The sequence below is a fragment of the Sylvia atricapilla genome, chromosome 11 (genome assembly GCF_009819655.1).
Source record: "Sylvia atricapilla isolate bSylAtr1 chromosome 11, bSylAtr1.pri, whole genome shotgun sequence".
Classification (NCBI taxonomy): domain Eukaryota; kingdom Metazoa; phylum Chordata; class Aves; order Passeriformes; family Sylviidae; genus Sylvia; species Sylvia atricapilla.
This window is the reverse complement of record NC_089150.1, coordinates 552,830-692,241: the sequence shown is the minus strand read 5'-3', so window position 1 is coordinate 692,241 and position 139,412 is coordinate 552,830. Positions and strand designations below refer to the sequence as shown.

The 139,412-nt window shown below is 56.9% G+C and overlaps 4 protein-coding genes across 5 annotated transcripts; 2 read left to right on the top strand and 2 right to left on the bottom strand.

The window, feature by feature from the left end:
* The first annotated feature begins 40,066 nt into the window (after positions 1-40,066).
* Positions 40,067-52,276, top strand: LMCD1 (LIM and cysteine rich domains 1). The gene is made up of 5 exons (XM_066327133.1): positions 40,067-40,181; positions 41,308-41,563; positions 46,359-46,682; positions 50,607-50,822; positions 51,792-52,276. Exons 1-5 carry the CDS (start codon positions 40,093-40,095, stop codon positions 51,945-51,947), a joined length of 1,041 nt encoding a protein of 346 aa, XP_066183230.1. The 5' UTR covers positions 40,067-40,092; the 3' UTR covers positions 51,948-52,276.
* A 27,809-nt stretch (positions 52,277-80,085) lies between these two features.
* CAV3 (caveolin 3) lies at positions 80,086-84,222 on the top strand. Its single transcript, XM_066327135.1, has 2 exons — positions 80,086-80,202; positions 83,821-84,222. The coding sequence occupies exons 1-2, from the start codon at positions 80,089-80,091 to the stop codon at positions 84,160-84,162; spliced, it is 456 nt and encodes a 151-aa protein (XP_066183232.1). The 5' UTR covers positions 80,086-80,088; the 3' UTR covers positions 84,163-84,222.
* A 4,885-nt stretch (positions 84,223-89,107) lies between these two features.
* Positions 89,108-95,088, bottom strand: OXTR (oxytocin receptor). The gene is made up of 2 exons (XM_066327063.1): positions 94,130-95,088; positions 89,108-89,349 (listed from the first exon to the last, which is right to left on the bottom strand). The coding sequence occupies exons 1-2, from the start codon at positions 95,058-95,060 to the stop codon at positions 89,108-89,110; spliced, it is 1,173 nt and encodes a 390-aa protein (XP_066183160.1). The 5' UTR covers positions 95,061-95,088.
* An 8,241-nt stretch (positions 95,089-103,329) lies between these two features.
* On the bottom strand, positions 103,330-132,660 carry RAD18 (RAD18 E3 ubiquitin protein ligase). Of its 2 annotated transcripts, none has more exons than XM_066327132.1 (13): positions 132,546-132,660; positions 131,264-131,345; positions 129,262-129,323; positions 128,318-128,388; positions 122,241-122,569; positions 120,934-121,033; positions 118,464-118,648; positions 117,300-117,376; positions 116,566-116,626; positions 114,230-114,364; positions 112,404-112,557; positions 105,427-105,489; positions 103,330-103,526 (listed from the first exon to the last, which is right to left on the bottom strand). In XM_066327132.1, the coding sequence occupies exons 1-13, from the start codon at positions 132,603-132,605 to the stop codon at positions 103,421-103,423; spliced, it is 1,485 nt and encodes a 494-aa protein (XP_066183229.1). In that variant the 5' UTR covers positions 132,606-132,660; the 3' UTR covers positions 103,330-103,420. The 2 variants fall into 2 exon arrangements, with proteins under 2 accessions (XP_066183229.1, XP_066183228.1); XM_066327131.1 differs by having other exon boundaries at positions 103,330-103,529; positions 132,546-132,639.
* Between the last annotated feature and the right edge of the window lie 6,752 nt (positions 132,661-139,412).

The following is a 139,412-nucleotide window of genomic DNA, read 5'->3' as shown; positions in this document are numbered from 1 at the left end:
AGCCTTTGGAGTGCTTTGAAAGCCCTGTGAGTAACTGTCCCCCAAAGTGTGTTTGCACACAAGTGCTTCAGTAAATACCTGTAAACCAGCTCTGTTCAGCCCTGCTCAGCCCTGCTCAGCCCTGTTCAGCCCTGCTCAGCCCTGTTCAGCCCTGTTCAGCCCTGTTCAGCCCTGCACAGCCCTGCACAGCCCTGCTCAGCCCTGCTCAGCCCTGCTCAGCCCTGTTCAGCCCTGTTCAGCCCTGCTCAGCCCTGTTCAGCCCTGTTCAGCCCTGCTCAGCCCTGCTCAGCCCTGCTCAGCCCTGTTCAGCCCTGCACAGCCCTGTTCAGCCCTGTTCAGCTCTGCTCAGCCCTGCTCAGCCCTGTTCAGCCCTGTTCAGCCCTGCACAGCCCTGCTCAGCCCTGTTCAGCCCTGCTCAGCCCTGTTCAGCCCTGCACAGCCCTGCACAGCCCTGCTCAGCCCTGCTCAGCCCTGCACAGCCCTGCACAGCCCTGTTCAGCCCTGCACAGCCCTGTTCAGCCCTGCACAGCCCTGTTCAGCCCTGCACAGCCCTGCTCAGCCCTGTTCAGCCCTGTTCAGCCCTGTTCAGCCCTGTTCAGCCCTGTTCAGCCCTGTTCAGCCCTGCTCAGCCCTGTTCAGCCCTGCTCAGCCCTGCACAGCCCTGTTCAGCCCTGCACAGCCCTGCTCAGCCCTGTTCAGCCCTGTTCAGCCCTGTTCAGCCCTGTTCAGCCCTGCACAGCCCTGCTCAGCCCTGCTCAGCCCTGCTCAGCCCTGTTCAGCCCTGTTCAGCCCTGCTCAGCCCTGTTCAGCCCTGTTCAGCCCTGCACAGCCCTGCTCAGCCCTGTTCAGCCCTGCTCAGCCCTGTTCAGCCCTGTTCAGCCCTGCTCAGCCCTGTTCAGCCCTGCTCTGCCCTGATCAGCCCTGCACAGCCCTGTTCAGCCCTGCACAGCCCTGTTCAGCCCTGTTCAGCCCTGTTCAGCCCTGCTCAGCCCTGCTCAGCCCTGCACAGCCCTGCACAGCCCTGCTCAGCCCTGTTCAGCCCTGTTCAGCCCTGCTCAGCCCTGCTCAGCCCTGTTCAGCCCTGTTCAGCCCTGTTCAGCTCTGCTCAGCCCTGTTCAGCCCTGTTCAGCCCTGCTCAGCCCTGCTCAGCCCTGCACAGCCCTGCTCAGCCCTGCTCAGCCCTGTTCAGCCCTGCACAGCCCTGCTCAGCCCTGCTCAGCCCTGTTCAGCCCTGTTCAGCCCTGCACAGCCCTGCACAGCCCTGTTCAGCCCTGCTCAGCCCTGCTCAGCCCTGCTCAGCCCTGCACAGCCCTGTTCAGCCCTGTTCAGCCCTGCACAGCCCTGTTCAGCCCTGCTCAGCCCTGCACAGCCCTGCACAGCCCTGCTCAGCCCTGCTCAGCCCTGTTCAGCCCTGTTCAGCCCTGTTCAGCCCTGCTCAGCCCTGTTCAGCCCTGCTCAGCCCTGTTCAGCCCTGCTCAGCCCTGCTCAGCCCTGCTCAGCCCTGTTCAGCCCAGTTCAGCCCTGCTCAGCCCTGCTCAGCCCAGTTCAGCCCTGCTCAGCCCTGCTCAGCCCTGCTCAGCCCTGCTCAGCCCTGCACAGCCCTGCTCAGCCCAGTTCAGCCCTGCACAGCCCTGCTCAGCCCTGCTCAGCTCTGCACAGCCCTGCACAGCCCTCTCAGTCCTGCTCAGCAGGCACAGGGCTGGGGGCAGAACACTTCAGAACACCTCCAAGTGTGCAGCTACACAGTGTTGTAATCAGTACACCATTATCACACAGACATTTCCTTTAAGCCTTCCAAGACGTCTGTCTTCCCTGTTCCTGACGGTGGCACCAGCTCAGGGCATAGGGGCTCTTTTACGACCCTCACAGAAGGTGGATAAGGACAAGTGTAAGAGATAAAAGGATTAAAGTTACCAGACAAACACAGATACATCTCGTGGGTCTCTTCTGCTGAAATCTCAGAGCTCAGTGAACACTTGGGAGGCCGGGGGACCTTTGGGAAGCCGCTCTCTGGCCCTGTGCCCTCCCTGAGCTGTGCCCATCCCTGTGTGCCAGCAGACCCTTGGCCCTGCCCAGGGCCAAACCCGAGAGCAGATGTCAGCAGGGTCTTTAGGGAAGCGCTGGGATTTCAGAACTCAGCCAGGCTCAGTCCTTCAGGTGGTGCCAATGGGAAGTGGGCCAGGATTCGCTCTGCCGCTGCTGTGGGCCCCTCTCTGGGCTCACCCTTTGGTCCTCCAGCTGTTGCAGGTGTGGTTTGCAGGAACAAGAGTGGAACCCCTCCCTGGAGGGGCTCCTGGCAAAGCCCCCGCAGCAGAACAGGCGTCTCAGCACTGACAGCGCAGAGGCAAAGAGGAGGCTGCTCTCCGGGGCAGATTCACAGGCTGTGAGATGGGAAAGGACGCGAGGAAATGACTTTTCTATTGGCTCAGAGGCGGCAGCAGCAGCACAGGCGCCGAGTGAGGCAGCTCCTGCCCCTGGGGCACATTAAAAAGCAGCCGGGGAGGGAAAAGGGCCGGGAAAGGCAAATTCATTGGGTCTGCTGTCTGTAGGGGGACAGCATCACTGCTCGAGGGCCCAAGAGCAATTGTGGAGATGATGGGGCCGGTGTCACGGGGGCTGCCAGCCCTGCTGTCCCTGCTGTCCCCCCAGCAGAGGGAAAACGCCTCTGGGAGCAGAAGGGTCACTCTGGTGGGACTCTGCTGGAGCAGCCAGGGGCTGCTGCACTTGGAGGCTGTTCTCAGAGCTGGGAGTCGTTCAGGCGGGATTGGAGAATCTGCATCCCCTTAACTGTGCCTTCTGTGCACCACCAGCAGGAAAACAGACACACACAGAAACTTCGCAGCTCTAAGGGACTTTGCCAGCCTTTTTTCATTGTTTTCATTTTCTACCTGTTGTGCTCACATGATTCCTATTCTGTGCTGCTTCTCCCAACCAAGGTTCCTTTTTTCCCTTTCCCTTCCCTTCCTGGACAACTGTCCCTCTCATCCTCCGTCTCCTTTCATACACACTGTGACGGGCAGCACAGAGCAACGTGCAGGTTCTCCTCAAAGACTCAGAGAGTTTTGTGCTTCTGACACAAATTGGTGTTCTCCTGCCTCTGTGTTTTCCAGAGAAGCTGTTTGCACCCCCTGGCCTGGGAGGTTCAGCTCACAGCTTCCCTCCAAGGCTTGTGGAGCACCTGAGCTTCGGGCACCTCCCATGGGGACAAAGCAATTTCTACCAATTTCTGTTTCTGGGGCTCTGGGAACGGGCAGTGAGCAGGGCTGGGGGTTGTCCTCTGCTGCCACTCGCCAGGATACCAAATCTCCTCAGCAGAACTCAGATGATGGGCCTTGGGACACTCCTCTGGAATGCCCAGGTGTCCCACAAGCCGGGAACAGGATCTGTGACCGGGCTCTGTGCCATCACACTCCCTGTGTGCCGGGCAGGGCTCTGGGCGGGTCTCGGCTTGGTCTCCACAAGAGGTGCTGAGGGAAACCATCCTAATTCATTTCTCATTTCTTTCCAGAGGACCAAACGGAAACAGAGTTCAGCTCTGGGAGGCCGATCAGTCCAGTGGCTTTAGCGGAGAGCAGATCTGGAATTACATTGGGATTTTTCAAGCGCCCTGGACCAGCTGTTATCCTCTTTGGGCTCCAGGAGTTCCTGCAGGATGCTCTTTGGGCTCCAGGAGCTCCTGCAGGATGCTCTTTGGGCTCCGGGAGCTCCTGCAGGATGCTCTTTGGGCTCCAGGATGCTCTTTGGGCTCCGGGAGCTCCTGCAGGATGCTCTTTGGGCTCCAGGATGCTCTTTGGGCTCCGGGAGCTCCTGCAGGATGCTCTTTGGGCTCCGGGAGCTCCTGCAGGATGCTCTTTGGGCTCCGGGATGCTCTTTGGGCTCCAGGAGCTCCTGCAGGATGCTCTTTGGGCTCCAGGAGCTCCTGCAGGATGCTCTGTGGGCTCCAGGATGCTCTTTGGGCTCCAGGAGTTCCTGCAGGATGCTCTTTGGGCTCCAGGATGCTCTTTGGGCTCCGGGAGCTCCTGCAGGATGCTCTTTGGGCTCCAGGATGCTCTTTGGGCTCCGGGAGCTCCTGCAGGATGCTCTTTGGGCTCCGGGAGCTCCTGCAGGATGCTCTTTGGGCTCCAGGATGCTCTTTGGGCTCCGGGAGCTCCTGCAGGATGCTCTTTGGGCTCCGGGAGCTCCTGCAGGATGCCCTGCCCCGTGCCGGGGATGCTGTGGGTGGGAGCTCCTGCCCAGGGCTGCCATTCACCGCCCTGCTCTGTGTGCCCGTGAATTCCCCACGTGTCCCGTTCGCTGAGGGCTCTAAAAGGAGGGTTTGGTGTAAAAGCAGACGGGTTTGCTCTCGGCAAAGGGAAGCAGCGGGCACTGAGCGCACCGGAGGGCCCTGGGGCGCTCTGCAGAGCTGCAGCCGGGGAAATGGGCTGAAATCTCCTCTGCGGCCCCTCGGCTCCTGCGCAGAGCGCCGCGCTTCCCACGGCTCCAGCCCGTCCTCCCGAGGCCGGGAATCGGCCCTTTCTGCCCGCGTTTGTCACCGACACTTGTCACCGAAAGCTTTGTCACAGTGCCACCCGGCGGGGTCTGCGAGCCCCGGGTGCCCGGGGACAGCGCGGGGGAGCGGCACCGGGAACACCGGGAACAGCGGGAATACTGGGAATATCGGGAATGCCGGGAACACCGGGAATTCATCCCGGGAACAGCGGGAACAGCGGGAATACCGGGAATGCCGGGAATATCGGGAATGCCGGGAATATCGGGAATATCGGGAATGCCGGGAATATCGGGAACACCGGGAATACGGGAACATCGGGAACACCGGGAACACCAGGACCACCGGGAATCCATCCCGAGACCACCGGGAATTCCATCCCGGGACCACCGGGAATTCCATCCCGGGACCGGGGCATTCCAGCATCAGCCGCACAAGGAGGCGAAGCTGTCGGGCTGTAAATCAGCCCTACCCCTGGTTATGACCGCGGAGGGCGGTAACGCAGAGATTAGTTTAGGTTAATTCTCCGGGAGTTTCCTCCTTCATTTAACAAGGACTCGGGTCATCGCTCCAGGGTTCGCTCCGTGAAACACCCCTGGGCACAGCTGGATAAAGAATAAAGAACTAATTTCGGTAATGCCTGAGAGGAAATGCGAGCAGGGAACGAGAACCAGCAGAGGCTGTGCCCAAGGTCCCCGTTATTAGCACTGAACGTGTAGCGAGAATAAATAAATACAAAATGTGACACAATCCTGGCTGTGGGGGCTGCAGTCTGACACACAGCACCAGGGACAGACGAGCCCAGCTCCGTGTTCGGGTGTTCGGCTTTGGCCCTGGGGCACTGCGGGGCCGGGAGGAGGCAGGGAGCATCCACAGGGACCTCCCCAAATTCCCAAACCCAAACCTGTCTGTGGGGAGGGCACAGAGCCCCAGCCGGGCACCAACAGGCGGGAACAGACCCTCACCTCCTCTCCCCAAATTCCCAAACCCAAACCTGTCTGTGGGGCCGGGCACAGAGCCCCAGCCGGGCACCGACAGCAGGAACAGACCCTCACCTCCTCTCCCCAAATTCCCAAACCCAAACCTGTCTGTGGGGAGAGCACAGAGCCCCAGCCGGGCACCGACAGCAGGAACAGACCCTCACCTCCTCTCCCCAAATTCCCAAACCCAAACCTGTCTGTGGTGAGGGCACAGAGCCCCAGCCGGGCACCGGCGGGCAGGAACAGACCCTCACCTCCTCTCCCCAAATCCCCAAACCCAAACCTGTCTGTGGGGAGGGCACAGAGCCCCAGCCGGGCACCGACAGGCAGGAACAGACCCTCACCTCCTCTCCCCAAATTCCCAAACCCAAACCTGTCTGTGGTGAGGGCACAGAGCCCCAGCCGGGCACCGACAGGCAGGAACAGACCCTCACCTCCTCTCCCCAAATCCCCAAACCCAAACCTGTCTGTGGGGAGGGCACAGAGCCCCAGCCGGGCACCGACAGGCAGGAACAGACCCTCACCTCCTCTCCCCAAATCCCCAAACCCAAACCTGTCTGTGGGGAGAGCACAGAGCCCCAGCCGGGCACCGACAGGCGGGAACAGACCCTCACCTCCTCTCCCCAAATTCCCAAACCCAAACCTGTCTGTGGGGAGGGCACAGAGCCCCAGCCGGGCACCGACAGCAGGAACAGACCCTCACCTCCTCTCCCCAAATTCCCAAACCCAAACCTGTCTGTGGGGAGAGCACAGAGCCCCAGCCGGGCACCGACAGCAGGAACAGACCCTCACCTCCTCTCCCCAAATTCCCAAACCCAAACCTGTCTGTGGGGAGGGCACAGAGCCCCAGCCGGGCACCGACAGGCAGGAACAGACCCTCACCTCCTCTCCCCAAATTCCCAAACCCAAACCTGTCTGTGGTGAGGGCACAGAGCCCCAGCCGGGCACCGACAGGCGGGAACAGACCCTCACCTCCTCTCCCCAAATTCCCAAACCCAAACCTGTCTGTGGGGAGAGCACAGAGCCCCAGCCGGGCACCGACAGGCAGGAACAGACCCTCACCTCCTCTCCTGTGTCTCACGGTGCTCAGAATCTGCTCAGGGAGAGACGTGGCTCTTGTCCACAGTTAATTATTCATGGATAAATTCAATCGAGTTTTAATAAAAGATCAGATTAACTCTCCTCAGGTGTTCCAAACACAGATACCATCTCCCCACGAGTCTGGCTGGCTCTTTATCACCTCCGTGGTGTCTGTAGTCATAAACCCGAGCAATCCATCCCCCTCACTCCTGCCGGGCCGTCAGTGTCCTCTGGAGGTCACAGCCTGGGGACAGCCCTGTCCCATCGCTGCTGCCCCATCCGCAGGGAAAAGGGATGCTGCAGCTGGGTGTGCCCTGCGGGAAAAGGAACTGCAGCAGGAAAACCTCCAGCGCTGGTGACGGGGGACAGGTCCCGTCCCTGTGAAGGGCTGGGACACACCAGGAGCCTGCTCAGCCAGGAGCCCCCAGAGCTGCGGGGACTGTGCCGGGGACACGGAGTGACAGCACACCCTGGGAGGGCCGGCGGCTTCTCCTGTGCGGGGGAATTCTGTTCAGCAGGGCCTTGGTGGCCGCTTCTCCTGACCTGCAGACCCCACGTCAAGGCTACACTGATTACTACTGCTGATAAAAATAAGGTGACACAAAGATGTCGACAATCGTGTCATTAATTTGCAGGGAAAGGGCAAAAAAGCCACAAATGCCACAACGGCTGATGCCGCTTTACCTTTCCCCGTGGCAGGTAAAAACCCCGAAGGGAATGTGTTTGCTGCTCACAGAAACAGGTAAAAGTTTCCGGTGCCATTATCCCTTCCCTTCATCCCATCCTTCCTTCCCTTAAATGTTTCAAGCTCTAAGTTTGTTCAGCAAGCAGGAGAGTATCTGTAAAGGCCATTCGGTATTTACAGACGTGAAGCGGTGGGAGAAGCAGCTCCCAGTGCGCTCCCAGCAGAGGCTCCATCCCTGCACAGCCTGTCACGGTTCTGTCAGCAGCAGACGGAGGGGAGCATCGCCTGCAGGCTGCTGGGGACCTGCACGGCTCTTCCCACCACAGCACGGGAACCGATGCAGGAGCAGAAAATTCCTCCTCCCACGGACACTTTCAGGTGTGTTTTGGATGGGCCCCTGCACTGAGAAGCTTCTCCTTCCCGAATAATTTATGTTTCATTGCCAAATCCAAAATTAACTTTAAATTCCAGAGACAAGATTTTTTTTTTTTTTTTAATAACTCCGTGTACTTGATCAGGGATTATCGATTCTGGATCTGAACCAAAGAAAAGTGAAGGTTCAATACAGCAGCAGAGCTGCTCATTAACTCTGTGTTTAACACAGAGAGGGCAACATCTCCGACAGAACAGTTTAAAACATCAATGCGGGCAAGTTTTAACGAGAAATTGGAGATAAAATTTAAAAGCTTTTAACAGTGAGTCTGCTAGGAGATAATGTGCAGCCCGGAATGTTCTCGGGAAACAGAGGGAGGAGGAGCAGCCCTCCCTGGGCTCGTCCAGGGGGATCCCTGCGGGCTGCAGCCTCGGGCTGGACACAGCAGTGGCACCACAGGGACCAAGGGAACCCACACACAGAGCCACAAACGGACCCCCAAAATCCTCCGTGGTTTTCACATTTACTCGGGGGGATTTTATGCCCAGTTCTCATGAATATTTGGCGATTTACCGGGACGTTCTTTCGTAAATCAGTTTTGACCCAGTGGGGAATATTTTCAGGAACCCTATTTCAGCTTGCAGATGTGAGTGCCCAGGCTGGAAGCCTCATTAGGAGCATTACCAGTAATATGCCATTAACGTGTCCGACAAAAAGAAATTAATTCTGAAGATGTACTACAAATGAACTTCAGATCAAGAATTGTCTGCCAGAATTACTTTGTGATGAGCTGAATAGCGAATACCTGTAATTTGTGACAAGGAAACGAGGCAGGATGCATTGAATCAATTCCTTTGCTGGAGTGGTGGCCGAGGTGTTGCTGGGCCGGGTCTGGAGCTGAGCTCACAGGAATAAAACTCCTGTTTTCCTGTCCTCAGCTGGCACTTGGAGTGATCACAGAGCCAGGGAATGGTTAAATCCCACCCGTGCCAGGGCAGGGACACCTCCCACTGCCCCAGTGTCCATCCCGGCCTTGGGCACTGCCAGGGCTCCAGGGGCAGCCCCAACTGCTCTGGGCACCCTGTGCCAGGTTCCCACCCTGCCAGGGAACAATTCCTGCCCCAAATCTACTGGTGGTTTCATTTCCGAGACGGAAAGGAACGGACAGCGATGGAGGGAGGAAAAGGCGACATCAGGTGACAAGGGCCAGCGGTGAGGGGGTTTGTGTGGGGATGAAGGACGCCTCCTCATCCTCTGCTGGGTGCCAGCACCGACATGGGGCTGCCCCGTGGGAGAGCTTAGGACGGGTCTGAAACACCTTCAGGGAGCTGGGAAGGGGCTGAGCCTGGAGACCAGGAGCTCAGGGGGGACCCGGTGGCTGTGCACAACTCCGGACACGAGGCGACAGCCCCAGGTCGGGCTCTGCCCCAGGGAACAGGGACAGGAGCAGAGGGAACGGCCTCGGGTGGGCTGGGGAGCCTCAGGGCGGATTTGGGGAACAATTCCTCCTGGAAAGGCGGCTCAGGGCGGTTTGGAGTGCCCATCCCCGGAGTGCCCATCCCCGGAGTGCCCATCCCCGGAGTGCCCTGGAGGTGGCACTCCGAGCTCTGGGCTGGGGACAAGGTGGGGATGGGCTGGGGGGGCTTTTCCTGCGTGCCCGTGTGCCCGAGGAGGAGGTGTCCTTTCCCGGGATGGGCTCTGGGCTGCTCCTGCATTTCCCGCGGGGCTCCGCAGGTGGCGAGAGCCGCTTTGCGCAGCCAGCCCCGGGGACTCGGAGCTCCGGGACCGGGGATGGGCACAGGGATGGGGACAGGGATGGGCACGGGGATGGCACAGGGATGGGGACAGGGATGGGGACAGGGATGGGGACAGGGATGGCACAGGGATGGGGTCAGGGATGGGGACAGGGGTGGGGACAGGGATGGGGACAGGGATGGGGACAGGGGTGGGGACAGGGGTGGGGACAGGGATGGGGACAGGGATGGGGACAGGGATGGGGTCAGGGATGGGGACAGGGATGGGGACAGGGATGGGGACAGGGATGGGGACGGGGATGGGCACGGGGATGGGGACAGGGATGGGGACAGGGATGGGGACAGGGATGGGGTCAGGGATGGGGACAGGGATAGGGACATGGATGGGCACAGGGATGGGCACGGGGATGGGCACGGGGATGGGGACAGGGATGGGTACGGAGCTGGGTGTCCTCCCTGTGCCAGACAGCACATCCCCACCCGCTGCTCCCTCAGAGCAGCACTGCTGTGTCACACTCTGTCCCCCTGTGTCCCCCTGTGTCCCCCTGTGTCCCCTGTGTCCCCTGTGTCCCCTGTGTCCCCCTGTGTCCCCTGTGTCCCCTGTGTCCCCCTGTGTCCCCCTGTGTCCCCTGTGTCCCCCACAGCCCTGCAGACCAGGGACACCGCCCTGGATCCCAGGAAGGTGCAGTGGCCATGTTCTGAGCATCAGCCCGTTTCCTGTGTTTCCTGCGGGTTCGCAGAAGCCCAGCGCTGCGGGAATGTGGAAACAAACCCGCTGAGAGGCTCTCCAGAGCCCCGAGACCAAAGCACAGGAGCAGAGCCACAGTTTGGACCAAACCTGCCCTTTCCTGCCCATTTCGGCAGAATTCTGTCCCAGACTGACGGCTGGTGGCTCAGGGCTGGGCGAGAGGGAGACGTGCAGCAGTTCTGGGAATTCTCTGCACCAACAGGAATGAACTGTCTGCCTTTTGATGAACGGTATCTCCCCGCACTGTCTCCTCTCATCTGGCACCGCACAGACGTGTCTGTGACCTTCCCGGATGTCACATCAATAAAGGGAAAGGTTCCCTTTAAAAACTGCACGCAGCAGACCCAGAGCTGGGGTAAATCTGTGCAGCTGCAGCAGAGTCAGCAGACAGAGGTGATTTACAGACACGGCTCCACCATTACAAATAGTTTAAGTGAATTGTTTCTGCTGTGCCAGGTCAGGATCTGGTGATTAGACAAGAGAGGGCTGTGATTCATTGGAATATGGGACCTTTCCCAGCATGTGGAAGTGCAGTGCCTGGAAATGAGCGAGAGAACTACAGAACTTTTTTATGTGTTTTAAAAGTGGCACACGAAGATGTGCGTTTAATCCTGTCCAATTAAAGGCACTCAAAGAGCTCCACAGTGTCAAACTGGCCCCTGCCCTGTTCCACACCCTCTGAAATGCTGCAGTACACAAGAATTCACATTTCTGTGCCCAAACGGAGGGCCGCTGACCCTCGTGCAGAGCTCAGCGTCACACCGCAGCCTGGGCTCCTCGGGGTCACTGTCACCAGCAGTTAGACACCAGGGGACTGTGACAGGGTCAAGAGGCTTTTGTCGATCTTTCTGCTTTCCCTAAAACACAATCTCAGCCTGGCTTTTCCTGGCTGCCGATATAACCTGGGGTTTCTGCACAAATTACGGACAAACAAGCCTTAGTTCATGTGGTTCTGAGCGCTGCTTGGCTTTCCCTGACCCACAGAATCACTGGGCTGGGAAAAGACTTCTAACATCAGTGAGCCCAATCGTGAGGCTTTCTTTCACAGGATCACAGAATCCTGGGATGCTTTGGGTTGGCAGGGACCTCAAAGACCTCCCAGTCCCACCCCCTGCCGCGGGCAGGGACACCTTCCACCAGGTTGTTCTCTGAGGGATTCAGTTTGGGGAGCTGCTGCTGTTCTCCTCAGCCTGTAAAACACTTCAAAGATAATAATTTAATAAGCACTTCAAGATTATGGAGCATCTTTGTGTTTCTTATCTCAGAGTTTACTCAGCACTAAGATAACGATAATAAATCCATTCATTATGCCTGAGATGTTTATTGGCTCTAATTGCCGGCAGGAGGAGAGGGGGATGAGCAGCACCAGGGTGAGCTCAGCACATTTTACACCCCTGAGGACTCGGGGTGCATTTCCTGAGCACAGCAGGGACTCCTCGCACGGGTTTGGGCTAGAACAGATGCTGATGGCCTGAAAATAAAATATTTATGGCCCGAGAGCTCCTTTGTCGCTGAGCTGTGCTGAGGTCGGTCAGTGCCCAGCCCTGACCCTGCAGACCTTCCCCACCCCAGTGGGTATTTCTGCCCCACGCTGGGGACAAGCACAGGGCTGGAAATGTCCATGCCAAAATCAGCCCCAAAATCACCTGACCCCGGGGGCAGCGGGGCCACGTCCCAGGGCATCCATGGGCCCAGATTGGTCCTCTAACATCCCCAGCACAAGCGGTGACATGTCAGGTGTAACGGTGCTCGGGGACAGGGGAGGTTTATAAACCCCATTTGCTGTCGCTGCTCTGGGGTCCCTCTCAGGGGATGAAAAAGCAGCAGGCAGTGAAGCTGTGGAGCACCAGCAGAGCCCACACAGGGCACGGGGCTGGGGCTGCCTTCCCCTGCTCCCTCCAGAGGAACTGGGAGTGCCGTGGGTGAAAGGGATCACCCGTGGGTGCAGGGCAGGTGACCTGCCTCTGCTCTCCTGCCTGCTCCCAGCCCCGGAGGACTCTTTCCTCTTTTGTAATGATGTTTTCCTTCCCTCAGTCGAGGGTTCTAACCCTCACACAGCTCCACATCCAGCTTTTAACTCGGATCAGCAGAGGGGTTTGAGGCCCTCAGATAAAAGCTGGCTGTAAATGCCACAAGGGCTGTTTCCGAGAGGCGTCGGGCGGGAGAAGAAAAGTTCCACTCCCCATATTTTGCATTTTAAGGAAATTTGAAGAATCTGGAGCCTGAGTATATTCTTGGCTATTTTTAGACCCGGGCATCGGAGTTTTAGTATTGAGGTCAAAGCAGCCCTCTACGCCCTTCACCTCAGAGGCATTTGGTGGGTGCCCTGGGCCCAGCTCTCCCCCGTTCTATAATTGTGAGCTATTTGGGTGGGGGTAGGTGTCAGCCCACGTGCACATGCGGGTTTAAGCCGGGGGTGACTTTAAAAATAAAGTTTCCTATGCTGCAAACACTTCCACATACCCCGAAGCAGACGTAATTAATGCCATGGAGATTACTGAGGGAAAATAAAATGCATTCCTGGGGCCGATGGGACCACTCACTCACATCACCCAGGCAAGATTAACTAGAGATGTTTGTCCTGTCGTGCTCGGCTGAGAGATTCCCAGGGAAGGCAACCCAGAACAAGAGTTGCTCTTTGTTCCAGGCTCCGTTTTGTTCTCAGCGCAGGACTGTTTATGGGATTCCTGGAGTCGTTCTGGAATTCTCTGAGGCAGGGGCTGAAGTCAATGGAAGGAAAGAAACTCGGGCCCTGCCAATCTGGTGTCAGAAGTATTTTGGGGTGAAACTCTGGCAGTCTGGGAAGGCCAAAGGGGCTGCCAGCACCCAGTGTCTGCCCAGGAGCATTGACACTGCTCTGATTGATCTGCTGCACCGGAGCTTCTCTCCGGGCTGCAGAATGCATCTGGACCGGCCTAATGAGCACATTCTTCACCATTAGAGAGGCTGTGGAGGGCTTCACATATTTTAGCCATGATTCACAGAGCCAAAAGGTCTTGTTTACTGATAGGCTATTTATACCTAGCTCAATTAAACCTCTTTGGAAAGAAGAAAATTCAAGGATGCCAACACTGGCAGTGCTGTTGGAAGTGAGTATCTCCTCGTTAAAGAGGTTAGGAAAACACCATTAATAATTTTGATGGACTCAGTTTAAGGCCCAGTCCAAGTGCACCCAGTGCCCTGCACGGTGTGGCTCTGGGGACATCAGGGGGGTTGGCCTGTCCTGGTGGCTGCTGCTGCCAGGTGCCACATCCTTGGGGACAAACCTTGCCACCAGCCAGCCCGGGGGACAGCACAGGGCCTGGGCAGGGACAGGGCCACAGCTGCCCTCTCACCGGGCTGTTCCTGCAAGGCTGGAGGAGCTCGGGGCTCCTGCCCTGGCAGAGGATGGATCAGGAGGGCTCCAAGGTCCTTCCCACACAAACCATCCCAGTGCTCCGTGGCTCCGTGGAATGTCCCTGCTGCCGCAGCTCCCTGGGGACACCTGGCACACGAGGAGCTGGGAGAGCTCAGGGGTCCCAGAGCCTGCAGCCGGGCTGAGGGTGGGCTGGCTGAGGCACACAGCAGGGCTGAGGGCAGCACAGGGGACAGGAGCGGGCACAGCCCCACTGCAGGGCTCCTGCAGGAGCTCCACAGCCAGGAGCTCCCGTCCCTGGAGGGAAGGAGGTGCCTGTCCAAAGGAGAAAGCCAAAGGTCAGAGTCTGTTCCTTGGAAATGCAGAGCTCTCTGACCTCCTGGCTGAGTCTGTGCATGGATCAGCACTGATCTGGGTAAAATTCAGTGTCTGCTGAGTGCCCCTTCCTGAAGCCTCCAGAGCAGGGTTAAACACCTCTCCCTGCCATTCCCTGCCATTCCTGACATCCCCTGCCATCCCCTGCCATCCCCTGACATTCCCTGCCATCCCTGACATCCCTGCCATCCCCTGCCATCCCCTGACATTCCCTGCCATCCCTGACATCCCTGCCATCCCCTGCCATTCCCTGCCATTCCCTGCCATCCCCTGCCATTCCCTGACATTCCCTGCCATCCCTGACATCCCTGCCACCCCTGCCATTCCCTGCCATCCCCTGCCATCCCCTGCCATCCCCTGCCATTCCCTGACATTCCCTGCCATCCCTGACATCCCTGCCATCCCCTGCCATTCCCTGCCATCCCCTGCCATCCCCTGCCATCCCCTGACATTCCCTGACATTCCCTGCCATCCCTGACATCCCTGCCATCCCCTGCCATTCCCTGCCATCCCCTGCCATCCCCTGCCATCCCTGACATCCCCTGCCATCCCTGCCATTCCCTGCCATCCCCTGCCATCCCTGCCATCCCCTGCCATCCCCTGACATTCCCTGCCATTCCCTGCCATCCCCTGCCATCCCCTGCCATCCCCTGCCACCCCTGACATCCCGTGACATTCCCTGCCATCCCCTGCCATCCCCTGCCACCCCCTGCCATCCCCTGCCATCCCCTGACATTCCCCCCGTGTGTGAGGAGTCCTGCTGGGACACGGAGCAGCCAGAGCTGGCCCCTGTCACCAAACCTCGTCCAAGCTCCATCGAGAGCAGGAAGCCTGAGAGATAAGGGGGAGAGTTCCTGTGCAGGGAGCGCTGGGAACGCTGCCATAAAATATTGAGACGTAAATCAGCGGCAGAAAGGAAGCACAACAGCTTTTATACAACACTTCAGAGCCGTGTACTCGTTAAATAACAAAGGGTTTTTTCCCTTAATACACTATTAGCAAATTCCAAACCATCATATCTTTAAAAAATTGTCCTCCAGTCGAGTGGAAAGTGAACTAATGTGGGCTCAGAAAGAGGTTGGGAGTACAACAAATTATAAATGCTTTCTACTTTATCAGCATTACAGAGTACTATTAATTTTAAAAATAGCTTCTAAAAACATACATGGCATACCATAATGGAGATGGCTGGGTTTCAATACATCATCCCGATGACTCTCTGCACAGCAATGACTTATGCAGACGCTGCTTTGCAAATATGGAATGTGCAGGCTGCAGGGAACGTCCCAAAGGCCCCTTTGTCTTTGGGGTCAGGACGGGGCTGGGATTTCCGACAGGAGCGCTCGTGGACGGGCTCCGTGTGATGGGACACTCCTGCAGATATTCCTGCAGGATCTCGTCAGCCCGCCCAGAGCTGGCCCTCACACGTTCTGAATGGTGACGATGGAGATGTCAGGCAGATGCTCTGTGCCTGGGCAGCTCCTCTGTGTCCAAGGTTTGGTGCTAATTGGCACCAGCGTCCTCCCAGGGGCTCTGGGTCTCTGAATGGTGAGAGAGGCAGTTTCCATGGCAAGGGCTGTTTTTATTGACTGCTGGGAGCAAAGAGACACGTAAAACCCTAACTGGGGCCAGAAACGAGTTCGAGAAGTCCCTGGGTAGCTCTAACTTACACTGGAGTTTGTTTGCTTGCCTGGTTTGGTGTCCCTCAGGCTGCACAGCTCTTTGCTCCTCATAATGCAGCAATTACAAATATGAGGGAGGTCAGTGACCCTTTCCCCAGCCCCCGGGGCTCCAGTGGAGCTCTGCCTTCCCTCTGTGGGAAAGGCTCCGCAGCCCCAGCCCAGTGTCCCCAGTTCCACTGGGAAGTGCCATCCCCCTGGCTGCAGCTCCTGGGGACGGGACTGTGCCACCTCTGCAGCTCCTCAGCCCTTCTCCAGCAGGAATTCTGCTGCTGCTTTGCCGATTTCTGCTGAATTGCCCAAAGCCCCGAGGCCCCTCAGTGCCCAGAGCCCCGTGCCATGGGCAGGGCTGACCCGAGGAGGCAGAATTTTACACTTTATTGGGTAATTGGGTTACTGCACACCTGGGTTTGTGTCTCGTGGCCCCTTTCGGGTGCAGAGCAGCACCAATTCCTGTCCAAGAGTCCCTTCAGCCGGGACATTCCCAAATTTTCATCTCCAGTATTTACAGAATGATATTGTTACTTCCCTGGCAGGTAAGAATATTCTTTATTCTACAGAGTATGTGTGGGCTGCTTCTGTGGGTTCCCTGGTCCCATTTTCTTTTATTTAGTCACTTAGGACTATCCTTAATTTAACCACCATTCACTGGTTCCCTAATTCCACCCAAAAGACCAGAATTCATTGAAAGGCAGAAGATTTGTTCTCTAAAGGAATTAGAATATTGGTTAAAAGCTGCAGTGGCAAGGTTGGCAAAGTCACTTATTCTACCACTTCATCACCTCTAAAGCACAAATGTTCCTGCCCAGAAATGGCAAACTCCACTTCCCTGAGTCCTGCCCGGAGGAACATCCTTCCTTTGGGCGTCCCCTTGCTCCCAGCCAGGTCCCCTGGGCTGACGGGCCCTTTGCCCTCTGGGGAGGGTGGCAGTGGAACGTGTGTGCCCTGTGCCCACTTCCCCTGACAGGACCTGGCTCTGCACTGTCCTGCTCTGCACTGTCCTGCTCTGCGATGCAAACCCAGCCTTTACACAGCACTCTCCTCTCCTGTAGATGCCATCACAGAGATAAATAACTCCGCTGGAGCAGCGCTGTGTGACATCTTTACAGTGACAGGGACAAGGAAATTCCTCTGCCCAGGTTTACCTCCACGTGCTGCTCTGGAGCTCAGAGCCGTAAATGCGCCTCATCTGTGGCCAAGAGGCACGTTCCCCACCCCTTTAGAGCTGTGTGTCCCCACGGCAGAGGTGCCCTCACCCCCGCAGGTGTGGCGGGGGCTGCTGTGGGGGCAGCACCCATGGGTGCAGGGAAACACCAGCACCCACGGGCCGGCCGTGGGTTCCCAGAGCCCTGCGGAGAGCAGGAGAGCACGGCCCGGGGTTTGTGCCCCGCAGGGCAGAGCCCTGACCAAAGCACGGGGCCCTGCTTGGGAAGTTCGGCTGTGCCTCTCCCCATCCTCCTCTCCCCATCCTCTCCCCACCCTCCTCTCCCCACCTCTCCCCATCCTCTCCCCACGTCTCCCCATCCTCCTCTCCCCACCTCTCCCCACCTCTCCCCACCTCTCCCCACCTCTCCCCACCTCTCCCCATCCTCTCCCCACGTCTCCCCATCCTCCTCTCCCCATCCCTGCACGGAGGGGTCACGGCCGCCCAGAGCGATGGAGAATTCCCGGGATATGGGGGAATTACAGCCCGAAAACCAAGGCAGTGACGGCAGCGGGGCGTTAATCACAACCAGGGGACAAAGGAGGCAAACACAGAGATCAACAGGAGATAAAGAACGAGGGCCGGAGCTAAACGCGGGGCGTGTCCGTGCCGTGCCGGGCTCAGGTGGGGCAGGACAGAACTCACAGCTGCCCTGAATTCCCCTCTCTGGGATCCCAGAGCCCCGCTGATCGGCTGCGAGCAGGAAAGGCGATGGCAATGGGAATAGGAATGGCAATGGCAATGGGAATGGGAATAGGAATGGCAATGGCAATAGGAATGGCAATGGGAATGGGAATGGCAATGGGAATAGGAATGGCAATGGGAATGGGAATGGCAATGGGAATAGGAATGGCAATGGGAATGGGAATGGCAATGGGAATGGGAATGGCAATGGGAATAGGAATGGCAATGGGAATAGGAATGGCAATGGGAATGGGAATGGCAATGGCAATGGGAATGGGAATGGCAATGGGAATAGGAATGGCAATGGGAATAGGAATGGCAATGGGAATAGGAATGGCAATGGGAATGGGAATGGCAATGGTAATGGCAATGGCAATGGAAATAGGAATGGCAATGGGAATAGGAATGGCAATGGCAATGGCAATGGCAATAGCAATGGCAAAGGCAATGGCAGTGGCGATGGCAAAGGAGAGGGAACTCTGCTGAGGTAGGAGCTGCCAGCCCCTCTGCCTGTGTTGCTGGCTTTGGGGAATGTTTCAGAGCGTTGGCTTTGGGGAATGTTGCAGGGCCCACAGTGCTCCTGCTGCCGGAGGATGCAGACAGGGCCAGGGTTGGCCTCTCCTTTGGGCACACGGGCTCATCTGGCCACCGTTAGAGCAGGTCCTGGGAGGTGTCCCCTGGGCACTGCCACTGTCCCTGTGGCACCCAGCCTTCGTTCCCACGTGTCTTTCAGCTGGCAAGAACGTTTGATAAACTGTAGAGAAATAAATGCTTTCTTTCGAATCCATGGTTGTTTTTTGGAGCAGCCAGTTAAGCTGGATGGATTTAGAGAGGCCCTACAGTTTTTCTGTTGAAATACCAGATGATAAACACAATTTTTCTTGTGTCCCTGCAGAAACAAGACAGCCTGGGGTAACATAAAATGTTCCTTCACTTCCTTCTGACAATGGCCCATTTCTTCTTTTAGAGGATGATTAATATTTATTACTACAGTAAATGGCAATTTAAATATACGGTGCAGCCCTGCAGTTTATCATTAATTGAAGGAAACAGGACACCTCCTATCAAACCACACTGGGTCCTTCTGCAGTGAATGGGGGGTGACCTGGCAGCCCGTGGAAAGGAGCTCCTGAAGGCGTCCCCGAGCAGCAGCAGATGGTTCCTGGCAGCACCGGCAATGCCCAGGAGAGGCACCTCTGTTACACACTGCGAGGGGCAGAAAATCATCAGAAAGCAGGGAAAACAGTCACAACATGAATGTCCATGTTCTCCTCATAAAGGCTGTGGAGAGAAGTCCTCTGTCCCTGTCCCTCCCTGTCCCTCCCTGTCCATCCCAGGGCCGTGGTGGGCACAGGCAGGACTGCTCCGTTTGTGAAAGGCAACTCAATTTCTTCCTAAAGAGGCTTTGGAGCTGGGAGAGAGACTTTTGTGGCCAAGCTTCAGTGAAGAAGAGTCTTTGCAGAGGAGGAATGTTTGGTTTTGACTCTTTTTCTCTTTGAGATTCCTGAGCTGTTTTCAGATGTGCCTTTTGGGAAGTTAAAAGAGGGCTCTTAGTGTCAAAATGAAAAACAGTTTAATCCATAAAACTACACGCCAGATTCTGAAGAGGAGCATCAGATAAGGTTAGTCCTCCTTTGCTAATGGGTCTATTTTTTAACTGCAATGACCTGCAACATTACTTTGGTTACTTTTGCATTTCTAAGATTTCTCCCTGGTAGTAAAGTTCCGAATGTCATAACATTTCATTCTTCAGAGGCAGCTCCAGGATCCTGACACAGACACACACGGGGCTGCCACAGGCCCTTGGCCACGGCTTTATTTACCTGTGCTTTCCATGCCCAGTAAGGCACGGGCTGCTGGGCAGCAGGGCTCTGCCATTTGTGGGCTGGAGGATCGACAGCCCCAGAACAAACCAGAGCTGCACTGGGCCTCCAGCCCCTCAGCTGAGTCCATGGCCACATCTGGAACAGCTCATCTTGGTCTGCCCTGCTGCACTCATCATCCCTCTGTCTCCAGCACCTTCATCCCCCTGCACCAGCCTCATCATCCCCCTGCACCACCCTCATCATCCTCCTGCACCACCCTCATCATCCCTCTGCCTGCAGCACCTTCATCCCCCTGCACCAGCCTCATCATCCTCCTGCACCACCTTCATCATCCCCCTGCACCACCCTCATCATCCTCCTGCACCACCTTCATCATCCCCTCTGCCTCCAGCACCTTCATCCCCCTGCACCAGCCTCATCATCCCCCTGCACCAGCCTCATCATCCTCCTGCACCACCCTCATCATCCTTCTGCACCACCCTCATCATCCTCCTGCACCACCTTCATCATCCCCTCTGCCTCCAGCACCTTCATCCCCCTGCACCACCCTCATCATCCTTCTGCACCACCTTCATCATCCCCTCTGCCTCCAGCATCCCCAGCACCTTCATCCTCCTACTCCAACTTCAGCATCCCCACCACCCTCATCATCCCCACCACCCTCCCAGTGCCCTGCAGGTGCCTCTGCTGACCTTGAACGGCCGCAGATGTGGGCTAAAGCAGCCCCTCAGCCTGAAAGGCCCCACCTGGGACATCTCTGCTTTTCTTTGTGCACACCCCCGGCTTTCTCACGGGGTTTGGTGTCCTCCGCATTCAGTCTCCTCCCTTTGCCCACATCTGCCCTCCCACCAGGGGGGCCGCAGTCGGTCCCGGGCAGTGGGGCCAGCAGGTCAGAGGAGGGCAGCCCTGGGATGGAGATGGGCCCTGGCAGCCCCGGGACCCCTCAGCCCCAGGGCCAGCCCAGAGCCGCGCCCGTCTCCGAGCAGGAGGGTCCCACAGCAGCCTGGGAAAGGTTCCACGGCTTCCAGAGCCCTGGGTGGCCCCAGCTGGGTGTGGGCGCCGCAGGCTGCCAGCCCCAGTGCCCCGAGAGCCGCGCTACCACAGCTTCCCCAGCAGCACAGCACAGGCAGCCCTCGGTTCAACGTCAAAGGGCAGGAAGGTAATTAATTCCTTTTCTTCGTGAGGTTTGTATGGCATTTCCCACTTTACAGACAGGCTCACAGAGCTCCGAGCCTCCCACTGCTCCGTGATTCAAGCGCTTTACTCGCTACAAATAATCTTTTGATGATGAAACCAATTCCGTAAACTCGGGAAGAAAGACCCTGCATGAATATAGCCAAATTAGGAAAGTCCTGTACCAGCTGTGTTCAAAACCACACGTATTGCTGGTTTGTTTTTTAATCTACATCACTGAATCTATTTTTGACTACAAACGGGATGACTCATTTGATCACGACCAGTGAAAAAACACAGTGTGTGTGTCGCCACAAAATATTTCTTAGAGTTGATGCGGTGTTTTCTTTCCTTCCTACTTCAGTCCTGTATCTCTGTAAATCAACCACAGGCAAAATCAGCACAGACAAAAATTTACATTACCTTATTCAATATTTAATAGAAAAGGAGCTGCCTGGATTCAACTGACTTTTGTCCACCTTTTTGATTAGTTTCTTCCGTTTATTTTCCTGTCATTTCCCTTTGATTGCTCTGCTCCGACTGGGGATCCAGGAGATGAAAATTTCTTCAAAAATATTTCGAGCAAATCTGTAGCTTTACTACTACGTTCACGGAAGGGGGGAACCACTTAACTGCAAGCAGCTGCAGAGACGTATTTTCTACTTCATTTATCCCTTTATGTTTGTACAAAAGAGAAAAATTGAAAATTAGCCAAGAATGTAATACCAGGGATTCTCTCCCTAGAAAACACAGCGGAGTTTGCGGTAATCCCTTTAACCACGGCGCTCTCCCTCCAGCACACCGGCGCTGCTCTCAGAGGGGAAAAGCCCCGTCCCCGAGGTGCTGCTGGGGTGGCCCCTGCTGCCACCTCAGTGACCCTCGGGGCCAGAAATATTCACCGGCCTTGGCCATTGCTGCCGTCTGTGGGCCAGATTTGCACTGGAATTAACCCCGGAGCCGCTGGGCAGCTCTGTGTGATGGGTCCCCGAGGTGTGGCTGTGCCCGGGGAGCATCAGGGCTCTCGGCTCCTGAGCCCCACGCCCTCAGCGTCCCGGGGAGCAGCAAACCTCACTTCAGCTCATCCCCTTTCTCCACAGACTCCTTTCGGTTCTTCCCTAGAGAGCAGCTCAGCACCGATTCCAGACACAGCTCTGGCCTTTTCCCGTCCCTGGGGTTCCTGAGGAAATCACGGGATCTTTAACCCTCTCTTTCTGTGTCCCCGCTCCGTGTCCCCCTGCACTGGGTTCTGGCCTCGGCAGCCTGCTCTGTGCTCTGTCCCAAAGCTGTCCCCAGGCAGGGGACACCTGTACCTGCGGGAGCCTCACCTCCGGGACGGGGCTGTGCTCACAGGGACCTGGCGCCTCTGTCCTGGGGACTGCCGTGAGCTCGGGGCCAGCAGGAGCTCAGAGGAGCTCACGGGGCTGCGGCTCCGCTGCCTCCCCAAAGGGACCCCCAGGGCCCCTCTGCGGGGACACCTCTGCGGGGACACCTACGGGGACACCGGTGCGGGGACACCTCTGCGGGGACACCTCTGCGGGGTCACCCCTGCGGGGACACCGGTGCGGGGACACCGGTGCGGGGACACCTGGTGCGGGGACACCTCTGCGGGGACACCTACGGGGACACCTCTGCGGGGACACCTCTGCGGGGACACCTACGGGGACACCTCTGCGGGCTGGGGCTGTGCTGACAACGCTGCCGCTGAGTCAGCGGGAGGCTGAAATCCCCGATTCTCGTCCCTGAGCAGCTTTGCCGGGGGTGACGGGGGGTGACAGGGAGTGACGGGTCCTGCCGGATCCGCCGCCTTCAGTCACCGCACGATCCTTCCTCCACGATCCTGTCTCTCCCTAGCACGGAGCCAAGGACAGCCCGGCCTCGGTACCCGGCAGCGAGCCCCTGCGGGCAGCGCTCCGCGGCTGGGGACCCCCGGCACCTCTCCTGGGGACCCCGGCACCTCTCCTGGGGACCCCCGGCACCTCTCCTGGGGACCCCCGGCACCTCTCCTGGGGACCGCCTCTCCTGGGGACCCCCGGCACCTCTCCTGGGGACCCCCGGCACCTCTCCTGGGGACCCCCTGCACCTCTCCTGAAGCTCACCTCCACCTCTTCTGGAGCTCACCTCCACCGTTCCTGGAGCTCACCTGCGCCTTTCCTGCAGCTCACCTCTCCCTGGAGCTCTCCTCCACCTCTCCTGGGGCTCACCTCTCCTGGAGCTCCCCTGTCCTGGAGCTCACCTGTCCTGGAGCTCACCTGTCCTGGAGCTCAGCTCCACCTTTCCCTGGGGCTCACCTGTCCTGGAGCTCAGCTCCCCCTCTCGCTGCCCTGCTCTCTCCATGTCCTGCCCGGACACTGCAGCACGTTTCACCCTCAGGGACAGCGTTTCTCGGTTTATATTGCTGGGTGTTGACAGGCTGAACCGTTCAGAACCCTGGAAACGAAACCTGTCCCCGTCCAGCTTGGTCATTTCCCATCCCACCATCAGGGGCCTCTGAGGAGGTTCTGAAGGTTGGGAATAACCTGCCCTTGGTGTGCCTCCTCACTCTGCCTCTGCTTCAGTCACTTGCCATGATTTATTTGTGCTATCATCCATCCCAGCCGTTCCAGATGTATTTTTATTGTAAATGGAAGCATCTAGAAGGGTTTTAACTCTTCTTCTAGGGTTGGGTTTGTGCTGCTGGAAAGCCTTGGCTGCACAGGAGTGCCCGGTCCTGCCCAGCACCCGGAGCCTGAGCAGGGCACAGCTTTGCCAGCAAACAAAAAAACCAGCAAACAAAACCTCACCCAAACCTGTCACTTTTACACGGAGCATCTCCCTGCGTCACCCCTCACAGGAAACCTTCCCTCCACACTTGTCCCAGCCTGAGCTGTGCCCTGGGAGCCTGGGAGACCAAGGGGACCCGGCTCAGTGTCCTTGGGAGATGATGGGGACCCGGCTCAGTGTCCTTGGGACATGATGGGACCCGGCACAGTGTCCTTGGGAGATGATGAGACCCAGCTCAGTGTCCCTGGGAGACGATGGGGACCTGGCACAGTGTCCCTGGGAGATGATGGGACCCGGCTCAGTGTCCCTGGGAGACGATGGGGACCCGGCCCAGTGTCCCTGGGACATGATGGGGACCTGGCACATTGTCCTTGGGAGATGATGGGACCCGGCTCAGTGTCCCTGGGAGACGATGGGGACCTGGCTCAGTGTCCTTGGGAGATGATGAGACCCAGCTCAGTGTCCCTGGGACATGATGGGGACCCGGCTCAGTGTCCCTGGGAGACGATGGGGACCCGGCCCAGTGTCCCTGGGTGGGTGGCAGCACGGCAGTGTCGCTGCTCCCGCCGGCTGCTGGCCTGTCACCCTGTGCCTCGTGGCGCCCTGCAATCCCTCGGTGAGTTCTTTCCTATGTCCCAGGTGGCCACGTGCGTGTGTGCCTTGGGAAAGGGAGATAATGTCACCCCATTGCCATGCCAAACTTTCCCGGGGCTGCCAAGCCCTTCATGAGCTTGAAAAACAATATCCCTGCGCTGTTTGTTCTCTCTGCTCACTCCTAAATGCCTCCGGAAGGTCAGGTTCCAACGCCCTCCCTCGGGGGACTTTATCCCTCCAGGATTTCTCTTCTGCCCTTGCTTTTTAACCCAGATTTTTGGGGAGATGTTCAAATAACTCTTCTAAAACTGTCCAGCCGTTCACTCGGGGTCACATTCCTGCTCTCGGGAGGGGCTGCCAGCCCCCCGAGCCTCTGGCCTCATTGCTGTACCCAGGCGGTGTCACCTCCTGTGCCCCTTCCCCGTGCCGTGGCCCTGGTCCCGGCTCCCGGGAGGCGCTGCCAGCTCCATCCCGTCCCCGAGGGCAGAGCCCGGCCCCAGCAGTGCCCGCGGGAGGGTGGCAATGCCCGCAGGGGGATGGCAGTGCCCGCAGAGGGATGGCAGTGCCCGCAGGGGGATGGCAGTGCCCGCATGGGGATGATGGCAGTGCCCGTAGAGGGATGGCAGTGCCCGCAGGGGGATGGCAGTGCCCGCAGAGGGATGGCAGTGCCCGCGGGAGGATGGCAGTGCCCGCAAAGGGATGGCAGTGCCCGCGGGAGGATGGCAGTGCCCGCAGGGGGATGATGGCAGTGCCCGCAGAGGGATGGCAGTGCCCGCAGGGGGATGGCAGTGCCCGCAGGATGATGGCAGTGCCCGCAGAGGGATGGCAGTGCCCGCAGGGGGATGGCAGTGCCCGCAGAGGGATGATGGCAGTGCCCGCAGAGGGATGATGGCAGTGCCCGCAGGGGGATGATGGCAGTGCCCGCAGGGGGATGGCAGTGCCCGCAGGGGGATGGCAGTGCCCGCAGAGGGATGGCAGTGCCCGCAGAGGGATGGCAGTGCCCGCAGAGGGATGATGGCAGTGCCCGCAGAGGGATGATGGCAGTGCCCGCGGGAGGATGGCAGTGCCCGCAGAGGGATGGCAGTGCCCGCAGGGGGATGATGGCAGTGCCCGCAGAGGGATGGCAGTGCCCGCAGGGGGATGATGGCAGTGCCCGCAGAGGGATGGCAGTGCCCGCAGAGGGATGATGGCAGTGCCCGCAGAGGGATGATGGCAGTGCCCGCGGGAGGATGGCAGTGCCCGCAGAGGGATGATGGCAGTGCCCGCAGAGGGATGATGGCAGTGCCCGCAGGGGGATGATGGCAGTGCCCGCAGGGGGATGGCAGTGCCCGCAGGGGGATGGCAGTGCCCGCAGAGGGATGGCAGTGCCCGCGGGATGATGGCAGTGCCCGCAGGGGGATGGCAGTGCCCGCAGAGGGATGGCAGTGCCCGCGGGATGATGGCAGTGCCCGCAGGGAGGATGGCAGTGCCCGCAGAGGGATGATGGCAGTGCCCGCGGGAGGATGGCACCGCTGTCCCCGCGGGTTCCGAGGCTCCAGGGAGCGTTCCCAGCCCCAGGTGACAGCCCCGCGCCGGGAGCGGCACAATGTCCCTGTCCTGTCCGGGCGAGGAGCAGAGCGGGGCCGGGCACGGGACACACGGGACACGCGGGACACGCGGGACACCCGGGACACACGGGACACTCGGGACACACGGGACACACGGGACACACGGGACACACGGGTCACACGGGACACACGGGACACACGGGACACAGGGGACACATGGGACACACGGGACACACGGGACACTCGGGACACACGGGACACACGGGACACAGGGGACACAGAGGACACAGGGGACACAGGGGACACAGGGGACACACGGGACACACGGGACACTCGGGACACACGGGACACACGGGACACAGGGGACACAGAGGACACAGGGGACACAGGGGACACAGGGGACACACGGGACACACGGGACACTCGGGACACACGGGACACACGGGACACAGGGGACACAGGGGACACAGGGGACACAGGGGACACACGGTCCGTGCGGGGTCGCACCTCCTCCCGCTGCGGGCCCGCCCCGCGCTGCTGCTCGCTCATTCCCTTTTCCCGGGGCTGTGTAAATCCTTTCCTTCTTTCGGAAAAGCGGAGCCGGGTCCGTGTGAGCCTGCGGTCTGTTTCCCCGCTCCCCGTCTCTGCGGGAATGCTGCAGAAAGTTCAGGGAAAATGTACCAACAAGGGGGAATTAGATCAACAAGAGTTTAGGAGGATTTTTTCAGGTCGCAGTTCCGAGGAGCCGGTTTGGCTCTGAGCTGCGGTTGTGCTCCTGGGTCACGGATCATCATAGGGAGCTGGATCCTGGTTTCTGTTATTTCAGGGGTTTTCAGGCACAATGAAGAAAGGAGAAAGGCTGGGATCAGTGGGAAGTGGGGAACCAGGGGAGTGAGCCGGGAGCATGTGGAGCTCTCTCTCCCTCACCTGCACAAAGGGGCTTTGTGCTGCACCTCTTGGCCTCAGCAGGAGCAGGCAGGAATGTTTGTTGGAGCAGGCAGGAATGTTTGCTAAAGCAGTAAAGACCTCACCAATCCATGTTAAAAAAAAAAAAATACAAAAGGCAATAGATTGTCATTCAGTGCTCAACATCCATCGAAATAACAAGAGAAACATGGTTTTGGACAGTTTCTTCTGCTAAAAACATTCCGTGTCTGTCTGCTGTGATAAATTGCCCCAGCACATTCCTGTGTGATTCGGAAATCCATTTCCCTGAGCTTGGTGTCAGAGCCTGGGCTGGGAGGATGGCGGGACAGGGGGACAGAGGGACAGCCCCAGGCCTTGGCTGGGAGCTGCCAGCTGTCCCCAGCGCTGCCAGGGGCTGCCCAGGGCTTGGGGACCCCTGGATCACCTCTGCATTTACAAATAACGTTCTTGTTTGAGCCCCAAGGACTGTGCTGTGCTAGCACAGAATCCCAGAATGGTTTAATTATTGAAAAGAATGACCTTCACTCAGTTCCATCCTCCCTGCCATGGGCACAGACACCTTCCACTATCCCAGGTTATTCCAAGCCCTGTCCAGCCTGGCCTTGGACACTTCCGGGGATGGGGCAGCTCCAGCTGCTCCGGGCACCCTGTGCCAGGGCCTCCCCACCCTGACAGGGAACAATTCCTGCCCAGTGTCTCATCTCCCCCTGCCCTTTCTGAGGCCATTCCCCATGTCCCTGCCCCATCCCTGTCCCTGTCCCGTCCCCATCCCCATCCTCATCCCATCCCTGTCCCACCCCTGTCCCTGTCCCACCCTTGTCCCTGTCCCATCCATGTCCCCATCCCTGTCCTGTCCCCATCCCCATCCCTATCCCCATCCCATCCCTGTCCCCATCCCATCCCACCCCATCCCATCCCATCCCCATCCCATCCCATCCCATCAATCCCACCCCGCCCGTGTCCGGTTCCCGCGGGCACGCTCCCCCGCTCTGTCCCCGCTGCCCATTGGCCGGGGCAGTTTCCGGCCGCTGTCGGATTGGCCGAGAGCGGCGCGAGGCCGCAGCGCGCGCCAATGAAAGGCGGCGCTCGGGCAGCGCGAGCGGCAGCGGCGCGGGAGCGGCCGAGGGAGCGGAGGTGAGCGCTGAGGGGAGCGGGGACAGCGGGGACAGCGCGGGGGGACACCGGCACAGCCCGGGGACAGCGGGATACAGCGGAGGACAGCGGGGCAGCCCGGGGGACAGTCGAGGGCACAGCGGGACAGCTCCGGGCACACCGGCAGCGGTCCCATCCCCGTACCGGCACAGCCCGGGGCACACCGGGGCACAGCGGTCCCTGTGTCCCCGTACCGGCACGGCCCGGGGCACACCGGGGCACAGCGGTCCCTGTGTCCCCGTACCGGCACAGCCCGGGGCACACCGGGGCACAGCGGTCCCTGTGTCCCCGTACCGGCACGGCCCGGGGCACACCGGCAGCGGTCCCTGTCCCCGTACCGGCACAGCCCGGGGCACACCGGCAGCGGTCCCTGTGTCCCCGTACCGGCACAGCCCGGGGCACACCGGGGCACAGCAGTCCCTGTGTCCCCGTACCGGCACAGCCCGGGGCACACCGGCAGCGGTCCCTGTGTCCCCGTACCGGCACAGCCCGGGGCACAGCCGAGGGCACAGCGGTCCCTGTGTCCCCGTACCGGCACAGCCCGGGGCACACCGGCAGCGGTCCCTGTGTCCCCGTACCGGCACAGCCCGGGGCACACCGGCAGCGGTCCCTGTGTCCCCGTACCGGCACAGCCCGGGGCACAGCCGAGGGCACAGCGGTCCCTGTGTCCCCGTACCGGCACAGCCCGGGGCACACCGGGGCACAGCGGTCCCATCCCCGTGCCGGCACAGCCCGGGGCACACCGGGAGCGGTCCCTGTGTCCCCGTACCGGCACAGCCCGGGGCACACCGGCAGCGGTCCCTGTGTCCCCGTACCGGCACGGCCCGGGGCACACCGGGAGCGGTCCCTGTCCCGTGCGGAGGTGCCCGGGAGGGCCGGGTGCGCACTGGGCACGGCACGGCCGGGAAAGGCCGGGTTTTGGGATTCCCGTTTTTCCCCACTTTCCCTCAGGCCGGGGTTCTCCTGCCCTCGCGGCCCGCCCGGTGCCCGGTGCCCGGTGCCCGGTGGCCTGTCCCTGGGCTCCTGCCCTTGGCCGGCACCGGGGCCGTGCTCTGGGGCTGCCGGGGCCGTGCCCAGCGCCCTGCCTGCCTCCGCGCTAATTCCACAGCAGAAAGCGCCCCACCAAAGCTCCTGCCGGCCAAGCGGCTGTTCCTTGTGTGAGGTGACCCGTGTGCGGCCCGGCCGCGCTCCGCAGGGAGCGCAGGAGTCGCTTGTCCCCTTCCAGCGGCTCTGGAAGCTTTCCTCCGGGAATCGTCTGGGAGCTTTCCTCCGGGAATCGCGGCTGCTCCCGCAGTGTGCTGTGAGCCCACGGGCGCTCCCGGCGTGGCAGCGAGCCGGGGACGGGACCCTGATTCCCGGAGAAAAGCGTGTGGAATGGCAGCAGCTGCTGCCGTGACCCTCCTCCTCTGCCCCTCTGTCACCGCGTGGCTGTGGGCTGAGTTCAGCGCTGTGATCCACCCCCGGGGCTGTGCCCTGGGACCTCCCCGGGACACCTCAGCCCTGCCCTGTGCCCTGTGCCCTGTGCCCTGTGCCCTGGGATCTCCCCGGGACACCTCAGCCCTGCCCTGTGCCCTGTGCCCTGGGATCTCCCCGGGACACCTCAGCCCTGCCCTGTGCCCTGTGCCCTGTGCCCTGTGCCCTGTGCCCTGTGCCCTGTGCCCTGCGGCTTCTTGCCGGGGCTGGCCTCGGGGAAGGTCAGCCTGGCTCCTTCTGTCCCGTTAGGCTTGACCCGAGGCACTGCCGGGTGCCGGGGAAAGCCTTTAGCAGGTTGTTCCCTGCACACAGCAGGGCAGAGGTCGGTGTTGGGCAGCAGGACTGGCTGTCTGACACGGTCGGGGTGACCAGGCTGTGCTCCTCAGCGTGCTCCTGCCCTGCTCTCCCTGAAACACGCCGTGCTTTGAGGTGGGGCTGGGGGGTTCTGGGTTCCTCCTTCCCTCCCCGCTGACCCCGCTGGCTGCCCAGCACGGGGACACTGCCACTGCTTGCCGACAGGGACAGGCACCCCCAGGGTGGCACTGCAGGGTGGCCCTGTCCTGGCAGGAGGTGGCCAGGGTTTGGTGGGGCCTGCAGGAGGCACCTCCTGGTGTGTCATCCCCAGTGACTCCAGCAGTGTGTCCTCTCCCAGCAGGGCCGTGCTGTGATACCTCAGGCATGTCCCCAGGGTCCTGGCTGCCCTGGGGACAGCACCTTTGGGTGCCAGCCGGAGCCCTCGGGAAGCTCTCTCCAGGCACTGAGTGGGGATGGGTCCCTCAGGAGTGAAAAGTGAGCCTTTTTCACGAGGCTGTGGTCAGGCTGGGTCAGCTGCAGCAGCTCAGTTCCTGCCTTGTCTGGAGAAGGGGGCTGTGAGCGGGGCCACGCTGCTGCCCCAGGCTGGGGGGAGTGCAGAGCACGGCTGCTTTGGGCACAAGGAGGCCTCAGCAAATCCCTGCTCTGGGATCAGCCCTGGCAAAGCTGTTTCTGCACTGCAGCCATCTCCCAGGAGCTCCTCAAGCATCATCCGCAGGGGACGCAGCAGGGAGGGCTCACAGTGCACCCCAAAAGGCTTGTCACTGCAGACACCATCAGAGACTGCCCAAAAGGTGCAGCTGGACGCTCAGCTCCCATTGATGGAAGGGCAAAGGATGTCACCTTTGATGTCACCCCAGTCTGAGGCAGTGGCACAGACGCTGCAGTGGAAGGTGCAGTTCTGCTGGGGACCCTCCCTGCGCTGCCTGGGCAGAGCTGAGGGAGACCCCTGCGTGGGCTCTGCGCAGTTCTGTGCCTGGCTCCTCTCACCTGAGCGCTGCAGGATGAAAAAGGACGTCCCAGCCAGTTTGTACTTCAAAAGGGATATGAAATGACATAATGAAAACAAGGAGAAAGAATAATAGAGGCCCTGTATCAGTGTCTGAATAATCGACGTCCAAACATAAATGGGTGTCTCTGCAGTAGACGGCTGTTTAATTTCCTGAATCCTAGGACGGGCACTTTTTCTGGGCACGGTGTGGAATACTGTCAAATTTTAATTTAGCTTGGCAGTGTCACACAGCCAGTCTGAGCAAGTCGGGGAAGGCAAGTCTGGAACTCATTAGAGCTTGTTGCGAGGCCCTGAAAATTTGATTTTCAATCACTGTTGGGTTTAATTATTGTTGATGTCTTGCCTAGCGTACTCTGGGATTCTTTCTGAGGAAATTAAAGCAGCATGAGTGGGACAGCATTCTGTTTGGCACAGGGCTTGTTTGGATTAAATTGGGAGTGGAGAGTTAAAGCTGTGAGCAGGGAGAAGGCGATGGCTGGCACGGCGCGAGGCTGGAGCGGGCCCAGCTGGCCACAGGCTCTGGGCCTTGTGCACTCTTCTCACTAAACTCTGCCCCTTCTTGTCAGAACAGAATAACCCATGCAGCCAAAAGCACCCATCAAAGCCAAGGTAAAGTTTACTCAGTTAACACAAATCTGGGTTCTTTAACTTTTTCTTTCTTGGTTCTTCGGCGTGGGACTTGCAAACACCCAAACATCCCATAGGATAGCAGAGAAGTGCTGCTGTTACAGGGGAAAATGGGCTCCGGGTATGGTCTGGGGTCTGGGTGCCTGAGGGAGAGGCAGGAGCTCCCTCTCCATCAGCAGAGAACCTGCCTGAGGAGCCCTCTGCAGTCTGTGCAGGTGTGGAGGGCAGTGCTGCCTGGGGCTGGGAGCTTGCACTGCTGAAGTTCAAAACCTCGGGGCTTTTAAAAACTTGCCATCCCAGTTGGAAACTGGCCTTTGTGGCTCACGTTTTCATACCCTGGGTGCCTCGGGCAGGGTGTGCAGGGCGCCTGGGCTGAGCCCCGAGCTGCTCCGCAGCCTGGCAGGTGCCCAGCTCTGGGAAGGATGCTGTGTGAGCGGGGTGAGGATGAGGATGCTGTGTGAGCAGGATGAGGATGAGGATGCTGTGTGAGCAGGGTGAGGATGAGGATGCTGTGTGGGCAGGGTGAGGATGAGGATGCTGTGTGAGCAGGGTGAGGATGAGGATGCTGTGTGAGCAGGGTGAGGATGAGGATGCTGTGTGAGCAGGGTGAGGATGAGGATGCTGTGTGGGCAGGGTGAGGATGAGGATGCTGTGTGAGCAGGGTGAGGATGAGGATGCTGTGTGAGCAGGGTGAGGATGAGGATGCTGAGTGAGCAGGGTGAGGATGAGGATGCTGTGTGAGCAGGGTGAGGATGAGGATGCTGTGTGAGCAGGGTGAGGATGAGGATGCTGTGTGAGTGGGGTGAGGATGAGGATGCTGAGTGAGGGGCTGGGGAGGCCGTGCCCGAGGCCCTCAAGGTGCTGCTGCTCCATGGTGGGAACAGTTAGGGCTGTGAAAAACCAGCTTTATCTCGCCTCTGTGGGCTTGGGCCACAAAACTGTGAACAGTTACACCCCGGGAGCTGTTTGTCCCTGGCAGAGTTCTCCTGCCCATGATTTCTGGTTGCAGTCGCCTCTGGCACAAGCTCAGGTTCGTTATGGAGCTGGTACCTTCTGCAGGGCCACCCCTGGAGGATCAGGAGCTTGGTGCCAGTGCTGGGGACAGGTCACACTTGGCTGCTGGCCTGGGGAGGTGGCTGTGACTGCCCTGGAAGCTGCTCTGTCCTCATGGGACTGAATCCCTGCTGGCAGAGCAGTCCTTGTGCTGGAGCCCGGGGCAGGAAGCAGATGTGGATCCTAATGGAGAAACCTGCTCTGGGCAAGTATTTATAGACATGGAATCAGCAAAAAAGCAGCACAGGGGTTAAAGACCCTATTTTGGGACTTGGACTCCGAGCTAAACTGAGTCCAATAAAATGCAATTTACAAATTACAAAATCCCTCTGGTCCTGCAGAGAGGCAGTGTCTGGAGTATTTGTTTAGGCTGGGATTTTTCTCCTTTTTTAAAAGAAGGAAATACTGTACTGCAGCCATCCAGGAAAGGCAGTGCTCAGATGTCCCATCTCGGAGCTACTGTTCCATTTGGAGATGGGGCTCAGAGAAAGGGGAATATTTCCAGGCAGCTCTTTGCAGTTTTTTTGGAGAGCTGGAGTTTCCTAATGCTGGTACTGCCTCATTCCCCCCACTTTTACCATCCCACCTCCTCCCAACACTGACTCCATTCCTTGGTTACATCAGATGAACACAGGAAAGTTAAATTCTCTCCAAAGCATCGTTGCCTGTGTCTTGCCAGCATTTGGGGTGACACAGTCCCTCAGCTTCTGCCCGGGGTTCAGGGCACCAGCAGCCACAAGGTTCACCTGGAATCGTCCATGTGCTCCTCCTGCAGACCTTCCTGTGTGTTGCTCAGGACCACCTCAGTCTGTTTCCCAGCTTTGGGGGGCTGCTGCAGAGGGGCTGCAGTGCAGCAGGGTGAGGGACAGGGGTGGGGGCCCTGCCCTCGTGCCCACCCTCAGCCTGCTCCTGCTCCCTCCGCTGTAAAGACCCTTCTCCTGCTGCTGAGAAGACACTTAGTCCTAAAGCAGTTGTTACATGGAGATTTGATGGCAGCAGCTCCACTGGTGCACCCTGTCAGTGTTCTGAGGGTCCCCATTCCCAGAGGCATCCAGAACCTTCTCCTCCTGTGGGAGATGGGAGGGACCCAGGTGATGAGGTCACCCTGAGCCCCTTTTGCCTGAGTGCTCTGAGCTCTGCCTTGCTGCTGTTTCATTACCTCTGGGGGCTGTTCTTCCATTCCAGACACTTCCTCACGTCTTCGGTTGGGTTTATAATTAAGTCCAAGTATCTGAAGCACTGTTTGGCTTGTGAAAAAAATCTGATTTTTCAGCATTTGCCCTTCTCTTATCATTAATTCACACATTGTTAGTGAAGAAAGGAATGCTGCCAGCTATGTGCCCTTGGAAGAGGGAGATATTTGCAGAGGCCCTGGTTGTTGGATCCTGTAGGTTGGGATCTGGCAGCTCCATTGAAATAGTTTCCCCCAGTCTCAGTGCCTTTACCTGGTCTTTATGTTGCTAAAATAAAAGGCAGCAAACTTCTTAGTTTAATACTAAGTTTAATACAAAAAGTGCTTTCAGTGTTTCAAATGATATCAACCCATTCACTGATGCCTTAAATAAATGCAAGAGGGAGACTTTGAGATGAAAGACAGCCTTTTGTGAGGGAATTTTTTCCCTGTGAGCGTGGTAATTGGGAGAATGCTTGCTTGGAATCTGGCAGGGAAACAAATTTCTTGCAGGTCATGATTACAATGGATGTTTTCTATGAAAACGAGAAGAGAATAAATCAAGACACCCCTTTGCTGTTCCCAGAACTGCAGTAGGCAGTGAGTTTACTGGTTAATGCACTGTTGCTTGCCTTGCTCAGCTCTATTCCCCTTGCAGTCGCTGTTGAGGCTCTGCTGAAGTGCAGAGCAGCCCGTGTCCCACCCGAGCTGAGGCCTCCTGCAGAAGGTCGGGCAGGTTTGGGGCTGTGCTGGGCAGGACTGGAGCTGGTTCCTGAGCACACCTGAGGCTGGGCCCAGCAGACTGCAGGTGCACTCGAGGAGGATGCTGACCTTTAGGGTCCCCTGCAGCCCAAACCATCGTTGGCTGCTCTCAGCAGAGAAGGAGGGCTTTAGCCCAATGCCCAAAGTGTGACTGGAGCCTGCAGCGTTCCCCTCGCCGCCACAGACGCCTCTTTTGTTGGGTGTAAAGCAGTTAGTGGAACTCCAGAAGGAAGGTTGAGCTAGCCCACTATTTTTATGCAAGTTTAGCTCTATTACAGTCAAATAACGACCACAAATGATCTGCTCCCCATCCCTATCCCCCAGCAGTTGTGCTGCTCAGACCCGTCCCACCCCTGTGAATACTGTGTGCCTTTTCCCTTTGTTCACGGGTCTGTCTCCGAGTTGGCTGTAAATCTTCAAAACTCGTTGCAGCTGGAGGAAGCTCCCCCAAGGGTTCCCGAGGTCCCCAGCCCCCCTGGAGCTGTCTCCTGCCGGGATTTAGGGCTGGGCACGTGGTGCAGGGGCTGCGGGAAGCCTTTGGATGGAGCCTGGAGGCTGCAGGGAGAGGGGAAACCAGGACCTCGCCTCCGAAGGGCTGTTGGGAACTTGGAGTCACTTTTTGGAAACCAGCTTTTCCTCTTCCCTCCCTAAAAAGGAGGGGAAAACATACTTGAGGTAGTTACGTGTCTCCAGCACCATTTTCAGTCTCCAAATAGGGTGTTGTGCAATAAATGCTTTTGGGATCCAGAAGCCTCTGTGGGAGCAGGAGGGCCCCCTTTGCCTGTCCCTCCTGGGCGTGTGATGGTGGCCCTGTGTCCCCAAGGCCCTTTTGGGGGCTGCAGAGCTGTGGGTGACTCGGGCAGCAGTGCCAGGAGGGATAACTGCTGTGGGACACCTTCACCCTGGATCTGCCCCGTGGCACTCGAGCTCTGCTGGCACCCAGCACAGCCCTCAGAGAGAGCAGGGTCCTGCCCTGTCCCCTGCTGCCCGTGGGGGACAGCTGGGGTGTGGGATGTGTGTTAAAGGTGTGGGATGTGTACTGAGGTGTGGGGTATGAGCTGGTATTTGTGCTGGGATGTGTGTTGAAGTGTGGGATGTGTGCTGGGTCCTCCGTGGTCCTGGATGAAGCACCACACTGGCCCAGCTTACTGGAACTCTGAACGTGATTTCAGGACAGTCTCTGGCACCAAAGCCAACTGCAGCCTGGTTTCAGGGGAGCCTTTGGCAAAGGGCTCTTGGCCAAGGTGACAGAACCAAGACCCTGGTGGAGTCTCAGCCGAGCAGCAGAGCTGGAGCCTGACCTGCTCAGAGCTCCTGGCCAGGACTCCATCCCACCAGACCTGCCAGGGAGCTCAGTGCCCCTTTCCAGAGGAGTCCTCAAGCTCTAAACCATGCTGGAGCTGTGTTTGGGTTCTTTCCTTGTCACTTGTCACTCCAGGCTCTTTATTTTCCAGCTGCTCAGCAAACGGTGCCCCTGCCTTGGCTGTGTAAGAGCAGCCCGTGGCATCACTGCTGTGCTCTGACACTGCTCAGCAGTGTTTTTGTGGGTAGAGCAGCCTCGATTTCCTATCATTTCACTACCCAAGAATTTCCTCTGCCCTGACTTGCTTTCTCTCTTCTAGCAGCAAGAATGCTGTGAGGCACAGAAAGCCAAAACAGATCTTGCAAGGAGTGTCTATCTAGTCCTGGTGAGCAGGGTTTGCTTTTCTTCAGCCAGTTTGTTGACACAGGTCTGGTTTGGGGGTTTTGGTGCTTTTTTAAAGCATGGCAAATGTCTCCAAACTCTTCATCTTAAGGTGATGCCAAAGTTCAGCTGCAGTTCTGGGGTGGGTTTGGGCATAGGTGGAGCCTGGGATAGTCAGAGCATTTGTTTCACATTATCTTACCGGCTTTGGGGGTTTTGCAGCGTCTTGCATAATTTTCGGAAAGAAATCTCCTTTTATGCCGATGTGAGGAGCTGGAGCAGAGCACGGGGAGAAGCTCCATGCCTGGGCAGTGACCAGGCATCAGCTCCTGTTGTGTCTGGCCCTGCTCAGAGTGAGGTGGGTCAGATCTCCCTGTGCTCCTGAGGGAGTGAGAGAGAGCTGCTCCAATCTGAGCCTGCCTGGCCTTTCAGAGCCCCGAGCAGAGGCTGGCCCAGAGGGGCTGGGAGCCCTTTGGGGCTGTGGGTTCCTGCACTGGCACTTCCATGGACTCCCAAGTGTCAGCTTGCCTGGGGAGGTTCCTGAGCCTCTTGTGCTACTGCCCACCCCTCTCCCTGTGCCTTTCCCCGGGTGTGAATGAGCCCTGGCCAAATGAGGTCATTTAATCCAATGTTTGTGTTTTAGATAAACCACCACTTGCAGTCCCTGGCTGATACTCAGCTCCTGTTTGACTCACCAGGACCAGAGTCAGCTAAACCCCAGTGGGTACCTGGCCCGTGGCTCCAGAGCTGCAGGGTTGGGAGTGGTCTGTGGGAATCCTCAGTGTCTGTCTGTCCTGGACAGCTGGCACACGGCTGAAGAATCAAAAGCATTTGGACGTTAGAGGCAGAGGGGAGTATTTGGGCATGTCAAGGCAATTTTTATGATCTATTTTTATGAACTCTAGGGGTGAGAGGTCTTTTCACTGGCTGCAAAATATTGGGACAAACTGGAGGTGAAAATTGAGATGAAAATTCCAGGTGAATGGTGAGGCAGAAATAAAACAGCAGTCCTGGGGCAAAGGGAGCTGAAATGGACCATTTCCTACCCCTTGGGCTGGGCTTCTCCAGGATGAGCAGCCTTGTGTGGACACTTAATCGTTCTGGCCAAGAAAAAAAGACATGTAAAGGTCTGTCACCTACCTTAAAACTGGCAGACAAACAACTGGTCATTTCTAGAACATCTGTTTTTAAAAACTCTGTACTTGTTAGCAACATCGTGTTTTCCATGTGAGAACTATCTTCCCTGAGTGCCATCAGATGACCTTTTCCTCCTGAAAGCTGCAGAATGGGTTTGAACATCAGCCGGGAGCTCAGGGTGGCCCAGGTCCGTGCAGGGGCTTTGAGGAGCAGGAGGTGGGACAGCTGGAAGGAGGAGGGAGCAGGAGGAAGAAGAGAAGGGCTGCCAGACCATCACCGGGGTTGCCTCTGAGCAGAGAGTCAGAGCCTGGAGCTGCTGGGCACAGCCGGGGTCAGCCCAGGGTCCCCTGGGGCTGGGGAGCAGCATCTGTCCTTTTGCCTCACTTCTTTCACTGCCGTGAGCCCTCCCTTTGAAAATAGGTTTTGGCAAGGACAGCCTCTTCCGAGGTGCCAAAGAGTGACTTTAATAGTGTGTGCCGTTGTGATAAGGAGTGTGACGGTGCAGAGATGGGCAGGTACCTCCCCTGGGCCAGCTGGGAGCCCTGAGCTGCCCTGGGCCAGGAGCTGGGGGACAATGGTCCCATGGGCCCCTCCCAGGGCAGGTTCTCTGGGAGCCACCCAGGCTCTCACTGTGTGTGCACAATGAGGGGTCGGCTCGTGTCTGCAGACACGTTAAAGACCTTTGACAAATGTGATCAATGGCCCCAGAAGGCCGGGAGTCGTGAGTCCTGTGTGTGCCCAGCCCCAGTGGGAACTGCAGACCGGGATGGCCAGAGCCAGCCCTGAGCCTTGGCACTGCCCTGGGCTGCAGGCTCTGGGGTTCCTGTGGGCTCTGGGGCTGGCTGCAGGCTCCGGGGTTCCTGCAGGCTCCGGGGTTCCTGCAGGCTCTGGGCTGGCTGCAGGCTCTGGGGTTTGCTGCAGGCTCTGGGTTTGGGTTGCTGCAGGCTCTGGGCTGGCTGCAGGCTCTGGGCTGGCTGCAGGCTCCGGGCTCCGGGGTTCCTGCAGGCTCCGGGGTTCCTGCAGGCTCTGGGTTTGGGTTCCTGCAGGCTCTGGGCTGGCTGCAGGCTCTGAGTTTGGGTTGCTGCAGGCTCTGGGTGTGAGTTCCTGCAGGCTCCAGGGTTCCTGCAGGCTCTGGGTTTGGGTTCCTGCAGGCTCTGGGGTTCCTGCAGGCTCTGGGTGTGAGTTCCTGCAGGCTCCAGGGTTCCTGCAGGCTCTGGGTTTGGGTTCCTGCAGGCTCCAGGGTTCCTGCAGGCTCTGGGTGTGAGTTCCTGCAGGCTCTGGGGTTCCTGCAGGCTCTGGGTTTGGGTGACTGCAGGCTCTGGGGTTCCTGCAGGCTCTGGGTGTGAGTTCCTGCAGGCTCCAGGGTTCCTGCAGGCTCTGGGTTTGGGTTCCTGCAGGCTCTGGGGTTCCTGCAGGCTCTGGGTGTGAGTTCCTGCAGGCTCCAGGGTTCCTGCAGGCTCTGGGTTTGGGTTCCTGCAGGCTCCAGGGTTCCTGCAGGCTCTGGGTGTGAGTTCCTGCAGGCTCTGGGGTTCCTGCAGGCTCTGGGTTTGGGTGACTGCAGGCTCTGGGGTTCCTGCAGGCTCTGGGGTTTGCTGCAGACTCTGGGTTTGCTGCAGGCTCTGGGGTTGGGTTGCTGCAGGCTCTGGGGTTTGCTGCAGGCTCTGGGGTTTGCTGCAGGCTCTGGGGTTTGCTGCAGACTCTGGGTTTGCTGCAGGCTCTGGGTTTGGGTGGCTGCAGGCTCTGGGGCTGGCTGCAGGCTCCGGGGTTCCTGCAGGCTCTGGGTTTGGGTTGCTGCAGACTCTGGGTTTGCTGCAGACTCTGGGTTTGCTGCAGGCTCTGGGTTTGGGTTGCTGCAGGCTCTGGGTTTGGGTGACTGCAGGCTCTGGGGTTCCTGCAGGCTCTGGGGTTGGCTGCAGGCTCTGGGTTTGGGTGGCTGCAGGCTCTGGGTTTGGGTGGCTGCAGGCTCTGGGTTTGGGTTGCTGCAGGCTCTGGGTTTGCTGCAGGGTGGTGAAGCTGTGTGCTCCGACCTCTGACTGCACAGGGTCACATCACTGAGCTGGGCTGATGTTCCACGCTGCTGCCATTGCTCCTGCTGGCCTTGGGCCTGTCCTTGTTTCCCCTCAGCTCGTTTTTCCAGGGAATGAGCTTGTCTTTCAGGCATGAAAAGCTGACAGCTCCTGTCCAAACATCCAGGCTGGGATAAATTGGGAGCCTGCTGGTGTCACCTTGCCCCGGTGCCTGCTGCAGCACTTTGGGGCTGTCTCCTGCCGTCCCCTGGTGCGTTCCTCACGTTCAGAAAGCCATGGCTGATAAATTCATGGCACAGACAGTCAATAGCTTCATTTCCCAAAGGTATGGGCTGCTGGGGTGGGTCTTGCTCGTCGTTCTCCTGTCGGGAGGCTGTTGGGATGTCTCTGCAGGGTGAACACACATGGATGGACGACCTTCATCTGCTTTCAGTGAGCAGCAAAAAGTGCAGCACTCCCAGAGCCCCCGTGTCCCTCCTCCTCCCCAGAGCATTCCCCACTGTGTTCCTTTCTCTAGGGAGACCACCCCGAAAGGCCAGTGCCAGAGGCATGGAGACGTGCCACATTCCCAAAAGACACTTGGAGAAAGGCCGAGCAGGGCCAATTAAAAATGTATTGTTTTGGTTTGGGGTAAAATTGCGAGGGAATTTTTGAATGGGGTTTTTTTGGAGAGTAAATTTAAAATTTTTTTATTACTATTTTTTTAGTTGGTTTGGGAAAAGATTTTTTTTTTTGGAGAAAAGTGGAAAAATTATTTAACAAAGTGTTTATAAGTATAAAGAATGAATAATATGAAACAGCAAAACTTTTTGTTCTTTTCAAAAGAGGTGGTAAAATTGAGAGAAGTTTTTGTTGTGAGTTAGTGTAGTTTTTATAGTTTTTTATTAGTTTTAGGGGTTTTTGGTGTTGGAAAATGTTGAGGTTTAGGTTTTGGTAGGTTGTAGGTGTGAGATTTTGGTGCGGTTTTTGTTTTTTATTTAGGATAGGTTTAAATAATTTTAAGGAAAATAAAAGAAAAAAGAAACAATTTAGGGAATTTTTTGTTTTAGTTAGTAAAACAAGTTATCATCAGGTTATGGCAACGCAGCTCCATGTCTCCTGCAGACCTTCTGACTTGCACAGCTCCATGTGCAGTGTATGAACTCTCCCAGCTGGATCAGAATTGCCTTGACATTGCCGTGGGGTGGCTGTGGTGAGCTGAAGGTGGCTGTTGGGTGTGTGGGCATGTTCCCTGTGCCAGCCCCTCCGCCCTCCTCACCGTGAAGGGAAAACCTCCATCCCAACACCCTTAAATGAGCCTGGGCCAGGGTTGTGTGGGCACGGTCACGTGGGGCTGGGAGATTTGGGGCTTGCTGGGACACGAGGAATGGCTGAAGAAACAGCTGTGTGAAGGACAGGGGACACTGTCAGTGCTGTCCCCCTGAGGATCAAGCCTGTCCTGCTCTTTTGCAGATGTCGGGGAGCCAGCCTCAGGTGGGCAGAGGAGCGCCGTGCCTGCGCTGCCGAGGGCTCTGCGCCGCCTTCGAGCCACACCCCTGGAGGTAACCTGCTGCTGTCCTGACTGCATGTGCCTAGGGACAGAGCAGCTCCTTCTTTGATTCCTTATTTCCAGTTTTTCCTCTTAGAAACACCAGTTTGGGTGAATGGCCCCGATAGCAGCAGCTGGGGGAGCAGAGCAGGACAGTGCCCAGCTCAGGGCTGGGGCTGCTCCCTGCCCCACAGGACAACAGAGGGGCTTTCAAATGGAATGCAGGCATCCAGATATCACTGATCAACAGGGAATTGTGCCTTCTGAGCAGCCTCACAAACACTGGGCCCCCCTCTGCTCCTGGGGAGCTCCCTGGGCCAGGGAGCCTGTGGTCCAGCTGTGCTGCTGCAGCTGGCAGGCCTTGGATGCCTTCAGCTCCCACTTGTGAAACCTGAACGTTAAAGCACTCATTTGGTGGAAGCACAACCATTTCTTTTATTGACTCCATTAAAGGCTGGTTGGAGTCATTCTTACTCCAAGATCCTGCTGAAATCCTCGGGGTTGTGTCAGAGTTACTTTGCCCCTTTTGCCATTAGTGTTTGATGGCAGTGCTGGCCACCAAAGTGCCCTTAGTCTGCATGATTTATACCTATTATCACTCAAATTACAGTCAATTAAACATCAGTTCCTTCCAGCAGTCCCTTTTTTAATGGCATGAAAGGATTCATAATAGGCAAGGCTGGTGCTGGTCTGTTGGAGTCTGGTGAGACTAATCTCCAGTCTAGTGATGCTTGAAGGGCTTTCCAGAGTTCAAGGGAAGCAGCAGCTCCCCGTGGGTGGGAGGCAGCAGATTTTGTGGTGCCAGGAAAGGGGGAATGGCTTCCCAGTGCCCAGGGCAGGGCTGGATGGGATGTGGGGCAGGAATTGTTCCCTGGCAGGGTGGGAACCTGGCACAGGGTGCCCAGAGCAGCTGGGGCTGCCCCTGGATCCTGGCAGTGCCCAAGGCCAGGCTGGACACTGGGGTTGGAGCACCTGGGGCAGTGGGAGGTGTCCCTGCCGTGGCAGGGGTGGCACTGGGTGGGATTTAGGGTCCCTTCCATCCTGAGCCTTGTGTCCACGCCATAAGGCCAGGCTGCCGCCCCACAGCCGAGCCGCTGTGCAAGCCCCGCTGACAGCTCCTGCTCTCTCGTGGGCCACAGGAAGATCTGCAAGTCGTGCAAGTGCAGCCAGGAGGAGCACGGGCTGAGCTCGGAGCTGGAGGATGACCGCAAGGTCGGGCGCCTGCTCTCGGGCTCCAGGCACTCCACGCTCACCGCCCGCCTCAAGGGCGGCGACGGCGCCCGCGTCTACAAGAGGAACCGCATGATCGTCACCAACCCCAACATCTCGGGCAAGGACCCCACCTTCGACACCATCACCTACGAGTGGGCCCCCCCAGGCCTCACCCAGAAGCTGGTAAGGGGCTCCGGGGCTCTGCTCTGGGATGTTGTTATCGGGGGAAACAGCACGTCGTGGTTTGCCTCAGAGAGCACAAGTGTGCAGAGGCCGTGTTTTGGGAACTGTGGAAACAGGCAGAGAAGGTAGGAGAGGGGATGGAATGCCTTTGGGGTTTATAGTTGTGTTTGCATTTCTAGGAGAAGTCTTAATGGATTTCCCAACTGCCAAACTCACTCTTTTGGTAAAGCTCATCTGCAGTAAAAGCATGGCTGAGGAGAGGTCCATGCCTGCTGTCCTGCAGCCCTGTGCAGCCCATGCCTGCTCCAAAGGCCCGGGCTGCATGGAGAACACCCCTCCAGGCCGCCTGGGCTGGGCTGGGCAGGCACAGGAGCAGAAGGGGTTTGCCTTCTGCTGAGCAGCTGGGTGGCTGTGCCCCAGGACTCCTCCTGTCCTGCTCTCAGAGCATCCCTGTGCTGCTGGAGGGGTCCTTCCCTGGAGAGTGGGCTCAGAGGCCCAGTCCCGGGTCCCTCACCCTGCCTTTGATGGAGAACAGCCCTGTTCCCAGCCTTGAGGAGCTTCCTGTCCCCAGGAGCACGAGTGGGAGGGCTCCTTGTGCCCGGGCATGTGAGCCTGGCTGAGAGCTGAGCTCTGCCCAGTGCTGCTGCCAGCAGAACCACTCTCACATCGAGCTCTGGAGCTGGCAATTTTTTTCTTACAGTTAGGGCATAATCTGGTCCAAAGGAAAAACACATTATAAAGAGAGCTCAGGGTAAAAAAGGCGAGCTAGGGAGTGTGGTCCTGTTCCGAGGGCTGGATCCAACACCGAGCCCCCAGCCCAGCTCCAGCTCCCTCCCGTGCCTGGTCTCCATCTGGACCAGCTGTGTGGGGACGGGTGGAAGTGGTTTTCAGCATGTGGAAGTGTGAGCCAGCAGAGCATTTCTTGCGGGAATGCATTTAGCTGGCTTTTCACTGTGCTGTGGTATAAAACTGTTCTGTATTCCACTGTCAGCAGTGGTGAAGAGCTTCTGCTCCTCAAATGAAACAAATAGCTGCAAGCTGTTGATACAAATAGCTGAAAGCTGCTGAAATGCAACCAGACCTTTCTAAAGAAGAATTTGGGATACAGATGTGACAGTGCAGCTGCAGCCCCCAGAGCCAGAGTGGTTAATTCTGCTTAAATGCCAGTTGCCCTGAGGGCCTTGGGCAGGGTGAGGGGTGAGCTGTGAGCTGGGGATGCTTCACTGAGATCCTTGCCTTCCCTTCCCGGGCTCTGTGGAGCTGGCCCAGCAGGATTGTTTGTGTGCAGCCTTTGCTCAAGGGGAATGGGAGCTGCTGAGGGGCTGGAGAACAATGATGGCCCTGTTCCCAGCAGCCTGAGCATGCTGCCAGCCCAGGATGGATCAGGAACCCAGCTCCCATGGGCTGCAGCAGGGGGCTGGTGCTGCCTCGGCCAGGGTCAGCCCCTTGCCCTAAAGGATGCCCAAACTCTGTGGCTTCTGGGCTGATTTTCTCTTCCATGGCCCTGAACCTGCCCTTGTGAGAGTGTGTGTTTGGGGTGATCCCAAATGCAGCTGTGGGGAGCCCAGTTCTCCCCTCCTGTAGCATCCAGCTCCAGCCCTGTGCTGCTGGCAAGGGGCAGCTCCGAGGGTACAAAATACCTCTGTTTAGGTTTGATAAAGAGAACTCAGTGTAAAAAGGGAAATGAGGAGCATGGTCCTGTACCAGGAGCTGGATGCAAAACTAAGCCCCCAGCCCAGTCCCAGCCTCCTGATGGGGGAGATTCAATAACTTTCACAAAGGTTTTGATCCCTTTATAGTGCCTGGACAGGCTGGAATGTATCTTGGTTCAAGTAAACAAGGAGCAGGAGCTTTGGAGACAACCTTGATAAATTCTGGCTTGCAGATCAACTTGACAAACTTTGAGGAGAAGTGTTGGATGTCAGCCACTCTCGGGATAGTTTCAAAGGGATTTGGGCCAAAAAGCTGTTCGTGCACAACTGCCTTGCTCCAGTGGTTTCCTCCTGAAGGCAGGCTGGAAACTTGGGATGGCTTTTAACCTTGTTTTGCTGAAGTGGATGGTCGATAATAGGAGGAAGTTCAGAGCATGTTCTTGTTAAGCTGTGCCTGCAGAAGTCATGAAGCAGATACTCGGGTCCCTGGGGAGAGTGAAAAGAACAGCTCATAAAATAGCCCCAAGATCCAGTAGTGAGCAGTGAAAACTAAAATGTTCTTCCTCCAAACTGCCTGCACTCAGGCAACATAGTGAAGCATTGGCCATAACAATAAGTGATAGCAGCAGATGTAGCAGCTTTTTCTTATTCTTCATGGCAGTTTTTGGTGTCAGGTTGGATCTCTTTTTTTCCTCCTAATCTTTTGTCTGGACACGTTTTTATGATATCTGCAATTACAACTTTAAGCATTGCCTTGGTCAGGGAGTGAAATCCCACTGCATGTCTGGGCAGGCACTGAAAGCTGCCCCTGAGCAGGCTCTGAGGAAGCCTTTACAAAAGCCTTGAGGCTTTGCTGTCCTCTCTCAGCACAGTTTGTACCGGGAATGGAGATCTGGGGGTGGAGCAGGAGGCTCCAGGTGCCTGTGCTGGCCCCTTGCTCTGCTATCAGTGTTCATCAGGCTTGGCACATCAGTGCATTAAGGATTTCTCCCATGGGATCCACCACGTTGCTGCTCTGCTGGAGCTCACGCTGTCCTGGTTGGTGGCCCTGGTCACACAGCAGCACCTCTGTTGGTTCCTGTTTGTGGGGCAGTGCCTGTGTCAGCCGGGCAGGAGCAGTCAGGGAATTCTGGTCTCCTGTCATTCCTCTTGGGATTCCTCATGTCTGTGAAAGCCATTTGTGCACCAGATCACTGCCCCAGCATCCCACAGCTCTCCAAGCAGCTGTTTCCAAGCACCACCTTCTACAGGGCAACAGCGTCCCCAGGAAACTGGACATCAGCCCTGCCTTTGCTCAGGGGCACAGTGTGCCGAGTGCTGGTGTCTGACATCCCAGAGTGCAGTGATTTGAACCTGCACCCCAGGAGGTGGGGAAGAAGCCCTGCTCCACTGAATCCTGATCTGCTGCAGTTCCAAATTTCCTGTCAGGAATTCCGCCCGGCAGCACAGCTCAGAGTGGCCGAGGTGGAAGTGACTTGGAAGCTTTTCCTGAAATGCTGAAGAGTTCAGTGCTGTGCAGGAACTTGTGTGTTGAAAGGCCCAGCCTGAACCAGCCACAAACAGTTAAATCTCTTTGCTAAGTTTTTTAAGATGGAGTTTTCAAGTGCTGACCCAGTAAGAAGCAAATCTAAGGCAGCTGGATGCTGGTGGAACAGGGAATGGCCGGGAGCCAACTGGCTGCCCTGTCACTCCTCACACTACAATAGGAAAATGCCGAGTGGGAAACTCCCTTCCCTTATTCTGGAGAATTAACTGCAGCCCACAGGCACTCACCCAGCCTGACACTGGGAGGGCTTTGCTCTGCTCTTGAGGCAGTGGCCACTTATGTCAGAGACTTCATTTGGGGCAGTTTCTGGGCATTGCCTTTTTGTGTCACAGGGCTTCAGTGACCAAACACCTTCCCTCTGCTCTGAAATCAGCGGTCAGGTGGAATTGGTGGCTGTCAGTGTCACAGACCCAGCTGCTACCTGAATTTTTCCTGTGTTATGATGATTTCATTAATTGAGAAAGGATGATTTTTCGCTGTGAGCTGCTCTGCACACAGCCCCAAGGGGCTCTGGGGTGCTCAGTGTGGCCTGTGGCTCTCTCCCTGTCCCAGCACAAGGCAATAGAGAACTGCTCCTGGGTTTTGATGTTCATGGGTTTTTAGTCTTTTCAGCAGCTGTGTTATCAAATTTCATGGGCAATGTCATGGTAGTGCCAGTGAGGGAGGGTGTGCCGGGAGTTTTGTGCAAAGCAGGTCTGTCTGTGCTGCTTTGCTTCCCTGGGCAGACTGAGGGTTGTTTTTTAAAAAACAAACAAAAAGTAATCTAAAGCAGCATAAAAACACCCAGTCTGTTTTCTGAGGATGAGACAATTTGTAACAGCCTGGCTACCATTGGCATCTAAGCCAGTTCAGCCTTTTATTTCTGCACTGTGGGGTCAAACACTTCAGAGGGAGAAGGGAGGGAAAGGTGTTTGCTGCTGCTCCATGGCACAAGTGGAGCATCTCCCTGCTGAGCTCTGCCTGCCTGCCACAGCAGCTCAGTGAGCAGTGTCTCCTGCAGGCCATGGAGCTGCAGCTCAGTGAGCAGTGTCTCCTGCAGGCCATGGAGCTGCAGCTCAGTGAGCAGTGTCTCCCCTGCAGTGCATGGAGCTGCAGCTCAGTGAGCAGTGTCTCCTGCAGGCCATGGAGCTGCAGCTCAGTGAGCAGTGTCTCCTGCAGGCCATGGAGCTGCAGCTCAGTGAGCAGTGTCTCCTGCAGGCCATGGAGCTGCAGCTCAGTGAGCAGTGTCTCCTGCAGGCCATGGAGCTGCAGCTCAGTGAGCAGTGTCTCCTGCAGGCCATGGAGCTGCAGCTCAGTGAGCAGTGTCTCCTGCAGGCCATGGAGCTGCAGCTCAGTGAGCAGTGTCTCCTGCAGGCCATGGAGCTGCAGCTCAGTGAGCAGTGTCTCCTGCAGGCCATGGGGCTGCAGCTCAGTGGGCAGTGTCTCCTGTGCAGTCTATGGAGGGGCTGCAGCTCAGTGGGCAGTGTCTCCCCTGCAGGCCATGGAGCTGCAGCTCAGTGGGCAGTGTCTCCCCTGCAGTGCATGGAGGAGCTGCAGCTCAGTGAGCAGTGTCTCCCCTGCAGGCCATGCAGCTCAGTGGCCAGTGTCTCCCCTGCAGGCCATGCAGTACATGGAGCTGGTGCCCAAGGAGCTGCAGCCCGTGGCGGGCACGGAGGGCGCGCTCCATCGGCGGCGGCGGCTGGCGCGGCAGCTCCCGCTGCACGACCAGGACCCGGCCCAGTGCCACGGGCTGGCCGAGGGCGAGCACAAGCTGATGGAGGAGTTCGTCAAGAAGTACAAGGCCGAGGCCCTGGGAGTCGGGGAGGTGGCGCTGCCGGGCCAGGGCGGCGGCGGGAAGGAGGAGGAGAAGCCCCAGGACAAGGGCATCGAGCCCGAGTCACCCAACGGCGCCCTGGAGAGCACAGCCACGGCTGGGAACTACGTGAGTGAGGGATGGGATGGGGATGGGGATGGGATGGGGATGGGATGGGATTGGGATGGGATTGGGATTGGGATGGGATGGGGATGGGATGGGATGGGGATGGGATGGGGATGGGATGGGATTGGGATGGGATGGGGATGGGATGGGGATGGGGATGGGGATGGGATGGGGATGGGATGGGGATTGGGATGGGATGGGGATTGGGATGGGATGGGGATTGGGATGGGATGGGATGGGGATGGGGATGGGGATGGGGATGGGATGGGATAGGGATGGGGATGGGATGGGGATGGGATGGGGATGGGGATGGGGATGGGGATGGGATGGGATAGGGATGGGGATGGGATGGGGATGGGATGGGGATTGGGATGGGATGGGATGGGGATGGGATGGGGATGGGGATTGGGATGGGATGGGATGGGATGGGATGGGATGGGATGGGGCTGCTCTGGGCTCAGGGAGCCACTGGGAATAGATTTGGTCTCAGCTCTAGGGGGAGGGCGATCTGTCCCTGGTCCCCATCCTGCTCCCAGGGGATTCTCCACGCCTGCTGCAGGTGCTGGGTCATATCACGATGCTTTGGAGCAGCACTGTGAGAGCCTGGAGGGCCCCTCTGCTCCAGCCAGCCCTGCTGAGCACAAGGCTCCGTCTGGCAGGGCTGAGGAGGCGTGTTCTCCTCTCCTCCTTTCCCTTTCTATGCAGCAAAGGCCTTGCTGAGCCACCAAGGGCAGGGAATTCTCACTGTGGGAACTGGTTGGAGCTCTGGGTTCTCGGCAGCTCTGAAGGGTTGGGCATGACATGTCCCTGGATGATGTGGGTAGTGTGTGTGGTGGCATTCAGTTGAATGCTGGATTGATGATCTTGGAGGTCTTTTCCAACCTTTACCATTCTGTGATGCAAGTCAGTATTTCCTGGTGGGCTTCTTACCCAGAAAGAGCACAAAAGACAGGAGGTGAAGGCTCTGTCCAGTTATCAGGGAGCTGTGAACATGGAGATAGTGTTCCCAGGGCTGTAATCACTCTGTGGAAATGTAAACAGCTGCCCTGGGTCCCTGGGCATAGAAATGCATTTCCACAGAGAAATGGCTGAGATTCCTCGACACCCTTTTAGATTTATATTCCCCCAGTGCTGCCTGGAGTGGCTGCTGAACAGATGCTTATCATGAAATATGGTGAGTGGAAATACCTTGTCCTGGTCCTTGTGAGGGTGACTTGCAGCAGAGGATTTAAAGCTGAAAAAGCAAATGGTGTCCAAGTGTTTTTAAGAGGAGATTCTTTTCTGCCATTCCTGCACTGAGGTTGTACATGTAAAGAGCAGTTTTCATTTTCAGTCCATATTGGGTAATGTCTCCCCTCTGCCATGGTCTGTTAACGTACTTCTGACTTTGAATCCAGTGACACACTGAAGATTTTCACTATTGCAACAAAACACTGAAATTTAAGATAAAAAATAACCAAAAAAGGAAGGTTTCCTTTAAACATATCAATAAGTCATCCTAGCATGAGGGTTTACTTAAACTGCAAGTTTGTCCTTTCAAATAAATAAATACATAACTGTGATGTTATTCTCCTTAGTCTGAAGCATCATTTCTCTGAAGGCACCAGCTGAAAAATGGAACAGCTTTCCCAGCAGTGGCAGATCCAGCGGGACAGCCACGCTGTGCAGCCCAGGCCATGGCAGAGAGGACTGGGGCCACTGGCCCTGCTGACCACACACCTCATCTTCCTGCACACCCCTGCTGCAATCTGCCCCACGAGAGGAGTGTTCTCCCCAGAGCACAGAATCCTTACCCCCCCCAGAACTGGGGACTGCTCTGGTGGTACAAGTCACTGCCCTGGGATCAAATCAAATCCTGAGGCAATGGATCCAAAGTAGTCGTTGTTCCCCAAAGCCTGAGGCCAGCAGTGCAGGGAGTGCTCAGAGTGCTCCAGGTGGGCTCTGGGAGCTCCTTCCCTGGGAGCTGGCCCTGCAGAGCAGGAGCTGGGCATGAGCAGGGTGGGAAAGCTTAGAACAGGACACTTTTTTGGCCAACACCTCTGGTAGTTCGGCCAATAAAGTCTTCACTCCTCTGCTTCCATGATGGAGATGTAAAAGGAGCACTAAGCTGTAATCCCACCTCAAATTTGAAAAATCACTTCTTTGTAGTATGTAAATAGCAGGATATGGAGGTTATACAATGCTTGGGAAAAGCCCTGTGAATAGTTTTTCCCCTGAATAATTTCCATAGAAAGAAACAGCAAAATAAGTTGTTTTTTTTAACAGTTCTTGTTGGCAAGAAACTGGAGCTCAGGGTTGGAAAGGGCTGTGTTTGTTCTTGCTTTAGATCCTGCGAGATAAGCAGGGCTGGGCCGCTGTGTCTGTCTTGGGCTGACAGAGCAGAGGCAGCTGCAGGCTCTGGCTCTGGGGCTGGTGCCTCGGGAGGTGTTGGGAAAAGGGCTGCAGGGTGCAGAGCTCCTCGGTGCCCTCTGCCCACGGGGGCTGTGCCAGCTGCTCCGTGCTGCCACACCAGCAGTGCCACAGTTCCTGCCCCGGGCCGAGTGTCCCCGTCACTGAGGTGGGGCTGGGAGCACTTGGGAACGTGTCTGGAGCCCCCGTGGTGGAAGGAGCAGTGTGAGCACACAGCCAAGGCAGGAGACTGTGTCCCTCCAGCACTGCCGGCCTGGGGTTCCTGGGGGGACAGTGCCCGTCAGCGAGGTGAGACGCCCCAAGGACGGTGGGGCAGTCACTGGAACCCAGCCGAGGGACGCAGGAGGAGGTGGTGGGGCCTGGGGCTGCCGTGAGGGTCGGTGACCGAGCAGAGAAAACCTCGGGGGCTGCGGGGGTCCCGTGGCCTCTGCTGTGTGACAGGAGAGAGGAGGGGAAGGAAACCGGGCTGGTGCAAGGAGCAGGGTGCCAGCACTCCGTGTGAGCCAGGCCAGGGGCTGGCAGTGGTGGCAATTGTCCCTTCTCTGTCCCTGCCCCATCCCCGTGGCCTCCTGCAGCTCAGGGACTTGTGACAGCTCTGGCTTCTTTTTCTCTCTTTGCCAAGGTCGGGATGATTAACTGGAATCCAGAATTCCAACAGGGACTGTTAGTTTACTTTGCTACTGAGAAATCTCCTTCTCTGGAGAGTGGAAGGTGTCTGTGCCCACGGCAGGGGGTCAGAACTGGCTGAGCTTTAAGGTGCCTTCCAACCCAAACCATTCTATGGTTTTATTATTGTATCTACGAGAAGCTGTTGACTTCACTTGGGGTGATAAGTCATCATCTGGCCACTGGGGCATTCCCAGTCCCTGACCCCGTGCACCTGGAGCCTGCTGGAGGGGACACTGCTGTGCCAAGGCTCTGATGGGGCACAGCAGCGTAGCCACAGCCCGTGTGACACACAGGCTGCCCCCATCCTCCCTGGGGATGGGAACAGCGTCCTGCCAGCCTCCTAGTGCCGCTTTACAGCCGGCTCTTCACTAATCACAGGATCACTCTGCAGGCACAGATAAAGAGTGAACCAGTTGGTCTCATGTGTGATGTGCACGGATGCCATTTATCTTGAGATTAATCACATCTAATTCTGGCTCTTTGGCCTGTTAGAAATGGAAAACACTTGCTGAAATCTGTGGAGTGACAACTGAGTTAGGCACAGACAGAAAACAAAGAGAAGAGACCACAGTTCCCGATCTCTTTCCAGATTTACATCTTTGATGTGCTGCACTCCTGCACTATAGGCGTTCTTAACTTTTTCTTTGAGAACCTTTGGGTTTTGGTGAAGGTTTTAGTGTGGGTGGGGTCAAAAATATTCCGAAGACTGCCGTCTGCCCGCTGTGCCCACGGTCCGGAGGTCCCAAGGAGCCCGGCCCGTGGGCACAGTGCCCGGGGCTCCGGTGGTGGGATCTCTGCCTTGCTGTGCCCCGTGTGCCCACCGCGCTGAGCGCTGTCCCTGTCCCGCAGCGCTGTGACAGCTGCCAGCAGGCGCTGCCCGGGGACTGCCCCGTGGTGTACGCCGAGCGCGCCGGCTACTCCCGCCAGTGGCACCCGGCCTGCTTCGTGTGCTGCCGCTGCGCCGAGCCCCTGGTGGACCTCATCTACTTCTGGAGGAGCGGGGCCGCCTGGTGTGGGCGCCACTACTGCGAGAGCCTCCGGCCCCGCTGCGCCGGCTGCGACGAGGTAGGGACAGCCTGAGAGCCGTGACCCCCTGTGCCGGGGCAGAGTCCCTGTGATCCCTCTGTGCTGGGGCAGAGTCCCTGTGATCCCCTGTGCCAGGGCAGGGAGTGACCAGAGTCCCTGTGATCCCCCTGTGCCGGGGCAGAGTCCCTGTGATCCCTCTGTGCTGGGCAGGGAGTGACCAGAGTCCCCGTGATCCCTCTGTGCCAGGGCAGGGAGTGACCAGAGTCCCTGTGATCCCCCTGTGCCAGGGCAGAGTCCCTGTGATCCCTCTGTGCCAGGGCAGGGAGTGACCAGAGTCCCTGTGATCCCCCTGTGCCAGGGCAGGGAGTGACCAGAGTCCCCGTGATCCCTCTGTGCCAGGGCAGGGAGTGACCAGAGTCCCTGTGATCCCTCTGTGCCGGGGCAGAGTCCCTGTGATCCCTCTGTGCCAGGGCAGGGAGTGACCAGAGTCCCTGTGATCCCTCTGTGACAGGGCAGGGAGTGACCAGAGTCCCTGTGATCCCCCTGTGCCAGGGCAGGGAGTGACCAGAGTCCCTGTGATCCCTCTGTGACAGGGCAGGGAGTGACCAGAGTCCCTGTGATCCCCCTGTGCCAGGTCACAGTCCCTGTGATCCCCCTGTGCCAAGGTGGGGACCAGCTGGAGACCCTCTGGTGCCACTAGTGCTGGGGGGAGCCACCCAGTGCCCCTCTGCTCCCACCAGTGCCAGGCTCAGTCAGGGCTTCTGAGCAACCTGGGCTGGTGGAAGGTGTCCCTGCTCAGGGCAGAGGGTTGGGACAAGGTGACCTTGGCAGGTTCCTTCCGACCCCGATCACCCTGTGATTATTTAGGTGCCCATTGCTGACCTCCATGGCTGATGGGCTTGGTGGGAGGTGTGGGGCTGGTTCTCCCTGCTCCTGCCACGCTCCAGCAGGGTGAGGTGGTGGAAATAAGCACTTCTCTGTCTGTCTGTGTGTCTGTGTGTCCCGCAGATCATCTTCTCGGAGGACTACCAGCAGGTGGAAGGGCTGGCCTGGCACAACAAGCACTTTGCCTGCCTGGAGTGTGAGACGCTGCTGATGGGCAAACCCTTCACCCTGGCCAAGGCCAGCCTCCTGTGCACCACCTGCAGCCAGAGCAGGGTCTGAGCAGGGCAGCCCCACCACGACTGGGGGCGTTTGGAGATACAGGAGAAGGGGAAGAAATGTAAGAATTTGACTATTCACTTGCAAGCAACTCCGAGTCCCCTTGCATCCAGCACAGCCTGAGGGAGGAATTTCCTTGGGGGCCTCCTGGGTGTGACAGGGCTGGGAGGTGCAGGGGGTACCCGGCCAGGAGCAGCTGCAAAGGAGGGGCTGTGCTGGTTTTTATCAACTCTGTCCAACCTTCTTATGGCTAAGTTCTTGCAGTAGTCTTTTGGAAATAACACATCTCAACAGTAACTTCTGGCGTACTAAACCTACAGTTGTGGTCAAAACCGGGGGCTGTTTGTGGTTTTTAAATCCTTACTGGAATTAGACTAACGAGCTGCTGCCACTGCGCCAAGGCAGCGGGTTTGAGGAGTTTGATCAACTTGCTGAAAGCAAATGACAGAAAATTGCAGCCACACGCAGCTGGGGCTTTGTCCTGCGCAAAGATGCAAAACCAAGGAGTGGGCACAGGACAAGGGCTTCACCCTGGTGACAGGGGCAGGGCTGTGCCTGCTCAGTGACTCACTCAGCCCATGGAGCTGCCGCCCTGGAGCTGGAATGTAAAGAACTTTGTGGAAAACAGCTTTACACCCTCAGCTGTCTTGGGGGCAGAGTGTGTGTGTGTGTGTTCCTGAGATGCTGCAATGTCACTTTTTCCCTGCAATGCTTCAGTGACCCTTCCTAGTGCCCAGGAGCTGGACCTGCCCTGGGATCCAGCAGCTCCCTGCCCTGGGCTCTGCCCTGCTCCTTGTCCCAGCTGCCAGCTCAGGTCTGGTGCCAGCCCAGGATCTGGCACCGAGTCCCTGCAGGTCATATTGGTTCCCTGCATCAGGTGATGCTTCTGATACTCCCTGAAAAGAGCAGGTAATCCAGGCTGGCTCTGGTCTGTGCTCCCTCTGCCCCATTACACCGAGTCTCTGTGTGATCTGCCAGAGAACTGGGATGTTTTCTCACTGAGGTGAGTGTCCAAAGAGCTCACAACTGCCTGAGACTCTTTCTGCTCAGCAGCCTCTGGTTTCTGCTCCAGGCCTGCCCCCCTTGGTGGGTGTTTGCTGGCTCCTGCTGAAATAACTCTGAGCTGAGAGCTGGGTGAAGCTGGACCTGCTGCAGGGCTGAGCAGGTGAGCTCTGCTCCTGCCCCGGGGACAGGTCTGTGGCTGTGCTGGGGCATTCCTGGTGCCTCCAGCAGCCCTGTCACAGCTCCTGGGGACACTGGGGTGCCCACAGGAGCCAAGGGCAGGAGCAGAGAGGGGCGAGGTCTCTTCCAGCCCCCATGGATGTCACTTCTGCTGCATTTGGGGATCCACATTGACACATGAGCACTTCAGGGTGGGATTGTCAGCAGAACCCTGTTTTGTGGGTAACCCTCCCCTGTCCCCTGCTTGGGGAGCCCTGGGGGAAAAGGGGATCCCCTTCAGCCCAGGCAGGGTTAAAGGCAGCCGAGCCTCGGCGGGTGGCAGAGAGAAGAGGTGGCTCCTGCCTGCAGGAATGCGGGTGGGAGCGTGGGCAAACGGCAGGGCAGAGGCACGGGGACAGGAGGGGCTTTGGGGAGCACTGGGCTGGCCCTTTCCTCTCCCGGCCCTCACTCCTGGGGGCTCTGAGGCCAGGGCTGGGTCATGCCACGGGCTGCTCTCTGACAGGAGGGGTCAGCTTCACTTTATGCACAATGAAAGGCTCCAGGGAGCCTCCAGAGCCTACAGGGGCTCCAAGAGAGCTGCAGGGGGACTGTGGCCAAGGGATAGTGGCAGCCACTGCAGCATGTTCTGAGCTTTGACTTTGTGATCTATAAATTGTAACTCGCACAAGTCCCTGTTCAGCACACACTTACTCACTTCAGGCTTTTGGGACTGCTGGCACCTGCTCAAGCCTTGCAGGTATTTCTGCAGCTCGTAAAATACTGTCTGCTAAAGAAATTTACTGCAATTAAACAGCTTTACAAAATCCTGTGCCTCTCCAGTGTCGGGAGCAAAAGCGTGAAATGAATGCATCAAATCGCTGAGAACAATGGGAGCCTTTGGTGTCGCTGTTAGGGCTGAGGTTCAGGGCAGGGGGGAGCTGACCTCACCGAGGGCAGTGTTTTAACTCCTGGGGCTGCAGAGGAAAAGCCCTTCACGTCTGTCGATGGGGCGAGCACAGGGAATGTGTGAGCATCCTGCTCCACTCTAAACTCCAGCTAAACTTTAGTGCTTCTAAAGATGACTGACAATACATTTAAATGTTCCTAAAGCTCTGAATAAAGGATTTTTGGATACAAAAGTCTTTCACCTCCTCCCCCACTGCCGACCCAGGCAGGAGCAGGAGTGGGAGAGGGAGGGCAGAGCCTCCCTCCAGAGAAATAACCACTGACTGGGCAGAAGCCACATCTCAGCAAAAATTTTGCAGGCTGAAGTTTTTCAGAGCTTAGCTGCTCTGAATCTGCAAATATTTGCAGGGCTGTCTCGTTTGTGGTCCCCCTTTTTTAAAAAAGAAATATTGTAGGCAGAGAAAGGGCCCATGTGTCTGTGAGGGGGAGGCTGAACCAGGGGAGAGGCAGAGGCTGCCTAAGGACAGTGGCAGCATCTGGGTCACCTTTGTCCCCACAGCCCGAGGGGGAAGAGAGGGGAGAGCCCTTCCCTCACTGCTGCTTCCTTGTGTGTGTTTGTAATATTCTGGCCAGAACAAACAATTAAACTGCAATTCCATTTCTCCTGTGAGTGAGAGAAAGCTGCTGGTGCCAGGAGGAGAGAAACTCCCTGTTGAAGAGCTGTCCCCAGGGCTCACCAGAGGACCCCAGAGGAGGACCCTGCTGGCACCTCACCCCAGCCCTGCCCCACGCAGCCTGCAGGACGGGCTCTGCAGGCATCTGCCAGGTTTCCCTGCTCCATGGAAAACACTGGACACTGAGCTTTGTTACTGACTGAGTGGCACTGGAGGCAGTGGAACAGCCCTGTCCTCAGCGGGCAGTGGGGAAGAGGAGGGATTTGTGGGCACAGATGGTGTGGGGAGCCTGGAGGCGGCTCTGCACCTCCCGTGCTTCTGGAGCCGTGCAGAAATTCCTCCTGTGAGGGGGGAATCTGCAGTGGCCCCTTTCCCTGCAGTGCCTGGCTTTGGGTGTGAGCACCGCCCCAGGGTGGGGGGCTGCACTGAGGGTGCCCAGGCTCGGGTTTGCATCATCCAGGACAGAGAACAGTCAGCTTCTCCTCTAGTTTGTTTCCAAAAACAATTCTTTGCTTGGATACTGCTCCAATGAACTGATGCAGACCCGATTTACTGGAATGGATGGGATTCTTGTTACTTACCTTGGTGGTTACAAACAGCCACAGAGGAGCTGTTGATCCTGGGTATAACTCAGCAGGAACCTGATCCTGGGGTGCAGGACAATTGCCTTTACAGAAACTTTTAAGGGACTTTATTAGGCAGCCAATTCTTTAGAAAAATGTGATTTCAGATACCTGTAACTAATAAACCTCAAAATTCAGTGGCTGCAGGCGAGAAAAACATAAACCAAAGGCAGAGTGAGTTGGCTGTATAAACACTACAATAAAACTTGCTTAAAAGCCCTAGAGAGAAAAATTTAGAGGTGAAAAAGCAAGAATTCATTAAGTGAGGGTGGAAACTTCCTGAGACCTGCAGCAGCTGCTCCTTTAGGGCACAGCTAAGGAAAGCCCAGCTGGCTGTGTGTTCTCCTGTAAAAAGTGAGGTTATGTTTCTATAAATCTAATTTGAGCTTTTATTTACTTTTCAATTCCCTTTCTTCAGCCAAGTCACCAAAAAATTCATCCTCTCCACAGTGAGGGTTTTGTAGATTGTTGCCCGATTTCAAAAACTGTTACAAAAAAATACTAACATCCCCAGGAGCAAACCGGCACCAACAGGAACTATATTTTATCCTCCGAAGAAGGATCATCCCCAGGAGCAAACCAGGACCAACAGGAGCTTCACTGATGGTGGCTGCAAAGCAGGATTGATGTAAGGGCAGCCCCTGAGCGCTGCGCTGTGCCGGTGCCTGGGCGGCTCACAGCCAGGCCGTGTCACCGTGTCACCGTGTCACCTTGTCACCGTGTCACCGTGTCACCGGGTGCTGTCCCAGGCCGGCAGGAGCCTGTCCCGCTGTCCCAGGCCCTGCTGCTCCTGTCGCCTTCTCCGGCCGCCTCCAGGGCTCCGGGGGCCGCCGTGCCCAGGCCGCTGGGCAGTGTCAAAACACACCCGGCTCGGCTCGGCTCGGCTCGGCCCGGCCCGGCCCGGCCCGGCTCGGCTCGGCTCGGCTCGGCTCGGCTCGGCCCGGCCCGGTCCGGTTCGGCTCGGCTCGGCTCGGCTCGGCTCGGCTCGGCTCGGCCCGGCCCGGCCCGGCTCGGCTCGGCTCGGCTCGGCTCGGCTCGGCTCGGCTCGGCCCGGCTCGGCTCAGCCCGGCTCGGCTCGGCCCGGCTCGGCTGGGCTCGGCTCGGCTCGGCTCAGCCCGGCTCAGCTCAGCCCGGCTCGGCTCGGCCCGGCTCGGCCCGGCTCGGCTCGGCTCGGCTGGGCTCGGCTCGGCCCGGCCCGGCTCGGCTCGGCTCGGCTCGGGCCCCAGGGCCTGAGGAGGCTGAGGAGCCCGCAGCCCTCACCTCTGCGGGTCATTCCCATAGCGGCACCCACAGCCTGGGGCCACGGCTTGTTATTGCAGGAAGTTACACCAGACTCCGGGACCTTCATGCGGGACAGGCCAATTCTTTAGTCACTCATTTTACACAGCTTTCACACACGTCCCGCGCTGGGCCCCGCGGGGCTGGGGGCGGAACCCGCGGGGCGGGAAGCGGGAGGCGGAACCCCGCGCCCTGGGGACACCGTTTCCCGCCGGAAGCATTTCCCAGAGGCGCACGGTTCCGTTTCCGGACGCTCTTCGGGCCCTCAGCCTGAGAACAGTTTCTAAGTGGCTCTGACAGCCCTGTCAGTCCTTTCTACGTGAAAACCGGCACCGAAGGGTAACTTATCCACCGTGCGTGGGCGGAGGGGACAGAAACGGCCCTGCAGACACAGGAGATAGTGAGCGAGAGTTCTCCGCAGCCCGCGGAGGGCCCGTTGCCGTAGCAGCCGCGGTCCCTTCAGCAGATTGTCATGTTTTTAACGGATTTCTAATAAAATACTCTGTAGGTAACGATTAAGTGCCTGCACACTTATTATCACTGAAATTCGCGATTTCTCTTATTTTACCTATTTTTTTAACCCTCACTGTGCCGGATACTCCGCGGAGTATGTCCGTAGTTACGCAGATATTACGCTCTGCGGGGTGAATTTCCCAGTGCCTGTTCTGATCCCAAATCCGTGCCTTTACTCCGCGGAGTATGTCCGTAGTTACGCAGATATTACGCTCGGCGGGGTGAATTTTCCAGTGAGTAGTTCTGATCCCAAATCCGTGCCTTTACCCCGCGGAGTATGTCCGTAGTTACGCGGGTGTTACGCTCTGCGGGGTGAATTTTCCAGTGCCTGTTCTGATCCCAAATCCGTGCCTTTACCCCGCGGCTGTGACCTTTGCCCGGCGCATCCTCCGGGGCTCTGTGGCCGCTCTGTCCCCGCTCCGCGCCCGCAGCGCGTTTCCCGCCCGGGCTCATCCCGGGAGCTGTGTGTGTCTGGGCTTGTTTCTGGGCTGTGTGTGTTTGGGTTTGGGGTTTATTCTCTCTGTGTCCGTGTTTGTTGGTGTGTTTGACTCTCTGATTCTCGGTGTGTTTCTCTCCCCGCTCGGGTCCCGCTCCCGGCCCGGTTCTTGTCTCGGTGTATTTTGGGCCGTCCCGGGGCCGGCCGGAGCCTTTGTGGATCCTTTTCATTTCCTTTGGCTGCGGCTGCTCCTTCCCGGCCTTGTGTATCCCGTCTCCCGGTTCGGTTCGGTTCGGCCCCGCCTCCGGGTTCGGTTCGGTCCCGCCCCCTTTCCCGGCACCTTGTGTATTCCCGGTTCAGTTCGGCCCCGCCTCCTTTCCCGGCACCTTGTGTATTCCCGGTTCGGTTCGGTCCCGCCCCCTTTCCCGGCACCTTGTGTATTCCCGGTTCGGTTCGGTTCGGCCCCGCCCCCTTTCCCGGCACTCTGTGTGGTCCCAGTCCCGGTTCGGTTCGGTTCGGTTCGGCCCCGCCTCCCGCGGTCCCCTCGGGTGATCGGGTGCTGTAATAAATCAGCCAAAACTCCGTTTTCTTCACTGGGAAAAGGCAATTCTTTATTCCCATCTCTTCTGTGATACCCGTTCTCACACCTGGGGCCGGTAGTTGGTGCTGTGGGCTGGGAGGTTTCTGCCTGCCTCAGATTTTGGTCCGAAGGTGATTTGTGCTGAGATTCAGGTTGTTCACACTTTTCCTTTCTGGGTTCTCATGGGACAGATCTTATTTTTCAACCCATGAATAGGTTTTTGTGTTAAGGAACCTTTCATACCAAGATTGTTTAGGACACCTAGAAGAGACGACAGGCTGTTAATTTAATGGAGCAGGCCTGATCTTAGGAGGCCTTTCCTCTGTAATTCTTCTACCTGCCACAAGAGTTTATCCGTCCTGATGATGTGAAATGGGGCCGGAGTCCCTGGTGTGCCCACAGCGAGGAGCCTGGCTGTGACTCTGCGGCCCGAGGGGCTTTTCCCACAGCCCCAGAGCTCCGGTGGCCCCAGCAGGTCCCCTCTGGCAGGAGACCCAGAGTCACAGGGCAGGGGCCACGCTGTCCCCAGTTTGTGCCCTGTCCCCAGTTTGTGTCCCGTCCCCAGTTTGTGTCCCATCCCCAGTTTGTGCCCTGTCCCCAGTTTGTGCCCTGTCCCCTGCCGCAGTGGCACCACCAGAGCCATCTGTCACAACCCCGTGGTCTTCCAGCTGCAGGAAGGTCCATCCCAAAGCCCAGGAATTTTGTGAAAACCCCCCAACATTAGGCACAGTCAGTTCACCAAGATCAGTTTATTAAATTGTTGTAATTCATTTGGAGCCTTCCAGAATATGTTTAGTCCCTGTAAAGTCACCAGGAAAGAAAAGTTGCCACAACAAGTTTTCCTTGGGTTTGAAAAATGGCCTTTGGTGCCCGGCTGGGTTCAGAGCTGCCCACGCAGAAGGCGAAGGCTGAGCAGCCGCAGTCCCCTCTCACTCCCAGGGCTGCTCCTGGCGGGGTGATGGCCCTGACCCGCCTGTCTGCTGGGTGATGTCACCGGCACCACCGAGGGAAAGGCCAAATAAGGCAGCGATTTGGGGAAGATCTGTCCTAAACCGGGAGCTGGACCGATGACCGGCAGGCACTGAACACAGGGGTGATGTTACCATGCTGAGAGCCCCGAGGCCGCGCGGTCCCAGGGCTGGAAAAATCCCTGCAGGAGCTGGGAAGATGAGAGATCAGCCTGAGTGAGAGCTCCTTCCTCCCCACAGGCAGGCAGGGCCAGAGGGCGGCGTGGGAAGGCTCCCAGTGCTCCCAGACACATCGCTGCCGTGAGAACCTTCTGCTGGGAAGAGCCTTTTGGGGGAGTTCCTTCAGCGTGGCTTTGGCTTTTCCACACAGAGCAAGGGACCTGGGCAACAGAAGAGAAGTGATTGTAAAGGGCTTGAAGCCAAACACAGGGAGGAGAGGGAGGGATGGAGCTGCGGAAGGGGGAAGTGGTGCAGATCCTCCAGCAGCTCCGGGGCTGGGAGCCACTGGGCTCAGGGCAAGGCTCCGTTCCCCCTGGCACGCAGGAGCTGTGTGGGGTGTCCTGGTGTGCTCAGCAGCCTGGGCAAGGACAGAGCTGCGCAGGGACTCCCAGCCGAACCCACTGGGAATGTGCCCACCTCCCCTCTGGTGCTGCACCCCCTGACAGCCAGCAGGAGCCTGGGCACCGCCAGAGTTTTCTGTTTATTGGATGAAATTGGATTCAGTGTCGAAAGGTTGAACTTGATTTGTAAACCCCCCCAAGACCCAGGTCCAGGGAGGATTTGGGCTCCCCCAGCAGCATTTGCTCCTTCGGGCACAGCTGGGGCCTCACCAAGGGCTTGCTCAGACTCTGGAGAGCTGGAAAAACAGCCAATTGATCCAAGGCACAGCTGTGCTCCAGCTGCAGCTGCCTCGGTGGCATCTGCACCCCTGGCAGCTGTACAGACACATGGGCTGGATGTGCTCGGGACCGCGCTGTGGGAATTCCTGGGCCCTAAGGAGAGATCCAGGCAGGATCCCCAGTCCCTGAGATCCCTGAGCATCCCCAGTCACGGGCTGGGCTGGGCCACACGCAGCTCCTGTCCCCAGGGAGCACCTGTGACAGCCCAGGGAGGGCAGCAGGGGCCCTGTGCCCCACAGACACACAGGCCAAGGGACCAGCGGCCCCAGGCTGCTCATTCCCATGCAGCACTAATAATAATCACAGAGGGCAGCTATTAATAACAGCCACGGCCAGTGCTCTGCAGTGACGACACCAGCACAGGCTGGCAGGGCCCCTGCGATGTCAGAGTTTCCTGTGAAAGAGCTCCTGCTCATTCATCAGGCATCAAAATGTGCGTGCAAGCCAAGAATGTATTTATTTTCCATCTAAATATAGCTGAAGTTCTATTAAAACCTGCCAGACTCCCGCCCCACAGCCGGCACCGGGGAGGTGACACACGGCTCTGGGTGCCAGCCCCTCCTTCCCCCGTGTGCCCCCACCCCAGGGCGCTCATCCCCCTGGGCTGGGGCATGGTGTGGCACAGGGAGGGGCTGTGGGGAGGACACACTTACCTGTGCCCAGGTCACACACGGGTGACCAGGGCCTCTCCCCGAGCGCGGGGACGGGGAGGGTGACAGAAGCAGAGCGAAGGGCTGGCTCCTGCAGGGACAGCCCAGGGCTGCCCCAGGCTGAGCCCAGGCACGGCTGGGGGCTGGGGGTCACCGCTCGGCCTCTGGCAGCAGCAGTGGAGAGGATGAAGTTTATCTCGTGCTTCAAGAATGACTCTGCGAGAGCAAACTGGGTTTGTATTTGTTTCAGAACAGCCGCTAGCAACTGCTGGGGCCAGCAGAATCTGGCCTGATGATTATTTAGGCTGCTGGGATGGCTTTGACAGCTTGTCCCAACTGTCTGGGCCCCTCGCTGTTGGTGGCTCGGGGAAAAAAACCCCAGTTTTCTCTCTGCCCTGTCAGTGCTGTGTGGTCACCCCAAAGAGCACAGGGACCTCTGACACCAGCAGGGCCACCCTCCACAGGGGTGGGAGCCTGCCTGTGGGATGGCTGAGCCACATTTCCCTGCTGGCCTGGGCACCGGGGGACAGGACAGGACCCTGGGATCCAGCCCGGCCACGCTGCTGCCCCAGACCCTGCCCCTGTGCCCACAGCACTCCGGGGCTGGACACCCCTGGTCCCTTATCTCAGCACCCCTGGCCCCTTATCTCTGCACCCCTGGTCCCTTATCTCAGCACCCCTGGTCCCGTGTCTCAGCACCCCTGGCCCCTTATCTCAGCACCCCTGGCCCCTCATCTCCCTCCTCCCAGCACCCCTCCTTGCCTGACCCTCGGGAGTCTCCTTCAGCTCTCTCTGTGCTCTCTGCTGCTCTTCTCTGCCTCTGCAGGTGACCCGTGGGTCAGGTGTCCCTGGGGGTTTAATGCCCAGGTGCTGCTGCTTTAACCCTTCCACAAGACAAAAGGTTGGAAGGGCTGACTCCCAAAGGGGACCGGCTCCAGGCCAGTCTGAAAGCACACACACAACTTCATCCTTATCTCTGTGAATGTGTGGGAAGGAACGGTTTTGCAGGGGCACCTTTTGCTGTTCAGGAAAACTGCCCCCACCTCTTTCGTGCTCTGGGGTTTGGAAGCCGAGGGTTTGCCAAGGAATGAGGGAGAGAACCAGCCCCAGCTCTCTCCAAAAGATGCTGGTGGTTAATCAGATCTTCAGGCAGCCATGAAGGGAGGGGGTGAAGATGCTCAGGTGAGGCAGCCGGGGCTGGGCAGGGCTCCCTCTGCTCCCCCAGGGCACAACTGCCCTCAGAGCCAACGCCGGGACATTGCAGCTGCAGATCAGTGGAAGCCAGGGATTTGCCAAAGAACTGGGTTTGACAGACCACGGAAAATCAAACCACCACACTCAGAGCTTATTTGGGGCTTTTGGTTTACTGGCATTTTTCCTGCAGACCTTCTCTTTCCTGCGTGTGAAGACGGTATGTTCTAGCTGAGCTCTTGCATCTGCAGTCACATTTGTAACAGCAGCAGCAACAGAGACTGCAACACTCCAGTGAGGAGCAGATGGAGTAGAATCCTAATGTTTATCCAGATTTAACTACTATGGTAAAAATAGTGGTAATAAATAATGTCTGCCCGGGCTCTGAAAATGCAAAAAGCACAATAATAACCCCAGTCACCTTCATCTTTCAATACGTTTCTAAAAAATTATTTTGCTGGTATTTCACTTGGTAATTGAGATTTCTTTGCTAATTAGAATTACTTTTTCATTTGCCAAAGGTCTGAAGTCTTAAATTTTAAAAAATTAATCGGTGACTGTTCTCAGCCCGTTATTGTGCTTACCCAGGCTGGGGCAGCCCCGGGGCAGGGCGGGCAGCAGGACATCCCTCACCTGCTGCAGGAGGAGTGGGAGGGCTCCTCTGTGGCACCAGGGGGATCTCAGGTTCCAAAAGACAACGATGGAGAAGATCTGCAAGAATCAAACCCAACCAGAGACGCCCTGCTCGTCTGGCACAAAGACATTTATTCCAGCTGCTCCCGGCACATTTCAACAAGCCCTGAGCAATATCGGAATAAAAGCAAAGCTCCGAGTCCCCAGAGATCTCCATCCCTCTCCACACGGTGCAGAAGTGCCCAGCGCAGGCTCTGTGCTGCAGGGAGAGGCTGCTGCGTGGTGCAGGACAGCTCAATGCCATGGCTCAGCCACTGACACAAACTGCACCGTGTCCCCGTGCAGCCCCCAAACACTGCCCTCTGAGGAAAACTGACCCAGCCCAGCCAAAACCAGCACCCACGGGGACGGGCTGCTGCTCCCAGCTGCCAGGCTGGGTTAAAAACCGGCTCTGATGACTCTGTGCCCCAAGAGGATCCACTGGCACCTTCCCCCAGCAGCTGCTTCTCCTGCTGCTAAATCGGCAAGGTTTTTCCCAGACCTCTGAAACTGCCTCCAGGCTCTTTCCCGATGCCCGAGTGTGTTCAAACGCTCCCTAATTTCCAAGGACAACAGCCAATCCTGCCTAATTTATGTGCACTCCCACATTCGCTTCCTAATAACCTTGTAACACATGACTCCTGCATGAACAGTCCCGCAGTGAGATCTCCGCGGGCATCGCCGCGGCTCCGGAGGCTGCTGTTAACTCCTGGCAGCAGGGGACGTGTCCCGTTCCCTTTCCAAAGGCTCAGGGCACCTTCTGCCCCGTCACCCGCAGGCCTTGGTGTCCCCAAGGCAGCCGAGGGTCTCCTGTGGCAGGGCTGTGCTGAGCCCACGGTGTGCGGGGCACGGCTGGACCGCTCCGGGCTCTCCCAGGGATGGGGATGTGGTTTGGCAAAGCAAGGCCAAGGTCACCCAGGGTCATTGGGACACTTGGGGGAGGTGGGAAGCGCTCGGGAGGCACCTAGCGGGGCAGCGGTGGCTTTGTGCTGAACCTCGCAAGATTCTTCCACCCTGTCCGTGATCCCCAAATGGAAACGCCGGAGCAGCAGCAGCTCCTGCGGCTGCACTGAAACACCAGGGAAAGGAGCCCGGGATGTGCCCCACCACAGCCCTGGGGCCGGGCTGGAGCCGAGCCTCGGCAGCTCCAGCTCCATCCCTGAGATCCTGTGTGACCATGGACCGTCCCCGAGCTCCTGTGTGACCATGGACCACCCCTGAGCTCCTGTGTGACCATGAACCACCCCTGAGCTCCTGTGTGACCATGAACCACCCCTGAGCTCCTGTGTGACCATGGACCGTCCCCAAACTCCTGTGTGACCATGAACCACCCCTGAGCTCCTGTGTGACCATGAACCATCCCCAAACTCCTGTGTGACCATGGACCGTCCCCGAGCTCCTGTGTGACCATGAACGATCCCCAAACTCCTGTGTGACCATGAACCATCCCCAAACTCCTGTGTGACCATGAACTGTCCCCAAACTCCTGTGTGACCATGAACTGTCCCCAAACTCCTGTGTGACCATGAACCGTCCCCAAACTCCTGTGTGACCATGAACCACCCCTGAGCTCCTGTGTGACCATGGACCATCCCCAAACTCCTGTGTGACCATGAACTGTCCCTGAGCTCCTGTGTGACCATGAACCCCTCCTGAGCTCCTGTGTGACCATGAACCATCCCCAAACTCCTGTGTGACCATGAACCACCCCTGAGCTCCTGTGTGACCATGAACCATCCCCAAACTCCTGTGTGACCATGAACCCCCCCTGAGCTCCTGTGTGACCATGAACCCCCCCTGAGCTCCTGTGTGACCACAAACCACCCCCTGCCTCTGAGCCCAGCCCAGCTCCCAGCGCAGGGCTGTCCCCACTAAGGAATACAGCTGCCCCTCCAGGCCCCTGCTGGGGGAGAATGACTGACCCAGGGCAGTAAATCCCCTCCAGCTTCACCCCAGAGAGCCCAGCTGAACTCCTGAATTGCAATAAAATCAGGAATAAAAGCACTGACCTGGACTCCTGCCCGAGCAGGTCACCCCCAGCTGCTGGAGCTGCTTCTCGCTGTGACAGGTCTCGCCGCCCGGCCAGCCCAGCTGCTGCACCTTTGGATGCAAAACCATTTAAAATGGGATTCTCGGCACCGCCCCCCTCCGAGCTCTGCGGAGATTCCCTCGGTGTGTGTGTGCGGCTCGGCAGCTCGGGGTCAGCGGGGGCACATCCACCGTCAGCCCATCGGCCCATCGGCCCTGCCCGGGGCATGCAACGCCTCTGCTGGGAGAAACAATTCACCAGCGGCGGCTCCGGTGTGTCTGTGAATGCGGGAACAGCCGGGGAATGCCCGTGTCCGCCTGACGGGGACAATCCAGGAGCATCCCGGGGCAGCAGCAGTTAACAACTGACCCACGGAGCCGCTCCAGGCCATCCTCAGCCCCGGCGGAGTCCGGCTTCAGAGCCGCCGCCTCGGCTACGCGATACCGTCTCTGTTATTCCAAACCTAATGGGGCCGCATAAACAGAGCACGTTTAGAGCTGGCCTGTTTTTTTTCCCTTAAAGATCGTTGTTGGGATAAAACAGAGGGCGGCGATAACTCTCCCGGCTGCGCTGGCCGAGAAACCTCCGAGGAGAGGCTCCGGTGGCCGCAGCCGCTGTCCCGACGGATCCGTCCTGGCCGCCCTCAGGGCAGCGCTGCGGGGACACGGGGACACGGGGACCCAGAGACCCAGCGCTGCGGGGACCCGGGGACCCAGGGACCCAGGGATGCGGGGACCCAGGGGTGCGGGGACACGGGGACCCAGGGATGCGGGGACCCAGAGATCCAGGGGTGCGGGGACCCGGCTCTGCCCTCATCCTGCTCGAAGCCATAAAATTGTGCTGCACGACCATTAAAGGGGTCGTAAATTAAAACTGTGTCACAAAGGCTAATGTCTCTGTAGGGCTGGCCGAAGGAAGTCATTTTTTTTCCTTTGTTAATTATTTCGCTTAAAAAGTAAAATAAATTGACCGGCTACCGAGCTTGTCAAAAGCTAAATGGGAACTGTCACACAAACAAATGTTCTGCTAACGTCGGAAAAGGAATTTCCTTTGAAAGAGGAAAGATTATCCAGCACTGCTTCTGGACAAGGCTGTGGCAAAGGTCCTCAAACTCACAGGAAAAACAGCACAGAGGAAATCTTACAGAGGAGAAAAGCAACAGGAAGAAGAGATCTCTGACTGTTTTACCTGGCACTCAGTGAGGAAAAAGGCAGAAAAGGAGAACTGCAGTGAGGTGTCCATCACCATCCCAAGGAGCTGGGGGTGCCCCTCAGTCTGGGGGTGCCGTGCCAGGGCTGAGCCCGCTGGGCTGAGCTGGAACCCGGCCCCGGAGCTGCTCCCCTGAGCCACAGGGATCTGTCCCGGCTCACTGCCCTGTGCCACAGGGATCTGTCCCGGCTCCTGAGCCACAGGGATCTGTCCTGGCTCCTGAGCCACAGGGATCTGTCCTGGCTCCTGTGCCACAGGGATCTGTCCTGGCTCCTGTGCCACAGGGATCTGTCCTGGCTCCTGAGCCACACGGAGCTGTCCTGGCTCCTGAGCCACAGGGATCTGTCCTGGCTCCTGTGCCACAGGGATCTGTCCTGGCTCCTGAGCCACAGGGATCTGTCCTGGCTCCTGAGCCACAGGGATCTGTCCTGGCTCCTGTGCCACAGGGATCTGTCCTGGCTCACTGCCCTGTGCCACAGGGATCTGTCCTGGCTCCTGTGCCACAGGGATCTGTCCTGGCTCCTGTGCCACAGGGATCTGTCCTGGCTCCTGTCCCACAGGGATCTGTCCTGGCTCCTGTGCCACAGGGATCTGTCCTGGCTCACTGCCCTGTGCCACAGGGATCTGTCCTGGCTCCTGTGCCACAGGGATCTGTCCTGGCTCCTGTGCCACAGGGATCTGTCCCGGCTCACTGCCCTGAGCCACAGGGATCTGTCCTGGCTCCTGTGCCACAGGGATCTGTCCCGGCTCACTGCCCTGAGCCACAGGGATCTGTCCTGGCTCCTGAGCCACAGGGATCTGTCCTGGCTCCTGTGCCACAGGGATCTGTCCTGGCTCACTGCCCTGTGCCACAGGGATCTGTCCTGGCTCCTGAGCCACAGGGATCTGTCCCGGCTCACTGCCCTGTGCCACAGGGATCTGTCCCGGCTCACTGCCCTGTGCCACAGGGATCTGTCCCGGCTCACTGCCCTGTGCCACAGGGATCTGTCCCGGCTCACTGCCCTGTGCCACACGGAGCTGTCCTGGCTCACTGCCCTGTGCCTTTTCCCTAAAGTGACCAATTTCTTTTCATTCTGCTCGTGGCACATGGGCAGTTTGTTTCCTCAGGTACCAGTCTAAAAATACCCCCTGGGAACAATCAAAAATACCCCCTGGGAACAATCAAAAATAACCCCTGGGAACAATCAGTCCTCCCCGTGCCCAACTCCCTGATGTTATTCAGCCGATGAAAGTGACCTTCATATTGCAGCAGATTAAAAAAGAAACTCCATCCCGGCAAGAAAAGAGCACAGAGAGGAGCCAGAAAGCGCCGGCCTGGCCACAGCAGTGGTGTGACGGCACAGGGAGAGGCTCCGGGTGTCATCCACCCGCTGATCTATTGGGCTTTCTCCTGAGCATGGGCAGCAAAGTTAACTGCTCCATTATTTCTCCCTGCGACAATCAAACCCCACATTGGGAACATCCCCCGGGCAGGAGAGGAGCTGCAGCAGCACAGGTCCCCGAGGAACTTCCGCAGCGAAAAATTAAATCAGTGAGATGGATTCAGCATCTCAGCCACCCCCGGGGCAAGCGGGAACCTCAGGGCTGGGGAGTGTCTGGGGATTCGCTCACAGACAACGGGAATCTGGTGTGAGCTGGGGGGAAGGCGCACATCCCCTGGGGTCACCGCTCTCTGTGCCGTGTGACACCTGCAGGGCTCAGCCCCTGTCACAAATGTGCGGTGTGACACCTGCAGGGCACAGCCCCTTCCAAAATGTGCGGTGTGACACCAGCAGGGCACAGCCCCTGTCACAAATGTGCGGTGTGACACCTGCAGGGCAAAGCCCCTTCCAAAATGTGCGGTGTGACACCTGCAGGGCTCAGCCCCTGCCACAAATGTGCGGTGTGACACCTGCAGGGCACAGCCCCTGCCACAAATGTGCGGTGTGACACCTGCAGGGCACAGCCCCAGACACAACCCCCGACTGCACTGACACTCGGTGAGAGCGGCTTTGGCTCCGCAAACGGCTATTTTTAAAGAATTAATTGAAAACACACTTTATGAATAGCTCAGCCCAGAAGTACGACCGCACAAAAATAGCCGAGACTCGTCAGCCTGGCATCGCATGGCAGCGCCAGGGGCTCGCTGCTGCCGCTCCTCTTCCGCTGGAGACACTTTCGGAAAGTGCCTTTTTTTTTTCTTTTTTTGTGCTCTGAAACGTGTGAACAGCTAAAAACTGCCGAGAATGACACTAAAGAGCTCGAAACCGTGAGTGCTTAAGGAGCGTTCACACCCTTAAGTGCTTGTGAACAGCGTGGTACAAAGGGAAAAAAGAAAAAAAGCTATACAAAAGGATCTGTGGGATCCTGATAGCACTGTTCCGATTTTTCCCTTTCACTGGAAAAACCCAACCCCCCCAAACCACCAGCAAAGGAAAAGGTCGGTTCTGTGCAATAGGATCATTTGTAATGCTAACAGCACGGAGCAGAGGGGTTCGGGGCTCAGCGCAGGGCTCAGGAGCCGGGGCTGAACAAAGCAGGAGCTGCTCCTGCCCGGAGCCGGGAGCCGGGAGCCTGCCCATCGTCACCAGCAGGGACAATTCTGCTGGACTTTCCCCGGAGCCTCACGGCATTGCTGCCCCGGGCGGGTTTGGGGCGAGCTCGGAGCCTCCGGCAGCTCACCCGGGACAGGAGGAGCCGGCCCAGAGTGACCCCTGACACCAGGGGTGGAACAGAAATAAAGGATTTGTGATGTGACACACAGAACAACCCTCCGGGGTTTGCAAACCCCAGTGCTGCTGAGCCCGGGACAGCAGCGGGACAGGGACCAAAGACCCCCACAGCACAGGGCACTGTCCCCTCCCCTGGCACAGACACAGCTCAGGGCACTGTCCCCTCTCCTGGCACAGGGACATCCCCACAGCACAGGGCACAGGGCACTGTCCCCTCCCCTGGCACAGGGACATCCCCACAGCACAGGGCACAGGGCACTGTCCCCTCCCCTGGCACAGGGACATCCCCCAGCACAGGGCACTGTCCCCTCCCCTGGCACAGCGACATCCCCCAGCACAGGGCATTGTCCCCTCCCCTGGCACAGACACAGCACAGGGCACTGTCCCCTCTGCCCTGTGACCAGCCCTTTCCCTCCCCAGATGTCACCCTGTCCCCACTGCCCCCCACCCCTGCAAGCAGCTGAAAACCCAAGTTTTTTCCCCAACACCTTCTCATCCGACCACAGCACTAAAACCAGCCTGAGCCGCCCTCTCTGGGTGCCTGGAAACCCAAGGCTGAGCTGGCTGCAGATGGACAGCTCACTGAAATAATATTTACAGAGACAGGAGAGGCACTTCCAGCGTGAAATTGGCTGAACTGGCCCTTCTGAAGCCCTGAGCACCCCTCACGTGACAGACCCCCGGGCACGTCCTGACTCTGCTGCAGCCTAAAACCTGCACTGATCAGCACTAAAATCTGCCCAGTGCCAGTGTTCTTTATCTTTCCACCCCAGTGCCCCAGCAAAGGGACAGGGCCCAGCCCCAGGTGGCCCAGCCCCAGCACAGCCCCGCTGTCCCCCGGAGGTGCCTCTGCCATGGGACCAGACTGGGAAGGATTCCTCTCCAATGGCTAACCTCAGTGTCCCCTCTCAGTCTGAACCCATTATTCCTATTTATTCCAGGAATACAAATAGTTGGGGTTTGTTCCTTTGGGTGGGTACAAGTAATTTTTAATGGCACTTGCCCATATAAAATGCACAGTCCGGACTATTTCTAGCAGTAAAAGCAGATCTTTGCCAAAACCAAGCACTAATCCCTTATCTGGGGCCATTAAAATACAATTGTTAGTCCAAGCAGAACAGCACTGCTTCAAGCCAGGGCCAGAGTTATCTTTTCTTATCGTTGAGCCGCGAAGGAAAGAAGCAATAAACATAAAAGTGCCCCAATAACTGTTCTAACGAGTAAAAATAACTCTGGCAGAACGGGCACGTGGAGCAGAAACTTTCCCCAGAAATACAGAACCAGATCACAGTCCAGTGGGTTTAAAGCAAACGTGTGCTCTGGCATTTGGAGCTGGAATTTCGGGATATTGCCCAGCTCTGGAGCCACAGGAGAGTCAGCTGCTGGTGTGAGATTCAGCAGGACACAGCCCCGGGGACACCCCCAAAGTGACCAAGTGCCACTGGGGTGCCAGGAGCAGCACGAGTGGCACCTGGCAGGGCAGGTAAGAGGGGAGGGGATCCCTGCCAGTGCCTCTGGAACCCTGAGGAGCCCGGGGAATGCTCTGCCCTGGACGGTTCTGACCCACACACAGGTGTGACCCCACACACACAGCCAAGTGTGACCCCACACATGGCCAGGGGTGACCCCACACACAGCCAGGGGTGACCCCATACACGGCCAGGGGTGACCCCACACACAGCCAGGGGTGACCCCACACGGCCAGGGGTGACCCCACACACAGCCAGGGGTGACCCCACACACATGGCCAGGGGTGACCCCATACACAGCCAGGGGTGACCCCACACACAGCCAGGGGTGACCCCACACGGCCAGGGGTGACCCCACATGGCCAGGGGTGGCCCCACGCACAGGGGTGACCCCACACACAGAGGTGACCCCACACACACAGCCAGGGGTGACCCCACACACAGCCAGGGGTAACCCCATACACAGCCAGGGGTGAGCCCACACACGGCCAGGGGTGACCCCACACACAGCCAGGGGTGACCCCACACACAGCCAGGGGTGACCCCACACACGGCCAGGGGTGACCCCACAGGGCCAAGGGTGACCCCATATGGCCAGGGGTGACCCCACACACACAGCCAAGTGTGACCCCACATGGCCAGGTGTGACCCCACACACGGCCAGGGATGACCCCACAGGGCCAGGTACACCTTTCCCAAAGGGCCTGCCCAGGTCTCTCCCGGTGCACAGACACAAGCCCCTGCCCGTGCAGGTCCCTCGTGCTGGCCTCCCGTTCCCCATGGCCCTGGGCAGGACACCCCTGGCACACGGGAGCTGTGCCGGCTCCTGCGAGCTCAGACCCACGGCGTTTCCTTACATCCCCTTTGGGGCAGAGGGGACAAGAGCAGACGTTTCCTCCGGGGCTCTAAAGGGCCCGTCCCCACCGGGGTCAGGGGTGTGCTCAGCCGTGCTGCAGCCCAAAGCCCGCAGGAGGGAGGGCAGGCAGGGATTCCTGCAGCAGGGAGGGCAGGCAGGGATTCCTGCAGCCCAAAGCCCGCAGCAGGGAGGGCAGGCAGGGATTCCTGCAGCAGGGAGGGCAGGCAGGGATTCCCGCAGCAGGGAGGGCAGGCAGGGATTCCCGCAGCAGGGAGGGCAGGCAGGGATTCCTGCAGCAGGGAGGGCAGGCAGGGATTCCCGCAGCCCAAAGCCCGCAGCAGGGAGGGCAGGCAGGGATTCCCGCAGCAGGGAGGGCAGGCAGGGATTCCTGCAGCAGGGAGGGCAGGCAGGGATTCCTGCAGCCCAAAGCCCGCAGGAGGGAGGGCAGGCAGGGATTCCCGCAGCCCAAAGCCCGCAGCAGGGAGGGCAGGCAGGGATTCCCGCAGCCCAAAGCCCGCAGGAGGGAGGGCAGGCAGGGATTCCCGCAGCAGGGAGGGCAGGCAGGGATTCCCGCAGCCCAAAGGCCGCAGGAAGGAGGGCAGGCAGGGATTCCCGCAGCAGGGAGGGCAGGCAGGGATTCCCGCAGCCCAAAGCCCGCAGCAGGGAGGGCAGGCAGGGATTCCTGCAGCAGGGAGGGCAGGCAGGGATTCCCGCAGCCCAAAGCCCGCAGGAAGGAGGGCAGGCAGGGATTCCTGCAGCAGGGAGGGCAGGCAGGGATTCCCGCAGCCCAAAGCCCGCAGCAGGGAGGGCAGGCAGGGATTCCCGCAGCAGGGAGGGCAGGCAGGGATTCCCGCAGCAGGGAGGGCAGGCAGGGATTCCCGCAGCAGGGAGGGCAGGCAGGGATTCCCGCAGCCCAAAGCCCGCAGCAGGGAGGGCAGGCAGGGATTCCCGCAGCCCAAAGCCCGCAGGAAGGAGGGCAGGCTGGGATTCCCGCAGCCCAAAGCCCGCAGGAGGAAGGGCAGGCAGGGATTCCCGCAGCCCAAAGCCCGCAGGAGGAAGGGCAGGCAGGGATTCCCGCAGCAGGGAGGGCAGGCAGGGATTCCCGCAGCCCAAAGCCCGCAGCAGGGAGGGCAGGCAGGGATTCCTGCAGCCTGGGGAACCGCCTTTCCCGTTTCACAGCCCGCACACACACACACCTCTCTGGGCAGGGGCAGCCCATCCCTCCCACCGTCCCGGGCTCCCCGCACCTCCCGGGGGCCACCAGCGCCGGGGAAAAGCACCGCGAACCCCTCGGGAGGCAAAGCCAGCGGCTCCGACTGCCCCCAGGAAAGGGAGCCGGGCGAGGGAGGAGCTCTCCGGGGCCGAGGGGGCTCCAGAGGAGGAGGAGGAGGAGGAGGATGCTCTTCCTCGGGCAGCCCTCACTAGATGGAGCTCTGAGACCGCAGAACGGCTCCGGCGGCATCTCCCGCGCCGCCTCTTTCGGCAGCAGGAAAATCCCACATGCCCAGCTCCTACAGCCTTCCCTACTCCATCGATACAGATCCAAACGGCAGTTAAATAATTCCAGTTCGAGAAAATATTCAAGGCTGGAACGTGGACTGCAACCTCCATTTTCTACCCCAAGCTCCTAGGAGCAGATCTGGTCTCCAGTCACCGCTATGGAGCGTCCCTTTCACCTGCTTTAAAGGCTCTATACAAAACGCTTTTGTAAAGTGAAGACACTCCCCAGCCCCAGGTGAGCACCTTTCCCCTCCTCATCTCCCGGATTTCCCAAGCAGATCCTTTGCTCCGAGTTTCTGCAGGGAAAACGCAGCAAAGCAAACCAGGAGCTGTTGCAGCAGCTGCTCCAGTGCAGCTCCAGTGCAGCTCCAGCAGTCGCTGGGCTCAGAGCACCGGAGGGTCGCTGTTATTTTCATTTTACAGCCGTTTAACAGACAGCAAGCCACGACAGCACAGTCCCCAGGGCGATGGCAATAAAAGGCTGACCCCAAAGCAGCACAGAACAACCTGGGGCCTCTGCCTTGGCTCCAGCCGGAGACTGGAACGCACTGAAGACGCGTGATGTGGGCTCCCAGAGCAGAGAGCTGGAACTGCCCGGAGCCCCAGGGTTGTTTGAGGCCACCCCCAGCAGCAGGGGGGTCCCAAACAGCCTCGGTTTATCCAGAGATGGGGTGGCGGGGTGGAAACGCACGGAGGGGAAACCCAGGGAGCAAAGGAGTCCTGGCCCTGGGGCAGAGCCCCCCTCAAGCTGCCCAGGAGCTGCGGCAAACCTGGAACTGCTGACAGATGTGCAAACACAGCCAGCCCTTCTCCCTGCATCCATCCCCAAACATCCACACACCGTCACTGGGGAAAATCGAGTGGAAAATGTCACTCTGGGGCTTTGATTGCCCAGCTTCAGTGGGGGGAGGGCATTTGCAGCCCAGAACGTGTCAAACCAGGCACGAGCACACGGAATATTCACGTGAATTTTTACTTCTCTGGGAAAAGAATGCTGGAAAACATTGCCCTTTGCTTATGCCCACCATGTCCCGGGGACAAATGATTGTGGCTTTTTCCAGGAAAAGGCTCCAAATCAACAGCCACAGCAGGGCTCGAGGCTGCTCCCCACCACCGGGGACAGGGCTGGAGGAGCTCAGGGCTGGAGGATGTGACCCCCCTGCACTGCCAGGCTGAGCCACCGAGCCCCAGCTCATGGAACCGGCTCCTGCCGGTGCAGGGACACCTCAGGACACCTCAGGACACCTCGGGATACATCAGCACCTCCCCAGGTGAGCCCAGCACAGCCCCAGGCTCTCCCTGCTCTGCTCCAGCCCTGCCAGTGCATCCCACCGTGTCCTGCAGAGCTGGGACAGCCTGCCAAGCCCCTCTGGGGAGTCTGCAGGGCTGTGCATCTCCAGGTCTGCCCTGGAGAGCCCAAAATCTGCTGTCCACCAGCACCTGCCCAGGGGCTGAGGCTCACCTCCACCCCCAGGAGGGCAGTGTCCCTGCAGCCCCAGACTGGCCTGGCAGCTCAAGGCAGCAGCAGAGGCCTTTCCAAAAGCTTTAATTTGTGCACCAAGACTGTCCAGCCACCTCTGAGCCTCTGCCACGCCATGGCTGGGACAAGCCGCTCCTGATTTATATGGCACAGCCAGGGGAAGTGATGAATATTAATTCCTTTAGTTCTGCCATAAATAGTCCCAGCCAGCAACAGCCATAAAAATACAAACAGTTCAGTGTTAACTCCTGGCACAGGCTCACAGACCCCAGCGTGGCCAAGCCCCTGGTCACTGAGCAGCTTTACCCACAGCAGCACCTCACCAGGGCTGGATCTCGTGTGCTCAAAGGGGGACAAAACCTGTTGGTTTGCCCAGCCCTCAGCAGCTCGCCTTGCAGCCGAAGCATTTCTTCTCCTAGAGCACAGCTTTTGCCCTGCAGAGCAGTTTGATCCATCCCAGAGACCCCAGGAAGCCCTGAGCCAGAATGCACCTCAGGCAGAGGGGCAGGGGAGGAGGAGCAGGGTCAGACACTCCTGCCCTGGTCCCAGAGAGGCACCACACAAGGACAGCTCCCGGGAGAGCTCCGGCAGGTTCTCACCTGGAGCACAGGGACAAGGGGCAAGGGATCATCACTGTCACCACACCTGGACACGCTCCTGTGCCTGACACCCCGGCAGAGGTGTTTATTGTATGAACATGGACAGCCCCAGCTGAAACCCCCAAAGCCTGTCTGCAACACAAAAGCAGTGGAACAAAATAAAGAGCATTTATTCTATTTCTCCCTTTTATCCTGAGCAGAGCAATCAATAGTTTGTACAGCAAATAAATGTTTGTTTTAAATGGAATTTCACTTCTCTATCTACTAAGCAAATATGCACCTTCCACTGCCCAGACCTTCTTGGACGCTGCTGAAATCACCTGGTTCCTACAACATTACAAATGGGTTTGTGTGCCCTGTTTGCATTAAAACACCACAAATTAGGTTCTGGGTACTGGCTATGCTCCAGTGGACACGAGAGCGTCCGCATTCCTACAGAGTTACAGTGCTTCCTCCACGGGCTGGATTTATATCCACATCCAAACCAAATAAATCATCAACCACAGCCCCTAAACCGGCTCACTTATCACACCAAGTGTGAATAATGAAATGTCATAATATTTGCCCAAGACACGTGGTTTGTTTGCTTTCAATAAATAAGGTCTGGAAGGGAAAAAAAAAAAAATGAAGTGGGGGTAATGGCTCCTCCTGGCGTTGGTCACTGTTGGGAATGGCCTTGGGCAGGACGGGGCACCCAGAGGACTCCCCGTGTGCTCAGCACCCCCGGGGAAGGCTGCAGAGCCCAGCCAAGGCTTGGCCAGGGCAGGCACAGCCCCTGGGAACTGCAGCATCACCTCCGCCAGCCCAGGGCACAGGAGACTGCAGCTCCTGGGGCTCCTCACCAGAGCAGGTCTCCAGTGGCACATCACACCCACTGCTACACGAGACGCCGCTCTGAAGGACAGGGAGACAGGGCTCTCTGTGGCTGTGTTTGCCAGCCCTGGTGCCCAGCAGCTGTCAGCAGCCTCAGCGGGGACAGTGCCAGCTTTGGCCCGGGCTTAGAGCAGCCCCTTGCCACATTGGGGCCAGCGCTGTCCCCAGGGCAGCACAGACACAGCCCGGCCACTGGCCTCAGCTCCACTGCGGCTCTTCGGGGAAGGGACAGTGGTCACAGCCACACTGGAGCCTGAGCCCAGCCCCGCACTCGGCTTTTAGACACACGAGAGAGACCCACAATAGGTCAGAGCGAGAGCGGGGAGGGAAGAGCAGCTGAAAGCCCCAGGCAGAGCTCCCAGAACTCGAAATAGGACTGCTCCGTGCCGGGTTATTACGGGACCCACCCTGCTCCAGGCCCGGAAAGGATTTCACTTACAGGCACTTGGAGCCTCCTGGCTGTGCCACAGCCAAGGAATGCCAAAGCCCTCTGTGCACCTCAGCCACGGGGACAGCGCCCACGGGGACAGCGCCCACGGGGACAGAGCCCACGGGGACAGAGCCCACGGGACAACACACACACAGCACCCACGGGGACAGAGCCCACGGGGACAGAGCCCACGGGGACAGAGCCCACGGGGACAGAGCCCACGGCACCCACAGGGACAGCGCCCACGGGGACAGAGCCCACGGGGACAGCACCCACGGGGACAGCGCCCACGGGGACAGAGCCCACGGGGACAGAGCCCACGGGGACAGAGCCCACGGGGACAGAGCCCACTGGACAACACACACACAGCACCCACAGGGACAGAGCCCACGGGGACAACACACACACAGCACCCACGGGGACAGAGCCCACGGGGACAGCGCCCACGGGGACAGAGCCCACGGGACCCACGGGGACAGCGCCCACGGGGACAACACACACACAGCACCCACGGGGACAGCACCCACGGCACAGAGCCCACAGCACCCACAGGGACAGAGCCCACGGGGACAGCACTCACAAGGACAGAGCCCACGGGGAGAGTACCCACGGCAGAGCCCACGGGGACAGAGCCTCTCCTCCATCCTGAGCACCCAGGCACTGGTCTGCTCTCCAACCCCACCCACGCCCCTCACCCTCACCCAGGGTCACCCAGAGCCCAGCTCTGCTGTCCCAGAGGCTTGGACACTGGCACAGGGGGATCTGGTGCTGAGGAGGAGCAGCCCCAGCCCAGCACCCGCAGCTCCTCTCCCAAGAGACCAGGAGGCAGAGATTGGTGGTTGTGCATCACAGGAATCTGATATTCATAGACTTTCTCTCTCTTTTAAAGGGCAACGCTCCTTGTATAGAAACAAACTACGACAACAACTTGAATGATAAATCACCGCTCTTCTGTACTTCCTCCGTGAAATTTAATTTTAATTGATACTAAACATGACGGAGCTTCTGCTCAAACTCATATTTGCCAGCCGCGATTTCCCTGCAGAGCTGATGCCAACACATCCCTGCCCTCAGCATCCTCTGTGCCGTCAGCCCCGAGGCACCCCCTAAACACAGGAGCCCGCGGCCCTGGCGGGGCCAGGACAATGCCCGAGGGCTCCAAACAGCTCCAGCAAGGCTGGATTCCTCAGGGATGCTGGCAAAGAGGAGCCCCCAATTTCTCCTCCTTTACTATTCCTTACTGCACTTCTGCTCTGTTCATTTTCACAGGGGCTTTGATCTCGGGGAGCTTCATTTCTGCTTTATTCTTCTCCGCTCAAGAGAAATAAATCTATTCTGCCTGCTGGGTCTTAGCAGCGGGTTATTTATCTGGTTTCTAGAAGGCTTCCAGGGGCACAGCCGCAGCCCTGCAGCCTGCCCAGGGGCTGACAATGTGTTCCCCAAAGCAGCTCTGCCCTGAGAGCGCACCCGAGGCTGCTCGGGGTGGGGCACTGGTGACTGCCCGTTTCCGCACAGGGAAACGCGGCACCTTTTCTTAACAAACCTTCTCACAACGAAAGGTTTGGATTTCGGTGAAAAAACCCTCCACGGCCCCCGTTTTGGGGCAGATGTGTCCACAGACGGAGCAGAACAGCACCGAGCAGGTGTCCCCTGCCCCGCGTGTGTGACTGTGCCTCGGACACGGTGTCCGGTTCACGGCCCAAAGTACTGGGAAATGCATTTATTTATAGCGCCCACAGCGCCCCGGAATATCGGCGCCTGTCCCGGCTGCTGGGGACACTCACTACCTGCACGTCGCCCTGCGTGGGCGCACATTCCCGGTCCCACCGGGGACAGCGGGTGACTCACGCCGCCAGAAATGCCCCAGGAATGCCACCGGGAGCAGGGACAGCGCCCGGGGCCCGCAGCACGGTGCCATCGCCCGCAGAGCCCCGGCTGCCCGAGGAAATTCAGTGCAGGGACTCCCGAGGGGACAGTCCCCGCCGGGCAGGGCAGCCCCGGGATGGCTGTGCCACCTAACCCTGGGGCTGTGCCCCCTAACCCCGGGACTGTGCCCCCTATCCCCGGGATGGCTGTGCCCCCTAACCCCGGGATGGCTCTGCCCCTTAACCATGGAGCTGTGCCCCCTAACCCCGGGACTGTGCCCCCTAACCCCGGGATGGCTCTGCCCCTTAACCATGGAGCTGTGCCCCCTAACCCCGGGTCTCTGCCCCCTAACCATGGAGCTGTGCCCCCTAACCCCGGGTCTCTGCCCCCTAACCATGGAGCTGTGCCCCCTAACCCCGGGACTGTGCCCCCTAACCATGGAGCTGTGCCCCCTAACCCCGGGATCGGCTGTGCCCCCTAACCATGGAGCTGTGCCCCCTAACCCCGGGATCGGCTGTGCCCCCTAACCCTGGGACAGCTGTGCCCCCTAACCCCGGGGCTGTGCCCCCTAACCATGGAGCTGTGCCCCATAACCGTGGGACAGCTGTGGCCCCTAACCCCGGGATGGCTGTGCCCCCTAACCCCGGGATGGCTGTGCCCCCTAACCCCGGGGTCTCTGCCCCCCTAACCCCGGGCTGGCTGTGCCCCCTAACCCGGGGTCTCTGCCCCCTAACCCCGGGATGGCTGTGCCCCCTAACCCCGGGTCTCTGCCCCCTAACCCCGGGATGGCTGTGCCCCCTAACCCCGGGACAGCTGTGCCCCCTAACCCCGGGCCGGCTGTGCCCCCTAACCCCGGGCCGGCTGTGCCCCCTAACCCGGGGTCTCTGCCCCCTAACCCCGAGATGGCTGTGCCCCCTAACCCGGGGTCTCTGCCCCCTAACCCCGGGATGGCTGTGCCCCCTGACCCCGGGATGGCTGTACTCCCTAACCCCGGGCCGGCTGTGCCCCCTAACCCCGGGCCGGCTGTGCCCCCTAACCCCGGGGCCGTGCCCACCCACACCGCAGCGTGCTCCTCGGCCCCAGACACACAGCACAGCTGATTTGGCTGGAGCAGCCCGCACAGTAATCCGTGCTGAAGGGCTGAGGCATCGAGCAGCAGCCCCGACAGGACCCAGCCAGGACAAGGCAGGTCTGGCCATGGAGCTGCTGCCCAAAATCTCGGAGTCTGGAAGGATTTGACTTCCAACGCTCCCGGGACTGGGCTGTTCCAGCTTCTGTGGAGCAGCAGAGGGAGATGCAGGGATGTGGAACCGGTGCCACCGAAGGGTTTCCCAGTGTCCTTTTGCCCAGAGCAGGCACACTGATGGGCACTCCTCTCCAGAGACACCCTGCCACGTTCTCACTCACAGCACCACGCTCATACCCCTTGCCAGAGTTTGCTCTCAGAGTTTGCTCTCGGAGTTTGCTCCCTGTCCACAGGCACCCGTGGGAGGATCCTGTGGGTTCAGGGCCTTGCCCAGCTGTGCCCTTTCTCTCCCCACGGAGCAGTCAGGGAGCTCTGTGACATCTGCATTCCCTCAGTGTCACCCAGGGATGTGTCACAGCCAGGGCACCACCACGGCTCACTGCCCTGCTGAAAACTCCAGGGATGGGGCCACCAGGGGTGGATAAACCAGCCCTGCCCGGGCACTGATGGTCCTGGAAGGCAGCAGAGCCTTTGGCATTAAAATCCCTCCCCTGCAGTGCCAGCCGTGCCCGTGGGCTCTGCAGTGGCACTGCCACACTCAGCCCTCTGTGGGCACCTCCAGGCTCCTCAGGGAGCTGCCAGCCCCTGAGGGGACACACATCCCTCCCCACCCATCCTTGGGGACTAAAACACCCACCCCTCTCTACCCCGATCTTTGTGCTTTTTTCACAACAGCGCCACTTCTAAATAAATCTACTCATCATTATAGGCAAGAGCTCGCGGGAGACACTGAGCAAAGTACAGCCCAAATTCAATAAATCTGCATTAACACACTAGGAATCCCTGGAGGAGACACTTCCACCGCTGTGGTTCTGTGGCTTGGTCTTGGATTCCCTCGAGTTTCCACGGCTGGAAAAGCTGGAGCCTACAGAGTGCAGCCTGGCACCACCAGCCTTCTGCTGGGCTCTGAATGGGCTGGGGAGCTCTGGCCATCCCAGGGCCATGTGGCCTCTCTGGGTGACATTTACAGACGTCATTCCAGTTCAGATTCACAATCAGCAATTTTTTTTCAGGCTTTTGAGGGCTTTTGCCCCAATTTGGGCATTGTTTCCCTCACTAAGGGTGAAATCCCACGGTGCAGCTGGGCTGGGGGGCTGCACACCCACCCCGGCCCAAAGGCCACCCACGCACATGCCATCCCCCTGAGGTGACAGCACAGGGGCTGGCCCCAGAAAAGCCCCTTTAAGGGACACTTGAGGGCGGCCTCAGGAGGCAGGAGATTAATTTTAGCCTGGAGCAGTGCCAGGGGCACGGGGCAGCTGCTGCAGGCGGGGCCGTGCCTCCCCTGGGCCGCCGTGCCCCAGCACAGGCACAGTCCCGCAGCCATGGCAGAGGAGCACGGCGAGCTGGAGGAGAGGATCATCATCAAGGACCTGCACACCAAGGAGATCGACCTGGTCAACAGGGACCCCAAGCACATCAACGAGGACGTCGTGAAGGTAGGGCTGTCCCTCACTGGGCCGCGGGAGCGCCCCTGGGACCGCATTTGGGGTTCAGACCTGGGGTGTGTTTGGCTGGGCACAGCCGGTGCTGTTGGACCTTGTCCATGTGGCCAGAGGCGCCACCCCGGGGCTGTGGGAGGTGACAGCCCTGCTGGCCGGGCACACAGACACTGCCTGGGGCAGTCCTGCCTCCGGTTCGTGCCAGATTTCCCAGGCTTTGAATGGGCCCTACAGTTTCATTGTGGCTTGAAAATTTATGGAGACGCCTTCCTTTGTAGCAGCCAAAAATAACACAGAAATTAAATATAACCACTTTCAAGGAGTCTTGGGAAAAGGCTGCTGGCCTTCGAGACAGCACAGCCTCAGCACTGGGTTGTGTGATGTGTGTGGTCGTGTCTGTGGCAGGTTGTTCCCCCCAGGGCAGCCCGGGGGTGCAGCAGCCCCCGGCTCCCTTCCTCCGTTCCTGAGCAATTCCCATTCCAACTCTTCCTCTAGACTCCCTTAGAACTGCAAACAAGATTTGTCCCTGTTAACCACAGGCAGCTCCAGCCCAAAGGAGAACAGGAGGAGGTGGAAGGGTTTTGTTAAACTGTGTCCGTGACTGTCACAGCAGAAGGGACAGCGGGCACAGGGCTGCTCACAGGCTTTGTAACAGGCCATGACCTTGACAGCAGTGCTGACACACAGACCCCAGCGTGGGCATTACCGCACCACCCCAGCTACAGCCGTGGGGCGGCCAAATCGCTTCCCCTGGCTGAGCTGTGACAGCGACAGCCATCGACGGCTCCGTGCTGCCACCGTCCCACCCGCCCCGACACCTCGGCACCGTGTCCGACATCCCGACACAGCATCCCACAGCCCTGGCCTGAGCCTTGGGGCGGTGCCAGCCCCGGGGAGCGCTCAGCGGGGACCAGGAGAGCCCCCAGCCGGCACAGCTCTGGGGCTCCCAGCCCGGGTGACAGTGCCAGTGCCACCCCGGCCACCCCCAGCCTCCCAGCCAGCCCCTCCGAGTCCCGCCGGCACCGCCCAGGCCCCCGCAGAGCCGCGGGCATTCCCGAGCCCGGCATTCCTGCGCCCGAAAATAGCGCTGCCGCCGGGGCCGGGGAGGAGGAGAGCGGCCCCGAGCACAGCCCCGAGCACGGCCCCGACTGCCCCGAGCACAGCCCTGATCACAGCCCCGACTGCCCCGAGCACAGCCCCGAGCACAGCCCCGAGCACAGCCCCGAGCACAGCCCCGACAGCTCTGAGCACGGCCCCGAGCACGGCCCCGAGCACGGCCCCGAGCACGGTCCCGAGCACGGTCCCGAGCACGGTCCCGAGCACGGCCCCGAGCACAGCCCCGAGCACAGCCCCGACTGCCCCGAGCACAGCCCCGACTGCCCCGAGCACAGCCCCGAGCACAGCCCCGAGCGCGGCCCCGAGCGCGGCCCCGAGCGCGGCCCCGAGCACGGCCCCGAGCACGGCCCCGAGCACAGCCCCGAGCACAGCCCCGACTGCCCCGAGCACAGCCCCGAGCGCAGCCCCGAGCGCGGCCCCGAGCGCGGCCCCGAGCACAGCCCCGAGCACAGCCCCGAGCACAGCCCCGAGCACAGCCCCGAGCACGGCCCCGAGCACGGCCCCGAGCACGGCCCCGAGCGCGGCCCCGAGCACGGCCCCGACTGCCCCGAGCACAGCCCCGAGCACGGCCCCGAGCACGGCCCCGAGCACGGCCCCGAGCACAGCCCCGAGCGCGGCCCCGACTGCCCCGAGCACAGCCCCGAGCACAGCCCCGAGCACGGCCCCGAGCACGGCCCCGAGCACGGCCCCGAGCACGGCCCTGACTGCCCCGAGCACAGCCCCGAGCACGGCCCCGAGCACGGCCCCGAGCACGGCCCCGAGCACAGCCCCGAGCGCGGCCCCGACTGCCCCGAGCACAGCCCCGAGCACAGCCCCGAGCACGGCCCCGAGCACGGCCCCGACTGCCCCGAGCACAGCCCCGAGCGCGGCCCCGAGCACGGCCCCGAGCACGGCCCCGACTGCCCCGAGCACAGCCCCGAGCACAGCCCCGAGCACGGCCCCGAGCCCGGCCCGACTGCCCCGAGCACAGCCCCGAGCACAGCCCCGAGCACAGCCCCGACTGCCCCGAGCACAGCCCCGAGCACAGCCCCGAGCACAGCCCCGAGCACGGCCCCGAGCACGGCCCCGAGCACGGCCCCGAGCCCGGCCCCGCCTGCGGCCGCTGCCCCCGGCCCGGGACAGCCCGGATCCCCCGGGCACGGCCGCTGCCCCCGGCCCGGGACAGCCCGGATCCCCCGGGCACGGCCGGAGGCGGCGGGACACCGCGGAGTGCCCGGGGCTGCCCCGGCCCTGCGCGAACGGCCCCGGCCCCGCAGAGCAGCCCGCAGGATTTGGGGTCACGGTACAGAAGCGGCGCTGGCCGCAGAGGCTCCGCGGAGCCTCAGAACCTGCCCCGGCAGAGGCACAGGGCAGTGAAGGGCCGGGCTGGGGCACCTCGGAGCCTTCCCAGCCTCAGCGGCTGCACAGGTCTGTAAAGGAACGTACCCGTGTGTGCTGAGCCCTCCAGCAGCGCGCAGGGGCCGGAGCCAGCCCGAGGTGAGCCTCCGCTGCTTCTCCCGAGCCGCTCCCAGAGATGGCAGCAGAAGGGGCAGAGGGGCAGAGCCTCTGCTTTTATACCCCACTGCTCCCCGCACTAATTGATCCCCGAGGGCTCATCAGGCAGTCGGGCAGTAACCTGGGCCAGCCCCAGCACGCCTCGGCTTTCCGGGGCTGCCCATGGCACCTCAGGGCCAGCCCTGGGGGCTGCTGTCTCCTCACTGTCAACGCTCCCCTCGGCACCTCCTGCTCACTCCAGGAAATTAAAGATGACACAGAGTGATTCTGTGACCCGAGTGCTTCCAAGAGGGGAATGGATATTGTGGTTTAACGTGAGAGTACAGACTCAGCTGCCAGAGGGGAGGCTGGGCTGGTCTTCAAGACAAATAGCTCAGCTTATACATTCCCTGGAAGTGAGTTACACCCCAAGGGGATCTCTGCGTGGAGTTTTGGGGAGTGTGTGTCGCTCAGAAGCGCCCCCAGGGGCTGCAGAAATGGCAAGGGCAGGGCTGAGCCCCAGCTCCCGTCCCCAGGAGGAGCGTGGACAGACAGCACTGAGCACCTCATCCTGCGGTTATAAATAAATAATCCATAAATCCAGAGCGCTGCTGGATCTTTATTAGCACCAACACCTTCCTGCCGAGTGGGCGGCCACGTCCCTGAATGCTAAAAAAGGGCAGGAACGGGCTCTGGCTGCCTCTGCAGCCAACACTCCCACGCACGGCTCCTGTTCCAGGGCTGCCGCCTGCCCTCACACCTGATTCCCCACAGCAGGGCAGGGGACAGGGACTGGGACCCCCCTGGGGATCTGAGCTGCGGGCTGAGCCAGCCCTGCTGCCCACAGCCGTGCCAGGAGCCCTGAGCCACCTCCCACCCCTGCTCGGGGCTGCAGGGACGGGATCCCCAGGGCTGCCCCCACCAGGCGCCTCCTTTTGGGATGTGCTCTCACCTCGTGCACGCCCTCATCCTGTCCTCGGGCCTTTGCTGACCCCAAACCCGCCTTGTGCCCCTGCTCTCCCCCAGGTGGATTTTGAGGATGTGATAGCCGAGCCCGTGGGAACCTACAGCTTTGACGGGGTGTGGAAAACCAGCTACACCACCTTCACCGTCAGCAAGTACTGGTGCTACCGCCTGCTCTCCGCCGTGCTGGGCATCCCCCTGGCCGTCCTCTGGGGCTTCCTCTTCGCCCTCATCTCCTTCTGCCACATCTGGGCAGTGGTGCCCTGCATCAAGAGCTACCTGATCGAGATCCAGTGTGTCAGCAGGATCTACTCCCTCTGCATCCACACCTTCTGTGACCCGCTCTTCGAGGCGCTCTCCAAGATCTGCTCCAACATCCGAGTCGCTGTCCGGAAGGAGATTTAGGGCCTAGCAGCTGCCCCGAGAGCCCTGGCACTACCCCCTCAGAGCAGGCTCCCTGCCAGTGGGCACACAGACACCTCTGCCTGCTGAGGGAACTGCCCATGGTCACCCCACTGAGGGTGGACACCACTGCCCCACTGCCCATGGACACCCCACTCAGGGAGCTGCCCGTGGATACCCCTGCCCTTGGGCACACAGACACCTCTGCCTGCTGAGGGACCTGCCCATGGACACCCCTGCCCATTGAGGGAACTGCCCATGGACACCCCACTGAGGGACCTGCCCATGGACACCCCTATCCTTGGGCACACAGACACCTCTGCCTGCTGAGGGACCTGCCCATGGACACTCCTGCCCATTGAGGGAACTGCCCATGGACACCCCACTGAGGGAACTGCCCCTGGACACCCCACTGAGGGAACTGCCCCTGGACACCCCACTGAGGGACCTGCCCATGGACACCCCTGTCCTTGGGCACACAGACACCTCTGCCCAGTGAGGGACCTGCCCCTGGACACCCCACTCAGGGAGCTGCCCGTGGATACCCCTGCCCTTGGGCACAGGGACACCTCTGCCTGCTGAGGGACCTGCCCATGGACACCCCACTGAGGGAACTGCCCATGGACACCCCTGCCCAGTGAAGGACCTGCCCATGGACACCCCACTCAGGGAGCTGCTCATGGACACCCCTGCCCAGTGAGGGATGTGTCCATGGACACCCCTGCCCTTGGGCACATGGACCCCTCTGCCCAGTGAGGGAGCTGCCCGTGGACACCCCACTGAGGGAGCTGCCCCTCATGGATACCCCTGCCCAGTGAGGGATGTGTCCATGGACACCCCACTCAGGGAGCTGCCCATGGACACCCCTGCCCAGTGAGGGATGTGTCCATGGACACCCCTGCCCAGTGAGGGATGTGTCCATGGACACCCCTGCCCAGTGAGGGAGCCGCCCATGGACACCTGTGACATGTGGCATGGTGGCAGGACCCGCAGCAGAGGCGGCTCTCAGGGTGCTCTCTGCACACGCAGTGCACTCACTCCACGGCGGAGGCAGGAGCCTCAGGAGAGGAGAAGCCCGGCCCGGGGAGAGGCTCCCCTGTGCCCAGGAGCCCCGCAGTCCCTGAGGAGGGGCGGCAGCTCCTCCCGGAGCACCCTGGGCACGGCTGCAGGCGCTGCAGAGGTGCTGCTGCTGGCCACCGAGCAGGGGCTGCCCGCTCCTGCAGCCCTGCCGCCGGGCTGCCACCGACACAGACTCCCTCCCGGGCTGTCATTTATGGCAAACAATTGCTGCCGTGGGAGCTTCGGCATTAAACCGCTGCACAAAACTTTTCGGGATAGAACAGCTAAACCAAACCTGCTCTTTTCATCCGTACGCGCATTCCAGCCAAGCTGTGAGCAGCACGGCGAGTTGTGTCTGCTCTGAGAGGCTGAGCTGATGCCGGGCCGCTGCCAGCTGCACACCGCTTGGGGCACTTTGCTGCTCCATGATGTCGCTAATTGCGGATCCCGGCTCGGTGCCGCGGGCAGGATCGGGGCAGGATCAGGGCAGGATCAGGGCAGGATCGGGGCAGGATCGGGGCAGGATCGGGGCAAGATCGGGGCAGGATCGGGGCAGGATCGGGGCAGGATCGGGGCAGGATCGGGGCAGGATCGGGAGCAGGGGCAGGAGCAGGGCAGGATCGGGGCAGGATCGGGGCAGGATAGGGGCAGGATCAGGGCAGGATCGGGAGCAGGGGCAGGATCAGGGCAGGATCGGGGCAGGAGCAGGGCAGGATCGGGGCAGAATCGGGGCAGAATCGGGGCAGGATCGGGGCAAGATCAGGGCAGGATCGGGGCAGGATCGGGGCAGGATCAGGGCAGGATCGGGGCAGGATCGGGGCAGGATCAGGGCAGGATCGGGGCAGGATCGGGGCAGGATCGGGGCAGGAGCAGGGCAGGATCGGGGCAGGATCGGGGCAGGATCGGGGCAGGATCGGGGCAGGAGCAGGGCAGGATCAGGGCAGGATCGGGGCAGGATCGGGGCAGGATCGGGGCAGGAGAGCGCAGTGGAGCCAGCCCCGAGCACGGCCCCGAGCTGAGGGAGGGCAGGGCGGACACGGAGCCTTTGGAAGCTCACCTGAGAGACGAGCTGGGCTCTAAGGCTCGGCTCCCTTTCTCAGGGACAGGCGCCAGTGCACACTGTCCAGCGGGCTCCGGCTCAGCAGTGTGCATCCCCACGGCCGCGGCTGGGATGGAGCCAGGGGGGCTGCGGGAGGGGCAGCACCGCGCTGAGCCCCCGGCTCTGCCCACGGGAGGGGACTGACACAGGCCAGGGCCTCCCTCAGCACCCCGGGGTCACCCCATGGCTGCCGAGGGCAGAGGAAGGAGCCTCTGCCGGGCCCCTGCTGCTCCTGCCCGGGGAAGAGGAGCCGGGGCCAGAGGTGCCAGAGGTGCAGTCCGGAGCCGTTTCCTCCCCTGTACTGTCAATTCATTTGTCAGTCCCTCTTCCACGGAGCTGCACTTTCACTTTGAGGCCCTTGAGCGCTCTTTTGGCTCCAGCCTTAAGTGCTTTGCTGAACCTGGGCCCAGAAGGTCTCATTGTTCAGAGGCTGTTCTCGATTGTCTCCATGTGCTCCTTGCCCTTGGCTCCCAACGAAGACTCGGAGCCAAAGACTCCTCTAGTGCCATGCCAAGGATGAGAAAGAGCCAGGTTTTCTACTGGAGCTTTTCCAAGGGCCTGGGATTGTGTACTGCTGTTATTCCACAGCAAGTGGTACCCAAGCTCCAGCAACACCAGGGCTCAAGAAGCATAGAGTGATTTAAAAAAAAGGGTAATTATAGGGGGAGTGGGGGAAAGTCTCAAAAAACACTTCATTTTTTGTGGAAATAAAAATAATTAAAATCAATTGTATAATGGGCTTATACTACTTCTAATTTGTCGTTGTTATTTTTCTGGTAGTTCACTGCCTGAACCCAAAACCCCCTGAAATGCTGATGTCTCCACCCCCGTGCTCCCAACACCTGGGGCACACACTACTCACCTGTCAGCACCTTTGTTTCACTTTGGACCCACCTGAAAAGCTTTTTGGCAGCGCATTCACCCGGGACACTCCCTGGGCACCGCCAGCTGCAGCATCTCCAGGTGTGGGGCACGGCCCTGCCCGACCCCAGACACCACCAGAAACTGCAGCCAGGGCTGGAGGGCAATCCCACCCTGTCCCAAAGCTCCCTCTGTCCTCCGTGCATCCATCCCAGAAACATCCACTGCCCTGCTCTCGTCCCTCCCTGGCCGATGGAGGAGGCACCAGGCCCTCAGGCTCTCCAGAAAACGAGACCCCTCCTTCCTTGTCTTGGGCAGGAGCTTGTGGCTCTCAAGGAGAAGGAGGGTGAAGGTGGGCGGAGAATGTTCTGTGCTGTCCTGAGGATTTCAACCGCTCAGCAAAAGCGCTGGGAGCTCACCTGGAGCTCCAAAAAAATAATAAATTCCAAGGGATGACAGGATAGGAAAGGTGCAAATGGATCTGCTGGTGGCAGTGAAGAAGCAAAGGACACATTTAAATGCATTTTTCATGTTCATTCCCATCATGAAAGGCCGAATTCCATCACTCTTTGAAGCCCCGGCTGTGTCCCCCGCAGTGCCCGTGTCACAGCAGCCCTGTGCCCTGCGGGCAGAGCCGGCGCGTACCGCGGGGGCACCGCTGCCTGCGGGGCTGTTCCGGTCTTTCAGCCTTGCTGCCCTTCATTCCTCACCCAGCGCTCCCCCCACGGCTCCCCCCGCCTTCCACCTGTCAGAAAAGTTTATTTTCAGCGTTTGTTAAAGATAAAAATCCACCCCGTGAGCATGCCCTGTGAGCTGTAGAGCGAGCGAATGGCGCTGGCAGCAGGAGACTCCGTGGGAGCTGCGGGGACCCGGAGCCACGCCCGGCCTCGGGGACACGGCGGGAGTGTCCCTGCAGAGCCAGCCCGGGTCCCGCACAGCCGCCTGTGCAGGAGCTGCTCAGCTCCGGCCGGGCACAGCACCGGGGCCCCGGCCCCAGCCCTGCCCTCTGCGGGCTCCTGGTGACCCTCTGCACATCCTGCTGGCCGCAGCCTGTGAGCTGGCCCGCGACACCCGGGCCACAGCGCTGTCACCTTCCAGGGGAGGTGCTGCTGCCCGCAGGAGTGTCCTCGTCTGTGCCCCAGGCAGGGGGAGCAGGGCTGGCACAGTGTGTGCCTGGCACCGTGCACGGCTGCAGGCATGTAAGGCTGCAGGGTTGCAGGTTGCAGGGCTGCAGGGCTGGCATGGTGCAGAGTTGCAGGGCTGCAGGGCAGGCACAGTGCAGGGCTGCAGGGCTGCAGGCATGTACGGTTGCAGGGCTGCAGGGCAGGCACGGTGCAGGGCTGCAGGGTTGCAGGGCTGGCACAGTGCAGAGTTGCAGGGCTGCAGGGCAGGCACAGTGCAGGGTTGCAGGATTGTAGAGTTGCAGGGTTGTAGAGTTGCAGGGCAGGCACAGTGCAGGGCTGTAGGGTTTGCCTCTCCCCGAGCAGAGGCAGTGTGCTCCTGTTCCCGGCGCGGTGCCGGCGCTGGCACCCCGCAGGATCCCGCTGCCGCCGGAGGTGGGCCAGCGCCCGGCCATGCCCCGGGCTGAGAGCCGCCCCCGGTGCCCAGCAGCCCCTGCCAGCCCCGGGCCGCCCCTGCCGGTTTACACCCCGGGGTACAGCGGGGCTCCCGCCGGCAGTGCCCGGCCCTTCGGCCTCCTGGCTCCATCCCAGAGCCGCTGTGGCCGGGGCTCGGGAGCGGCTCCGTGCCCCTGATGGCAGGCGGCACCGAAACCCGGCCCCGCCGTTCCTCCCCCGCCCCGTCTCGGTTAATAACGCGCTCTGCACGTGCTTACAGCCCGATATACACCGATTTATCCACCTCCTCCCCGCCCGGGGCCGGGGGCAGCCCCGGGGGCAGCGCAGCGGAGGCGCTCCGGGGACCACGGCCTCACGTGGTGGGCGGCTGCACGAAGCTCCTCTGGCTGGTGCTCCTGCAGCTCAGGACGAAGGAGGACGAGTTGCTCTTCTTGCCCAGGTCACAGGCCGGCCGCGACTTCAGGTACCGCGTGGAGCAGCAGAGGAAGCGGCGCATCAGGTCGTGGAAGAGGTGGCCGGTGTAGAGCATGTAGATCCAGGGGTTGCAGCAGCTGTTGAGGCTGGCCAGGAGCATGGCGATGATGAAGGGGGAGGCTGCGGACAGAGGCACGGCGGGCTCAGGGCACGGCTCGGGGCACGGCCCCGGCAGCGATGGGCCGCAGGAACACCTCGGGAAACCAGAGCCGGGCCGGGGCAGGGCCGAGGCTCCGCTCCAGCATCTCGGGCCGCTGGCTCATTGTCCCACACCAGCGCTGCTCTGGGCCAGGCTCTCCACCTCCAGCCCCTCGGCTGTGGGACAGGAGTGTCCCCGGCTCCGGGGCTGTCCCCAGCGCCAGCCCGGCCCTGTCGGAGCCCTCTGCCCGGTGCTCTCCCAGCACCTTTCCCCGGCAGCCTTTCTCTCCCCGGGATTAATGCTGCCCACCGTGCTCTGCCAGGAAAGAGGACAGTCATCATCCTCCTGGAGCCTGGCAGCCCCTGCCATGGGGGATGGTGGCACTGCAGGGCCAGCACGCCCAGCCCCTGGCTGCTGCTCTCTGTCCCCAGAGCACAAAGTACCCACTGTCCCACCTGAAGGTTGGATCAGCACTTTCTGGGGACAAAGGGACGGTGGGACTGGCGTCTGCCAGGGCACCAGCACAAGGCCGACGTCCCCTCCGTGAAGTGGCAGCAGGGGGAGATGGAGCCTTTATCCTGCTCCCTGTGTCCCAGCTCATCTCCTCAGCGAGGACGAGCTCGGTTGGTTTGGCTGCTCCTGGCCCCTTCGTGCCTCTGCAAAAATCCACTGGCAGTTTTTAGACCAGTGAAGAAATGTGACTACAAATGCTAGCTTCCAAATTCACCTTTAGCCAAGGGATGTGTAATTCCCGCTCTTGTGATCTCTGCTCCAAGTGCTTTTAATTTCAAGCATATGCTAAAAAGTTATTTCATGTGGAGTGGTTACAAACCCCAGGCGCAAGACCTGAAATTCATCACAGTGTTCCTACTCACTTGAAAACACCCAGCCAGGGCTGACTCAGCTCTTCCCTGTCTGCAGGAGGCAAATTGAATTTCAGGGAGCTTACTGCAGGTGCAGAGGGTGGATTGCTGCCCTCCCTGGCTGCAGCACCAGGGACCCCGCGGCCTCTGTGAGCAGCCAGCTCTGTCCCTGAAGGCTGCCCTGTCCCCAGGCACTCCGTGCTGCTGGGCACGTCCAGGGCAGGGGGCAGAGGTGCAGGCTGTGCCCGGGAGGGGCTCTGGGGCTCTGCTGCAAACACCCAGTACAGGAGTGGGATGGGATGAGGGGCTCCCCAGTTCCCACACACTGACTGGGGCCACTGCTCACAGCCCAGGTCACGGCACCTGCCCTGAGGGGAAAGGACCCACAGAACAGTCATGGTGCTCCCCACCCTGCTCGTCTTCACGGGTGCCTGGAGGCGGCTCTGACCCCGAGCTCAGGACCCCACGGCTGTTCCCTGTGAAGCGTGTGCAGCAGGAGCCTCCTTCCACCCCACGGTCTGTGGAGGGCCCCTGGTGCCCAAACCAGCCCCTGGATCATCACGTCTCACTCCAACCCACTCAGAGAGGCTTCGGGGTGTGTGGCCACCTAAGGGGGATCCCTGCTGCCTGGGCAGTCACCCCCAGTGCGGCTCACTGGGCTGCAGCCGTGTCCCCATCCCTGCTGGCAGCCAGGGCCTACCCTCCCTCCCCTCTGCCCCTTCCGTGGCTGTGCCCTCGCAGCTGTGGGGTGAGGAGCAGCCTCACCTTCCCAACACGGGGTACCCCTCTCCTGCACCCCCCGCTGCCTGCCACAGCAGCCCGGCCCCGGGGAAGGGATCCGGGATCAGGGCAAGGCTGCGGGAATGCTGCAGGCAGAGCCCGTGCCCTCTGCACGGAGCTCGGACTGCGCTGCCCCCGCACGCCCCTGGGCAGCCAGCAGGGAGCAGGAGAGCCCGGGAGGAAGGGCTGCGGTCTCCCAGCGCTTGTGTCCACCCCAGGCTTCTTCTCCCCATGCCATGAGACCTCCAGCAGGAGCCCTGGCAGAGCTCCACCCTGCGCGGCAGGCACGGGCGTGATGGAGTGGGGAGTGTGGTACAGCCAGGAGGGGCTGGAGATCCTGCTGCCTTCCAGCAAAGAGGGAAAAGGGAAAGAGGAAAGTGCTGCAAGGCCTACTGCACAGGGTGAGCAAGGGAAAGGTTCCCCATCAGCCAGAAGGATTGGGGTGGACAAATCCTGTCCATCAGGGGCCAGCAAAGCAGCAGAGGTTTGGGTGCTGCTGAGGGTTGCGTGCTGGGAAGGGAGGGGCAGCCCTAGAGAGTGCAAGATTAAAACACAGCACAAGAGAGGGTTGCTGCTTCACCCCAGAGCCCACCTAGGAACTGGAAGTTTTGACCAGCCTGAATCAATTGAAAAACCCCTGGAGCACCTAGGGAGGTGAATTAACCACATTCCACTTCTCCTGAAATAAATGGAGCAGAGAAAGCAAACCTGCCTGCCTGGGGCTCCCTGGCCAGCCCAGGGCACAGAGGCACACGGGCTGCAGGACACCGGGTTTTCCACAGGGCGCTGAGCAGTGGGAGAGGGCTCAGGGAGGGCAGAGAGCTGGGCTGAGCAGCCGTGCCCTGTGAGCTGCCCTGTGCCCTGCTCTGTGCCCTGTGCCCTGCCCTGTGCCCTGTGCCCTGCCCTGTGCCCTGTGAGCTGCCCTGTGCCCTGCTCTGTGCCCTGCTCTGTGCCCTGTGCCCTGCTCTGTGCCCTGTGCCCTGCCCTGTGCCCTGCTCCGTGCCCTGTGAGCTGCCCTGTGCCCTGCTCTGTGCCCTGTGCCCTGCCCTGTGCCCTGCCCTGTCCCCTGTGCCCTGCCCTGTGCCCTGCCCTGTGCCCTGCTCTGTGCCCTGCTCTGTGCCCTGTGCCCTGCTCTGTCCCCTGTCCCCTGCCCTGTGCCCTGCTCTGTGCCCTGTGCCCTGCCCTGTGCCCTGTCCCCTGCCCTGTCCCCTGCTCTGTGAGCTGCCCTGTGCCCTGCTCTGTGCCCTGCCCTGTCCCCTGTGCCCTGCCCTGTGCCCTGTGCCCTGCTCTGTCCCCTGTCCCCTGCCCTGTGCCCTGCTCTGTGCCCTGTGCCCTGCTCTGTGCCCTGTCCCCTGCCCTGTCCCCTGCTCTGTGAGCTGCCCTGTGCCCTGCTCTGTGCCCTGCCCTGTCCCCTGTGCCCTGCCCTGTGCCCTGTGCCCTGTCCCCTGTCCCCTGTCCCCTGTCCTGTGCCCTGCCCTGTGCCCTGCTCTGTGCCCTGTCCCCTGTCCCCTGCCCTGTGGCAGCAGGGCACAGCCCCGTGTGGGGCGGCGGGGCCGGGAGGGAGCAGCTCCTCCTCGGTGTCTGGCGCCCGCAGACTCGGCGTGTGTTGAGCCTGGCTCAGCCCATCCCCATCAGCTCCCATCCCCGGGTGCACTTTTCTGCCCTTTCTCCCACCTCAGAAAGCCGCGAAGAGTTTTTGCTTAAGGTCTCCGAGGTGGTTCTCCCGTCTGCCGGGGACAGCACAGACCCGCGCAGCCCCAGCCGTGTCACACCGGGGAGGGTGACACTTTTAGTTCCACCTGCAGCCCCAGTGATAACAGGAGCAGTCAGCCCAAACAGAAAAAAATGGCAAATCCTTGACACCACATCTTTAGGAACAGATTTTGCTGATATATCAGGGGTTTTCTCTGGGAACCATCCTCCAGTCAGAGATAAACTAACAGCAGCACAGTCCCGGAGTGGACGGAGCGGGAGGAGAGGCCGAGAGTAGAAAGCAAAAATCAGTGAGGAAAAAACGGTTCAAGAAAGGAAAGGAAGTCGGGCAGTGCAGCTTTCTCCTGAGCTCCCACACAGCCCGCAGCATGTCCCAGCGCCCAGCGGGGGAAGGGAATCTCCAGAGCAGCACCCAGGGACAGCCACCGTGCGGGGACAGCGACCGTGCGGGGACAGTCACCGTGCGGGGACAGCCACCCTGCAGGGACAGCCACCGTGCGGGGACAGCCACCCTGCGGGGACAGCCACCCTGCGGGGACAGCCACCGTGCGGGGACAGCCACCGTGCAGGGACAGCCACCGTGCGGGGACAGCCACCGTGCGGGGACAGCCACCCTGCAGGGACAGCCACCGTGCGGGGACAGCCACCCTGCGGGGACAGCCACCCTGCGGGGACAGCCACCGTGCGGGGACAGCCACCGTGCAGGGACAGCCACCGTGCGGGGACAGCCACCGTGCGGGGACAGCCACCCTGCAGGGACAGCCACCGTGCGGGGACAGCCACCCTGCGGGGACAGCCACCCTGCGGGGACAGCCACCGTGCGGGGACAGCCACCGTGCAGGGACAGCCACCGTGCGGGGACAGTCACCGTGCGGGGACAGCCACCGTGCGGGGAAATCCACCGTGCGGGGACAGCCACCCTGCGGGGACAGCCACCCTGCGGGGACAGCCACCGTGCGGGGACAGCCACCGTACAGGGACAGCCACCGTGCAGGGACAGCCACCGTGCGGGGACAGTCACCGTGCGGGGACAGCCACCCTGCGGGGACAGCCACCGTGCGGGGACAGTCACCGTGCAGGGACAGCCACCCTGCAGGGACAGCCACCGTACAGGGACAGCCACCGTGCGGGGACAGCCACCGTGCGGGGACAGCCACCACCATCAGCACTGCCCGGCCCGGAGCCGCAGTGGCCCGGCGTTTGCCAGAGCTACGGCAGCCCCTGACCAGGAAAGCTGCGGCTCAGCCACCGCTGCCCGTGCGGCTTTCCCCGGGTTTTCAGCGCTGCCCGTGCGGCTTTCTCCGTGGCCAGGACGTTCTCCCGTGTCCCTCCCGGCCACCCGCAGCCCGGGGCAGTCTCCCCGGGCACTGAGCGGAGCCCAGCAGGGCGAGGAGGGGAGCTGTACCTTCCTGCGGGGCGTTGGTGTCCCACACCGACCACATCTGCACGAAGAAGAAGGGAGTCCAGCACACTATGAAGGCCAGCACGATGATAAAGGTCATTTTGACCGTGCGGATCTTGGCCTTAGAGATGAGCCTGGTGCTGCTGACCCTGGCAAACACCTTCCCACCGCGGGAGCCTGAGCCCAGACCCACGCTGGGCCCCTGAGCCGTCTTCAGCTTGACGTTCTGCCAGATTTTGAAGCTGATTAAGCCGTAGCAGACGCTCAGCATCAACACGGGGATGATATAGACCATAAGGGTGATCCAGGTAACGTAGGCTTTCGGTCCCCAGGGCTGGATGAAATCTGCCCAACAGTCATAAACGCCGTTCCCCACATCCCTTAGGGAAAATATGTGGATCTGAGGGATGCTGACCAGCAGGCACAGCAGCCAGGTGAGGAGAACAGAGACCCTGTCAGCTCTCCTGTGCAGGGACCTCAGCGGCTGGCAGATGGCCAAGCACCGGTCCAGGGACATCAGCAGGAGCATGTAGGTGGAGGCGAACATTCCCACTACCTGCAGGTACTTGATCAAGCGGCAGAGGAAGTCTGGCCCGTAGAACCTGAAGGTGATGTCCCAGATGAGCTGGGGCAGCACCTGGAAGATGGCCACCACCAGGTCAGCGATGCTCAGGTGCTTCATGAAGAAGTACATGCGGGAGTGCTTGTGGCGGGTGGTGTGGATGGCCAGGAGCACGCACAGGTTGCCGGTCAGGGCCAGGAACAGGATGAGGCACAGGACCGTCACCTCCACCTTGGCCATGTCCTCGTTCCTCTTCAGGGGGTCGGCGGTGCTGTTCCTGCCGGCGCTCAGGTTCTCCAGCCGGAGGCTGCCGTTCCCCAGGGAGCTGTTGATGGTCCAGGCGCTGCTCCCCGCCAGGTACAGCTTCTCCATGGCCAGCGCCGGCCCGCATCGAGCCTGGGGCAGGTGAGGGCAGGGAGCGGGCAGGGAGCGGGCAGGGAGCCTGGGGCAGGGAGCGGGCAGAGAGAGGGCAGGGAGCGGGCAGGGAGCGGGCAGGGAGCGGGCAGGGAGCGGGCAGGGAGCCTGGGGCAGGGAGCGGGCAGAGAGAGGGCAGGGAGCGGGCAGGGAGCGGGCAGGGAGCGGGCAGGGAGCCTGGGGCAGGGAGCGGGCAGAGAGAGGGCAGGGAGCCTGGGGCAGGGAGCGGGCTGAGAGAGGGCAGAGAGAGGGCAGAGAGAGGGCAGAGAGCGGGCAGGGAGCGGGCACGGAGCGGGCAGGGAGCGGGCAGGGAGCGGGCAGGGAGCGGGCAGGGAGCGGGCAGAGAGCGGGCAGAAAGCCTGGGGCAGGGAGCGGGCACGGAGCGGACAGGGAGCGGGAATGGAGAGGGCAGGGAGCCTGGGGCAGGGAGCGGGCAGAAAGCCTGGGGCAGAGAGCGGGCAGAGAGCCTGGGGCAGAGAGCCTGGGGCAGGGAGCGGGCAGAGAGCGGGCAGGGAGCGGGCAGGGAGCGGGCAGAGAGCGGGCAGAAAGCCTGGGGCAGGGAGCAGGCAGAGAGCGGACAGGGAGCGGGCAGAGGGCGGGCAGGGAGCGGGCAGAGGGCGGGCAGGGAGCGGGCAGAGGGCGGGCAGGGAGCGGGCAGAGAGAGGGCAGGGAGCGGGCAGAGAGCGGGCAGAAAGCCTGGGGCAGGGAGCGGGCAGAGCCCCGACCGACGCGTTCCCGTGCGGCAGCCGGCTGTCCCCGCCGCTCTCTCTCCGTGTCTGCTCGGCTCTCGGTATTCCCCCGCTCCGTGTCCCCCTCCGCTCCCTCCGTGTCCCCGTGTCCCGGGCGGCGGCTCCCCGCGGCTCCTCCCCGGCCCCCGGCCGCTCACTCGGCGTCTCCGCCGGCTGCCGCCCCGCCACGAGCCCCGGCGCAGGGGCCGGCCGAGCGGCGGGGGCGGCGGGCAGAGGCGGGTCCCGGCCCGGCCCCTCGGGGCCCTCCCGCAGCCGGATCCGCCTCAGCATCGTCCCCGCGCCGCCCCGCAGCGCTGCCGGCCGCGCACCGAGCCCTGCTCCCGCAGCCCCGGCTCCCCCAGCCCCGGTTCCCCCAGCCCCGGTTCTCACAGCCCCGGTTATCCCAGCCCCGGTTCCCCCAGCCCCGGTTCCCCCAGCCCCGGTTCTCACAGCCCCGGTTCTCACAGCCCCGGTTCTCACAGCCCCGGTTCTCACAGCCCCTGTTCCCCCAGCCCCGGTTCCCCGAGCCCCGGTTCTCACAGCCCCGGTTCCCCCAGCCCCGGTTCTCACAGCCCCGGTTCTCACAGCCCCGGTTCCCCCAGCCCCAGTTCTCACAGCCCCGGTTCCCCCAGCCCCAGTTCCCCCAGCCCCGGTTCCCCCAGCCCCGGTTCCCCCAGCCCCGGTTATCGGAGCCCCGGTTCTCACAGCCCCGGTTCCCCGAGCCCCGGTTCCCCCAGCCCCGGTTCCCCCAGCCCCGGTTCCCCCAGCCCCGGTTATCGCAGCCCCGGTTCCCCCAGCCCCGGTTCCCCCAGCCCCGGTTCCCCGGAGCGGAGCCGCGAGGGGCAGCGGCGGAGCGAGGCTGCGGTGATGGGCAGGGGAACCCAAAGCCCCCCGACATCGTGTCCCTGGGCAGAGAACGGAGGGTGGGAGCTCGGCCCGGGCTCACCCCCCAGCACAGCCCTGCCCTGCCGGAGCCGCCGTCGCAGGACACCCAAGACAAGTCCCCTGCAGATGCCAGCCCGGCCTCGTCCCCGGAACAGCTCAAGCGTTGGGCGCTTGGCAGTTTACACACCCACCGAGAGCTTCCCTCTTCTTCCAGGAGGAATTATTTCTATGAGAGAAGGAGCAGTGGCTATGGGTGATACCAATTGTCACCAGCTCATCAGCACAACTCAATGGTTGTCACCATTCTCAGGCTCCCTACGAGGGATCCAGAACCCAAAAGTGCAGGTGGGATGTTCAGAAGAGCACGGAACCCTCCCAGTTCACCCCTCAGCCCGGCAGCCCTGAAGGCCCCCAGCATCAGCACCCTCTGCTCCCCACTTCAAGCCATGTCTCAAACCCTCCTCAGTCCAGCCTTAGGCCCTGAACAAACATCCCTGCAGCTATTTTTAAAGACTTTTGGGAAGCTTGGGCTCCATGCAAGACACAGAAATGTTAAATACTTTGGCACATTCTTCCCTCCAGGGTTCACGTTATTCCTCCTCCAGGCAATAAAGCTGCTGTGGGAACGGCTGTGGAGTGCAGCTCACCATGTGCAATGTTCTTGTGCTTGTTCTGCTGGGTTTGGGACAGCTCTGAGGGAGGAGGTGACTGGGGGTCAAATCCTGGCTCAGTGGAGGCAAGGAAAGGTTTGTCCTTGGCTTCTGCTCAGTTCCTTGAGCACCTTGCAGGCACTGAGGGCTGTCCCTGGGACTGAGGTGTGGCAGCAGCACCCTGAGATGGGGCCTGAGGTGAGGCAGAGCAGCCACTGCTCCTCTCTGGCCTTGACGAGGTGTCACTCACGGCTGCACAGACCCCAGCTCCCCGCCAGAACAGACTGAACTGCTGGGAAAGAGCAGGAAAAGAGCCCAGGGCCTCTCGTGCAGCCCTCCAGGAGTGGTGTGCACCTCTGAAGTGCATTTGATATCAGCACCAGGTCACAGGGGCCCAGCTGGGGAGGAGCTGTGCCAGGATTGACCCTGTTTGTCCCCGTGCCAATGCCACTCTGCTCCCAGGGCCACATCCCCCCACACGCTCTGAGCGCAGGGACAGCTCAGTGAGCATCACACAGCTGCAATTTGGCATTGGGTGGGCTCAGAGCAACATCCAGCTCCTGGGGATCCTGCCAGGGCTGGGCACTGGCCCCCAGCAGCCAGAGATGCTCGTGGCCCCTCACAGCCCCTCAGTCCTTACTGAGGCAAAGCTGCAGCTGCTCCACGACTAAAACCCAAACACACGGGATTTCGAAGCAAAGAAGCCTGTGAGAATCAAAGGGTTTTCTGAGTCATCCCCCTACTTCTTCCAGCTTTAAATGTTCAGGGATGCCATAGAGCTGGAAACATTTTTATTTTAAAAACACATGCTTTGGGATAATCAAAAGCAAAACACTAAATAAAGCTAAATTTAATTGCATTTTGGTTTACTGCTGGATCTGAAATAGCTGTTTTTCCAATAGCTATGTGGAATCACAACTTTATGGTCCCCAGGACAGAAGAGGTCTGGCAAAATGTCAAGGCCAGGCCACGGCTTTGCAGATGGAGCTGCAGCCACAGCAAGCCCTGCAGGCTGGGGAGCCAGGACATCCACCTGGCTGCTCTTGCATGGCAATTCCTCTTTATCCTAGAATTTTTCCCTAGTCCTCACCTCTTGCACCCAGCCTGCAGGAGGCCTAACTTTGGTAAATCTAAAACCACACAGATGAGCAGAGGAGGCAGAGAAGCCGACCTGTGGATGCAGACAAACAGAAAAGGGAGGATCAACTTGGATGCTGCACTTCTGAATTCTCTGAGGTATTCACAGCAGAAAAAGAATTTACATATGCACATATCAAGATATTTTCTTCTTTTCTCTTCCCCTGGTTTATTTGGGAACACACTAAACTTGCTCAGCGTTAGAGAACCTCTCACATCATGTCCCTGCAAGGTTTATGGGATTCAAACCATTTCCTTTGAATCCCCAATTCACGGAATCCATTGGCCTCTGCCCCCATGGCCTCCAGCCCACACCAGCACTGGAGCCCGGGTCAGGCTCATCCTGCTTTGGGACACAAATCCTGGAAATGGAGCCTGAATCTCCTGGCATTAAGCCAGCAGACATTTCCATCCCCTCCATCACTGGTGCTCCACATGAAACCCCAGAGGCTCTGCAGACACATCCCAGAGCACACTGGGACACCACCTCCTGCCCCGGGCTCAGCCCTGGCATACAGCAGCAGGGCTCTGATCAAATCAACGAGCTCAAACCCATTTAGCCTAGAGCAGGCAATGGATCCTGCTGATCCTATCATCCAGGCTGATCCTGTCATGCAGACAGTCCTGCTCAGGCTGGGGCAGAGCCTCAAGTGCCAGATGTCTGTGGTTTCTGCAGGGATTCCCCACTCCCACCTGCCCATGGCACACAGGCCACACTGCCCAGCAGAGGGGACAGAGGCTCCCCCCAGACACCTCCCCGAGGAGCCAGCTCTGTGCAGGGCTCCCAAGGACACTGTTTGTGCTGAAATGTTCCTACTTCATCCCATTATGGCCTCAAAGCCCATAAAACCAATGGAGCCTGCCCAGACCCTGGGAGTAACAAGTTGGGATAATAAAGTTGAAATATGTATCCATGTAGTTTTTAACAAGAAGGTTTCAGGTTCAACCTGCTGGGAGATGATAAAACAATTTTACCACTTTTGGGGGGATTACTACACCTCTTGTAGTGTGACTCCAGGCTGTCCATTGCAGTGCCCTGAAGGCTCATCACCATCAAGAAGGAATGAAAAGCAAAGCAGAGCCCCAGAGCCCTGGGGCTGTTCCCGTGGCACTGGGATTCACAGCTGCAGCAGTGACAGATGTTATGGGACCTGCACGCCCAAGGGACACACTGACCATCACCTCTGGGATCTGGGGCATCAACTAAACCTTTCCATAGGCAGAGGTATGGATCAATGCCAGGCACAGCACTGCCTGCAACCCCTGCACACACACTGGTGCTTCTGTCAAGTGAGACACTTTTCTATTTGAACAAAATACAAACAGCAAGATCTATCTGGGATTTCGTTAGGTAAAGACAGAAGAGCCAGAACAAAAACAGAGTATGGTCTAAGTATATATTCACATGCAAATTCTACAGTTATTTGCATTTGTATATAAAGGAAAGTGAAGCAAGTTTGGTGCTCATCACAACACAATCTTAGCCAAGTGGTAGGAAGGAGGCTGCAGTGCTCAGGATAATTCAGCACAGATGTGTGAGTACCTAAGCAATGTGTCTGGGAATGCCCACATAGGTGAGGGTGTTTCCACACAGCCCCATTTCTCTCCCACCGAGTACCTGCAATGAAACTCCCAGTCCAGGCCCCTGTGGGGCCAAATAATTAACCACAGCAGCCAGCTTTCACTACAAAAATGATGCCCAGCTACATTTATACAAACTTTTCTGCCTCACTAATTACTTCCCATTTGCAGTAATGTGTTTACCTTCTTCCTGAAGCTGGTAATTCATCCTCTTCTTTATTTAATTCCAGGTGATTGTTTTGGACCCAACTCACCAATTTGTCCAAATCATTTTGAATTCAGGCTCTCTGGCTCCTCCGATGCCAGGTGGGACAGAACCACGATTATTCTTTCTTCTGGGCAGCACATCCTGGTGTTGGGCTTGCCCAGCAGGTAGCTGTGATTCATCTTCAATTCCTCCGTTTGTGTGAGGTGTTCCAATTCCACAATATCTGCTCTCGACCAAAGCAGACCCTCCTTCAACCAAAAGCTTTTTATTTTTAACTCCTGCCAGCAAACACAGCCCCCTTGGAGAAGTGGCCTTGAGAGCCCTGACACGAGTGTGTCCCCAGGTCCACCCCAGGGTGCTGAGCCCATCCCATGTCCTGAGCTGGCACTGCCCAGTCCTGGCTGCCAGGGAACTCTGTGGTCCAGGCAGGGCTCCCCCTGAGCACTGTGACAGGGACAGCTCCCCGTGTGTGTGTGACACTCACTCAGTAACCCCTGCAAACAGCAGCACCTGCTCTGAGCAGGCACAAACAGGAATCACAGCCCGGCCACATTCCCTCTGCCTTCAAAGCATTCCAGCAGAAAGTCCCCGGTATCTGCAAAGCCAAACAAAAGCAGGTGCTGCCCCTCACCCCCAGCTCCTGGTGCAGCCCCAGCTGCTCATTTCAGAGGGGACAAGCAGTGGGAGCCAGCAGGGACGCCCAGGACCAGCACAGACTCTGCTCCTGCTTCTCCCCATTCCCAGGATCGCCGCCTTTCTCACGGCTCTGCTGCCCGGCTGGGGGAACAGCACATTTTCACTTTTTGATTATTTTGTTTCCACTTTTGCCCTTCTGCCCCGGCCTGAGGGACTGCTCCATGACTAAATTAATTTCCTCCTGAACGGATTCCCTGCCCAAAGCCTTCCAGCGGCAGCCCAGCCCAGCACCACCCTGGCTGCCAGTATCAGCCCCCGGGGAGCTCCTGCCCTGCTCCCAGTTCTCCAGGGAGCCGCAGTCATGGGGAATGTGCCTCAGAGCCACGCTGGGAATTGCTGCAGAGAGGCTGGACCCACAGCAGGGTGGGCTGGAGGGCCAGCAGGGTGACACAGAGGGTCCCTGGGACTCACAGCCCTGCACTGCCAAACACGGGTCACAACCAGCCCAGGCAAAAGGCACCAGGAGGGTGCAGAAAGTTTATGATCACTCACCCAAAGAACACAGGGGTGGGGTTTTCCCCTCAATGGGGCCGTGGGCCATGCTCAGCCCCACCAGGACCCTGTTCCTCCCTGCTGTCAGCACTGCCTCTGCTCCTCTGGCCCTGACCTGTGCCCCCAGCCCCTGACTGCTCCACTTGCCCCTTGACTCAGTGACGGAGCAGAGCTGCCCAGGGGAGCAGGGGACAGCACAGCCTGGGGAGGACACTGTGTTTCCTTCTCTGTTGTTTTTTCCCTTACATTACGCAGTTCCTGTGAATCTTTGGTGAGATGTGCAGCACACATCGTTTATGGCACCCGGGGGAGCAGCAGCCTCCTGGCAAAGGCTGGACCTGGCAGCACCCTGGCACTGGAGCTGGCCCTGGGCCTGGCAGGAGACTGGATCCATCAGGGTGGGAATGAGGTATCAGACCATCAAACCCCTATTTTCCTAAGCCTCCACATTGCCCAGTGTCTGCTCCATGCAGCCTCCTTCTGCACCTCGGCCAGTGTCTGAGCCTCCTCACATCTGTCACCTCCACAAATGGCACTGCCTCTCCCTGGCACCAACACACAGCCCCCTACCAAAGGAGGGAAAAAGCTCCATCCCAGACAACGGTCACCACTTTGGACTTTAAATGGTGATGACAACAGTAAGTGACACAAAAAAAAATTAATCTTGACACGGTGTCAGCAAACCAGTCTAATTCCTGCCCGTCTTTAATGTGTCAGCTGCTCTCTCCCTTCTCCTGCCCCATGGAATTGCCACAGCTCCCATGTGGCTCTTCAGTTCCAATGGAAATGTCAGTACCTGCAGCCACAGCAGCCGTGGTGTCCCCACACCAGTGCCCTCCCTCACAGCAGCAGCTGCTTTGCAAGAGCCTGGAGAAAGCCTTCTATGATACTAATTTACAATATTATCACCATTCACTGGCCAACTGCAACCAATTCCAATGCCTGATGTGAGTTGCTGTGAAAAAGGCAGCCCTAAAGCAGACATCGATAATTATTGTCTTTCAAAAGGTTTGGTTTAGTAAAAAAAGAACCAAATCAACACAGCAGATTCCTGCTTTGCCTCTGCATCTCTCCACCTCATGTACTTATGAGAGTTTATATCTGCCACGACTCAGCCTGTTCCAAACACAAATATATCCTGGGAACCATGGCTTGAGGAGGATTATTTCTGAATCTCAGCTACAGTCTGAAGCCAAGACATAACAACCCTCAATCTTACTCAGATTTTGTGCCTTCTTTGCCAAGCTCCCACTGACAGGCTCTGACCAAAACCTCAGGGCTCAGCAAAAGTGCCCGAATTATTTTTCATATTTTGCTTACAAGCTTTATTTTTCAAAGCCTTCCCTAATGTTCAGGTTTCTTGCACCGCTTTATTACATCACAAAACTCTACCACCTCCAAAGAAACTATTTGCTTGAAAGCTACAATACTCCACGTCCAACAACCTTCCAGCTTCTTTCCAGTTTCAGGACTTTAGGCTGAGTAACAACACATAACACTGAGTAAGCTTACACAGACATACAAAAAAAGCCTGATAGTGTAGGACAGAATCTCCTTGCATTCCTCAGTCCTTCCCTCCCCTGGCTGCCAGGGAACTGAGCACCAGCACTGCCCACCCCCAAAGGAAACTGTCCTGCAGCTGCCTCCAGGAGGGCAGGACAGGCTTCCAGAGCATGCAGGCAGGAGCAGTGGCAGCACACAGAGCCTGCTGCTGCAAGGGAACTCAGGCACAGGAGCCAGGCTCCTGCAGGGCTCTGGCCCCCTGTCCCCAACCTCCCCAAGCTCAGTGGCTCGCAGGGCTGCGGGCAAACCCACCAGCCTGGTCATTAAGGCAGCTGGAATGGCAGTGATGTGAAAATACAGTGTTTTACTCAGTGCCCAGGTACTGTGAGATTGGGGAAAAGCCAGGAGGTGTTTCCCAGCCCGGGCATTCCTGCAGCACTATCTCCTCTTCCTCTTGCCCTGGGGCACGACCCCGTTGTTGTCGCTCTCGGGGAGCCGCAGCCGGCGCAGCGTCCTCCTGCTCCCCGCCAGGACCACGGAGCTGCTGCTGCAGGACAGGAAAGAAGGGTCAGTCACAGGCTCTGCAGGTGCCCCACACACAGCACACACTCTGCAGAACACCGGGAGCAGCGCACATGCTGCACACGTGTGTGTTACAGGTCACAGGGAATCACGGCATGGTTTGGGTTGGAAGGGAACTTAAAGATCATCTCATTCCACCCCTGCCACGGGCAGGGACATCTTCCACTATCCCAGGCTGCTCCAAACCCTGTCCTGCCAGGCCTTGGGCACTTCCAAGACTGGGCAGAGAAATATTTCTCTGTCTTCTCATTTGAAGAAGGTGACAGCACCACAAATCATCCCACAGCTCCTGAGCCTGCAGGAACAGGGTCATCACAGCGCCTCTCCTTCTGCCCCCAGGGACCAGTCTGGAGCCCAAGGAACAGCAGCAACCCCCAGATTCCTAGTCCATAAGTGAGGACAACCCCTGGCAGTGACAAAACCATAAGGATGTTCTATCAGGAAAGGCAGTTTGGGGCACAGCTGTCTGGAAGCAGGACGAGAGGTTGGTCAGTGTCACCCCAAAGGAGCGCTGGGGCCTGCAGCCGTGTGAGGCACTCTCCTCATTTATGGACAAAGTATTTCCCACAGAAAACTCAACGACTGCTTTATTTTTAGTCACAGTTCATTTTAAAGAAAAAGCTCTTAAACTAGCTGTATGTAAATGAAGCAGCTGATTTCTATCATTCAGCCTCGGAGCTTAAAATTCCACATAGTGTTGACATGAAAGATGCCGCTAATCTGTCAACAGCTTTTGCTAATTAAACATTCCTTTTAAGTGCACTCTGTTTTATACCATCTGCTAGGCTCAATCCATCCTGCAGGGACTATTCATTTATCTTAAACTGGGGATTCACAACTGAAAAAAACAATGGAAAACTCCAAGATGCTCAAGTCCACATCTGCTGACTACCACCAGATACACACTGAAGATACTGGCAGGAACAAGTTGTGTTCCAGAGCTGCACCACAATGGAACTGGATGTCCTGCCTCCCTGGGACCCTCAGGGAAATGGATCCCTGCATCCCTGGGACCCTCAGGGAAATGGATCCCTACATCCCTGGGACCCTCAGGGAAATGGATCCCTGAATCCCTGGGACCCTCAGGGAAATGGATCCCTGAATCCCTGGGACCCTCAGGGAAACGGATCCCTGAATCCCTGGGACCCTCAGGGAAATGGATCCCTGCCTCCCTGGGACCCTCAGGGAAACAGATCCCTGCATCCCTGGGACCCTCAGGGAAATGGATCCCTACATCCCTGGGACCCTCAGCCATGGCCAGGGAGGTGTGTGTGACCCCCAGCACTGAGATCCACCTGGGACTGAACACCAATTCCCAGAGCACCGAGCCCAGGGACCTCACAGACTCACAGCCCTCTCCAGCTGTCCCCAGTCCCCTCACACAGGTTTTCACATGGGAGACAGAAATATGACTCAGAGACTTGCAGACATTAAGATTTTAACAACCAGGAAGTGCTCCTCTTATTTCAAACAGAAGTAAATCAAAACTGATGCTCAATTCCAGCACGTTCAATTTGTCAGCCTCACCTACAGCTCTGTCAGCAATGGAATTCTCAAATGTAACAGAAGATCAGATTTAATTTTCCATTAAAAAGCAGTTTCCTATTTTTTTAAAAAAATAAAATATATACTTCTATATCCATTAGAATAAAGATATTCAATTGGGCATCTGTGGATTCTTGGAGGACCCAGGTATCATTTTTTGAGAATCCACATTCACTGACAAAAGTGTGCTTCCCAGAACTGTGGGGATTCTCCAAGAATCTGACTTCCCTGAGGCATTTGCTTCTCCAGGATTCCACCAACTTCAAACTACAGACCTAAACCCATCCCAAGGACCAGCTCTTGGATACTCTACTCACCTCTCAGAGGATGCTGAACACGTCTCAGACCCTTCTACATCTGCCAGAATGTCCGAATTGGTGCTGAAGGGGAAAATAAAATGGATGGGAATTATTTCAGCAACACCTTCAGCAATGCAGGGCTCGACTCAGCAACAGCAGCAGAACCCCTGGATGAGACCCTCAGCCCCTCCAGCAGCAACAGCAATGAGAAATAGCATCAGCCTACAGCACAGTCCAGAAACTTCTATCTCTGTCTCATTTAATTTTTAGTTATCCCTGGGGTCTCATTATCATTACTGAACACACAAGACAATTCCGTGTTTATGTCTGTTAGGTACCACCTCTGTATTCCCAGGCACAGAAAGCTCCTCTGGAGAGGATCTGCAAGATGTTTTGGGGGTAAAGTGTACCTTCTTTCTTTAAAGTCACTCTTAAATAAATCAGCATGACATAAAATTTCTGTAAGACAGCAGGAGTTTTTCCACCCGTTTTGTCTCCCCTGTGAAGTGAGAGTCCTCAGCTGTTACTGTGGAGATAACTACAGAACCACCAGGAATCTGGCTGGACAAACAACACCAGGTTAGAGTAACCTCCAACACAGGCACGTTCAGTCATACTGATAAAAAGGAAAAAGATACCAAAAATGGATGGGGAAACTTCTGAAAGTCAACATTGTTTTTACTCTCAGAATTAGAAGCCCATCAAAAGCTCATTTTCGGTGCACGAGTGGATGCCCAGGGAATGAGTTATCATCATATTTCCAAACCTCACTCTGATGTTCCAACTGCATTTTAAAAAAGATCTGGGGAGGACACAGGGCTATTTGCGTGCTTTTAGTCCCCTAAAATAGAAAAAGAACAGGTTTGAGGCCTGAACATGATGTACTTCCCTGCCTTGAAAACTGCAGCATTTATCACCCGCCGCGTTTGTCGCCGCAAAACAACAAAACTGAAACAGTCTGGCCAATGCTCAAAGCAGCAACGCACGGTCAGAATCCACATGTGGAATCCATGGCCTAGGCCCACCAAACTTTTTAACATCGAGTACAAAATGTCCTGGAGCAAGGCCCACCTTTGGCCTACACATGGAGCTGTGAACGGGCCCTTGGCGCCACGGCCCCAGTCCCCAGAGAACCCAATTAACTCCTACGCCCTAATTGCGCTGAGACACTGAGGAGCTGCAGGAGCTGCACAAACCACGGCTCTGAACTTCCAGCTGGAGCTAAAAGCCCTGTGCTCCAGGATCTCTTCCAGCATCCCAGTGCTCCATTCGCTCCCTGAAGCAGCTCTCTGCATCCCGGCTCTCCCAGACAGTGATTTCAGTCCCAAAGCCTGAGCAGGGCTGACATGGAGCTGACCTAACTACACACCTTTGACACATGCCAGGGGACAACAGTCTTTGAAAATTTAAAAAAAAACAAACCCTTAAATATGCCACAGTTGAAAAACAATTATCAAAAAACCACTGTAAAGTAAACAAAAGCAACTTTGACCACCAACTGAATTTGCATTTTAAATTAACTGCTTCTTTCCCTGAAGAAAACTCCTCCCTCTCTTAGCATCAAATGATTAGCTCTTAAATTGAAGATTATGAATTAAATAAGAGACACAGCTGCCTCATTCTGAAGGGTTTTTGCCTATAAATTTTACCCCACAGAGGCAAAGAGATCACAGAATTCAGGATTTTTGTTTTGTTCATTTCTCCAATGTTTTCTGCCTTTTCAACACTCCAGAGGTATCTACCTACATCACATCCAGGCACAGCAAAACACTCCTTCAGACTTTATTCAGACTCCAAACTCAAGAGAAATTCCCACAACAAGCTTTCTGTCCTTTTCTTAACTGAAGGTCACTAATCTTTCCCACAATTTCACAGATCATTTCCAGATGAGTCAATTTTTACAGCAAAACGATTGAAGTTCTTCACCTGCACTGCTCAAGATGCAGCCAGCATCCTGTGGCAGGGTGATCTGCACTTATTCATGCCTCCACACTGGGAAAAATGCAGCTCCAGTGACTCAGACACTTCCCCAACTCTATTCCTGCAGGATTGGTTCCCTGATCCCTTACAGACACTCAACCAAGAGTCTGCTCGTCCTTCCTTGACCATCAGTTGGCTTTCGCTTCACCACCCCCTGCTCTTTCATTTAGGATAAACACACCACCCTAAAATAGGGAGAAAAAAGCTGATGTAAGTGTGAATGACACGTCTTGTTCTAAAACTGAGAGGAGCAAACGGCTCTTTGAATTGGTTTATTTTAAGGCAGATTAAGTTCCTCCTCAGCCTGGTGCGGGCAGCCAGCATCCTCCCATCCATCCATCCCTCCCTCCATCCTCTCATCCATCCATCCTCCCATCCCTCCCTCCATCCTCTCATCCCTCCATCCCTCCATCCTCCCATCCCTCCCTCCCTCCCTCCTGCTGTGTGCTGTGCACCAGGCTCTGGGCATGTTTTCCCTCAGTGCTGGCACAAGCAATGAGCTGCAGCCCATCTCCCTTTGGGAGGTGAATGCCCAGCCCCCAGGAGTGAGGGACAGCAGCTCCTTCCCTCCTGCAATCCCGACTTTGTCCCCTGTAAGGAAGGGGACGAGCTCCCTGCTGGAGCAGCCCAGGCACCCTGTCATGTCCAAGATGAGCTGTGCAGCACAACATCTTCCCTGGCCTTCCAGAGCCTCCTCTTCACCCCACGCCTTCATCCTCCTGTCCCTGGAGAGGTCTGCCAGCCTTGGCTTTGCCCAGGCCCCACGGAGGGCTCCTGTCTGTACCAAACCCTACACAGGTTCCACTGCCCTGCTGTTCCCCCTGACTCTTCCCAGGCTTCCCTGGTTCTCCACGGCCCCTCTGCAGCCCAAGAACACACCTTTGAGGCTGTGCCTTGGGAAAAGGGGAAGATCTGCTGCAAGTACCTGAACTGCTTCCCTCTGGAGCCTGGCAGCAGTGGCTGTGAAGAGCACTCCCCACCACGACTCCTGCTCCCAGGGCTCAGAGATGTCCACACCCCACGGCTCCTGCCCAGGACTGACGTCCTCCTGGACACAGGCTGTGTGTAAGAGCTTCCCCCGTGCACATCTGAGGCCACCAGCTGGCCCTGACAGTGGCCCCACGCCTCACAGCTCCTGCCATTTGTTGCAGCTCAAAGGTTTGGGAAGAAAAGTATGAATCAACAGCATAGCAGAAAAGTATCATCATCCTCTCACAATGAACCCCCATTTGAGGCCAAAATTCACAGATCAAACAGTCCTGTCTAACGCTGTGATATGCATCATCTCTGAGCCAAAGCAGTGCAAGATTTATTAAGTAAAAAAGTCCTGAAGAACTAAAAAAGGCAATTATTGCACCGATCAACACATTTTCATACACTTCTCTCATCTGACAGCGATGGCCAGGGCGCAGGACAAGGCTGCCTTCAAACTCAGACCGAGGCAGCTGCCCAGGAAGAGCTCACACAGCATTTCCAAGCTCTCCATCCCGCCAGCTTTGCCAAACCATGTCACCCATTTCAGAGGGCTGCTGCCATCCAGTGCACTCCTACTTCTACTTCTTCTGCTGCTGATGAACTAAAGCCCATATTATGTAAAGCACATAAATCCAAGGATAAGTGACCTGCTAAATCCAGATCTTGGATCCTGATCAATGGCTCGTGAACTCACTGCCAAAAAAGCTCCATATACTGCAAATGAGGCCCCTTCCTTGGGCATGAACCCTCCTGGCAGACACTGCAGTCACTCTGGGTATTCCAACAGCACAGGGATTGATACAGACTGTGGACACAGCACTTTCCCACCAGGATTTCAAAATTCTGACTGTGTTTCAGCATCTCAGACAAGGCCAGTGTTGGGTTTTGTCTGCTGTTCCATCAAGTCTTAGCTTAGTCATCAGGAACCGACACTTGTGTTGAACACAGTTTCAAGAAAAGATCATTTGCTTTAAAAACTACGTATTATCCCCATTGTATAAAATACTTATAATGGAATATTTCCTTTACATAGCTCATTAACTGGCTTATCATTGTTCCTCCTAATTTCTTCCCTAATTGTCCGATTGTTTAAGTAGTTGCGTAAAATTTGGCTTCAGTCCCAGAAAGTCAAAAAATACCACAGGACTATTCATATGGAGCACAACATTCCTGTGGAAGCCTTGTGCCACTGTGACTTCAGAGCTTTGAAAAATGACCCTTTCAAAGCCCTGGCGGTGTTCTGGTGCTTATCTGTAACACACAGTTTGCTCTCTTGGTGGGATCATCAATCTCTCTGGAGCACAAGCATGTCTGGGGAGCTGCTACCACCTCCACGCCTGGCCTGCCTCTTTTCTGCAGCAGGAGGAAAAGTCTCATTTTCTCAGTGTTAGCATGGACCTTTGAATAATATCAGTTCATCAGTGATTAGTGTACAATGGATGAATTTCTAATCTTGACCCTAAGCACTCCCTTAGCATGTACTGACATCAGACTGAGAAGAGACAAACCTTATGAAGGAGGAAACAGAAGAATCACTAATTTCTTTGCACCATCTTTTTGGCAGAACAAACATTTCAACTCTGACTTGCAGATTGTTCCATTGCATTCTATATGCTACTCAACATCCTCATTTTGCTTTAATTCATCAAAACAACAGCCCTCCATGTAGAAGTACCCTCCTCACGGGAACACAGCATGCAGATCTGGAATCCCAAATATATTTCCAGTTTTGACATTTCAATGTGACAAACATTTACTCTTGGCAAAGGATACCCTCTCGTTATCAGAAAAACACAAGCCTCAGAAATCCATCACTTGATACAAAACCACAATACTACTAAAACCATCAACATCTAAATCACTCTTGTTTGATTTGTGCTGGATTTATTTCACTGCAGTTAACAAAACACCAGCCCCACCGAAAGCACACAGTGATAAAATATGTCCTCCTTTCATGCAGTTGGAAGGACTACACCTGCATGTCACAGCCCCTGCCAGTGCTGCCGTAATCCAGGGGGTCCTGGGAGGAAGAGCTGCAGCCTGGAGGGAACTGCACAGCCCAAAGCTGGTCCCTGGCCACAGCAGGACCCACAGACCTCCAAGGGCCCAGCCAGGACCTGGGCACTGCCCTGAGGCCAGCAGCCCCCCTGCCCCTTCAGGGCAGCCAGCAGGAGCACAAACAGTCCACACAAAGAGCACATTTGCCTCTCTTCAGTAAGTGTTCCTCTACCCCAGCATTTGAAAAGGGGGACACTCCCTGCAACCTTCTTTATTTCCCAGAAAACACAGGAAAACACTCCAAAGTGCTCTTTAGCCAGGTACAGGTTGGCATGAGGAGCACTGGGCAGACAAGAGGGACCTTCCATCATCACCAGGCAGCACCCGTCACTTCAGCTGAGCTTCCACTGCATTAGTGCTGCTGTCATCTCTTTGTGCAGCCCCAGGGCTGGATGCAGAGCAGGAGAAGCTGCAGGCTGCGATGCCCCAGGGCTCCCTGGGTCTCTCCAGCTGCCCCTGCCCTGGGCAGCCAGACCAGAGGGGCACCCAAACTCTGCAGGTCACTGTCCCACTGAGGGCTGGGCAATCTGCTCCAACACCACACCTGAAATGAGACACTCAGGTATGAGAGTGTGAGAGTTCTGTGGGAATCCAGAACCCTGGGAGGGACCAAGAAATGAACAGCAGAACAGCTCCCTGTGCACAGGGAAGGAAAAACTGTCATCATCATTTACATCCTGAGAAACTGAGATAAATCTAGTCCTCACCTTAAAGGCTTGTTACACACTGAACAGCAAATAAACTGATTTGCTGCCTTCAACAATTTTACAGTACCCGTTCAGGCAGAAAGACACAGATAGCACAGAGGGGAAAGGCCAGAGGAGGGGAAGGGCTTTACTGGTCTATAACACAGGTCTGAAGCCAAACAGAAATGCAGTGATATTCTGAAAGGGCAACAACGACCCTTCCTGCCTCCCCAGGTGCTCTGCCAGCCAGCATATTGCTGTTTACTGACAAATATTTACTGTGTGCTCCCACTTATTCAAGGAAATGGAAACTGGCAGCAAGGTTTGATCCTGTAAAACAAAGACATTTACTGTCTGATGCTCTCTAATCCCCTGAGCTGATCTCCCCATTCCAAAGTCTCCCTGGGCTTTCACTCAGTTCAACATTTCCCTCTGTGAAAGGGAACCCTCACAATGACTTCTAAAAGCTCTTTGTGAACCCAAATGACTTCAGGAAAGTTGGTTTCTGCCAAAATATTTCAATTTGATTGCTCTGTTAATAACCACCAATGAAGCCAACCACTACTCTTAGTGTTGGCAGAACAAGGAGGAAGAGGCAGGTAATAGGGGTCTAAGGGGTGGGAAATCAAGAACTGTCACTCCTAGCTCAGCTGGTGACCTTCTGCTACTTCCTCTAATTATCTCCCACTTCTAAAAACACAGGAAACCCTTTTATTGCTGGTAATGCAGACCTACACTCTCCTCTCATTTCTGTTATCAGCAAGATAGCAAGATTGGCTCTCTTGCTTTTAGGCACACAGAAAAACCCAAATATTCTCTATTTGTTTTCAATGACTTTTTCACCTTTGCTCCAGAAACTGAGGCCACGGGTCCTTACAGCTACACTACTTAAAAGACTGGGGTCATATCAATTTTGGGACCTCTCTAAATAAAACTTCCAGCAGATGGGAAGGTGAAGCAGTGGAAGGGACTCACCAGAGATAGTCCTGGTTCCCCAGACATTCCACTCCCTGTTTCTGTATCCAAAGGAACATTTACACCAGCACTCCCTGGATGAGAACAGCAGCAGTAATGCACTGAAAGCTCAGCTGAAGTGCTGCCTGGTGATGATGGAAGGTCCCTCTTGTCTGACCACAAAACTCTAGCATTACAAACTGCTAAGTGAATTCTAGATGTATTTGAGCTCCATCCCAGGAAGACGGTGGAGAAGAGTCAGCTGCTGGATGCCTGCACTGCTCCATGTCCTGCCCCAGCTTCCCCAGGGCAGCCCCCTGCAGCACAGAGCCCCTCACTCACCTGCTGGTTGAGCCAGATGACAGAGAGAATTCAGGAGAGTCTGATCTCTGCCATTCCTGCGAATGAGATTCGCTTCTTTGGCCGTCAGGAATTTCTGATTGGAGTGCTTGGGCTTTTCCAGGGACAACAGCTGTGTGATGCTCTTCTCCAGGTTCTACCAAGAGGAAAGACACAGATTAGAAAGAATGAGAATGCAAAATACTATTGTTTAGGACTCTGCAGCCTAGAGAGAGATTTTTATGAAAAAAGTAAGTTATAACCATTTAAATACCAACATCTCATTCTCACATACTTGTTTTGCAAAACTCCATCAGTTTCAAAGGTTGAATTTCTTTTCATGTCTATTTACAAAAAAAGAAACCAACCAACAACTCCCTGAGAACCAGAAACGTTTCACTGTTGAGTTTCAAACACCAGGAGAGAAACTAAGGGTGAGGGTGTGTTACACATTTCATCAGATGGAACTTTATTTCAGAAATTAGCAAGACTTAATGAGCACTGTTGGCTGCTTGTGGTACTACCCCCTTCAGCCCCTGCACCAGACAGCTTTAAGTTTTACAGATCAGGTTAACAGGCTTATCTTCAGCTGTGATTTACTTCCTTATGCAGCTTAGACAAGGTCAATGCACTGACACTTCCATTTCAACACGAAAAATCATTTCCAGAGAACACAACAGACAGAAATTGAAAACCATTCTGCTGGTTTTGTGACAAGTGTTTTGTTCAATGAAAAGATGAACAGCTCTCTGAACAGACACCTTCTGCCCCTCCAAAGAGAAAACACATCGAGGTTAAAAATGCTGGTGTGAAAGGACAGACTGCCCTTATGCCACACTCACAAATATCTGCAAGTGAGCTACTTTAGTAAAAAATTCCTGAGGACACTAAGCCCTCCCCAGACCCATGTCACTGGTAACTGATGGTGACAGTCACAGACACGTCCTGGCTCCATCCCAGGGCCCAAGCCATGCTCCTGCTCAAACCACTCTGACTTTTCTGCCCCTCCAGCAATGGTCTGCACAGAAATGGCCAGGCAGAACTTTAATCAGAGTGTGGAAGGGCTTCACAGTCTTTGGATTCAGCTCAGCCTGCCCTTTCTCTCCCGCTAACAGGCATAATTAAATACCAGGGGCATATTTTTGTCTGCTGAAAACAACCAGCAGATCCCAGTGACTCGGTTGTCCAACTAATGAAACACAACTCTGAAATTAGCAGGGTAAAAATAGCAAAGGCCTGTGCAATAACAGCCCAGCACAGTTAATATTTATCAAATCAAATTATTTAGCACCAGTATATATCAAATCCTTATGGCACTTCCCCTTAGGCAAAGCATAGCCCCTTGTTTAAAAGTTATAAAGACTGGGAAACAGATATTTTAAAGATGAAAAGCAAGATGATGTAAATCAGGAACAGATGATTAAAATGTCACCACAGAACGAAGCTAAATTACATCAACCAATAGTACAGGAGAGGGCAACAGGAGAGATGGAGGGGGAAATTAAAATAAATGAACAGACCAACAAAACCCCAAGCAAACCAAAGATCTGTTTTAATTCTGTACAATCCCACCACTAGCCATGAGAACCCAAAGGAAGCGGGTAAGGAATGCAGACAAAGCCTTGGCTCTGTTACCATCAGGCCATTACTGGCCTCCTCCTTTGCCATGCTGCAATAAATCATTTTAGGCTCTGTTTGATCTTTCTGCTGGTTGGGTTTTTCCCCCCTTAAAGGTTCCAGAAGAACAACAACAGATGAAAGACCATTTCTTTGGGATCCCCACAATTCTTAGCGTGGTCCAAGAGGGGACCATACTAAATGTCACTGACCTGTGGCTGCTGGCAGCTCTTTGACAGAGACTTCCTCTGTCTTTTGAGCACTTTCTGCTCTCCTCTCACCTGTCTTCTTCCACCGTTTATTTACTTGATCCACCAAGAACTTGAACTCGCTTCTGTGTTTGTTTCCTGAAAGGCAGCAGAGCATCACTGACCACCCCACAGGACTAAGGCACAAACACTGAGAGGACAGGAACAGAGATGGACACAAAAAACTGAATTAAAAGCCTTTTTGTTACAGCAGACGAAAACCAACCCAGCACTGTGATATATTCCACATTCCATTAACGATCCAAATCTGTGTCTGTGCTTTTTTAGAGCTACCCACAGTCCAGAGCACTGGCACAGATGGACACCTGATGCTCTGTGTGCCCATTACACTGCTGGGACTCAGACCCTTTAAGTTAATAATGCAAATACTCTCTGCACTTGCAATCACTTGGTATGTTTTAAGCACTCCTCTGCTGCTCAGCCAAAGCAATGGAATTGTTTAACCTTGGTACTTCAAAAGCTTTACTCAGAGCTGGGAAAATCCAGCTGTGGCTGTGGATCACCCACCCTTGGCCAGGCAGGGAGGGAACCCACTGACAGCAGGGGCAGGATGAGGGGAAACAGCCTCAAACTGTGCCAGAGGAGGCTCAGGCTGGACATCTGCAAGAATTTCTTCTCAGAAAGGACTGTCAAGCACTGTGTCACCTCCCTGAGGACCCACTGCAATGGCTGACCACCCCTCCAGTGAAGAAATTCTGATGTATTCTATGATAAAACAACACCGAGTTCTGCCCCACAGAAGGAAACAGATTTGACACCAACTCCTTTTCCCTGAGTAGCTGAAAACACCACATAAGGCCAAAAATTCTGGTAATAAAAAGCAAGTTCTGTCCCAGATGTCGTGTCTCAGTTGCTGCACTCTCATCACGGAATTCCTTTGGTGCTTCAGTTTTTCCAGCATTGCTATCTTCTGTTGTTCTGGCTCATGGCAGAACTACAAAGCTCCTTGAAAAGAAATGCCCTGGCACACAAGCACTGCTCAGCTGTGCTGCAAATCACTGTGGTGCTGAAACGACACCCCAAGCACATCCCACCAAACTGCAGCAAGGAAAACCAGCCCCAGACAGAACAACAAATACTTAAAACGTTACACAAAGGAGCAGACCTCCAAAGAACACGGCAAATTAAAAGATATATCAGCAGAAAAGGCAACCAAATACTTTTTTTTTTCACAGATGCACTTCCTTTCCTGTAGACTTTTTAACTCTTTAAATAGAGACCATGAAAAAAGCAGAGTGGGCTGAGGGTGCCCCTGAGTCCTGTGGAGCAGAGGGAAATGACAGTGGCTGTAATTGCCAGGCAGAGCTCCCAGCCAGCTCCCATCCTCAGGTTCAGCAAGCCAAAGTATTAATTGCTATTTCACAAACAGACAAAAAAAAAAAAAAAAAAATGCCAACAGTGCAATGTGCAAATTGCCAAGAGCCTGGGAAAGTGCAAAGAAGCAGGAAAAAAAGCATTTTCTCCCAGTTTGTCCTGCCTTTCCCCAAGGCTGTTCACAACCCCAGCATGTTTCTTCATATGGAAAAACAGAACAAAAGTACATTTAGGGGGGGTTATTCAGAATTAACACCACAGTTCATTCGTTCAGCTGGGAATTAGGGTCTGGGGTGCAAATACTGTAAAATAAAAGGGAAAAAATGTTTTATTGTGTAATAAAGTTTTTTTAAGTCCAACTGTTTTACAGTGAAATAATGGCATTTGATAAGAGTTCTTTAATCTCAAACCGTTCTTGAATTTTAATGTACTTTTTTCATGTCATGATTTCTTCCTTATTATTTTATGAGAAATAATTACCTGACACTAGTTACCATTTTTCTCTTTGGTCAGTATTTTTTATTAATTTTAAAACCGTATCTTCCCATTAGAACATTTTTCTATCTTCCCCCTTTTCCTATTTTTCTTAACTTTTCAATTTTCAGTTAATCTGCCTGCAACTCTCAAAATCTCCAAGTGATTAATTTAGTAGCCACGCCCTTTCAGCCATCTAAACTCAATCAAATACCTGTCTTTGAAAAATTCAGACAGTATTTAATATGTCCCCTGTGGGCTCAGGAAAGGCTTTTGGTGTCACTGCAGAAGGCTCCCAGTGACACCACAGAGCTGCACACCCCTCACCTGCTCTGCTGTTTGCATGGCCAGCAAACACAGCAGGACACCAAGAGAGAGCAAAATGTCTAAACAGAGATGCCTTTGGAGGCAATCAGTGAGTGTATTTTAGTTCAAAGGAGAAGAAAGTGAATTTAAAAGCAAAATGAGGTGATGTTTTTTACGTTACTTACGATATTCAGCGTGGATCTCATCAATTTCTTCCTCTGTCTGGTCCTTTGTGAAGGTCAAGCTCTACAAAAAATCACACAAATGTTTTTGCCACAAATAAAAAGATGATAAAGCTGCAGACTTTGAAATTAGACACTCAAAACTGGACGAGGCAAGTGTTTGTTTTCCCCCCCAGCTTTCAGTACCTCATCACATTAACCCACATTCACAAAGGTATCCACAGTGTCCTGCCCTGCTTCCACTGAGCCACCAGGACCAGGCCAGCCCATGGAACACCCAGCACATGTGGGCCAGAAAATATTTCCTAACACTGCAGCAAACAGGCTTCAAAAGTCACCCAAGTATCAAATGTCATGGGAAAAGAACAGGCACTATTGCCCATATGGAAGGATGGAATTTGCTAGCTAAATCCTAGAGAATTCTAGGAAGCAAAATATTCCCCACGCTGCCATGGAGGGTCAAAACCTCCCAGTATGGCCAAGGAGAACATGACTCAAGAATTTTCACTGCAGTCAAAAATTGCTCCTACTTTAAGGGTTTGGGCACAAAGCTCAGCAGCACACCCAGGACTGCCCAGGACAAACGTGTGGTGTGAGAAAATCAGGTTCATTCATCATCAGGATGCTAAATGTGAGTGCTAACACTCAGTCTGGGAATAAAGCAATGGCAGACACTGGGTGACACTCTGCAGTTTCTGCTGGCCACCCCTCTGTGAGAGCCAACATCAGCCACTTACATTTTCAGCAGGTTTATTAGACTCCAGCTGAACCCGAATCTTCTCATTCTTCTCCAGCTCTTTAACAACCTCCGCAACTGTTTGGAAATACCAGAAAGGGATCACTGAAACAGGAGCTGGGTAATAAAAAGCTGTAACAGCACAGACTGAAACTACCCTGCATTTGAAACATAAACAGCATTAGCCCTCCAAGAGGGAGAGCTCAGGCTCCAATCCCAAGCAAACATTCCGTCTCCAAATCCCCCCAAACCTCTTGCCCAGGACAGTGCTCGTGGCACACAGGCCCTCATTCAGACAGAACTTCCATTTTATGCTGGATGTTTATGTGGAATACACAGTAATTGCATCTACTGTACATCTTACTTTGCCCCCCAAACCACTGTCCAGGGCAACAGAACCATGCACAGGCTCAAGGGCAAAGCCCACAGAGGAATTACAATCTGCTTCAAGAACTGTCAGACACCACCAGAGCCCATAAACAACGTAACTGTAACATTTAACTCGAGCCACGGCTATGCAGAGCCCTGCACAGTTTACTCTGACATTTACTTTTACAAATCTGTTTCTGCATTTCATCATCTCCACAGCAGTGCCAGCAGCTGCAGACAGTTATTAAAACAAACACTTCACCATACAGTGAAGCAGAACAGAAGTTTATTAAGCTGTGAAAGAATAAAACCTGTTCCAAACTGGTTTAAGCACACTGCAGGAATGCGGCACCTGTGTTTCCTCAGCAGCTCAGCCACTGGTGTTACACAGTGACCTCAGGCTCCTGCTACCACCCAAAATCCACTTCTGCATCTGCAGTGTGAGTTTAATAATTCACCTTTGAGCACAGGGTCTGGACACAGGAAGAGGCTGGCACTGTGTAGGGGAGAGCAGCTCAAGGGCTCCTCACACACCCCAGAGCTCCTCCTGCCCCTCATGAATGAGGCAGAGAGCCAGTGCCACTCCAGCCCCAGCAGAGTGAAGGCTCACCCCGAGGACTCCCAGCAGCTTAAAGAAGTATTTTGCACTGATCTTGACCTACACAAGATAAATTCTTCCAGCTCCAGTTCTCCCAGCAGTCAGACCAGTGCTACACCAGCCCCGAGAGGGAACAGAAGGGGAAAAGCAGCCTGGTGGTTTGTGATGGCAGCCACCTCCCTGCAGCTTCCCACTGACCTGATTTGGGATTCAGGGAATCACACTGAGCATTGTACATGTGCACAAACTCCTGGTGTCTCTTAATGAGCTGCTGGCGGGTCCCAGAGGTGGACAGACCGTGTTCCTTGAGCTTCTTCCTCAGATCTCGGTCCGACAGCAGGTTATAAACAACCTTGGACATCAGCTTCCTTTTGTGAGCAGAACTGCCAAAGGAAGGCAAAAGGGACTTGATTTAATTCATACTCCTGTGAAAAAGTATTACCACTACTTAAGTAATTGTAAAGTACTTCACCCACTCAGGAAAACACACACATGAAAGAAACTTGGGTTTTCCACCCCAGTACTGGCCATGACTTACTTGAATCAGCTGGAGAAATATTAAAAGCATTAAAACATCCAGCCAAAAAAAGTGAATTAGGAGATTTTTCAGCCTTCTAGAAAAATGTCTTTTAGAAAAACAGTCATGCACCTGAAGGCAGCAGTTCCCAGCTAACAGAAGGATGGTTTGATGATACAGAGACACTAAAGGTAAGTAACAGTGCTCTCAGAGGAGTAACATCTAGAGCCAAAATTTACTACTTCCCACTGCTTTCTGTCAGAAGGACTCAACATTCCTGGCACAGCTGGGGAAAACATCTTAATTACAAGAACTGCCAGAGAAAATTCAAGTCCTAGAACAACTTTTGTCACCTAAAATTAGCAGAACATTTCCTCCTGTCAAATTAGCTCAGGCTTCCCTACACCTCCTGGTGAGATGCCCTTAAACTAGGAAAAACAAAGGGGCCAAAACTCATCTACATCTTCTGCAACTGCAGTAATTCACAGAGAAACAGCATTTAATTAGACATTTTTCTTTCTGCAGCAAAATAAAGCTCAGTTGCACTACTCTGGATTAGAGAGCAGTTAACAGCTTCACACAGTGAAAATGAGAGATTTATTTGAAAACTATTCAGCACTTTTGACTTATCACATTGACAATTCCAAGGTCAAAAAAACAAGTCTTAATACAAAAACTGTCAATAATTCATTTACTCTCATCCAGCCCTGTAGCATGGCTGCTAAAAAGAAGATGGATTACCACAATACACTCTTCAGGGAAACTTTTTTCAGATTATTTTGGTAAATATAAAAAATCCCACCAAATAATTAAATTAAATCTTTTGAAAATCCTACAGAAGCTTGGTGCATTTTCCAGCTCACCAGCAGCATGAGCTGTAGTGTGCTGACAGCTTTCCAGCAGCCAGCCACGGGAAAACAGCTCACAACAGGTTTAAATCCTAATGCTGCTTGGGTTTCCCCACGCTTGAGAAACACAGCGCTCCCTGGAAACACACTGACGTGTTGGAATTACCCCTGTGGAGCTCTGGGGGCTAAACCAGCAGCTCTGCTGAGACTGCTCAGCTGCTAACAGCCTGCTCTGAGATGAGCAGAGCTCACACTGCTCAGAGGAGCACCAGGGACGTGCTGCCACCAAAGAGCAGTGCCAGAAACCAGGCAGAAAACTGCCAGTCCCCAAGGGCACACTCTGCTGGGCACCTGCTCAAGGCCTCAGCAGTCCAGAGATTAAATAAGCAGCGTTTAAAATCCTCTGAGGGACATGGGTGGGACACCAAGACAGATCTGGCTTATTTTTCCACTCATTAAGAACACAGAAAGCACTAAACCACTCCAAATGGAAATGAAATGTAACATCAGATTTCAACTCCCATTCACCATTTTTCCATCTAGAATGTCCTTTAGCTTACAGACTGCACTCTAAGCATGACTGGGCAAAACAAGAGCTTTAACATAAAGTTACTCTCGAATTCAAGGTTCAGGGAAATTGGAAAAACAAGCATTGAAGTACAAATCCTCCCAGTTGTTCAGTCTGATCAGTCAGAAATAACAGCAGCCTAAATTTCTGCTGTAAGTAAAACAAACTGAGGCTCCACTTGTGATGTGAACGTGGCGACCGTGACCAATGCTGGGGCAGGGGCACAAAGCCAAAGGAATGCATCCATCTTATGGAAATCCAGATCTTCAGGAAACTTCAACAGCCCCACTGAGAGGGGAGAAAGGTGCAATTCTTATTCTTTAACTTGACAGCTATTGAAGGAAATGTCTCTTGGCACACCTGAACCGCAGGAAGCAATTCATTCACCAAATGAAAAATGGGAATCGGTGTTACCTGAAGGGAATTTTAATGCCAGGAGCAGAAAGGTTTTAATGCCAGGGAGCAGAAACACACAGACTAACTCCTTGTGCTGAATATTTTAAAGCACTGGCCACTGTTTTCTTACCCCTAAAAGCCAAAGAGTAATTGAGCTGGCAATCCACACACCTCCCCAAGGAGGGCCAATGCCCACAGCGATCTCAGAGCGCTCCACACAGCAGGGAAGCCAGGAACAAACACAGACCACTACTGTGACACCCCAGCAGCAAACAGCTGCGAGTCCACAGTGCACAAAGCAGCCCCAGGCATTTGGAAGCTCTCAGAGCTGCTCCTTACCTTCGGAGGCTGTCCTTCTTCTCCTCTCTGGTCAAGCAGCTGTCCAGATGTTTGTTTATGTACTGCTCCAGAACAGCAACCCCACAAACAGGACATTCCACTGGAAACAAGGGACAGGGAATTCACTGGTGTGGATGTCACAGCAAAGAGCCAGTGCTTTCCTCTGAGAAACTCACAGTTGGGGCAGTAACAAAACACACCAGCCCTGAGCTGTTACTGTACTGCAAGTTACATTGGAGTTCTCAGAACAGGAACAAAACACTAAACCCTCTCACTGCAGGTGTTTCATAAATACTGTCCAACCAACTACTTGTGGAAATAATTTCCATGTGATGCGTGCTCAAAGATTCAAAAAGATCATAAAATGGGAAGCAAGTGGAAGTTTTAATTGCTCAAAGATAAACAAGCAGTAAAATTTAATGACCAGCACAAGTGGATCTGAGGAGTAAAACCACGACAGGTTTGCCATGGTTCTTCTCCTGGCTGTGGTACCTCTTTAAGCAGGATTCACCCAGCTAATGAATACATATGAACTTCAGAGTTCCACATGAATAAATCGTTAAACAAAAGAACAGCTAAATTTGAACTAATAAGAACCAGGGGTAAACTCCTACACGGTGTTTTGTTTTAATTTAGGCTTTTAGCTGGGTCAATAGGATGGCTGCCAGCATGTCAGAACTAAGAGGATTCTGCCATTTTATTGTGGTTGATTAGTATAAATGAGCATTTTCATGCTTCAAAGTAAATCCACCTTAACTCTCTAGAATTACAAAAAAATAAAGCAGATGACTCTTGTGGAGAGTGTGTGAACAGAAATATTAACAGGACTGCTGCCGTGCTCATTTTGAGCTCAGGCTCACTCCTCAAATAACAAACCCATTATAAAATAACCTGCATCTGGTTACTCAGGAATACAAGAGCAGAACAAATGCCAGTGTCAGTCTAGTCATTGGGGGAAGGAGAAGAGAAATTACTTCATTTTTACTAAGACTGTTGCACAACTATTGTTTTTAGTGTTGTTACTCAAAGCAAAGGAATCCGCAAGCGCTGAATCCCATTTAATTCCCTGGCAGCAGCTCAGGCTTTCTGGTGAAGAACATGCTTGGAGCAGAGCTGTCCCACACCAGCAGCGATGTGAAGGAGCACCAAACCCACACCAGCAGTGAAAGGGGAAGGAGCTGAATGTGCCACACAGATCAGAGCCACGTGGTGAAACGGGGCGACTGCCACCTACGGAGGGTCCCCTAACACACACAGCCAGCCACACGGGGGGAGAGCAGGACACAACCAGAAATTAAACTCCTCACCTTTCTTGTCTCCTTTTACCACAGACGTAGAAGGCTTTTCATGACTTTCAGTGGACCCAGGAGGCTCCTGTGACCCCACTTTGCTGTCTGCACCGCCAGCCTCTGCAGAAGCGCTGTCGGGGTCGTGGTGCTCCTCAGTTTTGAAAGCCTTCTGAGCAGTCCACGCCAGGCCTCCTGCCTTCGTGGAGGTGCACACTTTGTCCTTTCTCAAGAAGCTGTCAATCCCTGGCCCATCTTTAGTTTCTGGCTGAGGACCAGGGCTCCTGTGGCCACGGGCTGGAGGGGGTGAACTCGGGGGAGCATCCGACACCAACTGCAACAGCTGCTGTCTAGAAACATCCAAAAACCACACAGCTAGCACACTGGATGGTGTGAAGAACCTGAAAACTTGTTTACCAACACACACTCTTTTTCGGGTGTGAAAAACACAGAAAATGCTAGGACTGAGGGAAAAGGGGAGGGAGCAGTCCCACACTGGCATCTCCCAGAATGTGATTTTTTTGGGCTCATGAGGAGCTGGGTGATGACACCTCATGGTCCCACACCCCAGAGCCAGGGACAGAAGAGCCAGGCACAGCAGATGCTCCTGGCACAGCCCTGGGCTCTCCAACAGCATTTTGTCACCTGCCACCCCCTCCCTCAGCACCAGAGTGAGCTACTCGAATTCCTCACCAATCACAGAAGCTCTGACAGGGGTGACTGGAGATTTGGACAAGCATGACTAGACTGGAAGCTCATCCCTCATTCAGTAAGCCCAGAGGGGTCCAGCCTCACCATCACCAGCCTGGCCAGCTCATCTGGGAGCTGACCCTATAGCAAACATCAGTTCTACACAGTTGTCAAAAACCTCTGCATATAGTGTATGGTCTCAGGGTTATCTGTGATACTCTCAAGAATTTAACAGACTGTATGAGCCCTAAAGCTGACAGGATTTACCTTCCTGGCACAAAGCAGTAACTGCAGCACAGCTGACAATGTTCAGTTTATGAGCAGAGCAGTGTCCTTCCCTTTGAAGGCTGAAATGAATCAGCCAGGTGTTGTGGGCCCAGATCCACCAAAACAGCCACTACCCAAAGCCTCCTGCAAGACCCACCCTCCTCAGCCATGAGACGGGTCAGGGCAGGGAGATAAAAAACACCTCTTTAACTAAAGATGGATGGTTTCTTAACACCCTTCCCTCCAGCACCCTCCCTCTGCTTCAACAACAGCATCAACAGCTGCCCACATTTTTTCCTTCAGATCTGTAGCACCCATAAAAGCCAAGTGTCCTTTATCAGGCTCCTGGTTCCCATTTTACAGTGCTCTTACTTATGCTTGCTGAAGGAGCAGTAAGAGTCATTGGGAATTCAGGGCTTCCACATAAACAAATTCCAAGCAAGACCCAGAGCAGTGAATCTTCCTAGGAACAGCTCACACAGGACAGTCCCAACTGCACTAAAGGCAATGTATCTCCTTGAAATTCCTCCTGCATTCCTGCTGGAGGCTCAGTCACTGCATCAGCAGTGACAGCACCTGCTCTCTTGAGCACCCAGATTCGATGTCTTTATTCCTCTGACTCACTGCCTGTCGAGTAATCCTGCTTAGGAAACAGAGATAAACCTGACAGCAGAAACATTCTTCTTCCCTATGCACAAAGAAAAGCAGAGATTCTTTTCAGCAAGGACAACTACTTTTCTACTTAGGCAAGTCTAATTCTAATTTCTATTGCTAAATTCTCTAACAAGGTGATGCAGAAACTGGCAAATTTTCTCAGTCTCTTCAGTAGAGGGAATGAAAACAATTCTTTACACTTCACACAAAACTCTACATGTTATTTTTGAAGATACTGACCTCACTGCAACTGTTAAGAGAACTCTTCATTAAGGACAGCTGCTGCAAATACTGTTCCTCATCTTTGTTTTCATGGCCTGAGCCATGAATTCTGCCCCAGAGCACAGAGAGGTGAGGGAACAGAAACTGCTCATGGCAACAGCCCCAAGCTCCTGCCCCACTGGGGTCAGGGTGTGCCCATCACCAGGGCACTGTACACCCATCAAAGCCTGCTCAGAACTGCTCCTCTCCCTCCACAGAGAAACATCCACGGCCAAAAGGAAGCACAGGACATCTCCACTTCCACTGAGAGCCCACCCTCTGCACAGGGAGAGAGCTGCATTCCCCTGAGCACATCCACCACGGCCCATCCTGCAAACCCCTAATGCTGAGCAGGGCATAAATGGGATCAGTGCTCAGTCTGGTTGGAAGGATTCCCATTCCCTGCACACACTGACCTTGGAGCACAGCTCTCACTCTGCTAAGTGCCACCAACATTAACATTTTCTTCCCCTCCAGGCCTGACTTAAGAAATGGGTTTGCACTTTGTGAAATGCTGAGAAGATTTAAGGCCTAATTTTCATCAAACTACCCAAGGCTCAAAGTCAAGTTAGAACATACTTGATCTTTCAAACGTGCTGAGCTCTTCAAACCCAGGATTGTGGATTTGGTTTTGGGGACAGCCAAGGGAAAACAAAGCAGATGGAGAAGGAGGGGGGAGACAGGAGATTTGTCCTGTACCAACATCAGCAGGACAGAACAGCACTGTCCCCTCAGCTCAGGGCATGTGCAGCCCAGGGGACAGACCCTGCCCAGGTGCCCAAAGCCTGGACACGACTATGACCATTGCCTGCATCCCCTTGGAGCAGCCTGTCCCACTGGAGCAGTCAGTACCACCAGAGCAGTCTTCCCCATCAGAGCAGCCTGTCCCTTGGAGCAGCCTGTCCCACAGGAGCAGCCTGTCCCCTAGGAGCACCCTGTCCCCTAGGAGCAGCCTGTCCCCTTGGAGCAGCCTGTCCCCCTGGAGCAGCCTGTCCCCTAGGAGCACCCTGTCCCACTGGAGCAGCCTGTCCCTTGGAGCAACCTGTCCCCTAGGAGCAGCCTGTCCCACTGGAGCAGCCTGTCCCTTGGAGCAACCTGTCCCCTAGGAGCAGCCTGTCCCCTAGGAGCAGTCTGTCCCACTGGAGCAGTCTGTCCCCTAGGAGCAGCCTGTCCCCTAGGAGCAGCATGTCCCACTGGAGCAGCCTGTCCCTTGGAGCAGCCTGTCCCTTGGAGCAGCCTGTCCCCCAGGAGCAGCCTGTCCCCTAGGAGCAGCCTGTCCCCTTGGAGCAGCCTGTCCCACTGGAGCAGCCTGTCCCTTGGAGCAGCCTGTCCCTTGGAGCACCCTGTCCCATCAGAGCAGCCTGTCCCCTAGGAGCAGCCTGTCCCCTTGGAGCAGCCTGTCCCACTGGAGCAGCCTGTCCCCTAGGAGCAGTCTGTCCCCCTGGAGCAGTCTGTCCCACTGGAGCAGCCTGTCCCCCAGGAGCAGCCTGTCCCCTTGGAGCAGCCTGTCCCACTGGAGCAGCCTGTCCCCCAGGAGCAGCCTGTCCCCTTGGAGCAGCCTGTCCCACTGGAGCAGCCTGTCCCACAGGAGCAGCCTGTCCCCTAGGAGCAGCCTGTCCCACAGGAGCAGCCTGTCCCACAGGAGCAGCCTGTCCCCTAGGAGCAGCCTGTCCCCTAGGAGCAGCCTGTCCCCTTGGAGCAGTCTGTCCCACTGGAGCAGCCTGTCCCACAGGAGCAGCCTGTCCCATCAGAGCAGCCTGTCCCCTAGGAGCAGTCTGTCCCACAGGAGCAGTCTGTCCCACTGGAGCAGCCTGTCCCCTAGGAGCAGTCTGTCCCACTGGAGCAGCCTGTCCCCTAGGAGCAGCCTGTCCCCTTGGAGCACCCTGTCCCACAGGAGCAGCCTGTCCCTTGGAGCACCCTGTCCCACAGGAGCAGCCTGTCCCACTGGAGCAGCCTGTCCCACTGGAGCAGTCAGTACCACCGGAGCAGCCTGTCCCATCAGAGCAGCCTGTCCCCTTGGAGCAGTCTGTCCCACTGGAGCAGCCTGTCCCACAGGAGCAGCCTGTCCCCTTGGAGCAGCCTGTCCCACAGGAGCAGCCTGTCCCCTAGGAGCAGCCTGTCCCACAGGAGCAGCCTGTCCCCTAGGAGCAGCCTGTCCCACTGGAGCAGCCTGTCCCCTTGGAGCAGCCTGTCCCCCAGGAGCAGCCTGTCCCCCAGGAGCAGCCTGTCCCCTAGGAGCAGCCTGTCCCTAGGAGCAGCCTGTCCCCTAGGAGCAGCCTGTCCCTAGGAGCAGCCTGTCCCACTGGAGCAGCCTGTCCCCTTGGAGCAGCCTGTCCCCCAGGAGCAGCCTGTCCCCCAGGAGCAGCCTGTCCCCTAGGAGCAGCCTGTCCCTAGGAGCAGCCTGTCCCACAGGAGCACCCTGTCCCACAGGAGCAGCCTGTCCCACTGGAGCAGCCTGTCCCACTGGAGCAGTCAGTACCACCGGAGCAGCCTGTCCCATCAGAGCAGCCTGTCCCCTTGGAGCAGTCTGTCCCACTGGAGCAGCCTGTCCCACAGGAGCAGCCTGTCCCCTTGGAGCAGCCTGTCCCACAGGAGCAGCCTGTCCCCTAGGAGCAGCCTGTCCCACAGGAGCAGCCTGTCCCACTGGAGCAGCCTGTCCCCTTGGAGCAGCCTGTCCCCCAGGAGCAGCCTGTCCCCCAGGAGCAGCCTGTCCCCCAGGAGCAGCCTGTCCCCTAGGAGCAGCCTGTCCCTAGGAGCAGCCTGTCCCCTAGGAGCAGCCTGTCCCTAGGAGCAGTCTGTCCCACAGGAGCAGCCTGTCCCACTGGAGCAGCCTGTCCCACTGGAGCAGCCTGTCCCTTGGAGCAGTCTGTCCCACTGGAGCAGCCTGTCCCACTGGAGCAGCCTGTCCCCTAGGAGCAGCCTGTCCCCTTGGAGCAGCCTGTCCCCTAGGAGCACCCAGCAGGAGCCTTTCCCTCCCCTGTGAGCCCTGCACTGCTCTCCTCCTCCTGGGACACACTGGGCTCCACTCTGGGCTCCCATCCATCCAACCTCATGTGAGAAATTGATTGAACTCCAAGTTGCAAAAGGAAAAGGTTATTGAATTACTATCACTGGTGAGATTTATACTGATCCATTAAAGCAGTCCAAAAAAATTAACGTTTAAGATTCAATATCATAATGGATCCAAGTCAGCACTACTTGTTCCCTACAAAATTTGGCATTAACAAAAAAATAGTAATCCATTTATCACTAGGAAGCACCAGAATTCAAGCTGAAATGGAACTGTATGATTTAAATTACTCAAATAAATCAATTAAATCTAGTAGTGGTCATATAGAAGATTAGATCTATTTACATTCTATGATCTTCATCAGAGAAAAACTCTCTCATGAAACAAAGCCATCAAGTGAACTATGCTTCTTGTCACTTACAAAGCCAAGAGTCTCACTGACTCCCAGCTCCAAGTTAATTTCAGAGAAAAAGATCAAAGTGCATTTGTCTGCTATAGAGACAGGAACACCCACAGAATTCCCAGCAAATCACTGAGTAGCTTCTCATCAAAAGAAAACAGATAATACAAGGACCTTCATGTATCTACTGTTGTGAGAATTTACCAAGTCATATTTATTCTGTTCCTGTAGTTTAAAGGGATGTGGAGCTCAAAAATTAATTTAAAACCAACATAAAAGTGGCCAAGAAGTTGAGTTGAAAGCACAGCACTCCATTACTTTCCTAACTCAAGAAAACTCCCATTTTTAGTCTTTCAGTACCTATATTTTTCCTAGCCAGTGACTTCACCAAAAGAATGCTCTTGCAAAGGTGACCACTACCACTGGACAAAATCCTTCCATTCAGAATCTCCCCTGCACACACACAGGAAGGATCTTGAAGAAAATCTTTACTACCATTATTTCCCCCAGAGAATCCTGCTGTCTGTTGACTGTCAGACACTGGCAGAGACTGTAACTTCCAGAGCAGCTAACCAGAAGCAGAACCAAAAGAAGCTTGTAAAACCTACAGCTCACTTGAGTGGACAGTAACCTTCAGCCAGAACGCTGCAGGATTTATCCAGAGTGTACACACTCATCTTTGACAACGCTTCTGTGACAACACAGTATTTTTTTTGCTCAGTTCTCACACTGCCCCTCTCCAGAGTCTTGGTCACACACAGTTACACCTTTCCAGCTGCCAAACCAGAGGGAGTAGCAATAAAATTACATCAATACCTTGCAGAGCCAAAGCTCTTCACTAGATCATCTAAAATCCGGTTGTTTTTCAGGTCAGATTCTGAGACTGCCTATTAAAAAAAGAAAGAAAGAAAGATTCAAACACAGTGAAAACAGCAAGTGCCCAGGAAATGTTCAAGTGATCAGTAACTCACTTCCTGGCTCAATGCTTCAACTACTCCCACTGAAGTGCTACAGGAATTAAGATGCTTACAGGGTAAACATTTCTTCCTCAAAAATCTTATACTGAAAGAACTGTCTGAGAACTTAAGTCTGGGATATTAAGGATAATAGGTAAAAACAAAGCATAAAGCTAAAGCAACAAAGCCCAGTGTGGCCAGGCTGCAGCAATGGGTTATTGCAGCACAGGTCTAACAATTCTGAAAACCAAACTAAAGACCTTCTGAAGGTGGTAAGAACCTTAAGCAACAAAGCATGAAAATTGATGAAGGGAGACATTAATCTTCTGATTACGGAATGAAAATATGAATGATGAGATGCCTTTGTGCATTCAATTCATTCCTTTTAAACAATGTCTGATTTTTACCCCACTGCAACACTGCTCTTCTTTTTAATAAAGCTTTTATTATTTTTTATTTTTATTTTGAGATAAAATGGGACCACACACACAGGTAATAAAGTGCTTATGTCTCAGCACTGCTGGTTTAAGTGATGGGGTATTTTAACAAATTGATGTTAAATGTTTTGTGACAGGTTGTACCACAGCCCTGAGGCAGACCCCAGGCCCGATGCTCCATCCCCTCCTGCCTGCACTGACCGAGGAGCACCTCTCAAACAGGAGAATCCCAGGTGCCAGAGCACCACGCTTTGCCCAGGAAATCAGAATTGATTATTTGACATGGTCCCAAGGGAAAAGCCCCTGACATTTGCCAAAAGATAAAAAATAAATTGAGGGGGAAAACCCAACCCAGAAGCACACTCACCACACAGCACGTTGGACACTGCGTTTTGTAGGACAAAAACTTGCGGATACAAAGGGAACAATCTGGAAAAAGGAAACACAGAATTTTGAACATTATCCCAAATGCAGTTCCACATCCTTGCTTGTGTATTTCCTTATTGTACAATACATGCAAGCTATTCCAAACACACCAACACTGAAAATACACCATTTTTACATGGAATTGAGATTAGCATTGTGGCAAAAGAAGCTATATTTTATGCAAACACATTTCAACATCGAATGTCAGCTCCTCTGTCCACAGCTGATGTTTGGTTCCTTCTGCTTCCCAGTACAAGAAACGCTTCACCAGCCACCAGCACTACAGAAATGTTTGCACTGCTCACTCCCTCACCATGCCGAGTTTTTGACACGACTAATGTTGACCACTTTGATCTTCCTGCCCAGCCCCAGACAAACTCACAACCCCCTTTTCCCCCGGCTCTTCTGCCCCTTTCCAAAGTAACACCAACTTGTTGTTGAAAGAAGAGGCAAAAAAGGAGGGGAGACAGCACTGAAATGCTGAGAGACAGCTTAATGTCACCTCATCCTCACAGGATGCCTCAACAGACTGGGTGTGAAACACGCCATAAGCTTCATATTGTCACAGTCAAGTCCTCTGTGAGCTTTCACCGCCACTTAAGGACTTAAAAAGTCTCATCATTCTCCAGGAAAAGACATTTTCCCTCACTAGATCACCAGGCTCAGAGTCCTAGCACTGAACACACTCAGCAGCAGCTCCTGAAAGAGATCTGTATTTCACAGACCCTCTGGGAATGCACCTGCAAAGCAGCAGAAGCATTAATTCATCCCAGACTGGTTTGGGTTGGGAGGGACCTTAAAGCTCATTTCATCCCATGGGCAGGGACACCTTCCACTAGACCAGGCTGCTCCAAGCCCAATCCAACCTGATCCAATGCACCAATTTACACTTAAAACCACACATCCACCTAAATGCTCAAAAATTACTACATGTATAGTAAGAAGTGACATGAGAAACCCATAAAGAAAAGAAGCAAACTTTAACTGTATGAACAGGAATGAAGTGGCAGATGCAGGCTGCCAGCACCTGACACCCCAGCACACCTTCCATGGGCCAGGCCCTGTGTGAGTGCTGCTTGTGAGTGCCCCAGGCAGCCTGTACTACCTGCAGCTGTAGAGAATTTCCAGTTTCGTGGCTCCCCACACTGGTTTCAATGGTGACAGTTTTGCCAAGTTAAACTACACTTCATTGCCAAACTACAACGTTTTCCTTCACGGAAGGAAGTGCCACAGTTTCTGAACCAAACAATCACAAGCATTTATCTTAACATGAGAAAAGGCAAGGTACTTCCCCCTAATCCAGCCTCAGCAAACCTCTTGGGGCCAGGTTCCAGCAGACATCGCCCAGGGCACACAGAGCAGCATGGAAAATTGGAGCTCTTAATGCTCTCCTCATAGAGCTTTGCATTTGTACCACCCTCCAGATGTTAGGAAAGATATTTAAATGAGGAATGCCAGATGCCACATGTGTGTATTATAGCAGAAACGACACGAGGGAAAGTTCTGGCTGCTTCCATCTTGCAGAGCTCCTCCCAGCCTCCATCACAAAGAGAATCACAGAACCCTGGGATGGTTTGGGTGGGAATGCACCTTAAAGCCCATCCTGCCATGGGCAAGGCTACCTTCCACTATCCCAGGCTGCTCCAAACCCTGTCCAGGGACATTTCCAAGGATGGGGCAGCCACAGCTCCTCTGAGCAAGCTGCACCAGGGCATCACCACCCTCCCAGGGAACAGTTTTTTTCTCCTGAATCTCTAATCTAACCCTGTCCTCTGTCACTGGGGAGCCATTCCCCCTCGTGCTGGTACTCCAGGCCCTCGGAAATAGTTTCTGTCCATCTTTTCTGCAGGCTCCAGAACCTTCTCTTGAGGCGGCCGAACACTCCCCACTCTCCCGGCCTTTCCTCCCGGGACAGCGCGGGGGTGTCCCCGGCCGGCACTCACAGCTGTGCGAGCACTGCGGGATGATCACGGCGATGCTGAAGTAGTCGAAGCAAATCCCACAGCGCAGCAAGTCATCCACGGCCTGCAACGAGAGCGGGGTGAGCCGGGCCCGGGCAGGGCTGTGCGGGCAGCGGGGTGAGCCGGGCCCGGGCAGGGCTGTGCGGGCAGCGGGGTGAGGCGGGCTCGGGCAGGGCTGTGCGGGCAGCGGGGTGAGCCGGGACAGGGCTGTGCGGGCAGCGGGGTGAGCCGGGCACGGGCAGGGCTGTGCGGGCAGCGGGGCTCGGCTCGGGCAGGGCTGTGCGGGCAGCGGGGCCGGGGCAGGGCTGTGCGGGCAGCGGGGTGAGCTGGGGCAGGGCTGTGCGGGCAGCGGGGTGAGCCGGGCTCGGGCAGGGCTGTGCGGGCAGCGGGGTGAGCTGGGGCAGGGCTGTGCGGGCAGCGGGGTGAGCTGGGGCAGGGCTGTGCGGGCAGCGGGGTGAGCCGGGCACGGGCAGGGCTGTGCGGGCAGCGGGGCTCGGGCAGGGCTGTGCGGGCATTGGGGCTCGGGCAGGGCTGTGCGGGCAGCGGGGCCCGGGCAGGGCTGTGCGGGCAGCGGGGCTCGGGCAGGGCTGTGCGGGCAGCGGGGTGAGCCGGGCTCGGGCAGGGCTGTGCGGGCAGCGGGGCTCGGGCAGGGCTGTGCGGGCAGCGGGGCTGGGGCAGGGCTGTGCGGGCAGCGGGGTGAGCCGGGGCAGGGCTGTGCGGGCAGCGGGGTGAGCTGGGGCAGGGCTGTGCGGGCAGCGGGGTGAGCCGGGCACGGGCAGGGCTGTGCGGGCAGCGGGGCCCGGGCAGGGCTGTGCGGGCAGCGGGGCTCGGGCAGGGCTGTGCGGGCAGCGGGGTGAGCCGGGCTCGGGCAGGGCTGTGCGGGCAGCGGGGCTCGGGCAGGGCTGTACGGGCAGCGGGGTGAGCTGGGGCAGGGCTGTGCGGGCATTGGGCCCGGGACAGGGCTGTGCGGGCAGCGGGGTGAGCCGGGCTCGGGCAGGGCTGTGCGGGCAGCGGGGCTCGCTCAAGGCCCGGGCTGTGCGGGGACAGCGCGGCTGAGCGGCCGTGCCGGCACCGGCCCCACGGGGACCCGGCCCCACCGAGACCCAGCCCCACCGGGACCCCGCCCGGCCAGCCCCCCGCCCCACCGGGACCCCTCGGGACCCACCGGGACCCGCCCCACCGGGACCCGGCCCCACGGGGACCCACCGGGACCCGCCCCGCCAGCCCCGGCCCCCCCGGGACCCGGCCGGCCTCCCGCACGCACCTTCAGCGGGGCCAGGCTGGGCGGCAACGGCGGCTCCAGCAGCGGCGGTGCCAGGGCCATGTCGGTGTTCTGTGGTGCGGCCCCACGGCCCCGGTGCGGCCCGGCCCCGTCCCACGGCCCCACGGCCCCGCTCAGAGCGCCGGCGGGCCCGGAGCCCGCGCGCGCAGCACCGCGCGCTTCCGCCCGCGCTTCCGGCACCGCCGGGAACTGCCGGGAACGGGATAGCGAGCCGGGAACTGCCGGGAACAGCGAGCCGGGAACGGGATAGCGAGCCCGGAACTGCCGGGAACGGGATAGCGAGCCCGGAACTGCCGGGAACTGCCGGGAACGGGATAGCGAGCCCGGAACTGCCGGGAACTGCCGGGAACGGGATAGCGAGCCCGGAACTGCCGGGAACGGGATAGCGAGCCCGGAACTGCCGGGAACGGGATAGCGAGCCCGGAACTGCCGGGAACTGCCGGGAACGGGATAGCGACCCGGGAACTGCCGGGAACGGGATAACGAGCCCGGAACTGCCGGGAACTGCCGGGAACAGCGAGCCGGGAACGGGATAACGAGCCGGGAACGGGATAGCGAGCCGGGAACTGCCGGGAATGGGGATTGCCGGGGAGGGAGGAATTGCGAACGGGGATGGTGAACAGGGAATTGCCGGGGGAGCGGGCTGGGGTCCCGCCGCTCGTTCCCCCGTGTGCGGTAGTCCCGGTGTTCCCGGTAACCCCGGTGTTCCCCGTTCCCCCGGCGTTCCCGGTAACCCCGACCTCCCGCCGGCCCGCAGCAGCCCGAGCCCCGGGAAGGGCCGCAGGAGCACCAGCTGGGTGCTGGGTGAGCACTTTCCCTTGGGTGCAGTGGCTGTCCCTCCATGGCAGGATGTTCCCTGTAGGCTGAGGTGCACAGCTGGGTGCTGGGTGAGCACTTTCCCTTGGGTGCAGTGGCTGTCTCTCCATGGCAGGATGATCCTGTAGGCTGAAGGACAGAGTTCAGTGCTGTGTGAGCACTTTCCCTTGGGTGCAGTGGCTGTCTCTCCATGGCAGGATGATCCTGTAGGCCTGGGTGCACAGCTGGGTGCTGGGTGAGCACTTTCCCTTGGGTGCAGTGGCTGTCCCTGGTGGCAGTGTCACCACCAGGCTCCTGGCAGCCCTGCGGCCGCACTGCCCGAGAATTTGGGCAGCAGAGCCCTCCGTGCCCGGCTGGAGCCTGCCTGAGCACATCCCTGGGATCCCTGCTGAGTGAGGACAGCTCTCCTCCTCTGGAGGAACGCTTCCCGCTGTTTTATTGCCACTCTGGGCTTCGGTGTGGCAGGAATAAACTGCTTTATCTTGCTGAACGACCAAGTTACAACTTGTTATTATAGACAGAACATATCTCCTCCTTCCAAGCCTCTGAAATGCTCATTTAAATTAAAATCCCAGGAGGTCCCAACTGCATTTTCATAAACTTGTTGCCCTGTTCCGTTAGCAAAGAAATGTATGGAAAAGCTTATTAGGAGGTGGAGCAGCCTGACACTAAGCAAATCTCCAAAAGCTACTTATTTTCACTTATGTTGTTGAGACAAAATATTTAAGTGGAATTTTATATAATTCCCGTCTGGTTGTGCACGACTTAATAACATAAAGAGCATTTGTTCACCCGTGGTGCTCAGTGCCTCCTGCAGAACTGTTGTTTTCCCCCGTGCCCCAGAGACAAACAGCTCATCCACAGCTGCTTTTTAGTACGTGGATCTTGAAACTAAAACCTAACATTCCACCAAGGTCTGCCTCGTGTGTACATAGATGTACAAATACACCACAGAAACAAGCCTCTGGACACCAACACTGGATGAAAAATCAGCAGAATAACTCACTGTATTTAAAAAAAATCAAACCCCAAACCAGAGAAAATTTTGAGTTAATTGTTTCTAAGAATTTTCAGAGATTCCTTAATATTTAAAGCAGTGGAAAGTTTCTCATCATGTCATTCCCTGCAGGAAAGGATATGAACCTGAAGCCATGGGTAAAATTGCTCAGAAATATTTAACATTGACCTTGCTCTGCCCTTGTGTTAAAGTTGGCAACCATTTATTGATTTCTACAGGACTAAATTTAGTCTAAAGTTGAGACTTTTGGAACAAAAAGATCCCACATTGTCGTGGTTTAACCCCAGTCAGCATCCAAACCTCACACAACTGCTCCCTCACCCCCCCACCAGTGGGACTGGAAATAGAATCAGAAGGGTAAAAGTGAGAAAACTTGTGGGTTGAGATAAAGACAGTTTAATAGGTGAAGCAAAAGCCACACACCACAAGCAAAAGTAAAGGAATTCTTTCACTACCTTCCATAGGCAGTCGGGTGTTCAGCCACCTCCAGGGCAGCAGGGCTCCATCTCCTGCAGCAGTTACTTGGGAAGACAAACTCCAGGGACCCCCACCTTGTGTACTGAGCATGGTGTCCCACGGTCTGAAGGTCCCTTGGGTCAGCTGGGGTCACCTTTCCTGGCTGTTTCCCCTGCCAGCCTCCCCTGCACTCGGAGTGTGGCAGTGCGAGGAGCAGGAAAGGCCCTGGTTCTGTGTGAGCCCTGCTCAGACACAGCAAAAACATCTCCATTGAGAATCACTGTGTTCAGCACAGAGCCCAGACACAGCCCCAGCCCAGCCACTGGGAAGAGAATTAACTCTCCCCCAGGCAAAAGCAGCACGAGCAGGTGGAGGACTGAGCGGCCAGAGGACGTCCTGGAGTGAAGGATCAGAGCCTGCCAGGACCTGCTGCGTTTTCGCACTGCCGTATTCAAAGACAACAGGCTGCAGAGGCGGCTTCAGAGGTGCTGGCTTTCATTCCTGTCATTAGTTTTTGGCTAAAAGCCTCTGTTTGAGCAGTGGTCCCACCAGCCCTGTGTGCAGGCAGCGATGCTGGGAGCCTCCAGCCTTCCAAGCACACCAGACCACAGGAAATGCTAACAACCTTTTACAAGTCAAAATGTTCCCAGCCCACGTGCAGAAGCAGATTTATCACCCTAGCAGAGGTTGTGCTGGCAGGACCCTCAAACCCAACCTTTGCTGCTTTGGCTGTGTCACAGCTCCACAAGTATCTGGTCATTTCACACAGAAATTACTTGAAAGCACAAATGAATTCCCTTTTTCTTTTTTTGTTTTTAGTCTACTGCAATGATTTTAGGCCAACATAAATCAGCCAAAAGCATCTTAACAGTTTTACAGAGCAGCGTGGAAACTTCCACGAAAATGCTGTGAGAGTTAGCAGCCAAAGGAGCCAGCAATAATATTTAAACTTTTTCCTGCAGTGCTTTAAGATGGATACAATGAGTAAAATAGGTCTGGGCATTTCACAGTAAAGCAATGCTGATTGAGCTGAGGGCAGGATGAAATGCCAGTGGCTGCTGGGCAGGCGGCCTGGGGAGAGGAGGCAGCAGGTGAGCAGGCACAGCCCTGACCTGGGACAGGAACAGAGCCCAGGGATGAGCCAGCCGTGAATTGGCCTTTGCTGGTTTTGGCCTTCTGCCAACAACAAAAAGCAACACTTGCTGACTTCTCAGAGACACTGTTTCCATATGCAGATATCTCCCATTTGGACACTGATGCTGATCTAGTAAATGTTATAAAAATCATGAGTAATCTCACTAGCTCCAAACTACTCCAGTATAAAAGCTCCCACACTGATAATCCATGCACACTTAGACCCAGTGATAGGTCTGCAATACCTCCCATTCTCTTTGATTCTCTCCCAACAGTGTATTCCACTGCCAGCCTTAGAGTCACGCTTTGGCTGTTTGCTCCTTAGTCTGGGTGCAGTTCCCTTCCCCACCAAATAAGCCAAGGAAAAAAAAGCCGAATTAAATTAATTCAGCTGCTTGCAGATCCGTGAGGATGCTGAGTGTTCTGAGAATGAGTACCATCAAGAGCCCAGAAACAACAGCCCAGCCCCAGGAAAGGCTAAGACCTTCCTTCTCAGTGGGAGATGACTTTACTTTCCAGTGCCTGGTTTCTATCAGTGATTTCCTGTACAGTTACTCTGTGTCTCTGGGTGGACACAACACTCTGTATCCCACCAGACACCTGAGGGAGGTCACAGGCAGGGGCTGACAAATAGGAAACAACAACTTGCATTCCCATGCAGAGAAAATGGGTAAATCAGGTGAAATCCAAAGGCAAAAAAGTCAACACATTAATAGAAGTGTTTCTTAGTTGATATTCCAGCTCCCTTGCATAGATTTAGTTTTTTTCAGCTGAAGGACTTGGGAGCAGAGTTTGGATCCAAATTGTTCCCGGTCCCTTGTGCCATATGGCTGCTGATTTGCCACCAAAATGCCCATCACTGGGACTTCATTCCTTTGCTAAAAACTGTTTGGGTTGTTCTGCCAGTGTATTTACCACTTCATTTCTGCCTTCCCCTGTTCCCAAACATGAAGCAGTTCTCAGCCTTTGCAATGCAAGGGTAGCAGACCTCCCTCCACTCCATCTCTGCCAGAGTAAGACATTCCCCAAACACGCCCCTGCTCCAATGAAGGTTCATTTCTCCTCCCCATAAATTACAGCGAAGTGCAGGAGAGGCCAGAGAGCTCTTCATGGGGCTCTGGCCCCCTCAGCACTTCCCAACTCTGATTTAATTAAGAACACAACTTTCACCAACAAGGCTTCCACACTTTGCCATGGATTATGAATTCATGCCCCTGGACCTCCAGCCCAGAGGTGCCCGAGGGCAGGGATCCATCCTGCCCCCACCAGCCCTGTCCCTGCACATCCCAGCACTTCCAGCTCTGTCTCACCAAGAGGCTGAGGAGTCCCAGGAGCCACTGGAGATGTATTTCCCTGGATCATGGGCCTCAGTAGTCTGGCTGCTCCTCCTGCCACTGTGTGTCACCTACAGCTCAGGTCTGAACTCTGCATTTCACTGGTGAATTGCTGCTCATCAGATAAACAAGGGTAAAACAGTCAGAACAAGAGAACTATGAAGAGACAATTTCAAAAACGTCTGCTCAGGCTGTTTATGCCTGGATTTATGTGCCAGAATGAGACTAAACGGAGGGAGGAGGAGCCATTTGTCACCAGAACACCTGCAGGAAAAGCAGCTCCAGCCCGTCCATGGCCCAGCAGCCTGCTCCTGTAGTGCACAAGCCCCTGCTGAGGAGTCTGGGTGAGATGTGTGTTGGGATTGACGCCAGTGGTGAGAAACAAAACCTCTCAGTGCTGGCAGCTGAAACGCCAGGTAATTACCTAATTGACTCCATGATTTCCACCTTGGAGCAGCAGTCAGCAGCACTCAGGCTAAAAGCAGAAGCCCATTAGTAATTCTGGCAGCAGGTAATGTCCCAGACCATGGAAAGCAGAACCCCAAAGCATGGCCTGGAAGCTGAGACACCCTGCATCCACCCACCTGCCAGGAGGGCTCACCTCTGGGGGACCCAGCAGCTCCTCCTGCTCTGACCAGAGACACAGAGTGTCCAGAACTGAGAGATCCAGGCAGGGAAACAAGACCAAAATTCAAGAGAGAACAACAGAAATTCAGCAGAGAAGTGAATTAGCCCCGTTCTCTGCTGGGTGGTGCTGGGCAGACTGGCAGCCACAGGAGTCCTGCTGGGAGCTGGGAGCCTTGGGGTGGGCAGGGGGAACCAGATCCACACAAGGGGTAAATTGGAATCAAGAGGCAAACAAGTGAGAAAAGTTATAAAGATGCTGCAGAGTACCACTGCCAGAATGGGGAAGCTCTGTGGGAATTAAACCACATTTGGGGGCCACTTCGGCTGTTGGGTCTGTAAAACATTTCCTTGCATTCCCCTCAGACAGATCAGCCCTCACCAACACATTCACAGGGCAAAGGGATGCTGGCTCTGTCCCTGCACGTGCTGCCATCAGTCCTGTGGCATAAATCCAGCCTGGCAGCAGCTGGCCGGGGACAGTGTGTTTGGACTGCTGCTGTCAGCTGGTGGCAGCAGTGCAGCGGGGCCAGGAGCAGCTGGACCCAAAGCCACCAGCAAACGGCACAAGGGAAGGGGTGGCTGCACACAAGGCTTGTCCCCAAAAGCCCTATGAACAATGTAGAACTTCTTACAGGAAACTATCATTTATATAATTCCCATGGACTTCAGTTGCCACACCAGGGAGGAGGGAAGGCATTAGTCATGCACCAGCAGATGTTTTGACTTACGTAAGACTTAATTTTTTTTTTCTTTCTTTTAAGAAAAAAGCTGCATCTCACCCTAGAGCCTTGGTGAGAGCCTCCTCACCCTCAGCCATTGCCTCACAAGCTCAGCATTGTCATGCTCTATGGCACAGCTCTGCCAGCTTCAGCACTCACCCAGTCATTGCTAAATACATTATTCTTATAAAGGCTGTCTTGAAGGGGATGAAAAAAATGGATGCAACAACAGTTTAGAGGCAGAAATCCAACACAAGTTCATTAGTGCTCAGCAGCAGCAGGTAGGGTGTGGGTGATGTTGCCAAGGACAGTTATTTCTTGTCAGCTGAGACGCATCAAGGAGGGAAAGAAGCTGGTCAGCTTTGAGCAGGAGAGGAAGGTTTGGGCTGGTGACCAGCACTGATGACAGCCCTCTCCTGGTGAGTCACAGGGCTCTGGCCAGGCTGCAGAACCCCGTCCATCCCATCCCTCACCACACGAGCTCCCTGGGACAGCAGCCAAAGGATCTGCACCAGCTCCCAGCCAAGCTCACTCTCATCAAAATCTCAAGAGTGCCCCAGGCAGCTGCGTATCTTAATAAAGAAATTTATCTTCATTAGATAGAACTGGACACATTTGCACGTCCAGAGATGAGTCTCACGGGGCTCGGGTGGAATTAGGAGCTGTCAGAGGGTGCCTGGCCTTTGGATGCTGTCAGGAGGGTCTTATTAGATTTAAAGGTCTGGGATAAGCTTTGCTCCAGAGC

Bases quoted from the DNA above. Each gene is read 5' to 3' on its own strand.
- CAV3 (XM_066327135.1), top strand. From the start codon at position 80,089: ATGGCAGAGGAGCACGGCGAGCTGGAGGAGAGGATCATCATCAAGGAC. The intron at 80,203-83,820 runs GTAGGGCTGTCC...GCTCTCCCCCAG, and splicing joins TCAACGAGGACGTCGTGAAG to GTGGATTTTGAGGATGTGAT.
- OXTR (XM_066327063.1), bottom strand. From the start codon at position 95,060: ATGGAGAAGCTGTACCTGGCGGGGAGCAGCGCCTGGACCATCAACAGC. The intron at 89,350-94,129 runs GTACAGCTCCCC...CTCTGTCCGCAG, and splicing joins CACCAACGCCCCGCAGGAAG to CCTCCCCCTTCATCATCGCC.
- RAD18 (XM_066327131.1), bottom strand. From the start codon at position 132,605: ATGGCCCTGGCACCGCCGCTGCTGGAGCCGCCGTTGCCGCCCAGCCTG. The intron at 121,034-122,240 runs GTGAGGAGTTTA...CCTTGTTTCCAG, and splicing joins GGTAAAAGGAGACAAGAAAG to TGGAATGTCCTGTTTGTGGG. The intron at 117,377-118,463 runs GTCAGTGGGAAG...ATTTCCAAACAG, and splicing joins TTCCCTGAATCCCAAATCAG to TTGCGGAGGTTGTTAAAGAG.
- LMCD1 (XM_066327133.1), top strand. From the start codon at position 40,093: ATGTCGGGGAGCCAGCCTCAGGTGGGCAGAGGAGCGCCGTGCCTGCGC. The intron at 40,182-41,307 runs GTAACCTGCTGC...CGTGGGCCACAG, and splicing joins TTCGAGCCACACCCCTGGAG to GAAGATCTGCAAGTCGTGCA. The intron at 50,823-51,791 runs GTAGGGACAGCC...TGTGTCCCGCAG, and splicing joins GCTGCGCCGGCTGCGACGAG to ATCATCTTCTCGGAGGACTA.